This window comes from Apis mellifera, linkage group LG7, assembly GCF_003254395.2.
Source record: "Apis mellifera strain DH4 linkage group LG7, Amel_HAv3.1, whole genome shotgun sequence".
Classification (NCBI taxonomy): domain Eukaryota; kingdom Metazoa; phylum Arthropoda; class Insecta; order Hymenoptera; family Apidae; genus Apis; species Apis mellifera.
The window spans coordinates 5,683,159-5,827,337 of NC_037644.1; the positions used below are offsets into that span (position 1 = coordinate 5,683,159).

At 22.3% G+C, this 144,179-nt stretch overlaps 2 protein-coding genes and 1 long non-coding RNA gene across 8 annotated transcripts; 2 read left to right on the forward strand and 1 right to left on the reverse strand.

Moving 5' to 3' along the window:
* Nucleotides 1-7,456: 7,456 nt before the first annotated feature.
* On the forward strand, nt 7,457-11,794 carry LOC414028 (sorting nexin-4). Of its 2 annotated transcripts, XM_397464.7 has the most exons (10): nt 7,457-7,634; nt 8,615-8,721; nt 9,137-9,353; nt 9,431-9,536; nt 9,616-9,725; nt 9,783-9,920; nt 10,075-10,285; nt 10,361-10,493; nt 11,529-11,643; nt 11,720-11,794. In XM_397464.7, exons 1-10 carry the CDS (start codon nt 7,557-7,559, stop codon nt 11,768-11,770), a joined length of 1,266 nt encoding a protein of 421 aa, XP_397464.4. In that variant the 5' UTR covers nt 7,457-7,556; the 3' UTR covers nt 11,771-11,794. The 2 variants fall into 2 exon arrangements, with proteins under 2 accessions (XP_397464.4, XP_006572059.1); XM_006571996.3 differs by lacking the exon at nt 8,615-8,721 and having other exon boundaries at nt 7,466-7,634.
* Nucleotides 11,795-17,179: 5,385 nt separating this feature from the next.
* Nucleotides 17,180-77,668, reverse strand: LOC100577472 (insulin gene enhancer protein ISL-1). Of its 5 annotated transcripts, none has more exons than XM_006571993.3 (7): nt 77,555-77,668; nt 75,957-76,339; nt 31,430-31,616; nt 26,557-26,873; nt 19,332-19,633; nt 18,689-18,895; nt 17,180-17,697 (listed from the first exon to the last, which is right to left on the reverse strand). In XM_006571993.3, exons 2-7 carry the CDS (start codon nt 76,093-76,095, stop codon nt 17,461-17,463), a joined length of 1,389 nt encoding a protein of 462 aa, XP_006572056.1. In that variant the 5' UTR covers nt 76,096-76,339; nt 77,555-77,668; the 3' UTR covers nt 17,180-17,460. The 5 variants fall into 5 exon arrangements, with proteins under 5 accessions (XP_006572056.1, XP_006572055.1, XP_006572054.1 ...); XM_006571992.3 differs by having other exon boundaries at nt 76,726-77,668; XM_006571991.3 differs by having other exon boundaries at nt 76,508-77,668.
* Nucleotides 77,669-138,378: 60,710 nt separating this feature from the next.
* On the forward strand, nt 138,379-141,230 carry LOC107965778. Its single transcript, XR_001706191.2, has 3 exons — nt 138,379-139,086; nt 140,578-140,665; nt 140,769-141,230. It is a non-coding gene; the product is annotated as an uncharacterized LOC107965778 (long non-coding RNA).
* The last annotated feature ends 2,949 nt before the right edge of the window (nt 141,231-144,179 follow it).

Below are 144,179 nucleotides of genomic sequence, written 5' to 3' on the forward strand. Positions count from 1 at the left end.
ATGTATATTTATATTTTTTTGTAAAAATATAAAAATATAATAATTAATAATTAATATACGTGTATTTATAATGAATATCGAAAGTATTCGAACACAATAAAAAATAATTCATCATGTAAAAAGATAATTAGTTGATTATTTATTTCTTTAATATCATTAAATTTACTATCTTTCATTATAGGAAAATATATAAATATAATTATACTACATTAGAAAATTTTATGTGTTATCCATACTTAACTTTTTTTCGTTATTACGAATAATAAATATTTTTATCATAAAATACCGTATTAACCATAATGTTAAAATCATTTCATTTGTTTTCTGGTGCAAATATGCATATAAATATATATTATTATATATTTATAGAATATTTCTGGGATTAATTTTAGAGACAAAAAATATAAAAAAGTGGTATATAAAAATGGTTTATTTATTAAATTATTTATTAAGTAATTGAAATTAACATTGGTCTTTGTTTCTATTATATCATCACTATTCCTACTTCGCTTCATCTAATGAAAAGTTAAATTTAATAAATAAATCTCAATCAATATTTTTATTAAATAATTTTTGTATTTATTTTAGTTTCTAAAATTGAAATCTTATAATTTTATTTTATTTTATTTTATAATTATCTTATAAATTTATTAAAATTTACTAATAATTATTTTTAATTCAAATATTAAATATTTACTAAAGTTTATGTGATAATTATTTTTGTTATCTTAAAAATATATTGAATGAATTGTATCATATGAACATATATGACTATTACATTGATAATAATATGATAATAATATTGATAATAATATGAGTCATAAGTACATATATATATATTGAAATCATAAAATCAGTTAAATATAAAATAATAAGTATAAAAAAATTAAAAATAATTGAATACTTCTAGTCAATATATTCAGTATGATAAATACTACATATATAACAATCATGTGACAAATATGAAATTATTTTAATGAAAAATATAGAAGTCAATTTGCTGATTAATTCTTCTCTCACTAATTTTAGTAAGCTAGAAATATATTGCTAAGATATCATTTTATATTACATTTTTTACGCATAATTAGCTTTAATTTTCGAATTATTTGCAAAAAATTTTTAATATCATTAAATTTTATACCATTAAATCGAATCTGTACTCATATATTCTTATATATGACAATGAATGAATATTGGAGTACCATATTACTTAATTATATTTTTGAAAACCTATCATTTATTATTTAACTAAAATTTTCCAAATATTTTCATTTTATATAAAAATAATATATAAAATTTTACTTGCAAAAAGGATTTTTGATGAAAAATTGAGATTCAAAATTTTACAAAAAATGTTTTATTTTATTTTTTATTTTAAAAACTTTTTGAATATTTTAATTTGACTTAATTCTAAAAATAAATTTTAGATAAAATCAATATTTATAAGGATTTTTAATGATTTGAAAATTAAGACTATTAAAATTCTATAAAAAATGTTTTATTATTACAATGTCAAATGTTAAAGATTTAGTCAATCCTGCATTATCTATGTAAGATAAAATTATTCATTAAAATAAAATAGAAAAAGAATCTCTAGATCTTTAGAGACATTCTAAGATCCATCTAAGAAACTATTTACTAACTTATTAATATATATTATAAATGATTGATATTCAAAATATTTATATTATATTGCGTTCAATTTTTGTATATTTTCTATTTTCTATCTGCATTCAATATACAAAAATATTATATATATTTTTCAATCAATTATTATTAATTAATATATGTTAATTAAAATATATTTTTAATTAAAAAAAAATTAATTTCTATTTTCTAAATTTTTTGAAATTAATTATTTTTAAAAAAAAATTAAAAATTAATTTGTTTTCTTCGACTAAAAATTACTAAATTTCTAAATTTTTATAATTTATACATTATTTAAAAAAAAATTAAAATTACAGTTTCTTTTTCTTTCATCTTTTTCTTTGTTTTTGCCTTTCAAAAGATAATTTTTAATTGTTAATATAATATTTCATATAAAAAACTCATTGTAAAAAATTTTATTGCAATTTTTTTATGAATTTATCATTTTGTTATTTTTATTATTTTAGATGGTTATAGTTTTTATTCAGATTTTAATATTAATAGATTTGTAATACAGATTTTAAATTTTAGATAGATGATTGATTGGAAATAACAATCATTGGATTAAAAAATTATTTTATTTATAAGTATTTCCCTAAATTTATATTTCGTGAGGTTGAAAAAATATGCTATTTCTTTTTTGCATTTAGATTTAGATTATGATATAGAAAAAAATAGATATTTCAAATAGAATAAGAAATCATGATAAAAAAAAAAGAAACTTGAAAATGATTTGAAGCTATAAAAAAATAAAAATAAAAAATATTTTTCGATTGTAATTTCAAATGAAATAAATAAAAATATAAAAAAGAAATTTTTTTACGTAATATGAACATATGAATAGTTAAAAAAAATAATTACGTATAAATGATTTTATTTTATATTGATATAATTATTTTCTTTTAATAGAAAGAAAAGTAATTATTCTACGTATTCTACGTACGAAATAACAATTGCATATAATTTAATATTTCATATTTTTTACAATAAAATATAAATATATTAATAGATGTTATATTATTAGATGTTAGATATTAGATAGTCTTTTAGATATTTTGGATGATATAAGTTTGAAAATTAAATAGAGTTGTCGTTTGCAATTAAGGAATAATATAAATATAGCAAAAAGAAGATAAATTAATATTCAAAATTTTTATTATATTAGAAATAATATAAATATTTATTTTTTATTATTTATTTATTATTTTTTTTATTTATATTTATTATTATATATTTTTTTATTTACTACATTTTTATTTATTTATTTATTATTTAAATAAAAGAAGTATTAAGAATAATCTATTAATCTATTATCTATTTCCAAATTAATAGTTTGTGGATATTTTAATATGATGTTTTTTATGAATGCTGTTTATATATAAGTAAGTTTATATATAAGTTATATATAAGTAATATTACAGTCTTCATATTCAAAAATAAATAGAAATAAATAATAACAAGATAGGATATTATATTACTATGATATGAAGAATAGAATCTCAGCTTTGAATCCTAAAGATTGCGAGTTCGAAACTCAGTGATTTTTGTAATTTCCCTTATTTTTTTCCTCAATTTCCACATAAATTAGAATTCTAAATAACATGAAAAATATGTAAAGTCAATATGAAAAATAAGTATATATAATTTAAATATAAGTAAATATAATTTCAACAAAATGAAATGTTATAGACTTGCATTATAAGAATTTACAGAATTTTTTCCGCTTTACATAGTATCTCTAATACAATTATATAAAATATTATATAAATATAAAAATATTACCATATTTTTTATCCTATTTTTAAGATCTTCGATAATCTATTTGATAATTTAAACAGAAAATGTTAATGTTAAAAATGTCATGATAACGTACATAAATGGATCATTTTTAATTTATATCTTAAATTATATATTTAATTAAAATTAATTCATTGTATTAATTAAAGAGCATATTTGATTTATAATAATTTTTTTTTATTTAAAAACTTTGTCTTGTTTGAATAATCAATAAGTCAAACAACTTGATAAGATTTTAACTTTGATAAGATTTAATAAGAGACGACATCATATTTCTGATGACTCTCACTTAAATATAGATATATTAAAAAATATTTTTTCAATTCTTCAAATACACAATATTAGAATCGAAATTTGTTTATAAAAATGATAAATTTAGTCAAGAAAAATATAATATTGAATTTAAATAGAATTTCCTTAGTAGTAATTATTAATTTGACAATGATGCAACATTATTATGATGTTATATAAAATAAAAGGAAAAAATTTTTATTAATATTGAGAATGAAGTTATGCAATTAGAAATTAGCATGACATTAACACTTTTAATATCAAAATTCCTTATATATATGTGCAATAGAATATTTTATATTGCTAAAAAAAAGTACAGAAAAATCTAAATGTAAAAAATATTCTAAATATTTTATTAATAAAACTTCAGCTCGACGAATAGTGCACATATGCATTATGTGTTGACGTAATTTAGGATGTTTCGGATGTTTATTAATATTTTTTATTAATATTATATATAATATAAAATTCTAATATAATATATATAATATATATAATATAATATAAAATTCTAATATTTTTAAGATTAAAAATGTTATATTTAATCATTTTTATCTGGTATTATACAGCAAGATATTTATTTTAGATAAACTATTTTAAATTACATTTAAAGTTGTAATAAAATATATTTTATATAAATTTTAACATACCAATTTAAATATATATTGGTTTATTGAAAACAAATATGTTGCACATCATAACAATAATAATTTATTTAATAATAATAGTTAAAATTTATAAAAATACAATGTGATTAGGTTAACAATTGAAATATTTTATTTATAAAAATTATAGAAATTGGTAAATTTATAAAATTGATAAATGTTAATATATTATTATGTATATGTTTTTTTTTTTAAATTTTATGGTAAAATAAGAATATAGTATTTTGAATTAATGATATTTATGCAAATTTATATTTATTATAAAATTCTTTATTTTAATATATAGTTTTATATTTTTAAATATTTTCATATTTGAGAATAAAAATAGAATTAAATAATGAATGATTCAATTGTTTATAATTCATATCATCCAAGTTGAAGGAAGATATGGAAGATTTCGGATATGACCGGTCACTTTCTTCACTCACTCTTAAAAAATTGTTAAGAAAAATTAATCAATTATTATATATATAATGTATCGATGGATTATCGACGAATGTTATTACAATCAAAAATCGATATCTAGTCGAAAATCAAATTAACTGATTTGATGAAATTTTATAACATTGGTTTCAATTTCTATTATCAAATGCTCATGCGTGAAAATATCTCTATTCTAAATAATTATCAATAACTTTTGTTATTCTGATAATCACTATAAATTTCTTTGAATTTCTTTCAAACTAATGAATCTGATTACACTATTTCAAAGATTTATAAATATCGTGCTAATGAAATGTATAAAATACAAAAGAATTATTATTTTATATATCGTTAATATTATTAACTATTTATTGAATAAGATTTCGAATGTCTCAGTATATAGAAGTTTATTTGAATTTGTAATTATTATAAGATTTCATTGGAAATAAGATAAGTTACATTCTATAAAGAAAATTCTTTATTCTGTTTATGTTTTACATTGATCATGTAAAAAAAAAAGAAAGATGATAAAAAACAAAGAAAATAAAATGATATGATTCTATATCTTATTTAGTTAACTTCGATTAGGATTTATAATTTTTTTTAATAAATAAGTCTCAACCAGCTTTTTTTGATTTCTAAAATTGATTTTCTATAAAACTTCATATTCTTCCAAAAAGATATGTTTCTGATTGAAATTTAAATGAAAGGAAGAAAAATTTTGACATAAAATTTTAGTTTCAGATTTTTATTAATTTCTGAAATATTAATAAAAAACTTTTGATATAACATATTGAATTTTATCTATATGTGCACATTTCTGGCAATGTATATATTAACATCAGTATGCAATCGCTTAGCTATTTTTTCTATAAACATATTGCAATGACATTCAAAATGTATAATGAATAAATCAATCAAAAAACTACTTTCTTATAAATTACGATGATAATTGTTTATAGATTACAATTAAAATAAATACTAAATAAAAATGTTAATATTCATTATAACTTCAATCATAGTAATTTCGGCCCAATTGTTTTATATTTTATGTTATTTTTTTTTTTCCGATCCACGAAATACCCAAGCTCGGTATTGGATTTGAGATATTTTAAGTCCATAATTTAAATTTATAGTCATAATATAAATCTTTTCAACGGTTTTATTCATTATATATTTCGAACTTCATTTGTTTCATAAAAACAATAGATAAGCGATCGTACTATGCTGACGCATACATTTCCAAGGGCATATAGAATTGTAGTACTATAAAATTCAATGTATTATACCAAACTAATAAAAACTCGAAGTTAAAGTTTCATATTCAAGATTTCTTTCTCTCTTCCTCCTCTCACTCCTTAAAATTTCTGCTCGTTTGGTCAAAAGTACATACTGTACTTTATCTCTCTTTTCACATCCATTTATTTATATCATTGAGGATATAAAGAAAAGAATTTATGTGTATATATTTTAATAACTGTACAGCGGCTTTTCTCATTTTAGTTTATTTTTTGGCTCCTTTAAATTAAATTTAAAGGAATTTAATGATTTAAAAAAAAAAAAAATCAAACAAAAGAAATTGAAAGAGTTCATTTTAAAGAAAAAGATAAAACTGCTATTATTATATAAAATTTTGTTTATATGTATGATAGTTTATGATAGCGTTTATTTATTTTTATTAATATTAACATATCGCGAGAGATAACTAATATGGATGACAAAAAGTTATTTTCTCATGACTTGTAATAATTTTTAAAATATCTCATATATTTTTAACATTCCAAAAAATCATCGCATTTTTTATCATAATACACACAGTATCTATTTAGAGAACTTGAAAGAACACATTTCATGATTAAGATACAATCATTTATAAAACATGCTATATGTGTAATCTGTTATCAAAAATACGTAAATTCTTTTTTTTATATCCTCTTATATAAAATAAAATATTCTTCACTATAAGTCATTAATTATATAAAATAGGTATTATTAAGTAATTAGTCAATAATAAATAATTAATTCAATTTCATTTTAAAAAATAAAAATTTTTATTATTATTATTTTTATTATTTATTATTTATCATTCCTAAAAATTTTTTCTTAATTGTTGAATTCTTTATAATTATCGTTTAATATCATTTAATGTAATATATGTTAAAGAAAAATTATATAAAATTATATTGTCGATATCTGTAATAACACAAAAGAAAGTTTTTAATTATAAAATAGTTTATATTTATTATTTCAATACTGATACAATGTATGTTATATTAATACTTTATATAACATATATTGTATCAGTATTGAAATAATAAATATTAATATTAGTCTTGTGAAAGATGATTTTTTATATAAATATTTATAACATATAAAAAATATAAAAATGTGTATTTCATCCTTTATAATTAATTATTCAATTTGAAAATTTATAATTTCTTAAAATTCCCTAGCATATCAAGAAATTTTAAAATATATTTTTTACAGAATATAACTATGTTTTAAATGTATTTTTTGTATTAAATCAATAATTAAAATCGATATGTTAATTAAATTAACATGAAATATAAAAAAATTAGTGTTAATTTATCAAATATTTCAAAGGGAATTTAACTTAGTATAATGTACAACACTCTAGAATAAAATACTGACAGTAATGGAGAAAGTGGACGTGATGTGAAAAGTTTCGAAGTTCCTTTGCCGCTTCGTAGATTTTTAGGCTGGTACAGAATCATGGAAGAATTGTTTCAGAACGGAAATTATCAGAGGGAGGCGAATGCGAATATATCTACTATGGAAACACAAAAGGAAGTAAGAATTCTTTAATTATTTCAGCATTTTAATTCATCCGTCAAATCAATACATCACTCGACGCTCATCGTACGATTATATTAAACGCATGTTCATTGAAACAGTTTTTTATATATTATAATTATTATAATTTCTGAATAATGAATTTATATTTATTTAAGTTAAAAAAGTAATGAATAATGATATTGAAAATTTATGTATCTATTTTATAAGAATCGAAATGGACGCAGTGATTCTCATGTTTTGTTATTGTTAATTTAAATTTTTCATTTTTTGTTTAATACTATTATATACCCTTATTTTTAATAAATTACCTATATATTTATTGTCATTTAATTTTTTTTACCTTCAAGAGCATTGTGCAAAAAATATTAAATCTTATACAAATTTTTTACTATTTCGATGATTTATATGTGATCAATATAAAATCAATCGTATATATAAAAAATAAATAAAACTCTGTTTTTTTTTAAAAAAAATTAGGTACATCATTAAAATAAAAAAATATGAATTTTTCTATTATATTTAAATTTTTTTTAATTTATTAGCAAAATAAGTCATGATTTTACAATTGAGCATCACTGTATTAAGTGTTGTTAGTAATATAATATTATATATGCATTTATAAAGAATATCTAAATCTATAATATTTTAAAAGTGATCGAATTTCAATATTATTATTGAAAATCATTTCAGTAAATTATTAAGTAATTTCCTCTTAGTAATATAAATTAAAAATATTTTAATTTTCAAATTCAATAAATACAAAATCATTGTTATATATTGAATATAATTTAATATTAATATATAATCTTAAAAATAATAACAATATTACAAATAATATTAATATTAATTTTTTAATAATTATTTGTTTATTTATTATAATAAATATGTAAAATTATTAATTTCAAATATTAAATGTAATACTTTTTATATTTTAATATTTAAATGTACTTTTTATTATTAATATCACATATTAGGATTCATTGCTTGATCACATGGAAATCTCAATAGTTGAAACTGAAAAGCGAGCAAATGGAGCATTGAATTTAAGAGAGTTTTATACAGTCTACCTCATTGAGACTAAGTAAGTGAATATATTCTTTTTGAATAATAAAAAGAAAAAATAAAAAATGTTATAAAGCAATTTTATTCAGAAAATTATTTTAATATTTGTTTATAAAATGAAGTTAATTTTATTTTTTCATAGATAAGTGAAAATATGCAATAAATTTAATTATATTGTTTATAAAATAAATATATATATATTGTTTATAAAATGTTTATTATTTTTAATTAACTTTAATTAAAAATAATAAAATAATAATTATTTTATAATAATTTTAATTTTTGCTAAATGGAAAATCATAAAAGTGGATTCTTCATTTTTTTCTTTTATTTTTTATATGATGAAAATAAAAATATTTTAAAATGAATTTAATTTTCATTTTTTATAAAAATTATTTTAACATGAATATATTAACATATGTCATTACATATAGAGTTACAGATCCAGATTTTAAAGGTGCACTTACCAAAGTAAGTTCTCTCTGGCGTCGATATACAGAATTTGAACTGCTCCGAACTTATTTAGAAATTTCTTATCCATATATTGTACTGCCTCCATTACCAGAAAAAAAAGTTTTGTATGCATGGCAAAAGGTTACCACTGATACATTTGATCCAGATTTTGTTGATAGGCGAAGAATTGGTCTTGAGGTATGTCATTTGATATATATATTTATTTATTTATTTTAAAATATAAATTTAACAATTATGATAAATTTGTTTCTAAGAATTTTCTATTAAGAGTAGCGACACATCCTATATTGTCAGGTGATGAACATTTTATGGGATTTTTACAACAAAAGGATGGATGGAGGGAAAGTATTAAAGAGACTGGTAAATTATATATTCTTTCATAAAAATATCACTTAAACTGTTTATATATATTTTTATAATTATTATTGTTTTATAATAGGTTATTTACAATTAGTAGAATCAAAATTAAAAGCATTGAGTGTAGCAGTACGATTAAGGAAACCAGATAAAAGATTTGAAGCAATAAAAAATTATGGAATTGAACTTCAGGTATGTATATTATTGGCAAATAATTAAAATCTTCATATTATTTCTTCATTATTTTAGAATAATTTATGTAATCTTCTTCGAGTACGTGCACGTCTTGTAGAAAAACAACATAGTTTGTATAAATTACATGCAAATTATGGTCGTGTATTTAGTGAATGGAGTGCCATAGAAAGGGAAATGGGTGATGGACTGCAGGTATTTCAAACTTAATGTATATATTTTTTAATATTTTTTGTTAACAAGATTAAAATGATCAATTTTGTAAAAAAATTAAATAATATAACATAATTAAGATATATTATAAGCATATATATTGCAAAGCCCACTGCATTACAGCCTATTTTCTTAGAAATCGGGTCACTATTTGGATTCATTAGCAGCAACAATAGATACAACTCTTGAAGAAGAAGAATTAATAGCAGATCAATTAAAAGAATGGTTGTTTGGTGCTTCTGCATTACAAGCTGTTATCAAACGAAGAGAAGCTTTACAATTAGCCAAAGATGAAACTCATGATGCTCTAACTACAGCATTTGAGCAAAAAGAAAAAGTTATACAAGGTTTTAAATTATAAAAAGTATTACTAATATTAAATATAAATATACTTGTTAATGTAATATATTTTATTATTATAGGTAAATCAGGTTTAATGTCAAGATTATTTGTATCTGTTGATACAGAAGAAGTTCGTGAATTAAAAATGTTACAATTAGAACAAAGGATTGCACAACATGAAGAAGCTGTTAAACGAGCAGATGAAGATTTAAAGTAATGTATTTTGATTAAATATTATACATAACGGATAAATTAATTGAATAGAAAACTAAAACAGAAATTTACATTAATGTTTTTCTTAAATAAAAAATATGAATGAAAAAATATTATATGATATGAATTTAGATGATCATTAAAATATTTCCTAATTAATTATAATGCATACATACATTTCTTATATGTATGTAAATATAAAAAATTATGAAATTATGAAAAATATAAAAGTAAAGCATTGCATTCTAGTTAGTTTTTATAATATTTTGATTCTTTATCTCAAGCTAAAATATAAATATGAAATTTTTTTTTTAATGTATTTATCTTATTTAAGATAAATTTTAGAGGATATAAGGTATATGCAGAAAAATTTCCTTTTTTTTTTTTAAATCATTAGATTAAATAGTAATATTTGATTGAACATTAGGACATGAAGATTGTAATAGATAAATATAACAAAAAGAAAATAATTTATATATTTATGATTATTGTTTATAAAAAAAAATTTATCTATTTCTGATTTTTTAATATTTTCTATTATATTTTCTATTATATTTATAATTATATGTGTTACTCTGTTATTTATATTTATTTTATATAGATTAATAGTTTCTAATTTAAAAAAAAATTGGAATTTTAAACAATTTTAAATAAATATTCACTTTATTCTATAACTATAATAAAAATAAAATTTTATTATTTTAGAAATTTTTTTTGTCTAATTAAATTTTTTTAATGCTAAATTTTAATTTCTGATATTTAAAGGTTCATTTAAAACTTACAAAATAAATTAAAATATTACTTTGATTATTAATTTTTGCTTATTTTTTTTCTAAATTGTATCATGTGATTAAATTTGTTAAAGAAATTGTATCATTATTAAAATATTGATATTATTAATATTTTATATATTTTATATTATATAATATTATATATATCATATATTATTAATATTATTGAATTTATATAAAATAATTTGATAAAATATTTTTATAAAAATATAATATGTTTATAATTTATATATAATATTTTTAGATCTTTCTCTATTAAAGCAATGATGGATATAGAGAGATTTCAACATCAGAAAGTCGTAGATTTGAAAGAAATTCTAGCAGCTTACTGTATTTTACAATTTAAGCTTGCTAGAAAGGTAAAATTTTATCTTTTTAGTATTTAATATTCGTTGTACTTTCATACATAATTGATATTGTTGTAAATAATTACAGGGATTGCAAGCTTGGCAGCATATCAAGAGTTGTCTGGAAAGTATGCCATAAAAATTTTTTCTTATTAAAAATTGACAGAACAATAATTGTTCCACATCTTTCATGCGATATACATTCCTATAATTATAAACTCATATTACGCTTATTCTTACGTCAATGTACAAGATTGTTTTTATTATTTAATGTTAGATTAGATAATATTAAATAATATATAAGTATATATATATACATATATATACATACATATACATATTCATGTTGAATATAGTTATATGAAACATTATTTAATATTTATATATATTTAGTATGTTCTTGTTGTAAGATTCAATTAATCAATTCAGAGAATGTTCTGACAGTATTTAAAGTCAGAAAACAAAAGTGGTTTATATATAATATAAATCACTAAAAAAAATTTTTCTAGAATATTAATTATTAAAGTTAGAAATATTATTGCTGTAATCTTTTATTTATTGTTTTTTATCTGCTCAATAAGCTTCAATTTCTTCATCATCGATTAAATTCTTTAATTGTATCTTACTTTTCAATGCAATTGTTGCATTTATTTTTTATAATGCTAGAAATCTTAGTATTATTAATAATTGATGAAATTTAAGATTTAATTATTTAATTATTTCCTAATTTTTTTACATATATATACATATATATATATACATACATGTACACACACACACATACACACTATATATATATATATATATATATGTATGTATGTATGTATGTATATATATATGAATAGGTATGATTTTCTATGTATATACCTGGTTAAATATATAACTTGGTATAAACTTAAAAAATGTACATATGTTAGTTTCTTTCTTTTATTTTTTATTAGAATTTTTATTTTATTAGAATACTTTTTAAATTATATATTTTACAATATATTGTATGTAAAGTCAGTGTTTATTATATCAATCTTACAATTTTTCTATAGTAATGATAATTTTTTGAATTCTTTACTTTATTTGATTTGAACATAAAATAGAGGTATATTTTTTTTTTATAAATCTTTAATTGATTTCTTCAATTTTGTTTTGATATAGATATTATTTTTAAACATGTTATACATATAAGATATTAACATATGTATTAAATATATTTGTTTATTAATATTCTTTATAATTAATAATATAATTTAATTATATTATATTATATTTTTTTCAATAAATATATAATATTTATATTATAAGTAATTAATATTATTTGTAATAAATAATTAACTTGAAAAAATTTATTGAATATTTTTAAATTTAATTGTAATAAAAAAAATTCAAAATTATTTAAATAAAATATAGAACATATTCTATGTTTCATTTAATTATTACAAAAAATTCTAATGAAAATATTTATTGATTTTATTGATTATATAACTTGAACGTGTTGCATATTATAAAATTGAATATTATAAAATTCTTCTGAAATTCTTTTATTATATCTTTTATTATATCAAAAATAATTAAAAATTCGACTATAAAATTAATTATTGATATTGAAATGAAACTTAATAGTTATTAATATTATTTTAATATTTATAAATTAATTTTTTTAATACATATTAAAAAATTAGCATATTATTTTCTTAATTAGTTTACCAATTTTTATGAAATTCTAAAATCAGAAATAAAATAAAAGAAAGAAATCAATTGCAATTCAATTACATTAAAAAATTCTGAATCATATGTATCAATATAAATCTATCTATATATATTCTAGTATATATCTAATATATATTCAGTATCATAAATACATATTCTAGATTTATAAAGCTTAATAGAGATTTCTGAAAATAAATATGATTTAAAAACAACTTTTTCTTTTGTAAAAATTTTCACCTTTATTAATGAGTTATTAATAAAAAACAATAACTAATCATAAAGCATGTAAATCTATTGCGCAAGAATATGTTTTGTTGACTTCGATATGTTTACTTTATTATTAATTCCAATTTTATATAACATATACTATAGCATAGCTTAAAAACAATTCGATAATGTTACATAAAGAATCATTTTATTTTGATATGTTAAGGGTCAATATGTTGATATGTTAATGATTATTATTATTATGAATATGTAATATTCATTATTCAATTAAAATCAATTATGATAAAGCAGACAAGAAAATTAAGAAAAAAATGAGAAAAAATATTGAAAATATTTAAGTAACAGGGTTTTGTTATAAATTAATAAACAATAGTTTAATTGGATAGTTTATTATGTGCGCGCCGGTATAGAAATATTATACAAATTCGAAGATGATTCGAATAGATTATGAAAACGTTAGATCTACGGTATTTTCCCTTTTGAAATATACATTACAAAAGGAACAGTGGTAGAATGATTGTATACAAACATTTAAACAAATCATCACTAAAACGAACCACTAATTAGCGACAATGAGGGTAGAAGCAGGAAGAAGGAAAGGATTAGTAAAGATATTTACAATTCAATGCGTTTCTGTATTCGCATGAAATTTCGCACACTTTGGTATTAATTGAATGTACATACCTGCGTTTACAATATGATTTGTTCCAACATAATTCGGAAGATAATGTGCTATCATCAATATTATTTTTTATGTTTTTTTATATTCTTTATATGTGACTCGGCTATTCGTGTATTCGACATTATGAATTAGCTGCGTCTGACGGTACATTGGTGATTCGAAGTTTATACTGGACACAATTATATTTACAATATGAAATGGTCGTTCACTTTCTTGTTCACAACGATGCAGTCAAGAACAGAGTTGGATATTTTTTTTATTCTTTATCATATACGTAATAGAACAAGTAATTTATATTTTTAACATGATAGGTATTAAGATTAATTTTAAATTCTATTATTGGAGATCTGATATAATTGAAAATAATTAATTAAAATAATTGATAAATAATATAATAATAATTAATGAATTATCAAGTTTAAGATAAATAAATCACATTATCTTTAAGACAATAAAAAAATTAAGGTTTAATCATCTTATTATATTTACATAGAAAAGAATTCTTCCAGATAGTAATCTTTCATTAAGATGCATTTTCATACATATTCATACGAAAAATAATTTTGAAAATAATAAATCAAATTTTATAAATTTTATTTAGGTAACTAAAAAATTTGCATTCAATTAATTCAGATTATGTCTCATATATCAATTATTTTTTGCATTTAAAACATGCAAAATAAATTTCTTAGATTTATTTTATAGTTTTTTTTTTCACAATTTGTGATAATTTCAAATTTTTATAATAATGTTAATAAATATAATTAGAATTACTAGAATTATTGAAATATATATATAATACAGTTTTAAAATAAAAATTTATAATTAAAAACAATATTTTTCAAATAAAAATATTTCATACCTTTTAGTTGTTTTAATTCGAAGGGAATAAAAATTGCATTGTAAAAGAAAAAAATCAAAATAAACATTTTATTTATTATAATAAATATTCATTTTTTTATTTAAGTTTTTATTCTTTATTTATGCAGATTTATAAATGTGTTCAACTCTGTCGATGACTCTTATCGTTCTTTCTTTCTCTTTGTCTTTTTCTGATAAAAACATTCTTCGGTCATTCGAACTGGCTGCAATAAAATCTAGAAAAAGAATCATCAAAACTTCACAAGTACAAAAATTGAATTATTATTTTCTAATGCAATTACTTCATTTCGCTGTAAAACAGAATTTCAGATACAATATTGATGAATTATGATCACATTAAATTAATTCGTCCAATGTCGAAACATTAATATCTTTCGATGTTAACGTAACACCTTGACCTAAGAAAATTTTTTTATATTTATTGCACCCCTTCACCCATAAACAATACACTGAAATTGCATAAATAATGAAAAAATGAATTAATTGTCTTTCTAATTTATTAATAATTAAATAATTAATTTTTATACATTTAATGATAAGTTACTTAATTCTCATATTCATATTGAAATTATTTATAATCACAATTTTATCAATTTACAATTCCAGTGCATAAGGGTGATTTAGAAACATTAATACAGTAGTAAATTAATTTGATATATTTATAATGAACTTACAACCTTAATTTATAATTTGTTTTTAATTTGTCACGATTATTCGATTACTCAATTTGGTAGAGGATCGATTTATAGGGGTGTATTTCATTTGAAAATATTAGCGCATTGTTTTATATAATTTTTTCGCTTTTTTTTAAATATCATTATCGTTTGCAATAAACGAGCAATTATTAAATCGACAAATTCAATTATCGATATTGTTCATGAATCAATATACATATTCTACCTGAGATTTCTCGTGAACGGATCTACATTCATTATCGAATTTCTCTCATTCACGATAAAAATGTATAATTGTGAAACATCGAGCACAAAAATTATAATCTATAAAATAACGTGTTAAATAATTATTTATTTTATTCATTTGTTCTAAAATAATCGAAATTTTTTAGATATTTCCTTTTCTTCCGATCATTTAATAATTTTCAATTTTTTTTTATTAATTCAATGAATTTCAATCATTTTCAAACTTTTTGTTATTTAGAGTTTATATTTTTGCAAATTATATCATACTTATAATTTATTTATTTTTATCGAAAACGTTAATGTCTTAACCCTTTTGCGCAGGAATTTTGATTTGTCTGTTTAATTAATTGAAAATAAATTAAATTAAATTATTATATTCTCATCTTAGAATTATAAATATTAGAATATTTATATAATTTCAAAATTCTATTTATATATATATCGATAAATTTTCATCAATATTCATATTTATTTTAGTTAGATATTATTATGAAAATATAAAAAATTTTATTTTTGATACAAATTCAAATGTTATGATTAATAATATAATTCATTTAATGGATCAATAATTTTCATATTTAATTTATCGAAAAATTTATTATTCTATGTCTAAAATGTTTAAGATATCGCATAATAATTCATACTTTAAAAAGAAAAATTTCCTCTCAAAATATTCTGTTCATTCATGGTAAGTCAAACAAAGAATTTTTTATGAAAAAGTAAATTGAAAAGGAAAAATAAAATTTAAAAATTTTTTTTAGCAAATTAAATATTTTAAATTATTTTAATACAAATGAAATTAGTTAATTTCAACTAGATACAAATAAATTATAGATAGGAAATTATTTTTTATATGTAAATAATACAGCAAATAACATAAAATAATTTTTTTTCATTTAAAAATTAATTTTCAAGAAAATTCATCATACAACTTCTTGATTATAGATCTTCAATTTCGGTTTTTCAGAAACAAAAATTTAAGCGATAAAATTTTATTCTATATTTTTTTTTATTTTCATATAATTTTCTATCTGTAAATTATTTATATTTAAAATTTAATTTCACTTGTACTCGAAAAATTTTAAATTAATTTTAAAATTTAACTTATAAAAACAAAAACGAAAATTTAAATGAAAAAATATTATTCTTTCTTTTGATTTATTTATTTATTTTGTGCTATCTAATTGTATAATCATCATGTATAAAATATTTTATTTGTATTTTTTTTCAATGACTAAATTAAGCGCGAAGGGTTAAGATTTCTTTGAAATAACTTTTCAACCAAATTTTATGTTTCGTTTCCAGCCATTTACAATCACTCTATTTGTTCTCGCAGACTACAATTCTCTTTAAGCACTTATTGAAAATGGACCATGAAGAAAGCGGACACTTTCGTTCTGGCCACACTGCACAACACTATGGACTTCCTGTATCATGATGAAGAGAGTCACTGTCACTTTCGAGGTAAGTTACATAGCTATCTGTGCTGTCGGGGTGTTGACCCATGTCTGGACCACCACCACTGGGATGATGTGGACCAGGGGGTGGTAGAGAACCACCACCTCCACCACCTCCACCGTCGTTCATTGGTCCACCGAGCATTCCCGGTGGAGGTAATTGTGGTGGTCCACTGTGAAGATCATAACCGTGCATCTGAAATTAAACATTAATATCATTTTTATAAATTATATATTTTTATAAATTATATATAAAAGAAATGATAAGAAAATGAGATGAAATGGAAATATCAGACATCAAAATTTTGATTTGTATATAGTAGTGAGATTTTTAAAGTTAAGTTAATTAAATTTAAGTTAATTTAAATTCAACTAAAATGAAAATTATGATTTTACAACAGCTATTACTATTCATTAATATTGTTTAACTTAAAGAATTTCTAGAAGAACTTTTTATTTGATTTGCTTAAAATCATATACATAATTAAAAATTATTAATAATTATAAAAAACAATAAATAACAATTATATAAAATTTTACAATGCTGTTTTACTTATCAGCTATTAAGAAAAAAAATGAAATATTAATTTTTAACAATAATATTGATATTATTTTATTGCAATTATTTTAATCAAATAGAAGTTTCTTATTTTTATTTTATCTAAAAAATATTATATTATAATCATAATTTTAGAAGATTAATATATATTATATTGTGTCTTGATTGTAATTTAATGACAAAAAGATAGCGAATATTAAAAAAAAAAAAACTTTAGAAAAATTAGTAAAGAAATGAGAGTTTTAATTAATCTAAGGAATGTGCATATACTATTATAAAGCAAAAATGAAGCGCAAAAAGTTCAAACAATGAGAAAAATAAAGAAACCCGTATTTTTTAGAAATAGAAAGAAAGAAATTTTTATCTTATCTAAAAAATAATTTCATTTTACCAATTAAATTTATGTTTCATATTCAAATTTTTTTATAAGATTTTTCTTACTTATATATATATGCTTAAGATCTAAGATATTGTATAAAATATATCTAATGATAATAATATTAAAAATTTTTAATAGTAATATTAAAATATTTTTTTTCTCTATTTGTGAAGTATTCAAATATATCAAATATCCTATCCATTATTCTAGTATTATATATATTGAAAATATAAAATTTTGATTAATTACCTGTGATACCAAATGATGGAAAGAAGGAGTGTTAGGATCTAGCCTATCTAAATCAGTGTGCAGAGCGAAATCTGAAAGAGCTTTCCACGGTGGTTGATAAGCTTGCACTTCCAATGGCGTCATTCCTATAGAACTCTCGTGTCTTACAGGACTACTGGCCACCATAGGAATGCCATGCATTCCACCAAACCCTAATTTACGGCCATCCTGCAACATAAAGTACCTTCGTTCATTAAATTGTATCGTTCAAATAACAATTTTATGAAAATAATATAATGTAAATGATAATTTTCTTTTAGTTTTATATCAGAGATCAATTCAAAATATAATAATTTCAATAATTTGCTATCCTATAATAAATCTTAAATATATTATATGTACATAATTAGAAATAATATATTTAGTTAGATACTTCTACATAATGATATGAATATGATTTGAATACAAATGCATAAATATTTACATGTAATATAATTACATTTCTGTTTCAACAAAAGTTCGCATTAATTTTATCAAAAATATTTAATTATTGCAATGATAAAAAGTCTATAAATATGATTGAATTTGATAGTTGTAATGCTAAAAAAGATAAAAATAAATGAAACAAATAATAAAAGTAAAATAGCAAAATTCGAATAATCACCTTTTCTTGCATTTGTTGTTTCATGGCGATCGTTTTCTTTTTATCTTTGCACCGTTTGTTCTGGAACCATACCCTGATTACTCGTGGACTTAAGCCTGTCATCTCGACTAATTGTTCTTTCATCAACGCATCCGGTCGTGGATTCGCGGCATAGCAAGTCCTCAAAGTATGAAGTTGTTTCTCATTTAGAACGGTGCGAACTCTGGTTGGTTTCCCGTCTGAACCGCCGCCGCTTTTATGGCTGCCCGAACCTCGAGTACCACCCATACCAGCTTTATGAGATCCACTCTCAGATCCGGAGTCTGCAAACAAAGCAACATCACGATTATTCATGTCAATCTTTTGACCGTCCATTCTTTTAAAACTTTTAATTTCGATCCATTTTTTTCTTTTCGCCTTCTTTGATAACGTAAATGTTAGTTAGATACTTCATTGCTTGAATACATAATTTTTCATAGAAGTATTATTAATGGGTTAATGAGAAGTAAGAAATATAATAAGTCACTAAATAAATATTTAAAAATATAACAGCCTATTATACAGAATCAGCCTATACAGAAATCTTGAATTAAATCTTATGAAAAAAATACTTATATATAAAAGCAATTAATATTATTAACATAATTAATATTAAATTTTAACTTAAAACAATTTACAAAAGTAATCATTTATTTGTATTTAAAAAAAGATAATACATACATATATATATATATATACAAAAATTAAATTTCCAATTACAGAAAGAATTAAAATGATTAAAATGATTAAAATAAAAATGCAATAAAGTCTTGATTATTAGAACTTTTATTAATAAAATAATTAGTTACTGAAATATTAACAGATAATTTAATTATTAAAAATTTAATTTCAATTGATGAAAGCTATTATTTCATTTCAAAAAGAAAAAAAGAATCTCATTTAAAGAAAAGAGAAATAAAACTGAATTAATTAATGATTATTGAATTTGCAAATGATTTGTAAAAAATAAAACAGAAAAAACAGAAGGAATTAGAGAAAAATTGCAATGAAAATTTTAATAAAAGAAATTACTAATAAATATTTAGATATAACAGTATTTAAATGATTTTTTATAAAATTGTATAAGATTACGAGAATAGAATAAATAATGAATAAAATTATTAAAAGCTTTAATATTTATAATTAATATTTATAATTATCTATAATATATTTTATAAGAAATAATCTTAATGAAAAAAACAGGTAATTATTTGATTATTTTGTCTATGTTTTATTATCGATAATTGAGATTCTATTGCAAAATAATATTCTAAAATAATAAGAAAATATTTTTATATTTAAATTTATATTTTTACATTTCAATTAACTAATTAAAATAATTACATAATGATTAATATAATTCAAAAGATACATAAAAGTTCATAAAAAAATATCAGTTGATTCAGTTTTATTAAATTATTAGCAACTTAAATTTATATTAGATGAAACAAAGCGAAATGTAACAAAAATAAGGTGGTTTATTTTTTTATTTCATTTAAAAACTTAATAAAAACTTAATAACTTAAAAACTTAATTATAACTTCGATTATAGCAACTAAACAAATGTAAATGTTTCGAATAAAAATAGAACAACAGCTTTTTTTAAATTATTAAATTATTAATATTTTAATCTAAATAATATAAACAAACGATTAAATTGATGTATTTTTTATCTATATTGAAGAAAATTTATAAATATTTAATTATTTTTTGCTAGTTTTAAGATTTTTCAAGAACTATTAATATCTGATGAATTAATATTCTCTATATAATTTTCTTTTGTTTATTTTTATATCACTAATTATAGATTTTTGAAATTCTTGTGCTAAATTTATTGCCCATTCGTTATTTTCCAGTTTTTTAATAATATCTTAATAATATATTTTGTTTCAACACTACCTGTTTCCGACATTATTAATATATGTAGATTTGTGAACACTTTAAACACAAATACTGAAATATTGTGAAAAAATTTGATTTTGATAAATAACTTCGATAATTACAATAGAAGAAAATACATTTAAATGTATGTAATATATATTTATATTAAATGTAAATATAGCATGGATTATATATGGATAGTATGAAATATACTGTTCGAATAATAGAACATTTCGATAATACAACATTTGGATAAATTTGTAAAAATACAAATTCGGATAATCAAAGTTCTACTATATTATTATTTTCGAATAAATTTTGGTTTCTAGAATCAATTTTTCAAAAATTATCTTATAAATATATAAATATTCTATATATACATATAAATATACATATTTATAAATATAATATATTATATATACAATATTGTTTATCATGTATTATATTTACATTTCAAAAAAATTAACTCAAATCGGCGAAAATTTTGTACTGTTTCTTAAATTACGTTAAAAATCATAAATTGAAAATCAGAAGGAAGAATTGAAGAAGTTAAAAAAAACGAATGATTCCGTTGTTTTGCTTTCAACGATTATTGCCAATCTGATTGGCTTTGGAAAAAAGCCAACTTCTCGGGGAAGAGTAGTGGAATTAAATGAGTAGAATGCAGAGTAGAATGTCCTGCTGTGACTATCTAACCGGTCTTGCAAAACGTTCTTCGCCAACTAATGGGAGATCCGGATAGTGGTACGACATGGCGGATGGAGAACGTGAAGACGAATGCCTGCTAACCATTCGAGAGGCCAGAGACAATATTGTCGATGGGCAAACTTGGAAGGCGATTCCGTGATCGGTACCAGGTTCAGTAAGGAATATCGTGAAGGTCTTTGGAAACGTTTCAACGAGATCGAGCATGATTGAGAAAAGTTTCGAGTATTGACGCTGTTCGGACGACGGAAGTTTGCATAAAATTATATTTGAATACACTTGGGTAAGATTACTATGGTTTAGAATAATTGCTATAGAATTTAAATATATTTAGAAGATTGGAAAGATATTGAAATATTGATTTGAACAATTCCTTGATTTTTTATCTTAATTAAAAGAAATTAAAAAAGAATTAATAAGAATATTTTATTATTAGAATAATTTTAATGTTCTTTATATATTTTCTAATTTTAATGTATTGAAAATGCAGCATATTTAGAATACTGTACGTAATTTGGAATACAGAAATATCTAAACAACTATTAATATTTTCTAATTTTTAACATTGTAGATAATAAAAACGAATGACCTATTAATTAACAATATTTGCACAAAATTTGTAATTTTAATATTTTTAATTTAATCTGCAAAAAAATAAAATGTTAATTTGGAAAACTTTTTCAGCAAATATTTAATCATTGAAGTCAAAATATTATCAAAACTTTGGAATATATTATTTAATTTATTCATTTACATTTTAATTTTAATTTTATATTTAATGTGAATTTTACAAATATTCTAAGAATGTAATGCAATACAAGATTGTGAGTTTTAATTTCATTACTAATTTGGAATACTGATAAAAGTAATTTGAAATATTTTATATTCCAAAGTCAACAAAAGTTATTCAGATAAATAGAATAAAGATAAATGATGAGAAGACGTAGATTAACTAACTTATAAACAAAAAGATTGATAGTAGACTTGTATTTAATAAAAATTTTGAAAAACAATTAATTGATTATATTAATATAGAAAATATATTTTATAAAAATTAAGATTAATCAATATCTATTTAATGTTATAATTTCATAATATAATATTGTGTTTTATATTTGATTACATCGCAAGAGAAAATAATTTTCAACAATTTTAAACATTTGTTTTTCATCACTATTCCAAATTATTTACAATTTAGTAAAATCCTTATTTTGTTATTTTTTAATTAAATCAAAGTTTCAGACATTCTATATTTATTCAAAATTTGAAATATAGTATAAAATTAATATAATATATTATTTTCTTTATAATTTGTAATTTTATTTGTTTTACATTACAATATTATTATGTTTAAATTATGTAATATTTTATTTATTTCCAATTTATAATAATTTTTTATTTATTTTAAACAAATTAGAATTTTCAAAAAATATTTCCAAACATGCTATATTTTCTTTAATTAGAAAAAAAGGAGGAGAGATTTAATAATTTATGGAGAGATATTTAAATATACGTAAAAATATATAGAAAAAAAAATACACAGAATATTAATATAATTATAGATATCTTCAAAAAATCGATTCTAGAGATAAAAAAAGATATAAAAAATATTGAAGTTTATTTATTAAGTTATAAGTAATTTAAATTTATGTTAGATAAAGCGAGACGGAAATAGAGTAAGACCTTCACACGTTCTTGTCACATTTACCGTCGCATTCTATTCCCATCTCGTTTCATTTACAAATTTAAATTATTTATAACTTAATAAATAAGCCTTAATCAATATATATTTTTGTATAATAATTTTTATATTTGTGTCCTCTAAAATTGATTCCCTGTAAATATATATTTCTTGAATATAAATTTAATATCTATATTTTATTACTTGAGTTGATGATGCTATAATAATTTCTTTATACGTATAGAAATAATATACATAGAAAAAGCATTACATAATATTATATGATACTAAAATTGTTTTAAAAACGAAGGAATGTCAGAGAAATATCATCAAAGCAATAATAATAACGCTCAAATGTATAGTTATTTAGCTTTTAGCTTTTAACTACATGTTCTATGCGTTGAAAATTCACATCAACATCCCATATCCATGTACTACACATTTTATCTCATCCATTATCATCGGACGAGCAAATAGAAATTATCCGATGTTTATGTCGAATCTCTTTACAAACCGAAGAAAGATGTAAAATAAAAAAGGAAGAGTTCGAGTTTTCAGGTTCAGCTCCCTTATTGGTTACATCGATCAGAACGAACTTCTCAAGAACGATTCACTAAGAAGAATAAAAAAAGGAAGAGAAGGAGAAGAAGAAGAAGAAGAAGAAGACGAAGAAAAAGAAAAAGAAAAAGAAGAGGAATCTTTTGGACACTTTTTAGCCGACCAAACAGCGAAACCCATATGTAAACGGCTGGACGAGGAACGAGCGTCGAATTTCATTAACTCCCAATTAACGAGTAATAAGTAACTCGTGCCGCGATAAGGATCCAGTTTCCTTGGCGGTGTCCTTCGAAAGGATTTGGTAGTCGCACGAAATCGAATGTTTGCGGACGGTAAGACGAAAAGGCAACCGAGCAAACGAAATCCTGTGCCTATTTTTGTGTCCTAACCAAATAAGCAGTTACAAAGGAAGAACCGCGTTCGAAAAAAAAAGAAAGAGAGAAAAAAGAGGAGAAGAAAGAGAAAGAAAGTTAAAATTGTTTGAAAAAATTTATGGTCGAGAAAGTATTAAAAGATGTCAACGGCAAAAATAAAATCGTTCATTATTAATAAGTACTTTATGACGTTTATTGTTTAATTATTGATCTTAAATCACGCGATTTAAAGAGTAATGACACGTTCGTAATATAATTTGCGTAATGAAGGAATTTTCTACTTAAAACCTTCAAGCGAAAAAGATTTTTTGCTGGAAAGAGACTGGTTAATTTTAATTGAATTAATTTTTGATAATATAGAAAATTTCTATGTTCATTAATTTATTAATATTTTTAAATTCACAAATTTTATGAAATTCATATTTACATTATTAATATGAAATAATATTAAAAATAATATTTTATATGATGTATAATTTCTTTTTTGTTGCTTTTTATACATGTTTTTTTCTTCTTCTTTTGAAAAAATAATCCAAAATAATAAAACTTAAGTAATATTTTCTTTAGGGAAATAATCCGCAGCATTGTATTATTTAATATCATTCAAAGTACGAATAAAATATTTTTTCCTAAGCTATATCTATATATAAGTAATAAAAATATAATTTCATAAAAAACAATATTACTTTGTATATATTTTTCAAATGATATAAAAATAAAATTGTTACGATATATGAGAAACGATACCTATGTACGTGAATTCGTAGACGTAGTATCCATTAAATAACTAAAAAGGAAGCGACTTCTGAACGGAGGTGAAAAAAAAGTTGAATAAACGTCCATAAATAAAAAAAAGAAATGAAGGAGATCGTGCGTAGTTATGTGCCACGGTAGTTGGCAGAGAGGTGCTACATTTGACACCTTGGCTCCTCTGTAAAGAGTTGTCGAACCACTGTCGTCGCCGATGCGTGGCCCTATGGGTTTCGTGCATCGGGAAAAGACGGTTTAGGCGCAATGATTTCCACAAGGAAGCCAAGTGACAAACATCATAGAAAATATGCGGCTCGCGACGATCCTCCATCAAATTGTTTACGCGAGAATTAGGAAAGAACGTTTTAGCTTGGCCCTCTATGTCCCGTACTACACAATTTTCAATTATCATCGATTAGAATGTTCATCCAAATATAATTTATCGTCGGTCCGTGTAAATAATGAATTAGTAATAGTAGACGTGATGTATAAATAATATGTCATCCAAACTTTTGACATTCTCTATGCGATCCTTGTGACTTTCCAGACTTTTTCCAACATATTTTTCAACGATTTTGCCACTTGCTTAGAGATTATAGCATTTGGTAATATTTGTACACTAACCTGTCACATATTCGAAGAATTGCATTTTCTGTTATGCTAAATGTAATGTTTGTCAATTTATCGATGTAACATAATATAAATGATAAAATATGATTAAATTATTATCTACTTTCGCGAATCTTATTAAATATTTAATCCAATCAATCTAGATAGTGTATGCTCACATATTAGGACTAGCTCGAGGAACGCTAATCCTGTATAATCCTGACATGTAGGAGGGAAGTGGTCAAGCCTTTTGGGTCTTAAGGGCTTCAATTATCAACACCTAATTATGACCGGTGATCCTAATACAACACCATTATATCAGAACAGCCTTTGAGCTTCCCCTCGAGCGGACTCCCTTTAGCAAATTTGCTCTTTGTACTTTGATAGTCCATGTCCAGACAATGTAATCCTCAAATAAGTTAAGTCATTTGCCAACGTGATAAAAGGCAGAATGCCGTTATTCTATCAAATTGTCATTTGTGGAAATAGTCACATTAATCTGTTAATGTCATTTTTTCGTGGATAATGATAATAAGTAGACATATTTTATATTATATATATATATAGATTACGCGAGAACATGTAGGTAAATACTTTTATTACATGTCTATTTCTTTTATATAATAGATATTTTATATAATTTTTTTACCTGATATTGAGCCGTCGTTGGGATGCAGATGATGATTATTATTCATAAGGGATGCATTGTTGTTGTTTTCACTTCCAGGAACACCACCAGGTCCAGAGCAGAGCTTTCCGCCTTCGAGAACGTCGTGATCATGTCTGCAGAACAGGCCATCCTGTCTCAAGGCAAATTCATCGCCAGGCACTAACTGTCTCATGCAGGCTGAACATCGGAAGCACTTTATGTGATAAATCTTGCTCCTTGCCCTCATTACGTAGTCATCCTTGCTAAAGCACTCACTGCACTTGTCGCATTTTGTCCCAAACAGTCTGAAATCAATTCTGTATATGTTAACGATTCTTTTACGGTTTCACTTCTCATTGCGTTTTATTCATATCTTTGATACATAGTTATAATCTAATTAAATACAAATTTGATTAAAATTATAGCAAGTATTTGTAGTAAAATCAATTATTCAAATAAAAAATTCTTTTTTCTTTTGCTTATGAAAATAATAGTCATTGAAAATGTAAAAGAGTACAACAATGGAAGCTCTATATTTATTATTAATCCGTTTCTCAAAAGATAAATATAAAATCAACTTTTATAATAAGAATTAATAAAAAAAATTAACAAAATACAAAAAAAAATAATTAATTTTCAGTCTTGGAACTGAAGTAAATACAAATTTTAAGAAATTTAACTTCTATTGAAAAGTAATTGTAGAAAATAAATCGTGGAATAAATAAAAAACTTTGAACAAATATTGGATTTTTAAAAGAATTTTAAAGCATTTTCTTATATGCAAAATATGATGAATATTGGATTTGACGAATAAATTCATTAATTCTAGAATTTAATTCTATATTTGTTTTTCATTAAATAATATTTATCATAACAAGTATTACATAATAGATATTAAGATATTAAATTTTATTATAATTTTATAGTTTATAATTATTTTAGCATCATAGTATATTTATATATTTATATAATTTTACTCTATGATAATTCGAATATAATTTTAATGAATCATTATTAATATTTTTTGCAATGTAAATAGTATTGCAAAAATTAATATTTCAAATAATAAATCTAATAAATCATATAATTTATTCTAATTTATCGAACATTTAAAATCCTAAATTCTATAAAAATAAAAATTATTACTTTTTTTAGATAAATTTACCGCTAAATTTATTAATCGTTTCAATTTATATTGATTTCTGAGCATATGTTTCCGCGAAATTTCATTTGGATATTGGATCGAATAATTAATTATCGGTTTTTAAGTTAATTGCCTGCAGTACTTCAATTCTTTCAAACTAAATTGTATTTATTAGCTTCCTAAGTGTATTAGGGGCTTCCTAAATTGTTGAGTTTTATTAATAAAAAGCTTCATGGAATATATAATTCTATTCTAATACAGCAATCAATTATCTATTAATTATTAATAACTAATTATATATATAGTGTATATAGAATATAATTATATATATAGAATAACTAATTATATATATATAGTGTAGTTTTATCGATAACTATATTTTGCTCGAGAAAATTCATAGAATCATTTTAAGAATAAATACTACTATTAAAAACACAAAATATTTTCAAAATATATATTGAAAATTATAAAATCAGATAAATATTAAACGATGACAATTGATTGTATATACAATAGGTATTACAAATTTAATATTCAAAATAGCCATATTATATAAACAAAAAACATATAGATAATTATTTTATAAATATTTTATAATTTTTAAATCCAGGATATTTTATAAATTCAGGAAAATTGAGAAAACTATCAAAATTAGTAATATTATTCCTAACTATATAAATTAGTAATATTTAATAATATTAATTATATATTATTTAATTTCAAAGTTCAATTAAAATCTTTTATCATTTCCATAAAATAAAATAAAATAAAATAAAATAAAAATAAAATAATATAAAATGATCGATAGAAATTTTTTCAGTTGATTTCAAAATAAATCATAATTACAAAAAATTCTTTTATCACATAATTCTAAGTTCTGTTCCATTGGTCGATAACCAAATTTATTCGAGAATGGGAAGCATTGAAGAACACCCAGAAGGAAACGTTTTACCCCACGGTTGTTTCGACTTTTCGTACGAGGCGACAGAAACAACAAACAGGCGTCATCGGTGTCTCTCAGGACTGGCAAATCCATGTCGACCGGATATGCCAGTCTTCTTCTTCGTTTCGAACGCATTTCAATGTTCGATGGATCAATGCAAATAAACCGCCTGTCCTCAAACCCAAAAATATTTGCCACAACTTTGCAGGGGGAAATTGTATCGATTGAAGAGTTTTAAAACGGAATTTTTTAACTTTTATTCACACAGTATTGATCGATATGATTTTTTATTTTTGAAAACTTCATTCATTTTAGATTATGTTTCTGCATCATTAATTTGCGAAAAACATGGTTTATATTTTTTATATCAAGATATTCATACCGACTTCTAAATTTAAAGTAAAATTATTCACTTTTAATAATTCACTTTTTTTTATTTCAATTTTTAAAAAAATAAATTCGAAAAATAAAATAATCACATCAATATGTCAGAATAATTTTTAATTCATAGCATTTTTTTTAACTTCAAATATGATATAATTATATCTATTTAATAGTTAACTTTATTTACTTTTCTTCAACATTTTGTTATAATTTTATTACATTTGATTTTCGCATATAATAAATAAATCAACTTTTAAAAAATATATTGTTCATGAAATAAAGACAGATTATAAGAAAGAAATTAAGATCCAAATCACAACAATAAGTAACAATTCGAATAAAGATACATTTGTGTATTTTTCTCTTTTTTGCTTGTTTATACTGTTAGCTTCAAGTTAAGAATTTCGTCGTAAAATGAAAGACACAAATTCTGCGTTCAATTCCGCAAGTTCGATTCAACCACGTGTGAAGCACACTTTTTGTTACGGATGCATTTCTCCGCACTCAGACGGATGCATTTCTCCGCACGCAGAAGCTGGTCCGTATATGTTAGATAAAAATACTCCACGAAGAAATGTTTTGTCAGTTCTTACTTTCTGTGCTTCTTCCTTTTTTTTTTTTTTCGATTCGACCCGTTACACTTTTTTTTCTATTTTCATTTCTTTTCAATCTCGCCGTTTGTAAATCGAGAAGAATTACCTACTATATAGCGTGTGTTCGAGAACGTCAGTTTTAAATTTTCTATCGCAATAGAAATCGTTTTATTCGTACAGGTAAAAGAGAATACTTTGGAATATTGATAAGACCTAGAAATTTTATTATCTATATTTATAGTATATTTATAATAAAATAAATATACATTTATAATAAATATACATTTATAATAAAAATTGTCATATCTATAACAATCTTATATGCTTATTTGATATTATTGAATATTGTTATATTTTATGAAAAGTAATAACAAAGATATTAATAAAAATTCAAAATTGAAGAAAATATTATTACAATCATTCCAAGATTTACAATCAATTATTTACAATTTTAATTTTAGAAAATCAAAAGATTTTTTGGAATTATTGCAGTATTCATACTAACAATATAGATAATATGTGAAAATGAAATACTTGTGTTCATATTAATTACAAGTTTTTTTATTAAATTAAGGACTATTTTATATGATAATATGATGATACATATTTATACATATACATTATTTTTTAAAAATTTCTTCATATGTTTAATTCTTATATTCAATTCATTGCATCTATTATGTCTATATTTTTATATGGTAAAAAGCAATAATATTGATTATTGAATACATCTTACTCGTAATATTATTTTTAATTGAAGCTGTAAGCCATTATTATTGTCATCAATAATACTTTTCAACTTGAATTACTAATTTTTACTAACAAAATGTATAAGTAATTATATTATATTTAAAAAAATCAGATTAGGGATTAAAAAAACTTAAAAAAATCAGGGGGGAGAAAAAACGAATATATGTTTGTAAAAAGAATTATTATGAATTATGAATTTTAAAACATAATTTAAAGTAATTTACAATAATTTAATAAAAATAAAAAGAAAAAATTGTAATTTAATTTTAAAGTACTAATGAAAAATTAGTTTTGGACATAGAAAAATTATTTTCTTTTATAGGCATATTATTATCGATATTATTAAAATATAGATATATTTATTTTAATTACAATTTTACTATAATTAAAATAATTATAATTTTTGCATTTTTACTATAATTTGAAAAAATTGTGATTTTGATTATTTATTAAGTTAAAATAATTTACAATAATTTAATAAAAATAAAAATAAAAAATTGTAATTTAATTTTAAAGTACTAATGAAAAATTAGTTTCGGACATAGAAAAATTATTTTCTTTTATAGGCATATTATTATCGATATTATTAAAATATAGATATATATATTTTAATTACAATTTTACTATAATTAAAATAATTATAATTTTTATATTTTTACTATAATTTGAAAAAATTGTGATTTTGACTATTTATTAGTTATTTTTTTTTTTTAACATGTTACTTTCGATCTTTGATTATTTTAAATATTGATATAATTAATATTATAATAATATAATTGAATATTATTATAATTATTGTTATAATTATGTAATTATTTATGTATGTATATATCTATAATACATTTAAATAAACACTATAGTTCTAATATTGATACATTGGAATCCTTCATTCAATTCCAATAAAATATTCATTTTTATTATTACGAAATTCTCTAAATAAAATACAATTTTTTTTTAATGAGCATAATACAAATATGCAAGATGTGCCAAACCTAAAAGATCTCAATATGTCGTTGCATAGCTAATAAATAATAAATAATAAATTAAATATTTTTTTACCTGACATAATCTCGCTTGCAATAAGTTTTTCCATCTCGCACGAAGCAGGTGCAGTGCTCATCCAAAAATTGCTGGCATTCTGCACATTTCAAACAAGCAGCGTGCCATTCCAGATTCGGTGCAACTCGCAAAATCCATTGATCATGAATTCGACCACCACATCCTACGCAATGCGAACTTGTGCTTTCTGTAAAAAGAGAAATCTTTTTTAAATACCCATTATTTTTTTTTATGCAATTAAATAGAGAAATATATAAACAAATATATGTATCAGAAAAATATGACGATACGCGAATGCAATATTTTTATTTATATACTTATATAAAAATATTAAAATAGTATATGTGAAATTTCTATTTAAATGTTTTAGAATCTATATTTAAATTTTATTTAATAAATTGTTACATTAAGAAATATTTATTATTTTTTTACAGTATGATTTACAAATTCAATATAATTTCAATATAATTTCAATATAATTCAATTGAATTTGTTTTCTTTGCATTTTTATTTTCGTGTATTTATCTTTTTTTTTTAAGTAAGTGGAAATTTTTCAATATATATTTTTTTTTATGTTTATATTTTTTATTAAAATTATCTGAAAATAATATTCCAAATTTTATTTTGTAAATTTTGTTTTATAAATGCTCCTGATCATTTCATAATTGATTTTAATTAAAAATTATAAGAAATGATTAGAGAAATAGCTACTAATAAATGCTGCTAAAATTTTAATGGAATTTCATAAATTTATGTTTGTATTTTTATTTTATTTTAAATTAATCTCTTACGATTTAACATTAATTAAATATTTTATTAAATATTATATTAAATATTTTATTAAATATTTAATTAACACAACCAAAGCTGTTTCATAAAATAATAACAAATTTAATAAACGATACTATTATATAATCAAATTTACTGTAATATTTTATCTCATATTCCTGAACCAATTTCATTTTACGTGGAATTCATTCTCTGGCGAAATTACTTTACGCTTAATTTTAACTTTATTTTCATTTTTCGCTATTAAATTAGATTTAATCAAATTAAGTAACTATATAAGATATTTCATTTAAGATTATCATAAAGATTTAAAAAAATTTATAAAAATTCTATTTTAATATTCATATTATATATTATATCTATTCATTATTATTTAATTTTCCTTTTTTAATTGCATTTAATGTAATTTCGTATCAATCATATAAATGTGATTATTATAAATGTTGATAGAAGTATCGAAGTTTAAAAAAAAGAGAAAAAGAATTAATATTGAAACGTTTATTATATAATGTAACATATGTATACATTACTTTCATTATATATGAAATACATACATATATATATATATATATATATATATATATACATAATTATTGAAAGAATATCATAGATAATATTGTATATTTTTCAAACAACATATATAGCTATAAATTTTTATCTAAAATCAATAAATTCTATTGATAATGATTAAAAAATACATTGACTGATTTAAATAATCAGAATGACACTGCCTATAAAAAATAATGAAATTCTTAATTAAGAATGTAGATAAATAATAATTATTCTTCATATAATAGTCGATACTTGTTTAATACTTCAATTATAATAGATTATCCATTAATTATATATTAATTTCATATCGGATTATCGATCATAAATAATCTGATCATGTTGATTAAGCGTGTAACATTATTCCGTTTATTCTTTTCATAAAATATTTGCTATGTTTATTCGCTTTTGTTTATGAAGAGATAAGATTGAAATTAAATCTTATAGGATATGAAAAGAATATATTCATCTATATGTGTATATCTATATGGAAAATTGTACAATTAGAATTATGAATTCCTCAATATCAGAAATGATTATAATTGCAATTTAATAAGATATTTTAAATTGAATATAATTATTTATAATTATTTTAAGAGATCACATTAAGATTTTATTGACAAAGTTAATTAGAAAGAAATACTAATTATTTATCTATTTAGATAAAAGATTTAATAAATTAATTATATTATTGAATATAAGAACATGAGTGAAATTTCAATTAATCATGTTAATAAATTTTAATTTAATGATAATTGCTTATAATCAAACTTGATTAAAGATTATCTATAATATTATTGGAATTTAAATTTAAGTCTAATGCGATTAAATTTAATTCTGAAAAATGAGCAAAAGTGAAAATTAATAAAAAATACTGTTAATTTCTTTATAAATATTATGATAATATTATTAAATTTTAATATTTTTTCAATTTTTACAATTAATTTATTAACTTATTAATTATTTATTAAATTATTCGAAATCTTTAAATTATTTATGAGTTCGTTTAAAAATTTTCAATATAAATTTTAAAAGAATTATGATTTTCAATTTTTCTGATTACAATTCGATAGTTCTACCGCCATTTATTTTTATTGTTCATTGTTTATTGTAAATTATAAGCATAACCCACACGCAAATACGATGAAATTTTTTAAAACATATTATAGAAATGATTCTACGAACGAACATCTATTGTTGAATAGATATATATTTATAGATATATAGATATATTTATAGAATAGATACATATTTCAAATAAAGAATCTACGCAAAACAATCTTCCTCTACTTTCTTTCCATTATTGCGATACAGAAAATGCGTAGGTTGATACCATGTCATTTTACTCAATGTAGACATTTTTTCGTGAAAATTATAGTCATCTTTTGTTTCGACGAGTGGAATACGTATAAAAAGCGGATAAACCGAGATTTCATCGAAAGGCTATTGATAACTTTTAACACGCAAATGAGTACAAAAGGATATCAAGAATCCTATTGCTTGCTTGATCTTATTTACCCTCATTTTCAATGGATTTTCAAATGGCGACGCGATGTTTAAATGATAAAAATAAATTTACATGAAAAAATTTTAAATCATGGTTATATCTTTTATTTATTAATTTTATTTAGTTAATTTGTTGTTCAATATATAATATTGGAAAAATTATAAACTTACTAAACTTATTTATCTTTTATAGTTATTTTATTCAATAATTATAATTATTAAAAATATAAATTTGCAAAAATATTTATTATGTAATATATTTTTGCTATTAGTTTTAAATTATAATAGAATTATTTTTATAATAAAAATATAAATAAACATTTATCAAATATTCAATAATATTTCTTTAATTTTGATTTAATTTCTGAAATACTTTTCAATATTCAATGTTTATTTTTTATATTCTAAGAAGAATTCTATTATATTCTAAAACTGTGAACAATAAATATCTTATATAATAAATATTTGTAATTTTTTATCTTAAAAAATAGTTATTTATTGATGAAAATAAATATAATTTTTATATAATGGCCACACGATTCTGCCATTGTATAAAAATATTAAATCTTTTTTGCCGAACTTTCTTGTTTTTAAAATTTTTTGATTCAATACCGTACTATACTAATTAATAAATACAAAAAAAAAAGTTTTAAGTATTTATTGTAAATATGCGAAATTTTGCTATTAACTTAAAAATACCTAAATAATCAAGAAAAAATACAATTGCTATTAGCTTTTAGCCAAATTTCTATTCTCCTTTTATCCACAAATATTTATCAAAATACAAAAATATACCAGCTCATCCAAACATCCTAAAAGCATTCGGTATATATACCGTGAAACCGAATTCACTCGGATCGGAAGAAAGATGGTAGCAATCATCGAGAAAGAGAAAAAAGAGTTGGATCGAAAAGAACAGGCGTAAATACAATGGCATACGATTGCAACAGTGGTTAGCCCACTGTCGATCTATCTATCTGAAATTGGTGGATGTGCTGGGGCGCGTTTGCGCGCTAGAAATGCAGCTCGCGAAAGAAATCCCACCGAGCAAGGGTGGGAAACGGCGTAGAGGGGAATGGTGAACGCAGAAGGACGAACAGGGGACGAAGCTGGGCGGTGCAGTTTCACCTCGGTAGCTCGAAACTCCGCCCAGATTTCTCTGGATGAAACCATCGAGTCGGCGCGCAACTTCTTTTCTTTCGAGTACCGCGAAACCTAACCCATACTATGCACACGTGAGACGCGTTTCTTCTTCACATTATGCTCGTTGTACTCGAAACGACGCTGCGTTATCGGTGAACGTGGAGAGATATTCGATAATAAATTTCGGTCCATCATTCTGTATCATTCCCTTTCGCTCGATACTAAATCCGATGGCTGTCGTAATATTATTTCATCGTGTTCTTTTGTTCAGTTTCTTAACTCGTTTCGATGATAATAAATTCAATTATCTTGTTTTCTTTAGCTTTTGTTTCTGAAATTAAAATATTTGTATATGAGAAATAATTAAGCTAAATAAAAATTGCAAAATTACAAATCGTTATTCCGAAAAATCTTAAAATTTATATGATTTAATTTATTTTCATTTTTACTGATTTTACCTTCTTTTAATATTATTGACAATTATTTAGAAAGTAGATTTTGATTTCGATGATTATTTAATATATTGAAAATTTTAAGAACTATTAATTTTAAAAACTATTAATTTTAAGACATTTTAAACAATGTTTTTTGCATACAATCGCTTTAGTTTTCGAATATTTGGAAAAAAATTATTACTATTATAATAGTAATAATTTTTTATATTATAATTTCATTTATATATATCTGTCTTTAATAACTTGATATAAATATGCGATCACTATTTATATAAACTGATTATATAAACACGGCAGCTGTCCAAAATGTATATTAGATGATTTATTCATATTTCTTATCCATCTATAGAAAACTTGAACAAAGAATCCATAAAATGTGAAAAATAAAATATAAAATAATTTTTGGGCAATTAAAATTATAATGATTAAATGAAAAATTAAAATTACAAATTAAAATTAAAAGTTAAAGTTAATAATGATAACAAGAGAAAATAGGATCTAATACAATTAATAAAAACTAGAACGAAATCATTCAATTTCATATGTATGATAATATTTGTAATATAATGTATATCATAAAAATGTATGATATTTTTTAAAAATTATTATTATAAAAATTATTATAATTTTTTTTATAAATTAATGAATAAAAGCTTAAATAAAAATAAAGTATTGCATGAATAGTAAACTTTGGTGTTAAGTCGGATATCGCAAAATTATTTAATGTAATTCATTGTTATTTTAATATTAATTTCATTGATATTATTTTGATATTATTTATTCACATAATTTACTACATAATTTACTACATGAATAAGATGATGAATTTGCTATCTCTTATAATTTATTCACTTTATAATTAATGCATTTCAAAGTTATCCATTATAATGCCATGAAATTATATTATAATATCAAACAGATGAGTTTGATCAGACGAAGTTGTTATCTGTAAAATGTACGATATGAAAGAGGGACAATCTAATATAAATATAAAATTATATTATAAATCTTTCTTTAAAAGAACTGGATGTTTTAAAATAATGAAATAAATTTTGCATTTCGTAAATATCAATGAATTGAATTATTCATAACAATTGTATTCGTTAAATTAGAATCATCTATCTAAAAAATTGACAAAATTATTTATAATTTGTTTTTCATTTATTATTATCTATTAATTATATTTGTATTAATTTTTTATATATAATTTTGTTGCTATATAAGATTATTATAATAAAATGTTATTTTTTTTATATAGGTAATAAAAAAGTTGCATTTATCTTTGCTGTCTATATCCTAAGTATCTATTTTAAAATCAAATAGTTACAATCATTTTTTATTCCTCTATCTATATATATTATTTAATGATTAACAAAATAAAGAAATAAAAATTTGTTATTAACAAATTAAAAGATGACATCAAATGCACATAATGTCAAAAAGAAAATAATTAAAAGAAATTATTCTTTCATATTCTAATATTTTACATATATATTTATAATATTTTAATATTTTAAAAATAATATCTATAATTATAGAAATAATTATAAAAATTGTAGTTACAATCAAATAAAAAATATTGAGCTATGATTTTTTATTATCATTTTTATTATTTATTTTTATTATCATATATGATAATATTATAATATATTTACTTATGTGCTTACTATCTATTCTCCAAAAATTCCAAAATATTTATATAGCAGCTATATAAGAATAGCAGCAATATAAGAAATGTATTCATACGTTATGATAGTTCATTTATGATTTTTTTTGATTCATAAATTGTTTAATAAAATTGCAATAAATAGAAATAGAAATTTGACTTTAATATTATGAAAATATGAATATACTATAAAAATAACTATTATAATATTTTTAACTATATAAACTATTAAAGAAACTTTATAATATTGTTTTTTATTTTTTAAATTATATAATTTATTTAAATATATTCTTTATATTGCAATTTTTTTATAAAATTAAATAACTTTTTTTTTAAGATAAAAAGTTCTTAAGTTCATAAAATTACCCATATATCTATTAAAATTTATTAATATTTATATTCTAAGAAATTTATTCCAAAAAATATTAAATCTTTATTATTTTATTATTAAACAGTCACATGATTGATAATAATATGTTTTATATATGATATAGGTATAATGTATAAATAATATAAAAAAAATTATATCAAAAATAAATTTACTTAGATGTTAATTTTTTGTTAATTTTTTTCAATTACATATTTTTATTCATATATTTGCATTTTATGAAACATTTAATATATTTATAATAAACCAAATATAGTATTTTTTAAAACAAGCTTTACAATAAGTTTATCAATCACCTCGCTTTCGTTAACTGCACACAAACTTAAAACGTAGTCTGTAATTTACGTTATCTTTTGATAATTTTAAGTACAATATGCAATCTATTATGCACAAGTATACATGATAAAAACTGTACTTGCAGTCTATAATATGGCCTCTTTCTTTTATAATAATGAATTGAAACAGCAACTAAAACTTTGCATTTTGATAAACAGAAATTTTAATATTTGTAAAAATTATTAATAAAATCCTATTTTATTCTTTTTATTTTTTAAAATGAGATTTAATAATATATCTTATGTATGATAAAAATTTGATGCTGTCAGATAGTAAATAATACATATATGCGAATCCATAATTTAAAAAAAAAATAATAAAAATATTAATATAATATCAAATAATATCAAATAAATCAATATAAATTATTAATCAATATCAATCCATATCATCTTAAAAATACGAATTTTTATCGACGAAAAATTTTGATATTGATTTAATTTTGATATTGGTTTGATCAGCATATATCTACGTAAAAAAGAAATTAAAAGTTAGAAAACGTAAAGAAATTAATTTATACAATTAATTTATATATAATATATAATTTCTTCTTAATAAATTAATTTATACAAACAGCATTTTAAACAAAAGAAAAGAAGGAGCGGGAAACAAGATCGGTTGGAGCAACGATCATCGTTAAAATCGTGTATACGATTAGAAAGGAGGAGAAAAATATGGAGAACGATCGCGATACCGTAAGTTTTACGACGAGAACGAGGCGTCTTACTTGGCTTCTGATTTCACGAAATTTTACTTCGAAACCGGTAAAAACACGGACCCCTCGGAACGTTTCCTAACCGGTTGGAAAATAAGAAGAACATCCACACCGTACACGATAGCGCGGATAAGCTTACAGATGAGCTTTCTTTCTTTTTGCTCTATCCTCGCGCATACGGCCAGATGTAAATACGTACGGAAAAGGGTTGAGATTTACGGCCACCCTGAAGGACCTCAACTAAGTGTGGATAAGATTTAAGAAGAGAGAAAAGGAAAAAGCAAAAGAGAAAGATATAAGTAAGAATATAAATATAAGCAAGTAAGTATCATCTAGTCGACGGTAAATAAATAAATTAAAATAACAAAATATAAATTAGTAGTTGAGAGGAAATATAATTATCGTATTTAAATTTTCATTTCTTAATATTGAATGAATTTTGAGAAAAAAAAAATATTTTCATAATTTTTTTTAAAGTTATATATAAGATTTAAAATTTAATTCTTAAAAATAATGAAATTGTTAATTTGATAATATTAATTATAAATTTGAAAATTATAAGATAAAGCTTATTTTTTTTATTGAATAATAATAAATGAATATATTTATATTAAAAAGAATTTTTGTTATTTGAAAAATTCTTTTCATTCAAATACAAATGTCTAATAAAAAATTTTTAAAAGATTCGCAAGAAGCCCAAAATCGCATGATCGTCTTTTTTAAAATGATACTGTTTTATTTATAATTTTATAAATGATATAAAAATAAAACCACTGAAAACATAAAAGTAAAATTTATGATATATTACAAATATCATATATCACAAATTCTATGATATATGCTGTGCACAACGTGTTATTCGCAAAAGTGTCCTTATTTTTCTTTAAAAAGTAAATGTAAAAGGAAAATAAATTTTTTCTTCAAATGGAGCATTTCAAAGCTTTATTTTTGAATAAATGAAATTTAAAAATTTTTCACAAATGAAATTCGCTAAATTCTTGAAAATTAAGTTTTTGAGAAAATCAAAATTGAACATATATACAATTAAGCATTCAAGAATTAGCGAATTTTTAAATTTAATTTTTTTGAAAAATAATTTTTAAATAAAAAAATTTATTTTTTTTTTTTTATTTTCATATATACAATTAACGTTTTAACGATTATTTCTTACGATATTTTTAATTTATTCGACGATAATTTATATCTAATCAAAAAAAAAGTCAATTTCATTTGTACTTGAAAATATTTCAAAACTTGATTTACTCGAAAACAAATCTCAAATAAAAAAAATTTATTCTTTTTTTCGACAAAAATTATTTTCTGATATATATACTCACTTTTTGATATGTATTGAAATAAAATACTTAATTATTATAATATATATGTATCATAATAATTAAATATTCATCTTTTCAACATATATATATATATATATATATATATATATATATATAGTATAAAGTTTAAAGAAATATAAAAACAAATTATATTTTTTAAAATGAATTATAATTTAATTAAATTATAATAAAATTAAATTATAATTTTTCATAATTAAACAAACTTTAAAATTAATACTATGTATATTATTATAAAATTAGAGACATAGAATATCTATCAGTTTTTTTTCATCTGATTACAGAAATAATCCACGTGACCCATAATAATGCAGCAAAATACAAAATAATTTGAGAAATGACTTCCAGAGGATGTAAAAATCGATCATTTCTACCGGATCTTGACTCTACAAGTTGGGTATACATGCATGAAGCTCGCGACCACCATGAAGATCCCGAGGAGGCTGTGAATAAGGTCAGAACGAGGAGTCGGGGAAGAAGGGAAAGCAGAAAAAGGACAGGAGTCGCAGAGGTAGAGGCAAGGGCAAGTTCGGTCAGGATCAAAGAGATTCGAAAGAGAAGAGAGTGTCGGCGGCGTCCCATTAGCTCCCAGAGACGACAACCAGCTCGTATCTTCGAGAACTCGCTGTGCACCGATACATCGATGCACCGAACGATGCAACGATCTCTCTTTCTCTCTCTGTCTCTTCTACATAAATGTGGAATGTTCGGATTTACAATGCTTGTTTGCGATGATGAATTCACCAGCAATATTGTAATCCCCAATATTTACTTGCTACATTGTTGTCTTATGAATAGGTGCGGTTCTTTCTTGAATTTTCTATTTTACTCTTTGCATGATCATCTTTTTTAAAATGATACTGTTTTATTTATAATTTTGTAAATGATATAAAAATAAATAATATTTTAGTTAGATATTTATATACATTTATATATTCATATTAATATTTGAAAATGCTCTATCTTTGAATTTATTATATGTGTATATTAGATATTATATGACAATTCTACAAACAATGTATATTTTTCAATGTATTGATTCGAAGACGTCATAAATTCAATCACTGAATTCAATTGATTACATTCAGGATTCTGATTGCTTTGCTAATTAAGATTCTACAATTCTTACAATTCTTTTTACATGAAGAAAAGACAATTATTCAAAAAAGTTGAAAAAATATAAAATAAAAAAAAATGAATTAGCGATATTAGATAATATTTTATAATTTATATTTTATGTATGAATATCATAGAAATATATATTCTTCTTTTAACAATAAGATAATAATTAAGTAATATGTCAAATTACAAGAATACATATTATTATGACTAATAAAAATAAATAGAAACTAAGATTAGCATGTTTAATCTGAAAGAAATTGAAATTCTCTTCTCTACTAAAAACTATTCATACAATTTTTCATTTCACTCTATTGCTCAATACTTACATACGACCAACGTTTTAAATTCAAATCGAACAACCTTTGCGATGTTTGAGTAAACTTAACGCGTAAGACGGAAACTTTTCGTATGTTTTGAAAGTCTTATCGACCAACTCGTTGAGAAAGTAAATAAAGAGTTTGCCAATTACTATTCGCATAGGATCGAAATTCATCTATAGGAAAACTAAAATTGTATTTCGAACAAGTTTATAATGTATTTGGTAATAATGAATACTTAATTAAATCTTGTGTTGTATTGCTCAAAATATATAGTTTCGGGAAACTATGAATAATGTATTCGTGCCATTTTAATTTGAATTTAGTTAAGAAAATATTGTTTCTTTTGATTTTTTTTTATAGAAAAAAATAGAATATCTAAATAAAATTTTTATCCCTAATCCTTCTATTTTGAAATAATTATTTATTTTTATTTATATTTATGTTATTGTTTATTAAATTATATTATTATCTTGTTGTTATTATCATAATTTATCAATAACATTTTATATTTTTTTTTTTTAGTTTTTATATTTGATATAAATGTCTAAAAATAATATTGATGAGATTTTGTAGTTGAAAAAAAAATTAATCCTCCTGCAATATCTTTCTATATCTTTCTATAATTTTTATTTATTAAACTCTTTTTATCAAAAATTACGAAAAATTAGAAAATAAACATAATTAACATATTATTATTCTATCTAATAATTTTAAAAAAGAATAAATACATACTAAAAGAAAAATTTTCAACTTGATATAAAATAATTAATTATTTATATTTTAATTATTTATATATATATTTTATTTATATACTATATATTAATTCTTTAACGTAAATGTAAACTAAAATATAAACTCTGATACGCACAAGAAAACAATTTTCATAAGACTGCAATTAATTATAATATACTTAATATTTATAATATACTAACAATTCATATCAATATTCATATATATTTGATATCTTTTTATTGTCTTCTTTATTTAAAATGAATGTTCTGTTTTATCTTACTTTCTCTTACATATGTTCTAACGTTTTAAGAAAAATAAATCAAAAAATAGTGTTGGAAATATAATAATATGCGTATTATTAAGTCTATCAATTATTATGAAAAAAAAGTGAATGAAATGAAGATGAATTTTAATAATGTGTTTTATCTTATAATAGATTACATTAAACTTTAATTAAAATTATACGCAACTATTATGCTATTCTCAAGTTATTTTCACATGTATTCAATTTTAAATAGGAAATCTATTACTGAATAGAAAATATCATATAAAAAATAGATAATTAGATATATTTATAAACAGTTTTATTAAAACAAATTTTGTAAATTAATAGCATTTTAGTATTTTAAAAAAGATAAAATTATTAAATGTTAAAAATGTTAAAAATAATAATATAATAAATCTAATTTTAAATATTAAATTTATATTGAATTATCTACTTTATCTTCTTTCATATAGATCATTATTGTAATAGAATATATAATAAATAAATATTTTAAACAAAGAAAGAAATTTAATAATCATAAAAAATCATTAAATAATTATAATAAAATTTTTTATGTGGATAATTAAAACAATTCCAAAAGTTTTATAAATTTTTAATGAATTTAATAACATAAAATTTAATAGATGAAATTTCATAATAATATCTTAATTTTTTCTAACAAATTAATTATATTTATCTAATTTTTTTAAAATGGTAGAAGAGATTCTTCAGTTATGAAATGAATGCAAAAATATAAATCATAAGGAATTGATTATTGATGACAAAATGAAACCCAAAACCCAAATCTGAAAAAGAATAATAAAAATGAATGGAGATGAGTGGATCTAGGTGGAAAAAAAGATGAAAAAGAAAAGTAGGGATTTTAAAGTAGCTTGCTACTGACTGAATGTGGGTGGCGAAGAATCATCAGTCTTAAGATCCTATTATGTATCCTGCAGAATGTTACCTGATAATATAAGATATCAAAAAGGTTGATTCTAGAAATCAAGACAAATATAAAAATTGCTGTACAAAAATATCGATCCGAGTTTATTTATTAAGTTATAAACAAATAAAGTTTATATTAAGCGAAGAGAGACATAAAATGAATTCGTTTTATTTCTATTACTCTATCGTCGCATTTTATTGCTGCATCACTTTATCTAACGCAAACAAAATTATTTATAATTTTATAAATAAATCTTAACTAAACATAAATATAATATTATTATATATCAATTTTTGTGTTTGTTTTAATCTCTAGAATCAATCTTTTAAACATCCTTATTTATTTGTATCTATATTTGATTACTATAAATATTTATTTTTTGTATATATATATTTTGACAACTCTGTGTGTTTAATTTTAACTGTGCGAAAAATTTGAGAAAATTTATATCTATATTTGATTACTATAAATATTTATATTTTATATATATATATATTTTGACAACTCTGTGTGTTTAATTATAACTGTGCGAAAAATTTGGGAAAATATTAAATATTAACATAATATAAATTATATTATATAATATTATGTAATATTAACATTGTATTTGAAACATTAAAAATTTTTAGTAATTATATATTTATAACCTAAAAGTATCTATTCAAATGATTAATAAACAATATATATTATATCTATATCTACATTATATATATATATAATTATAGCTATATTAAACTTAATTATCTTAACTTAATTATCTTAAACTTAATCTTATATAAAAAATATAATGACTATTTCTAAATTCTATTTCTAAAATATATTAATTATTTCGATTTAATATTAATCGAAATTTTGAAGTATTTAAAACTCATTGTTTATATTTCATTATTATATTAATTATCTAATAACTAATGAGCCGATTTTTCTCTGTCTAATAAATTCCTTAACATGTTAATGAAATTTTATTATCTACTAACACGACTGCGATAAAAGTATTTCTTTAGTGAAAGTCGATAAGTTTTTACTTTCTATCATCTATTTTAGGTTTCCGAAACATTTTCGTTTTCATGATAAATCAGTACATCTTCGTTTATAGAAGGAACGAAGATGTGCTGCTTTATCATGAAATATCTCTTCTCCTTTTTCTCTCGTTTTCTTTCTTTTTTTTTTTGTTTTTTTTTTGTTTTATTTTACTTTAGGACGACGCACGTCAAACCAATCGCGATTGAAACCCATTTTGTCTTATAATCCGCACTTCCGAGAACCGCATACGCGTGTAAAGCGATGAATAACCCTTGACGGTAGGACGATGGGAGCCGTATAAAAAATCCTGAATTTAGAACAGGTAGATAAAACAGTGAAGAGGGGTACGAAAATAAGAAGGCACATAAATAGAGTAAGAGGACTGGACAAGAGCCGGGAAAGATAGAGGAGAAAGAAGGAGAAAAAAAAGAAGGTATCTTATAAATGTCGAGATGAAAAAATGGAAATAAAAAAGTACGATTAAAAATATTTAATTAGTTATTCGAAATTCTAATGTGGAATATCATAATACATATACGTTCTTAGTAGAATTTTGTGTCTAAGAGTTTATAGATAATTAAAAAAATGATTAGTTATAATTTATAATTTTATAAATATTAATAATATAAGATTATTCAATTTAAAAATTGTAGGAAAAGATAATAAATGAGTTAATAATTTCAATAAAAATTTACATCAAAAATTAAATTACATTCAAAAAAGAAATTATTTGAGAATAAATTATTTGAGAATAATTTATATTTAAAAAGAAATTAAATAATAAAAAAGAAATATGCATAACATATTTAATAATGGAATTTCTCGCGTTTAACAATTCATTAATGTGCATACTTTTTTCCTAATTTATATTTAGCACAAAATACTTAATTTATTCTCTGTAAAAATTTTGTCTTTAATTAACTTTAATTATTTGAACTTTTCTTCAATTTCAAAAAATTATTTTTTCTTAAATAAAATATTACTATTGAAGTATTTTTAAAACAATTTTTTATTTCTTATAACAAATTGTTAATTTTTCTTATAATTCTATTTTCAATAATTTAATAGAAAAATGTTTTGAAGAAAAGTTATTCAGTTTTCAATTGATTATAAATTTCAATAAAAATTAAAAAAAATTATTTTTTTAAATAATAAATCAATCATCTTAATTTTTTTAAATTATATATTTCTAATTTCATGTTGTTGTAGCTTATTATAGCTCAAGACAAATTCAATATATCATAACCTTCAAATAAAAAATTTAAATGAAAAAATAACGAAATTTCCATAGTTAAAGATATTTAATGTTATAAAATATTTATTATCTTTCTGGATTGCTGTAACTTCGTCTATTATTATTTTAGATATTTATCGAAAAAGAATAATCTAACATAACTTAGATTTTTCATTAATAGAAAATATTTTTCAAAAATGGTTGTTAATAAAATATAATGTTTATATTTTAATTTAAACATACAAATACAATATAAATATATTATACAATACTTGAATTTCAGATTTATTTGTACGTTTAAACAGTATTTTATCTGAATATTTAGAAAAAATTATTCTGAAATAATAATTATTCTAAGCAATAACTTTAGTAATGTAAAAAATGTATCTATGTATTTATTATCATTTAGTAACCAGAATATATATAATATTTACTTAGAAATATAAGAAAAATATCAATATAATGTAAAGTGATAAATCTATACTTAAGACAATACTTACAACAATAATTTTTATCTTAATTTACTCGACATTTCTTTGTTCAAAATTATTCGAAAATTATGATATATATATTTAATAGTTATAATATTAATCAATGAAAATGAATTTTTATTAATTATTATTCCGATGATACCGACTTATTTTATTCTATATATTTATATTATATTTAGATTTATTTTTTATACCATATTTTTTACAACATATATAAAATGATTAATCAAAGATATTACATTAAATATTGTTATTGATTAAAATTGATTAAAATCGTAATATTTAATTATAGATTTTTATAATTAATATATTATAAAAAATATATATTTATTGGTTAATATCAACTAAACAAAAAATACCTTTTTCTTGTAATACGAATAAATCTACTAATAGAAAATTTTAATTCATTCATTGAAATATTTCTTACTTTCTTATTTCGTTCTTTTTTTTTTAATGTTTTCAAATTTCGATTATTTTTTATTAGTAAATGTTTTCTATATACTTTCTATAATCTCCATTCAATATTTTGTTTCTCTTTCTATATCGTAAAATATACAACATTTATTTTTTTTTACTTTTATATTACATTCTTAATTTCATAATTCTATTATGTACATTATTTTTAGAAAAAAAGTTTAATAAATAATTCTTATAATAATACCTAAAAATGTTTTTTTTATATTTTTATAAATAATATATTTTTTATCTTATAAGATTGCTTAATAGTAGATAATAATAAGAAACTTTTCTTCTTCATTAATAAAACAACTTTTACTTGTTTTTAATAAAACAAGTAATAGTTATTGCAAATTAATTTCATGAATGATCATAACTTACGTAAAGATGATCCATCCATAGTAGCAAGGAAAAGATGACTCACCAGCTTCTGTATTTGCAGTTATTTCTAAAAAATATTATGTTAAAATCTTTACATATTTTACATTACAAAGGATCATATAAATCCATGAACAGAATATTTAACATATTTAAAATATTCGATTTTTTAATAATTTTAAAAATTGAATCCATCTTTTACGGATATTAATTTCAATTATTTTGTCAACAATATTAATTTGGAAGAAATTACATATTTTTATAATAATCAAAAATCAATAATTTTTATTAATAAATTTTGAATTTATTAAACATTTCTTATCGTAATGAAAATTGAAATAATTTTTTTTACTTTTATATATAAATATAGATTTTGAAAAATATTTTTTATATTTATATTGACTTTATGATATATAATTGATTAATTAATTTGATTATTTTTTTATTTTCTTCTTTATACAATAATTACGGAGAATTACATTTTACTCTATAAAAATACATATTATTTATATTTTTTTGAGATTACTTTTCTATGAATATTATCATTATGAAAATTATGTATTTTTTTATTATTTTATTCATATAAATGAATCAATTTTTTTAATTTTCTTTTCAAAATATAATTTATAGCTATCTTACAAAAATCTACGCATTCTCCAATGATTATGATTAAATATTCCAATTATGTAAAAGAGTTACACGTGTTCCAGTATTCGAATTACGGAGATACTCTTTTAAAATTCGAATCTCTATTATCAATTTCGCAATATGTTATATGTATTAAAGATACATATACATATAGGAAACTTGCTATTTAAATATCCATGAACGCAAGACACCGTTTCCGGTGGAGAGCATCGATTTGAAAGCAGATCTATGGTAATCAGTTTCCAGGTTTCTTTGGAGTAACAAGAAGATCTTCGAGCGAGCAGACGCATTCTTCTTTGAAAGTCGAAAAATCCGTGAAGGGTTGAGAATGTCGGATGAGACGTACATCGTGGCAAGGCGGAAACACGGAGAAAGGGAGGGCGGGCAGAAACAAGGAGATATGTTAGAGAGTAGCGGTTGCAGCGTTACAGAAGGACGAGGAAAAGAAAACGGCGCCGTGGACTGTGTCGAGGATGTCTGGTTGGCAGTTCAGAGGCGCCGACCTGGTGTCCCACGGCGTTCGTTTGGTATTTCATTAACACCTCCGCTAATTATTTCCCTTTTTTTGTGCGGTCTGGCCGGTTTCGTAGCAGGATTGGGAATGCACCTTACAAGTCGCGAGTCCGGGCTTCGGATACCTCAGACTCAAACTAAGGATGGCTGTATATGCTTACGACTCTGCGCGTAAAATGCGCTCGTTCAATATCATTTATAAACGACCTATCATCATGTATACTATTCTCACAAAATTCGTCATTTTTTATTTTAATGAATGGATTTTTTAATATTCTAATCAGAGATATTATAAAAATTGTACTTGTTAAATGGAAAAAAAAAATTTTGCCAATAAAAAAGTAAAATGTAACATTAATATTTCGATAAAACGAAATATTAATATTTCTCTTAAGAAAATATGCAAAGAAAAAGATTTATTCTATGGTATTTATTAATCAAGATGGTCATAAAAGTTATATATTTACATATATTTTGTGATTAATTCAATAATACATCTTCCGAAGATATTTTCTTCTGTACATCAGAACACGAAAAATTTTAAAATTTAAATAAAAATTTTATAGTAATAATATAATCACTATTTTTGTAATTTAGATATTGAAAAATTATTATGGTAATTAAAGCATTATATTTTATATTTCTTAAATTGCATATTTATAGTTTATAGTTTAATTAATTCTTTATTTTATGCTAAAATGTAAATATTAAACTTTTTTTGATATATTTTATGTGTGGATTGATGAGATATTTACTAATATTATTAAATATAATATTATAATATAATTAAATAATATTTCAACGTTTCCAGAAAATCTTATTATAATAATTTTATCATAAAGAATGATTTTATCAATGATTATGTATATATTTAAGTATTTTATGTATTATGTTTCATTTAATGAATATTCAAAGTAATATAATATAAAAATATAATATAAGAATAAAATGATATAATAATAACAATAGAAAAATTTAGGAATGCAATAGAATTATATGTACAAATAAACGAAAGAATAATCATTATTTATAATGATTATTCAATTGTTACAACAAAAAAAAAACATTTGCACAAACAGAACAAAAGAATGATAAAAAAAATATAAAAAAAAATCAGCAATATAATATTATTGTGCCTGTGATTTTGTTATTAGATTAAAAATATAATAACATTTTATCCATCATTTATAAATAACAGATCTTGTATTTTGCATAAAATTTTAATAAATTTAAACTGATATTTTTTTTAAACTTAATGATTTCAATAAAAAATGCTTTTAAAATTCGATAAGATAATAGAAAAATCAATTTTTTTATGGAATAAATTTTTTGAAATCTTTTTTAATTTTCATTTATAATTTAAAAATGATAAATAAAATTTTAAGACGGATTTTAACATCTTGTTTTTAATACTTTTATAAATTTTTAAGACTTCAAATAAATGAAAATATTAATATTTTATGGAGAAACGATGTTGGTCACACTTTCTATCTGCTAACTTTTTTTTATACAAACACGTTATTCACGCGTATTTGATGATGATAAAAATAAAGTAGGATAATTTTTTTATATCTATCATATAAAAATTTATAACAAGAACAAACACGATGTTTTAGATTACATTTAATAAGTAGAGAATATTATTATGAAAAAATTTATTATATTTAGAAATATGAAAAAATCTAAATTATTAATTATATTTGTATTTAATCAAAGAAAACAAATCAAACGAATTTTATTTTAAAAAAAAGTTAAAAATTAATACATTTTATTATTCATTTATTTTAATATTTTGTTCATTTAATAACTTTGAATTTTCTTTTTTTTTTTTATTTATTTTATATTTAATAAAATGCAAAAGAGAACTTCTTCTCAAATCATAAAAGAATTAAAAATTTTTTCTTAGTTAATGCAAAATTTCAGAATTAAATATATATATATTTTTTTAAATAAAAATTTTATTTGTTTAAAATGAAAATTTTTACTTTATCGCACTCTACTATGATTTATTCTTTTAAATTGATTCTAAAAATTGATTGGAATAATATTATATTCTATGAGATATTTCAAATTATATTTTTTTAATTATAATTATATTAATATAATTAATATAATTATATTAATTATTAGCTAACATTCTTTGAATAAATTAAAATCTTTTAAGTCCTAAAACAAACTATAATTCATCAGAAAAAAGCAATTATATATTGTATATTTACAATTATTTACAGTTTAATGAAAATTATAATTTTTTTATCTTTTACAAAATTTGTATGAAATTAAATGAATTATTGAAAGTTTACAGATGAAAATAATTTTTAACACAATTTTATTTATATTGTTAAATTATATTATTGAAAAATTCATTAAACATTTTGAAAAAATTAAATATAAGAAATATTTATTTTTTAATTTATAGATAAAATTTTATGTATAAAAATATATATAAATATAATTATATCTTTAGAATTTAGAGGTTATTTAATATATAAGCATATCTAATTTATATTATTAATTTCATTACTCTTAATATTTATTCCATTGAAAAATTAATTAATAGAAAGGTTTAGTAATTTAATTGGATATTAATTCTCAAATAAATTGTAAATAAAAATTTAATATGTTTATTAAATAAATTTTAAACTATAAATTGGTATAATAATATTTTTACAAATTTTAATAATATTAATAATTTATTTAAATTTTAATTATATATCTTATTTATAATTTTATGATATAATTAAGTTTTAAACATTATTAATATTATAAGTAATGAATTCTACATTGAATCTATATTGAATTGATAACCATATACGAAAATGATAAAAAGATCATATGATCTCAAAATATAAAAAAGCATTGAATATTATTTATTTTGTATCTCATTTATGATTATATGTATTCACATATTAAATCTATGATATTTTTCATCGATATTCATTTTATAGACTTCAAGACAAGTTTATATTTATTTATATTTGTTTATTTTTTATTCATTGAAAAAAAATTTTTCCGGTGAATTTATTTTTAATAAGAAATAATAATAATTAGAAATAATTATATAAAAATAATAATAATAAAATAATATAATGTAATACATTATAATGTATATACATGTATTATATGTATAATAATATTTTAAACTTTAGATTTTAAAATTATATTTTAATAAAAAATTGAAGAAAAAATTGTATGTTTTATAAATTCACAAAAATTAAAATGTGTTAATAATAAATACTTATGTTTGATGCATATAATATACTTATTTATTTTTTTGACAGAATAGGATAAGAAAAATAATAAATGAATAAAAATATTAAATAAATATTAAATAAATATTAAATATTCTCAGTAACATATTAAATAATTATTATAATATAAAGTATTATAATCATACAAATTTTGAATATACAGTAAACAATTATAATTAAAATACACATATTGATATGTACAATATAAATGAACATGTAAAGAGAATAGATACATAGAAAAGAAAATCATTTATATTTGAAATAACTTTTTATTAATAACTTTAAAAATTTTAATTTACTCATTATTTGTAAAAGTTTCTTCTTCTTCTTTAATAATTTTTTTTTAAATATAAATAATAGTAGATAGTAATCATTACATAATACTATTTATTATGCATCATTATTAATAAAAAGTGATTTAAAAAATGATTAAAATTCAAGTGAATTATTGGGAATGATAATAACATTTATTGAAATTGGAATTGAAATTTAAGTTGTAATGACAAATTAAAATGTTACAATCATTAATTAAAAAAAGAATATTATTACATTACAATAAATGGATGCAATACATTGAGTAATATTATTATTATTATTATTATTAAATATTATATCATATATAACATAAAGAAATCTTAATATAAAGAAAAAAGTAATTTGTATTATTTATCATTGTGATATTAAATAATTTTTAATTTCCTAAAAATTTTGTAATTTTTAATCATATTTAATCATGTTATTTATATATAAATATTAACAATTGCTGTACAATTATTGTATTTATATACAATATTTCATTTTTTAATAGTTTTTGTCATTTGTTGTTTTTTATTTATTACTATTTAAAGTGTTACTATACTAATGGAAATATTATAATAAATATTTTGATTTAATATTGATATAAAATTGAAATAATGTTAAATCAATAATAAAATAAATATGGCAAATAAATAATAATATAAAATTATTATAAAATTTTATAATTTTTAAAATAATATATTAAAAATCAATTAAAGTCAATTACTATATTAGTATAATATATTAAAGTCAATATTATTTATTTTTTATTTTTCTTTATCTAAATGATCTTTTTTTTTGAATTGAAATTTTTTTTTAATTTTTTTTATGTGATATTTATACGTAATATTTTTCAATATTTAAATTCTTTTTTTTTTGTTTTATTTTAGCTATTTTCCACATATCTATGAATATATAACTATTATTTGTTATTTATAATTCGATAATAAATTATAATAAATATATTATATTATTATATTAAATATATTATTAGTATTAAAAATTTCCTTTTTTAAATATTTTTCTTTTTTATTTCAACAAAACTATTTTTATTTAATATTTATTTTCTATTCTTATTTTTCTAAATCACATGTATCACATATATTTATTTTCTCATTAGATATTAATTATTTCCTTGAATCTATAATATCTATTCTAAAATATTCTTGATCTTTAAATATTTAAATAATTTAATAGATAAATATACGATCAATTGTATATTATTTTAACAATTAAAAGTATTTATAAATTTTATATAATTTTATTACAAAAATATACTAATGTATAAATTTTTAATATTTGTGAAATATTTATGAATAATTGATTCTAGATTTAAAATAAGTAAAAAAGTTGATATATAAAAATATTGATTAAGATTTATTTATTAAATTATAGATAATTTAAGTTAGATAAAGCAAGATAGGAAAGTGCGATGTAACAAAGATGGAATAGTTTCACTCTTTTTTCACTTTTATTTGCTTTATTGAAAGTTAAATTGTTTAACTTAACAAATAAATCTCAACCAATTTTTGTTCAAGTTTTGTTTTATTCTGTAAAATCAAAGGCATTCTATGAATATATTAACATTTATTTAGGTTCTTATATAATAATTATATTTTTTTTTTATTATATATATATATATAAAACAAAGTTATATAAGATTAAAGAAATTTTTAAAATAAAAAATTTGTAAAATATACCTTTTATAAATTTATCATTATCTTTAACATGTATTTTGATGAATTTTTTTATACATTTGGATTTGTAAGTAGATACTTTTAAAAATAAATATAAACTTTCAATTTATTTATTTCGAAATATATTGTAAAAGATAACATTTTAAGTAATTTTTTTCTTTATACATAATTTTTAATCTTTTTAATCTTTTTAGTTTTCAAATTATTTGCAAAAAATTAATATTATATAATTATTGAACACATCTCACTAAACATAGATATATGTTCGTGATTGCATGTGCAGCAGTATGTAATTGCTACAATTATTTATACATATATGTATATATTATAGTTAATTGTACATTTTATACTAAATAATTTTTTTATTTAACGATTATCAAATGTATATTTGATACAAATATGCAATTTTCAAGTTATTCTGCTATTTTAAATGATTATAATTTGAAAAGACATTTTTTTATATTTACAAATTTTATATATTACTATAAATTCTAAAATATTATAATAATATTTTAATCTTTATACAGGATATAAGATAAAATTTTACATAAAGATCAAAATAAATTTGAAATTATAGACTATATATAGACTATTAATTTAGTTACAAGATTTTATTCATAAGATTCAAGTTTATGAATAAGAGAATAAAATTTTAGCCCAGTTTTTGTCACTTGAAACGAATGTTATAATTTTCATCGCGTGTGCCATTTCTTTCGAATAAATAAGTCAAAGTAGAGTGCGGATAACGATAACACAGCCGAACAGAGGAGAAAGTCGGCGTCGCGACGCGACGGTGTAACTGCTGCACGCAAAGCAGGCGCCTCCCGTATCCATGAAGGCTGATACAGCACACCGTGGCCAGCACTAAATTTAGGATGTATGCTTAAATGAACGAAAGGTCGTCCTTAGATATCCCCGGGGCCGAAATTTATGTAGGTGTTGTTGGTGGGTTTTATCAGTCCGGCTGGCATTCCTTTGCATTCACCCGGCGCCCCGGTGTCGGCCGAGAAGAGGTTCTAATTCGTGTGACTGTGACTTGGTTCCTCGAATCGGCTCCCATCCTACCCGACTGTTCGTTTGCTCATCCGCTCGCGGAAAGGTTGCACGAAAACGGCGTATTTATACTTTGATGCGCCAACTGGCCAAATTATTTCCCGTTATCTCGATCCGGGGCTGTACTTCGATTTGTTCGAGAAACCGTGTGCATAATGTTTGTCTGGTGCGGCGAACGAGTACCACAACTGCGACTCTGAAATTCGAGCGATAGTTCCTCCGCGAAATTTCATCTTCTCTTTCGATTCTTCTCGTATTGCCAATGCAAATCGTGTTACATTGTTTTTCCTTATGGAAATTTCATAGAATTAACGTATATAATGTTATTGTGATTTATTTTTGTGTTGAGATTTCTTTTTCAAATCGATATCTATCGATTTTTCACTTGAAAGTGATTTATGAATAATATAAGAAGAGGATATTATGAAGTACTGAGATTTGGTAAAGTATAATTATATTAAAGTATATTAAAATATAATTATAAGAAATAATTAATTATTATTTAAATTAATAATTAAATTTATGAATAAGTTTATTCTTTAAATTTTCTTTTTCAATATTTAAAATGATATTCGTTTAATGAAATTAATTCTATTTGTAAATTATTTCTATCTATTCCATTATTCATATATTTCAATCTAATGATAACAATATATTGATAACAAAAAAGGAAACTTACAAACATTTAAACTTATCATCTTCGAATAAAATACTACAATAAAAATGAAAATGTATACCTAATTATAGTTCTTTATATTAAAGTAAAATATGTTTAAAGTTTTTATTGCATTTTTATGCGTTAAAAATGAAATAATTTCGAACCAATATATTTCGGCAAAAAAAAACTTATAATTAAATTCAATTTTATATAGAAAATATTATTAGAATATTATTAAACAATATAGTTGATATTAAAAACAATAAAAAAATTTCTTTCTTTGAAATATGTTTCTATTATTTTATTCCACAAATTTTTCATATAAATGGAATAAATTTGTAGAAGAAAAATGTTAATTACATATATTTAATTACATATACTTTTTCTATATTATTAATTCCTTTTTATAAAAATAAGTATATAAGTACAGTGATAGATAAAAGTATTCATATATTCTTTAAAATGAAAAATTACGATTTTTGATATTTTTAATCATTTATAATAATCATTTATAATAGTCATAATAATAGTCAATGAAATTTTGTGCGCATATATAACTCATTCATTTAAATTTGCAAAAAATGTTAATCTCGAAAAATCATACAATGTGCTATCATCGAGAATGCAAATACATATGTTAAAGGCAAAATTCTTAAAATATATTTTTCTCACTTTATTTGTTGCTGTCCACATAAAAACATATAAAATAAACACTGATACAAGTTTTCTTTTCAATATTTATAAGCGCAACGTAGGTAGACCGAAGCGATTTCTTTCCGTTCAAACTGATCTTAATCGTTCGATGTTCCGAATGTGCTTTATCCTTGCTACTTCCTTCTTTGTTAAAACTTTTAACTTTTAACAATATATAATAATATATCCGACTTGTTAACCGATAGAAAGAACAAGAAAGTGTTCATTTTTTAATTGAATCTCAATTTCTTTCGATCAATTTCTGACTAAAGAAATCTTAAAAAGAAACTTTGATATTGTAAAATTATAGATTATTTGTTAGAATAGAAATCGCAGTTAAAATTTAACAAATGGTTCCTTATTTCTTTATTAAATAAGTAGAATATACATCTATCTATATTTTGAAAAGAACTGGATGTAAAAACAAATCAACGAAAATAAAATTTTAATGAGTTATATATTTGAATTATATATATTTGGATGTTTTCATGTTTTAATAAAAAATAAAAAAGTAAATGATTATAAATAATTTTATTGATTATAAATAATGATTAAAAATAATATTTTTGTTGCAAATACTTAAATTTTTTCCAATATTTTTCGTTTAAGTTTTTTAAAAAAAGATTATGCTTAACATTTATTCAGTATAAGAAACATTTATGATATTAATAATTTTAGTCCAATAAAATTTTATCAAACATTTAATGAAATTTTGCAATTATTATAATTAATATAATTAAAATAGTTATTATACATATTATATTATATGTAAATTTGAAAAGATTTTAAATTTAAATTTTTAAAATAATTATTAATTGTCTGCTGTATTAACGAAATCAATAAAAAGTAATAAAGTAGGTTTTAGAAAATATATTGTAAATATATTGTAAATATGTTTAAAATAATTCTCTGGTTTTCCATATATTCATTTTCTTAAAATTCTTAAATGACCATAAGTTATAAATATTTATTAAATATATTAAATATATATTATTAAATATTATTAAATATATCTTTTTCAAATACGATAGGTACTATTTTATATGATTGGAGCTTCCAAGTATTTTATGACGCATAAAATAAAGTAGTTAAAATTCATGTAATTTTATACGTAGTTTGATTAAAATACTTTTGCAATAATAAAAATGACTATTCGAAAGTTACGTTAGGTTATAATTCGTTGGATGCAATGAACTCAATGGAATGTAAAGAAAGTAGCAAAGTGAAAATATCTGTGAAGAAATTTATTTTAAAATATATCTAATATATAGAGAAATATTTTTCTTTTATGCTTCAATCGATTGAGAAATTAAATTTTGCATTATTACAATTGATTTATTATTTATTAATTTAAAACTAATTATTAAAAAGTTCTTTATTGACAATTTTCCATATAATATTTTTTATTTAATTTGTTCAATACTTATTCTTCGAAAAATTTAATTCTTTCATCTTCAACTATCATTATCATTCCCTTTATTTTTTCAAATAAATATACGTTAAAAGTAATTTTGTACAAAATTTCAACATCGAGAAATTTTTTTAATGAAAAAAGATAGCGAAAGGATGTGTGAAGAAATTTATTCAAATATTCGCGGGGACAAAAATTTGCCGTAATCAGCATCTTGTTCGATCTGCTCGAAGCACCCAACAAATTATCAAGATACACGGCAGCGATAGTAAATGACATTCATATCCGATTCTTGGTTGCGTTGCCTTCTCATATGATTACACAGTAGTATTTTGAAGCGTTAGGGCCGGCTTCTTAATTCTCTCTACGAAATTAGCATCGGTAACAAGACTCAGTCTCTGATGATGGCATATCGACCAATATTTCGACACAGCTTATGGTCATCAATGGGTCATTTTACCGTTTTCGAGAGAACGATGTCTAGAAGGGCCTACGGGGTAGCCACGACCTTCTACTGCGGCCATTGTAAACCGAGCTTTCCAGGTTCTAACGCCGGCGCCAGGCTTCGAATTTACGACACGGAATCGATTTGGTCCTGTCATTAGTCCGCTTTAACGAGCACGGATCACTGTCCTTCCGTTTCATTTTTTTCTTCCTCTCTTTTTCTTAGATTTCATATTAGTCAATTGCTTTCTTTTTCATTGTATGAAATTAACTTTATAGAATTTAATTGATGAATTTAAAATTGAACTGATAAATTGAAAATAATTATTATTAATAAGTATAGTTTATAGATATTTATAATTTTAACGAATTCTATTTAAAAAAATAAATTGTATTTATTTTTTAGAAACATTTTCTAAGAATTTTATCATTCAGTCTTAAATAATATTGTATCGAAATTCAATCAAATATGATTGATATATATTTTCCCTTACAACATTTATTTCAAAAATATAGAAAATCTTTTTTTAGAAGTTGCATTTATATCTTCTTTAAATTCATATGGATTATAATCAATTGAAAAAAATAAAAATTATCTTCCAATTATCTATATCCAACTGCTATAATTGCTCAATGCATATTAATTTTAAATTTTAAACTAACATGGAATACCTCTCTTAAAAAATAAATATATATATATACAAATAATAATAATAGTTATTTAAAATTTTACTGTTTATTGAATCAATTCAAAAATCAATATAACTTCCCCAATATAAATATTCGATATTTTATATTTACTTATGTATTGACATAATTATTCATGTAATTAAATTAACAAATTCATTCAAAAATACAAATTTAATTTTTAAATTTTGAAAAAATTTAATTCAAATAAAATTGTATTTTAAAGAATTCTAATTTGAATAATTTTTAAAAATCTAGAATATCTAATTCTTAATAAGTCCTTTGATTGATATAAATAGATATAAATTTATAGAAAATCATTTTGATGAAAGTATAAATTCTGAAATAATCGAAATAATAAAACGATGAAGTCTGGCTTGTTATAATCCCTGATATAAAAAAAGAAATATTTCTCGATTTGTAATGTCTAATCGTTCGGTACACAAAGTTATCGATCGTAATCGAACATATCCTTCGCGTATTACTAATATCATAGAGAAATCGGTGCTTTCGGCACATCAAAGACGCGCCGCTTCGAAGGAAAAAGTATTTCCACTATCGGAGATTCGATAAAATCGGTGTTATCTGAACGAATTGACTAACTGTCCGATAAGTGAGAAAATCTCATCATTGACTGCGATCCGACGTCACGATTAATTCTCTGTTATTTTTGACGTATCAAGTACTTTTGGGAGTGTTAAATTTTTAGCTCGTTTCTCATTTATGTTATTAACTCGATAATTGTATACTTTAATACACTTAACGTAATTGGACTTTGGAAGTATCGTACGATACTTTTTATACAATTTTTCTTTTTTCAAAATTTTTTTTTCTAATGAAATTGAAATGTAGTAATAAATTGAATAAAATATAAAGTCTAGATTAAAAAATCTAAATATGTATAATTATTTAATAAGTTTAAATTAAGAAAATAAAAAATATTTCTTCATATTTTAATATAAGTTTTTATGAATTCTTATATGAATTTTATTTATTATTTAAAAATATAAATAAAATGAGGAAAAAAATATTTTATGAGGAGAAAACTTTTAATTGAAATTAATAATGATAATTAAAAATTGAATAAATAATAATTAAATAAATAATAATTAAAAATATATTTATTAAAATATTTTATATAATTATATTTTTAATATTTGATTTTAACTTAGAAAATAGTTTAGTTTACTTTGTGCTTGACTTAAAATCTTATCGTTAGTTTCTTTAACCGATTATAAAAATCAAAGATTATTTTCTTTTTTTTGTTAGATCATTGAAGATTATTGAAAATTACACGCATGCAATATTTCAATAAGATGAATATTATTTATAAATTTTTTTTTTCGAAAATTTTATAATCAATTAAAATACTTTTTAATATAATATTTTCTTATAATTGTTTTCTTCTTTTAATTTCTATAAAAGTAATTTCATTAATTCTTCTTCATTAGTTCTAAAATATTAAATATATATTTTATAATAAAAAAATACAAAAATTATATTTCATGAAAATATGTACAAGTAGAAACAATATCTTTAGATATGATTCATATTTATGAAAAAGAATTTTTTTTAAATTAGCAAGAAGGAATTTTGATTTTTAAAAACTTCATCGTTTTTGAACAAGTTAATTCAGTATAAATGTTTAAATAAGAAATTATCACTAAAATAAATTTGATGATATAATTTGATAATTTTTTATTTAAATCATGAATTAAAATATAATAATTTATGTACTTATTTCAGATATTTATTTAAGAAAAAAAATTAAATCAACTATATAATTGTTTTCAATAATTAAACATAATAACTTGAATAAATTTCTTGAATAAAGAATAATAAATAAATAATAGATATATTATAAAATTATTTTCACGAAGTTTTTAATTATCGAAAAATTTAATAGTGGAATTATTGAATTTTTAATAGATAGAATAATGAATTTTGAAATGAGTAATATAAATTTCAACTTGATAAATTTCAACTTCAAATTTGACGTATCTATATTAGTCAAATTGTTGTGAAATCACCATTATTTATCTTCTATCTTTATTATATTTAAATTTTAAAAAATTACTATTTTATTTTATTACTTTAAAGAGTTGCATTGAAAAAAATATTTTTAAGAAAAATTTTCAAATACATTTATATATTTACAATTACTCTTGCAATATAATTATTAGTTATTTAGTATATTTCTCCTCCTTTATTGCGATTAATTTTTGATAAGAAATAACATGCCAAACATAACTTTGGATGTAATCCAATAAATTATGTTAAAATTATAATTAAAGTTATAGTTTCGTTTTCCTTTCCAATGATTTTTTTCCTTATCGATTAGCTTTGAATAAATCGTGTAATTTGTAGATGAAAACGATTACGCGCAACAAATTATAAAACGAATGATTATTACTTCTCGAAATAAAAATTTTCAATTGATAAAAAGCGTTATCATACATTAATTTTTTTATTACAAATTTATTTTTATAAAAATAATTGTATAAATTTTAATATTTTTCAGCTACATTTAAAATTCAATAATTTGACGAAAAAAATCATACAAATTTTAAGAAATCATTATAAAAAAAGATTTCGATCTTCAAATTTATTATGAATATAAAAAAAATTTTTAATATTTATTTTTTAATATTTTTACATGATATAAAATGAAATTCTTTGAAAAAACTCAAAATTATAAAAATAAAGATTTTATGCTTTAAAATAAATTCAGATTGATAGTTATATGATTTTTTTTAATAAAATAAGACAAATTTTCAAATATTACATAAAAAATTCAAATATAATAATTTTCAATATTCGTTATTGTAATTTTTAATAGAAATTATAAAAAATTCTAATGCACTATTTTTATAATTTTATAAACCATTAATAATATCAGTTATTTTTTATAAACTGACATAAAATATAATCGAAAATATGAAAATATGATATAAATATGATTATACAAAATTATACAGCGCTAATGAAAACATTCATTTAATGTTAATTTATCAAACAATTTTTATAAAATAATGATATTCTATGTTTTAAACATAAAATGATAACTATACATAATTTAATCTCTTTATTTTTAATTTTTTAATAAGAAATAAATATTAATAAATAATTATAATCATAAATAATTAAAAGTCATTTTATTATAAATTTCTTTTTATTAAAGAAAAAGAAAAACTAAAAAACATATATTCACGAACAATCATTGTAAAAAACTCGTCGAATCATTACTATTTGGAGCATAGACCTATGTCGCACTTTCAAACCTTGTTCGTTTCATGAAACGAGTCGAAGGCATTGATTAACATTAAAAGCAAGGGCTTCTAGCGAGACACTGATAGATGTCTACGTACGCCGATAGAAAAAAGAGCCAGGGTCTAATTCAATTGCAAGCCGCCGTTCCGCAAACACTCATGATAATTCAATCAAGCTCACCCTATTCCTATTCCTCCCTTTGGACCGGCCCCATACGACCAAGAACCCCGGGCACGATCGTTGCTGAGGGTGGAAACGGCTTATAATCTCCGTACGAGAACATCTGCACTCTAATCGGCTGATGATTTCCACCTAAATCTTTTTCTATCCTTCTCTAGCCACCCTTCACGCTCCCGTACACGCGCTCTGCCCTTCATCGGTAAATCATGTGGTTGTCTATCAACATTTCTATCGAGTATTCGTCATTTCAAGCCGATTTTATTGTTTACACGATTGATAAAATTTTTTAAGAGGGTGGTTTAACTTATTATTTGTTATAAAATAATTTTCATTTTGTAAAATTTCTTTGTATAATATTCCATATTTTTAATATATTTTCCTATTATTTAAAAAAATTATTTTTCTTTTAAATTTTAAATCATATGAATATAATGTTACATATTATTATCAATATATCAAATATATTTAGAACTTTGTATTTACTATTTATAAATATTATAGTAATATACGTTGAGATATGTCGAAATTTATATTTTATGTATAATTATGTGTATAACATGTTAATAGATTCGTGAATGCCTTTGAAGAGTCGATTTTAGAGATCAACAATACATTCATACGAAATATAATACATAAAAATATCAGATAATATTTATTAAATTATTAATAAATAATTTAAATTTATAATGGAAACAAAATGAGATGCGATAGCGGTATAACAGAAACAAAATAATCTCATTGTGCATCTAATGCAAACTAATTGCTTATGATCTAATAAATATGCCTTAATCGATATTTTTATATACTAATTTTTGTTTTATTTATTTGCAAAACACAAGAAATTACTGCAAAAGAAATTATCTACAATATATATGAATACGAATATATCGGTATTTTGTATATATTATTAACTATCTAATCTTATGATTGATAAATAATTGAGTTCCATATTTCATAACTTATAAACTTCAATTTAAACTTTTCGGAATGAAACTTTTAAAATATATTTATCTCATCAAAGTTTTTAGTTTCATAGATTTTTTGAAGTTTAAATTGAAGTTTAAATAGTAAAATAGAAATTCTAATTTTTTTATTTCTAAAACTTTTCATTCATAAAGTTAAATATAATTTTAATTCCATGTCGTATTGGTTATTTTCATTCTCGTAAAAATAATATTATTTTAAAAAAGTATTCTTATAAAGTTATAATCAGAATTCATTGTCATATACAATATAAGTAGTTGCTACACAAGATTGTCGTAATGCTATCATTTAAAGGTTACGACAAATAATTTTATACTAATCAGAAATCTTTATGTTTTTTAGAAAATTTTATTATTATAATTAACTGTAATTCATTTTAATGAATTATAGATATTTCTTTTGAAGTTTATAATTTATATTTGGTGAAAAATTAAATCAAATAATAAAACGTTCTTTATTTATTAATTTATGTGCGCAACAAAAACTATAATAAACATTATTGCATTATGCAATAGCTTCACGTGATTTAATTTCATAATATATCTACATATCTAATATTTTATTATAATCTATATATACATTATGTGTATTGAATTAGATACATTAAAGATAGATATACGTTCACATCTACAATAGTATTTATTTATTATATTTAATATAATTATTAATATAAAATATTTTTTAGAATTAATTAAAATTTTTCAAAATTTTAATTCTTTTTCTATAGTATGTTTGTTTTATTTTCAAACCTTAATTTTTAAAAATATTTGAAAAATGCATACATTAAATATAATTATAACGATAAAAAATTGTAACTATAACTAACTATAACTATGTAAGTATGTATAATGTATATAAATTTATAAAACTAAATATGACCATTTTCTTTAAGACAGAAAGACATTTTTTAATAGAAAGATTTAGAAAAATATTATTTTTTAGTAGCATTTCTCCTATCTCATTTACAATAGAATTTTGCGATTTTTTAATCGGAATAAATGGTAAGTGCAGTATTTCTTTCACAGTTATCCTAATTATATTGAAAACTATTTATTTATTTACATATTTATGATTATAATGATTATAATGAAAATACAAAAAATATAAAATTCATTGGAAAAAATAAAGCAGAGATTTTTTATGCGAAATTAAATGTTATATTATTCAAAATTGAAGTCTTTTAATGTTTGTAAAAAGAAACTTCGATAAATATTAAGATATTATATAATAAATATTATTATAATATTAAATATAAATATTATTATAATATAATTTTACATATATATGTGAGATATTTCAAAGATATTACTTATAATATTTTTTATCAGTTTCACGTGGAGACAATGTCAATGCTAGTTTGTTAAAATTACACAAAAGTCTTTGCATTGTAAATAATGCAAGGATTGTCATGTTTTTAAAATAATTATAAATTTCGAATTTTTTATATTTTTTATCTTTTATATTTTGTTTTCTATTTGCATAAGAATTATATCAATTATTAACAAATGCAAAACGAATAAACAAATATTTTTTTAAAATTTGATTTTAAAATGAATTATTGCTATTGAATAAACATTTTTATGATAATTTATTTGAAAGATAAATAATAATCATAATAATAAAAACTTATATATGATTATCATAACATATGATAATAGAAATAATAATAACTATATATTCTATATATATTATTAGAATTATTATTTATAATAGTTTATATACATATTATTATGATGCCAAATAATATTTTTCTTAAAAAAAGGAGTACAGTATTTATGTTACATTATTATGTTACATTATTATTATTTATGTTACAAGCTATAATAATAAAAAATATATTCTATTCGATGTTGACTGATAATAAATATGTTATATATGTTACAAAATATGCAGTTCTTTAAAATATTAAAATACAACATGATGTTCATATCGAACATAAGATAATACACTATTTATACCAAATGCTACGTAATGACATAGGTATTGTTGCGTAGTATACTATCCATACTATGTGCTATATCGATATATTATGTATATATATACATATATTATCATATCAAAGATAATATATTTACAATATAATACTTGACATTCTACAATATTGCATTGCACGAATCACTATGATATGTATGGTCTTTATTTTCTAATTTACTTTGTTCGTAATAACTCGTAATTTGTTACAAAAATATAACATTATTTCATTCTTTCAATTATCAGTTGCAATTTATATTATACTTGATACACATTGAATTGATACATTGGAGATAGGCAGAGAAATAAATATTCTATTTCAATATTTAAAGCTAATGTCAGGTAAAGTTATACGCATTGGTGAACAGTAGAGATACCTAGTAATAGGTAGAGATAGACATATATATATAGGAAGAAAGAGAAAGAGAGATGAATCTCACTATTAATGTCGTAATCGTTTTCAATGCAATGGAATGCTGATCCTACGTAACTTTCAAGGTCTTATCATGTAAATGTATTAGTCGTTAATTAAAATTAATACAAATATATCTTGTCTGATGGTAAATAAGAAAAAATGCTTTCTATTTTCATCGTTAATGAAATTTCATGACAAATTCATGAAATAGAATTTATAGAGAATTATTGAATAAAATAACGAAATATTATTTTTATATATTATTTCATTTAAAATAGATATAAGTTAAATAAAGAATAGAACATTATATTGATATAAATAAATAAATTTTTATAAATACATAGAATTTGAAAATGTTCATATTTTCTTAACGTCTTAGAAATGATGATGATTTTTTTTCGAAACAAAATTTTTATATTTTATTTTATAATTTTACATAATTTTTTAGACAGTTTAATAATCATTAATTTATTAGCCAATTTTTTTTAATATCTTTTTCGCGAATCCATTACATATAAGAAATTATGTCTACATATATCAGACAGCTGTTGTTTTTTGTTTCTTTGACATTCTACAATAAATGTTTCAAGATTTCAACTCGGAATTTTAATAGCCACTTTGTAATTTTCCCAATCAAAAAATATCCTGAAGAATTTATATCGAAGGAAAAGTCGTGTAAATAGATCAGTTGCTTTCCAGTATTTCGAAAATTGTCGGTAGGAGAATTGGTCGAGGTGACAGACTGAATTCGCTTGAGTTTATTTCTGATTGCATCCGTGCCGACCGATTCGGCGACCGGCTATTCGGTAGTTAAGTAGAAACAAATGAAGTGAATTCAAGGAATTCGAACTAAGACCACGGTTTTCAGGACTGCTCTAAATAGTTATTCGAAATCATCCGATTTCTTTCTCTAATTCTCATTTGATCGATCGATTGAAATAATAAGTAAAAGTAATCGAACGTAATTATATATATATACATACATATATATCTGTTACTTATTAAAAATAAATATTAATTAATAAATAAATAATAAATAATAACTCAATTAAGAATGGTAAACTGTAAATATTAATATTATAATTTTTTCATTATTAAATTAAAATATTTCCTAAATTGATTTCTTGATATATGATTATAAATAAATTATTTTGATTATAAATAAATTAATAATTTCTTTTGCATTAAAAAATATATGATTTAATTAAAAAAAATCAAAATAATCTTTATGAATATTAATAAAAAAAAACAATAAAAAAATAATATATCTCAATATCAGATTATTTTTGTTTGAAATATTTTTTTTTAAGAAATAATCGCGTTTATATATATAAAATGTTCACTTAGTTGCTAGCGTTTTTTTCGCAAATAATATTTTTGAAAAAAAATGAGAGAGGAAAAATTTTTATTATTTATTATATATTATTTATTATATTATTTATATTTTATTTAATGCAATTATTAAAACAAAATTTTAAATTTTCAATAGTGAATCAAAATAGTAAATCGTGAAATATCAATGTTATAATTTATTTATTTTATATTTTATGATATGACTATTAATAAAATAAAGATGAATCCAGCGATATTATTACATGATAAAGTTTAATAGATAAAAAAAGGCAACCAATAGTTCATAAAAATTTCTGAAACAAAATTTTTTTTAAATTTGTCACATTAACTTTATGAAAGATATCTTAATAAACGGCATTATTAGTTTCAATATTTCAAATAGTACTGATTATTAAAATTGATCAAAACAGTATTATACGTTTTCCTTTGTAAAACTTTAAATAAATTAAAAATTTATATTTATAATAAAAATTTTTATATAACAACATTAATATCGACATAAGAAAACATTTGAGTTATACATGGAAATGTAAAAAAATAGATCTAATTATTCAAAAATTTAAAAACTTTTGAACTAAGAACTAGAAGTGAGGAATATGAAATCTCTTGTGTTTTTTAAGAACATTAAAATGATTTAAACAAATAATTTTGAAAATTTTGAAGAAAATGATAATAGATATTATAAATCTTTTACAAAAAACTTATAAATTTTTTATTTTTTTTAAATTAAAATAAATGATAGATAATATGAAATAGTATAATCTTGAAAAGAAATAAATTATGAAATTATGTAAAAATATTAATAAACAATAGTTTATGATATAAAAATTTTAAATATAATACAATTACAATTTATTTTGTTGTTTTTGAATGATAAAATAGGCAAATTTCAAACACATAATGAAACTATAATAATTATGATAACCATTGATTCAATTAGTATCGTTTTTTTTTTAGGTTTTTTTTTTCTTTTCTTCAGTTTTTTTTTTATTGACATCTGATTTATTAATAAATTCATATTTTTACCAACTTTTTATTTTAGCTTCCTGTCATTAAAATCATAATTATTTCAAATTGCTATTAATATTCTAAAATTAAAATAAACTACGATTATCATACAATACCATGATTGGTTCTTTGAGAATTGTAAAATAAGCCAGAATAAATTCTATCGAAATATGCATATGCAAAAACTTCCTGTTGCAGCGGAAACAAAGAACGTCCATTAAATAAAAATATTAATGAACAGCCATGACTTTTGTAAAAAAAACTTTTTACAATATCTAATTTAATTAAGTTCTAATCTTTACTAAAGTCTTTGTCTCATTATTATAGTATAAGACATAAACTTACTATTTTATATTATTATTTTATATTCTTATTTTCTATTTTATTCTGAATCTCGATTAGAGCAAATATAATTTAAATAATAAATCATATTAAATTCTTTATATGATCCAAATTCCAATGTATTTTTTCTATTTTACTTATAATTTATTTATTATATATATATATATATATATATATATATATATATATTTTCATCAATTATAATGTTACTTTTAACTGTTTGATGTTATAATCATTTTTAATCATCTTTTCTAATATAAATTACAAATTTTCATTAATGAAATGCACTAAAATATTAAATGATGATTTTAGAAGAATCAGAATAATAAAAAAAAAAAATTTATGAAAAAAATACATATTTGAACATATATTTATCTCAAAGTATTTAGTTATAATAATAGACTATTTTATAACATATATATATATATATATATACTTATGAATATATCTATTTACATGTATTTATATATATTCTTATAGAACTTGATATATTTATTAAAATATTATATATTTATTAAATTCAAAGATCAGAAACATCAATGAGAAAAATAGCTAAAATATGTTTTTGCAATATATAAAAATTTTAACAATGGAATTTTACAATTAGATTTAAGTTTATTAATATTATATTTAACAATGATAAATATTGTTCTCAATATTATTTATCTTGTATTTAAACTGTACATTTAAATAATTTTTAATTTACATTAATTTTTTTTATTTCATATTCCATTAAAATGAATAAAAATAAGAATTATATTTGTTAAAAGTTTTCTTGATTAAAATTTAGTTTTAATCGTGAAATAAAGTTTTAAAAAAAAAATCACAATGATATTATCAAAATTCAGAAAAATCATCAAATAAGAATCAAAATAATTTAAAGTATCGAAAAGTAATTTTCTACTTTATACTGCGTATTCATAAAATATATATGTATATTAATTATAATTAATTATATTTTCTATTTATAAAAAAATTCAATCTACATAAATTCAGACAAAAGATGTAGAAAATTTAAAAAATGTTTTGTAGATTAAAAAAAACGCGAATATATATTATGCAAAAATTGGAACTTATCTTTCAAAATATAAAAAACGTAATACTGTACTAGATGAAATAATGATAAAAAATATATATATACTTTTATATATATATTTTTATCTCTGTCTTTTTTTATCTAGTACAAAGTTAAATTTTTTATAAATTTTTTGAAAAAAAAATATCAAATTTCTCGTGTTTGATTTAAATATTCTAATTCGTTTAATCATCTATAGAAAATCCATCTACATATAGAATTTGATTATGGCTGTAATACTTTTTGAATTACTAAATATATTATTTTTATTTTTGATCTCTCGCTCTACTCTGTATCTTATATCTATAGCAAGCACTTTTACATATTATTAAAATTTTTTTTCCTTTAATTTAAATTTAGTTTATATTAGCTTCTGTTAAGTTCCGTATAAATGGCGAGAAGAAATTGCAATAGAACTTTGTATCGTTGCCTTATTCATAACTATTGTAATATTGCAATAATATAATAATTTGTAAATAGTTGAATGTGAATGTTTCGCTGGAGTAATTACGATCGACATACGAGATCTATAATCGTTGATGAAACACGGGAAATACATGTTAAACAAGCCGGTGTAACTCGATATAACGTTGAAACGGTAGAAAGTTATCGTGGAATCGTTGTTTGCTGCTGAATATTCTGCGACCATGAGATCGTGTTAGCCAATTATCTGATCCGAGGATGCACACATCGGGTTGACTTTCATTACTGAACGCTTTTAGACTTTTCAATTCATTTAAGGTTACCCAGTTTTTCTAATAATATTATAATAAATTACGAGAATTAAAATAGTATCTAGATATGTATATGATTTCAAAAATTAATACATTTTTTAACACAATAATTTTTTTTTTAAATTAAACTTAATTTGAATTGTTTTGAAAAGTTAAAAAAATTAATTTAATAAATTAATAAATGACGCATAAAAAATATCTTGAACAATTTGTAATTTATTGGAATCATGAAGAAAATAATATATCTTACTTTTTATAATATTTACAAAATTTAAAAAATATATTTTATAGATTTATGACAGTTATATATCTACATATTAAAAATTTCGAAATCAGTTAACGAATTATAAATTACAAATAGTGAAAATCACTATTGTTGATGATTTTCAATTTTAAAAATCTAAAAATTTTTTATATTTTTCGATATCTGTTGCTTGTTTCTACATCAATTGATTTCAATTAAATTTACAATATGTACAACTGACATAAATCTTTAAAATATATTTTTAATTTTTATTATTTAATTTTTATTACAACTCAGATAAAAAATTGGTAAAATTTGTAAAAATAATTTTTAATACTTTTCTTCCGACAAAATGAAATTTTTTTAAGGTTTTTTTCACATATTATAAAGTAATTCTTTTAACTTTTAAAAATAATTAAAAAAAATATTAAAAAATTAAAAAAAAATTATCGTATTTTAAAGAATGCATTAATATTTTTTAGAACTATCGTATTTATTAATTTTATGATCTAAATAATTTAATGTAGATAAATTAATAACTAATAAATTAATAAATTAAAAAAATGAAAGAAAAAACAAGTTTCTATACTCAAGATGATTTTTTAAACATAGCTTCCATATAATATTTAAATTTAATTTTTATATAAAAAAATAATTTCAAATAATATTTATTTTTTATTATAAATATTATTTATAATAAATATTTTTTATTATAAATTTTTATGTTCGAAAATCTAATCTTATGTTCTCAATGTTCATATATTTGCGATATTTATTAATCGCAATTCAAATAATACTTATATTTTAAATCTTAGGAAAATAAAAAAGTATGAAATTCTTTACAAGATTTAAATCTAGGAAATTCTTTTAATACAATAAATAAAATTTTCGAAGAATATAACAATCATTCGAATTGAAGAAAACATGATTGTATTGCAAGAAAATCTCGAACCAAATGTATTCCACTAGAACGTACGTATAATAGAGGTTCTATTGTGACAAAATTAGCAATCGGAACTCTTTGCATGTTCGTGCAAAAATATTTCTTCGAGCAACGAATTTTCCATTATTTTTAACTATTATCCATTCCCTCACATTACGTTGAAAATAGTGAAATAATCAGATTTCAATTCTTCGCTTTGATATCACTTTTCATTATTAAAAATAACAATGTATAAATTTTATGGTTTTATTTATCTAAAAACAAAAATTCGCAAACGATTGTATTATTTATGAAAATCTCTTGATACCTATTTATTTTATTTCATGTGTCCAGTAAATTGTTTTTGACAAATGCATAAGGCTATTATGTGAACATGACAGCCACGTAAAATCGTAGAAAACGACGGGTAAACAAATTTGCATCGGTACATATTTTATACCTACAGCAACGTGGAAAATTGGTAATCGGATTGAACGATACCTGGCTGGGATTCGCGTTGAAATTTCCGGAAATATTCTAATTGATGTGGATTCCTGTTGATCCAATATCATGATATTATACACCGATAACCGGATTGTCATTCAACGACAATAGATACTGATAAAATGAATTGTCCAAAATAATTCTGTCCTCAGATCTGACACATCATATTTTCGTCAAAATTGAGATAAGACTTACGTGCAATTATTCACAAATATATCATATTGAAATTATAAAATAATTTCACCTTATTTAAAATAAGAAAAATATGATATAAAATAATAGATTTTGCTATTTAATCACAAAATTTTTCTATAATTTTAATAATTTTCTGATTTTATTGAAATATAATTTTTATTCACTTACTTATATTTGTTATTAACCGATATAATTCATACATATATTGATATATATTGATATAAAAAAATTTTTATCATTTGTAATTGACTAATTTTTATTTCCGTCTTACATTTTTCTCTGCTTTCCTTTGTGAAATATATATTGTATATAGAGTATATATACAAGATGAAATAAAGAATATCTATAAAATATAAAAAAAAAAAGATTATTTTCTATTAAATTATTTACACACGAGATATAAGACATAAAGAAATTATTTCAATGAAATTTCTTTATAGTTTATGAAACAAACAATTATTGTAAAATTTAATATTTAAGTAAAATTAATATTTAAATAAGCAATGTATAAATATAGAAACGCTAAATAACTAATACTACAATTATACAAATGTCAATCTCAATTTATGAATAACAACTAAGATACAACTATGAATTATATTATATTTATAATAATAAGATATATTATTAAATATTTACAATAAAATGTTTAAAATTTTTAATGAATTATTATTATTATTTATTATTTTTTATTAACAATTAGATATTTTATTAACAGTCAGAATCAAAATATTGTAATAAAATATTTAGAATTTTTACATGATTAATTATTTTTTACTCGCATCAAATACAAATTTTTCGCATTTGTTTCTTAGACAATTACAAAAAGTATCGAATGTATGTCTTGGAAGGCAACCACTGACAGTGCTATTTAAAGTCCAACCACCGACAAGACGAACTTCTAGTCTTTCCGAATACTAAAGCATTCCTTGAGTCAGTACCTACTTCCAAAAAATCGTTTAGGATTATTTTGAAAGCGAGTAAGCTAAGAATCGGTATCTTCAATAAAAAAAAATAGCTTAGACATATCACGCTATAGACTTTAACTTACAACAACAAACTTGTCAATAGTATCAACACAAAAAAAAAAAATCATATTTTAAAATCATGTTTAATTTGTTTAGTTCCATGAAAAATCATAAAAACGAAAAGTATATTGAAATCGATAAAAATTTAATTGATTTCAAATGAATATTGCATGAAATTCTAGCACAATGATAAAGTTTTTACCTGACGCGACGGCCATTGTATTTCATTGCATTTCATTCGATCTATTTGAATTTTCAGTTTTTCTTTTCTACAATTTTTATATATACTATTAAGATGAAAACAAATCAAAACTATTGCGTTTTGTATAATAATGTTTTTAAAAAATATATGTATATTAAGGAAAAAAGAAATGGAAATAATATTTTGTGACTTGTAATTCAATAGTGTTAATTTAATAAAAAAGCATTAAGCATTAATTGATCAATGGACTTTCCTTCGAATGAAAAATATGCAATTGAAATATGCATTATATGTGAAACTTATATATAAAATTGCGCGATATATCATCAATAAAGCAAATTTATTTTCTTTAAATACGGTTTTACATATGTCCTTTTTTCCAATCATTTTTGTTTATTATATTCTACATTTTATTTTTATAATTATCAAATTCATATAATCGTACAAAAATAGGAAAAAAAATAAGAATATGAGATATTCTTTTTTATTGTTTTTGCATGAAATTTTATATGAAAAATGAAAAAATGAATATAAATATTATAAATTTTAAGAAAATTATTAATCTTTAATTTTTTTAAAATAAAGACAAAATGATACAAGTAAAAATTCGAGTACCTATAATTTAGATAATTTTCCGATAAATAATTAATAGATAAGTTATAAAATTATATCAGTTTTAATAATACAGAAATCTTAAATATAACGATGCAGTCATAATTTCCTTTGTCTTTTTTTTTTTTTTTTTTTTTAGTCACATATGTAAATTTCAATAAATATGCATATTATATGCATTTTTAAATATAATGGACGTAATGAAATCACAAGTTTTAATTTCTTATGTTTTCTTTTTCTTTCTATGACTTCATTCTTGCCATTTGAATATATTTTATTATTTACAAATATTAAATATTACTATCAATTCGCAACATTTTTATTTCTTGTCATTATACTGCCATTAAAATTTTTTTCAAATCGTCATTAATATTCATAAATAATACCGTTCTTAACACTGAATAAATGGAATGTTTGTGTTATATTTAAGTATTTTCACATTTTATAGAAATTAAATAAATAATAGAAATTGTTGAGGTATTAACTTTTTTTATACGTATTTTTCTAATTTCTATATTATCTTATAGTAAATATCTATCTTATAGTAAATATTTGTATTTAAGTTAGAAACTATATCGATAGAATAATTGAGATGTATAAAATCTAATTTTTAAGAAAATATAAGTTTTAAAATTATATATGTATGTGTATGTAAAATATTAATATTTAAAGCAAAAGATTAATATTTCTTTTAATAGTTAATAAAAAGATATTGTATGACATAAATTTGACATAAATCTACACAGTTATCGAAACATTTTGTAATTGATCATGGTTCTATGAAGATATTCTCTTGTATCAGAATATGAAAAATTTAAAATGTAAAAATTTTTAATGATTTTAATAATAATTATTATTTTTTAATTTGACTATTGAAGAATCATTATGATGAGTGAAGCATGACATTCTATAGTTTTTATACTATTTTAACTGTTAAACCAACTCTTTATTTCAAGCATAAATATTAAATTATATTTTTTTAAAATATCTAATGTATGTAATATATATATATAAAACAAAATGGAACACTAATGTAGAATAAATATGTAAGAAAAAATGATAATATTTCTTCAATATTTATTGTTTCTTAAAATTATTAGATCGAATAATAATGTGAAAATTATACTAATACGAAAAAGGAAAATAATTTATATATTTATTGCTTATTTATCAAAGAAAATTGCTTATTTATCATCATTTTAATATTTTTTATATTATATTTTTAATTCTATATTTATAGCTATTTTACATAAATTAATAATTTAAAAAATATTTTGGAATTTTAAATAATTTTTAATCTATTTATAAATATATTATATGATTCAACATTTTTATAATTATGTTGAAAGTTAACATATAAAAGTACAATATAGTATAAAATTAAAACGATTGAATCAATTACATAATTATATTATAAAGAATTTAAATTTTCCAAGTTAAAATGATAATAATATCTATTTATTTTCTAATTTTATTAGTATTTTTATAAAACAAAAAATAACATGATATTTAACTTTAACCTTATCATCACTTTATCATTATAAAACTAAATGATAAATAAAAGAAATATTAATGAATATTAAATATTCAATATTTTAAAATGAATATAAAAGATTATATTTAAGATCATATTTATGAATGGATTTAATAGACTAACATTTACTCTAACTATTAAAACTATATATGAATTATTCCAATAGAAATATATAATAGATTTTAATACATTATATACACTATATATTAGAATCTATATTATGAATTATAATCAAACATATAATTTTTAATTAATCACAAAAATAAATTTTCAAATAAAATTTTTAATAAAATTAACAAATTTTCTTTAGATTTTATTAAATTTTTTATATTATATTTATTAATTTAATGCAACAATTAAAATATTGTTTACATAAATTATTAATATGCATATTTTTTTATAAATTATTGTTTATTCATGCGACGATGTAATTCATTAAACAAAATTGTTCAATTAACATCTCCTCAAATAGTATTTTTAGGAAACTTAGGAAAATGGTAAACTTACCTATCGTCAAAAATAGCTACATAATAATTTTATATTTTATTACTTTTATAGCAATATCAAATTATATATTAAGTAAGAATTTCTAGACATATTAATAAGTATAATTTTTATTAATTAAGAATTGAAATTTTCATTATTTAAGAAAAATTTATTCAATAATTAAATGGCATGAATATTTGCAAGAATCAAACAAATAATAGAAATACATTGATGATATACGTACTTTGAGAAGTAAGGTCACCGGGTTCGTCTTGTATATTAACGGGTGAGATTTTCACTGACCTTGGAGGGCCCTGAAGGCTGAGAGGCCCGGGCCCTCCGGTAGCGGCCATCCTTTGCATTGCTGCACCCCCGATTTCCATCGCTCTTCCTGCCCTGCGCACCTCTCTCGACGATTTTCGAGCAATCTTGAAGCCTTACTGCCAAGTACGACCGTCGGCCGTACTTACTTTTTTATACAGAATTTCACTAAAGACTCGAGATCTCGACGCTTGAACTAACACTTCGACGGTTTTCTTTTTGGGTTTCTTTTTTTTTCAAAGAAGTCACTCGAGTCACAAAATAAAATAAAAATCACTGTTTACAGTTTTAAGGTGATGGATTTGCCTGTTGAATAATATGCAATTTACGAAAAACTATATACATATATATACATATATATTATATATATATACGTATATATATTATTTTTCGGACCGATTGAATTGGATTGATTGATTTCAATTGTTATAAATATTTTATTGCCGAATAATTTTGTTAAATTTTTTTCGTTACTTTTTATGTCAAGTTATTGTTACATTGAAAGAATATACACTTCTGGTCCCTTTTCACCGATCAAGTCGTGTTAGTTCATAATTGCACATATTTTCCCTAATAAATATTCGCAATTTCATAGTCTACAACTTGCACTCATTTATTGGCTATTTATTGGAAACCACTATTTGTAAATTCAATTCAATCAATAAAATAATTTGCATTATTTGTTAATGTACCGTTCGTTGCATAAATTCCATTCCAGCTCATCGCGAAATTTTAATTTTTCACATTATTCGTTCACACTCGAATCGAAAAATTTGCACGATTTGAAGTTATACATTTTCAACGATAGTTTTACGCCATTTTGCGGTCTTCTGAATCAACGATTCGTTAATTTTTGCGCACGTTTCTTTCAAAAATGATCGAAAATCACTATTATTACTATTGGCACAAATTATTTCTTTCACGATTTCTCCAAGCATTTGTTAAATTAATTTAATGACATGTCGATGTTCAACTCTTTGTTTCGTCAATCTAGTTAATTGAATTACTTTGGATCATCTATGCAAATATCTTCACGATATAATATTCAACGTATAATTTCAATTCAAAAGAATTTCAATGAATTATCTTTCCATCAATCAATTACATTTTTTCAATATATCTATATTCATCTCGAATCTGAGACAATTGAAAATTTTTTATTTCGTTAAACTCGTCCCAAAGGTGTAAGAAACATTCCTCGTCAATTTATTTTCCCAATTTTTTCGATTTTTCAGAGAAATAGAACGAATGGATAGGCTATCCGATCAACAAGAATCGTGATTCTGGTCCCCAAGCTTGTGGACGCGTAGCATCCATCAACAGTAAATATCGTCGAAAGTGGCACGTGTGCGCGATTATTTCCTTATCACTCGTGGCCGACAGTGACGGTGTCGATTGTGACAACAAGTCAAAAGAAAAACTATGTACGTGGAAAAGGGGATAGAAAGGGGAGAGGGAGAGGACCCAAGAAAGAAAGGGAAGAAAAAGAGAGAAAAAAGAGAGAAAAAGAGGACACGTTACACGACACAACACCAACGAGACTGACGGCGCGGGGCCCTGGGAGGCACTGACTGCCGGTTAGGTTCCTATAGAACCCAACCTAACCACCCGATACCCCCACCTTCGAAGTCGACCTTTCCGACCCCACTTCAATGCCGGTCCCACCACCCGACGCCGCTCCTCCACGTCCTATCCGGTAGCGAGAATTCGTGCCTCGATTCCACGCCGACGTCGAGCTATTCGTTCTCCCGATGGAGTCGACTCAGTCGCTTCCACGCCTTCTGGGGGCAGCTGTAGGATACTTGGCCGGTTCGAGCCGCTAACAAAATGGCCGACAGACCTAATCGATTCGTACCAACCCTCTCCTCTTCTTTCGTCTTGCCTCTTTCTCCCGTTTCATTCCTCCCTCTCTTTCTCTACGGACTTTTCTACGTCGACTGCCGTCACCGCCACCGTCATCGCCGCCGGCCGGTCCTTCGGCTTACCTCGCGATCGCGTCCCCCGATTCGATGCTTCTCTTAACGATATTCGCTCGAACGGTGATAGAGATACTATGCGCGTCTCTGGGATATTCTTCGTTCGAGGATATTTTTCGTCCCGTTTGTTGATCTGGTGCGCGACTTTTTCCTTCTCTTTTACGATCCAGTCACGTTTCTTCCATGACTCTTCTAGACGACCTGTTGTTACCGTTCGCTTCTTCTCATTGGTGTATTCTATTCACTTTCTTTTTCGCACATTTGCTTTTTATACGTTATTTTTTTTTTCTTTTCGCTTTTGTAAATTTCGCTTTGACGTTTATTTATCATCTATTCTTCAATGATAATGATGGAATGGGATTTTTTTATCTTTAAAGAAATTTCTTGTTACGCGATTAGAAACATCTAATTTTATTGATTTGTCGTGAAAAGTTACTTTGAATCCTTTGTTTCTTTGTGCTGTTCGAATGCTTTGATTTCTTATTTACGTATGTTTTAGCTCATGTCATGTTTCGATTTCTATATTTTCGTTCTTCGTGCTCGCTGCTGATTTATTTTTTGAAACGAATATTTTTAGTTTTCAACAAATAATAAATTTATCAAAGTTAAAACTTTAAATATATTTCTTTTTAAATATTTTTCTTTCGATTCAATATTCGTCGAATATTCTTATTTGCGGTAATATAAAATTCATTTGTTTTTTTCTTTTTTTATTCTATTCATTCAAATTTTATAAATTTTCTAATATCTAAAATATATAAACAACATTTTGGTTTTCGTTGAATTTATCATTATTTTTATATTATTATTATTCCTAAAATTTTAATTATACATTTTAATTATTAATATGTCTATATTATTAATAAATATTTTTATTTTTATTTTTAAATTTTATTTAAATAGTATCTATATTATAATTATATCTAACTTTTTATTTCGTGTTATTTAGGTACGATATTTATTTGAAATTCATTTCAACTCTATACAATCATTTACATATAGATCGAATTGTTAAAAGAGATATATTATTACATTAGTTATATATAGTATTATATATATTATATAGTTTATAGTATGAAATGAAATTCATTTTCCGCCATTTTCAAATATATTATTATTTTACCTAAAAATTTAGAACTTGAAACTATGAAATGAAGTTTTCAGAAATTCAATAATCTATAATGCAGAATTATTCTCTCGATAATCTAATTTGTTACAAATAATTATTTAATCTATATAATTATATATAATTAAACATTTTATTTACTTATATATGTAATATTTTAATAATGAATTATACAAATTTGCAGTATGTAAACTAAATATATGTAAATAATTAATTTTTTTCTTTTTTTATTTTAAATACATTTTTAATTTTTCTAAAATATTATTTTTTTCATTGATAAATTTTATTATCTACTTAATGTCCTCATTAAAATTAGCATTCGTTGAAATATTATTTCTATTTGATAATTTATCTATTAAAATTATTAATTATTATTTTAAAAATATGTTAGATTAAAACAGTTTTAAAAATTATCCATTACAAATGGAATGAATTATTGTAACTAGTTTTTTAAACCAGTCGTTAAATAATCAATCAATTAATTTTTTGATGCACTAAAAATAAATAAAAAGATTGAGTAAAAACAAAAAAACTTTTTGATAAAAATATCTAAAATTTTAGTAATATCTATTTATCAAATTTATTTGCATTCAAAATATAACTATTTATCACAAATTCAAATATGAACGAAATCTATGATCTTTTAAAAATTTTGCATCAATAGCTTCAATAGCTAAGTAAATAGATAGTCAGCAAAAAGTATGAAGACAGACGTTAACTCATTAAACATTAAATCTGTTGCGAAGCCAGACGATTTAACGAGCAAGTTCGTTAAATTATTGGAAAGAGTGAAAATGAATTGAATTACTGTTCTACAAAGTTAAAATAATTCGATAATACATATTAATTTGTTGTCTCGTATTTTAATATTGAATAAAAAAATGCTTTATTAAATCAAGAATTATATAATTAATTATTTATTTATTTAATAAACAGTGATTTTATATCTTATACAGAATAATGGAAAAATGGATTGGAAATTTTGATTTAATAATATGTGCTTGATCATCGGGAAGAGTAAAAAATTATCTAATCGATATCGTCAATTCAAGATTGTCAATGAGACTTAATAATTATTAATATCAGTAAAGATTACTTTATAGATATAAATCAATTCTTGTTTACATTCAATATATCATAAAAAGATTCTTACGATATCAAATATTCAAATAACAAAAATTATTTTATGTATTTTATATATTAAATATAACTTTTATATTTCTAATTATAGTATAGTATAGTATAGCAATTATATACTCTTAAACCTTCTAGATATGTCTACTAAATAAAAAAAAAAGCAGATCTTCTAAATTAATTTTTCAATTTTTAGTTTTTAATAAATTAAAAATTTGGATAACAAATCATGATATTATATTATAATTATTATTAAGCTTTATTATATCTAATAAAATATATATGAATAAATACTTAAAATTAATTTGATTTAATAACAATTGAAACATTCTGAGTTTTTTTTATTTTTCAATTACATAAATTAAAGAAAAAAATAAATTAGAAAATATGGAATTAGTTGACTATAGATGAATTTTTAAATCAATTAAGAAACATTACATTAATTTATTTTAATAAATATAATAATAAAATAAATGTATTAAAAAGTTGTATAAACGATTATAAAAAAATTATTTTATTATTATATAAATATTAATTTTTTTTACATTTTAATAATATAATTTTATAATTTATATTTTCATAATATAAAATTATATTTTTTCAAGTAATTAAATATAAATTATAATATATTTATTTGTAAAAATAATATAAAAATTGTTTTTAACACAATAACACAATAAATTTTAAATTTTTATAGAAATATAAAAAATTAAATATAAAAATATAAGATTTTCTTATAGAATTTTATAATATAGTAATATAATTTTTATATTACTTAATTACTATTTTCATATTAAACTTGAATGTTTTTAGTTAGTAGTTAACCATTTCTGAATGATTTTTGATCTCATAACTTAAATTATTTATGTTTAAAAAAATATAAATAGTATCAATAAATTTATTAATTTATAAATTTATTAATTTATTAATAAATAAAAATTTTAAAATTATTATAATATTCGTTTAATATTTATTCTATTATAGTTGTATAATAAAATATAAAAATATAAAATCTTCAAGAATAAAAATATTTATTTATTATATAATAATAAATATTTATTATTATATAATAAATATTATTATAATATAATAAATATTTATTTTCATAACCAACTTTTCAGACATTGATAATTTTTTAATAATATGCAATTACAACATCAAAAGGAACAGAAACAAATAATTGATGTAGTAAAAATCATTCGTTTTGCATTAAATACTACGTCATAGTTAACACATTAGAATAGCACATTAGATATAATATTTTTAACAATTAATCTATTCTTATTTTTAATATATAAGTATAAATAATTAGCTAAATATAATTAAAATAATATTGTATGTTACTTATATAATTATAATTTAAATATCTCTTAATAAATAAAAATAGATTATTAGTAAAATAAATGAAAATCAATATTCTTTTAAATAAAAATTGCGAATAAAAAAATATTGTGCAACATAAATCTAAATGCTTATAAAAGTATAATATTTTATAATTAATTTATATCCCGTAAAAACATTTCCTTATGTTCCTTAAAGTGTGAAAAACTTTAAGAAATAAATTTTTTTAATTTGAATATTGTAAAATTTTATATTGTATTCTATATTTCTCTGTATTTTTTTTTTTTTTTCATTATATTCCATCCATTATATTTTTATTTAATTGACATTTTATTTTTTATGAACTGAAATGTAAACATTAAATTTCTCTAAAATATTTTATATATAACAAAATAGAACACTTTAACTGCAGGATAAAATGGAATATAAAAAGAAATATATAAATATTTCTTTTAATAGATTTTTAAAATCATTAAATTAAATACGTTTATTTATTCATGAAAATTGCAAAAAAAGAAAATAATTTAATTTAAATTAAATTTATTTTAATTTAAATTTATTTTAATTAATTTAATTTAAATTTAATTTAAAAAAAACTTGTTTACTTATCTTGTTTATTTAATATTATATTTTTAATTACATTTATTTATCATATTTATAAATATATATGTCATATTTATATGTCATATTTTATATAAATTAATAGTTTTAAAAAAAAATAAAAATTTGATAATTTTATATGATTTTAAGTGAATGTTTCACTTTATTATATTATTTTAATTTTTAGATAGAGAATGAAATTTCAGCTTTGTAAAATTGCATTTTTCTTTATAACTAAATATTATTTTTTAATGTTAAATCTTATTTTTTTATAGTCAAAGATTTAATTAAAATTTTTACATAGATACAAAAAATTTTATAAAATAAATGTTATTTTTACTTTTTTGTTTTTATCAGAGTAATAAAAAGTTAAGCGTTTATTTTTATCATACCTTCCTTTATCTAAAAATTCAATAAAGTTTAAAATATAAAATATGGAATTATTTATAACATTTATTTTTTTGATTAGTAGAATAATATTATAATAATTGTTTTCATTTTAAATCTTGGAATTTTCTACTTTATTATTAATTAATCTTTTATATTGTTATATATTTTATATTCCATATATCTATATCTATTTATTCTATATATATTATGTTTGTTATCTATTATTTATAATAAATACCAATTGCTGATATATAATTTTAGAATATGAACTCTATAAGTAATAAAATGAATGTAAATAATAAAGTGACATATATAGTGTAATTATTAATTGATATAATAATGAATAATAATCTCCTTTTTAACAAATTATTAATTATTAATTTCATAAATAAATTTTAGTTTTGATATTGTAACCATTTAAAATATATTTGTGTAATTTAATTAATTTAATTTCTAATTGTAATTTAATTAATCTTAAATATTTCATTAATCTCTTTTATGCAACATTTTAATATATAATATTTATTATATTATACAATATTTATTGGTGCAAAATTTATTGCAATTAAAATTAATAATAATTAAAAATACTTTCAACTTTTTCACTATTTTTTTAATTTGCATTTTATTTTAAAATTTATATATTTATAAATATGTTTGTTTATCACTATAATTTTGAATTTAATATATCTATTTAGATATCTATTGATTTTATCTATCTATATTTATATATATTATATTATATTATATATAATTATATATAATATTATATATATAAAAGTATAAGTATGTATATACATGAAAAGTCTTAGATAATGATTTTTATTTTAATAACACGTGAAATATTTAAATCGATATTTTTTAATAAAAAAGGATTTCTAATTATAATAAAACTATATAAATAATTAAAAAGTAAATACAAAATGTAAAGTTGCTTTAAATCATTTACAAATAAATATTTTTAAATATTTCAATTAGAAATAAAAATAATAAAATTTTAATAATATTTGATATCAATATAAATAAATATTATAAATATTATAATCTTAAAAATATTTTTCATTCAAGATGATTCTAGAGTAATAATTGATTTGAAAATTAATTTTTTATTATAAATTTAAAACATATTAAATTTAAAACATATTATAAGAAACAAATCATAATAATTATATAAATTATTGTTATTAAATATTTTTAAATACCGCAAACTAATCATCATACATATAGATTAAATTATTTGGATATATTATCAGATTTTTTTTCAAATGAAATGTTGTGAGAGAATTGTGACAGTTCTCAAGTATACATTGTGACATTGGTGGAGATCAACATTTTATATGCGGTTGGAATGTGTTTCGTGTTCGTGCTTAATCTCTGATCACCATCGCATGTTCTCTTTATATTATTTTGTTCATTTACGTTTAAAATTTTCTTTTTTTTTATAATAAAAGATTTTAGAATAAAAGATATTGATCATTAGTTATATATATTCATTGAAAATTATATTTATTTTTCATTTATTTTAAATATTTTAAATATTTAAAAAAATTGTGTACTTATCGATTTTAATGATCTTGAAATATATCACAAAAAGAACATTATCAATAACTTTCCTATAAACATTCAATAATTTCTTCCTATAAATATATAATATATACTAAAAATATAAATATATAATATGTAAATATTTATTCGATCAGCTTTAGTTCTTGAATTTTAAAATTATTTTTTATTTTTCACATTATCAAAGTTTATGACAAATTTATATATGAAAATTGCCAAGTATTACATTTATTTTTTTATTTCATATATATATTATATATTTATTAATTTATTAAATATATTTATTATATATTTAAAAGAGTTATTCAAAATATTTTTGATAATATATTTCAAGAAATTAAAAAGAGGTTAAGTTTTCGAAAAATTCATGTTCATAATTTTTTAATTATTATAATATATATTATTATTATATATATTATTATAATAATTTTATATTTAATTAATACAAAACTGCATTAACTTTTTTAATTTTTATAATTCATAAATTTTGATAAATACTAATTATGTTTCTGCAACACTGTAACTTTTGAGATGAAAATTTATATTTATATGATTCAAAAATATATTTTAAACATATTATTATAGTTTATTATTTATTTAAAAAAATTTTTTTTAAAATATCACTTTTACAAAATATAAAAATATTTATTGTATTAACAAAAGATTTGTATTTCAATCTAACTAATTAATAGGACCAATATTTTATATCGATTGATTTATCATATTTCTCAACATTATTTTATACTTATCTATATTAAATTTTAACAAATATATTGAATATGTGGGTATGATAAAAGTATAAAAATATATTTAATAAAATTTTAATGAAAGATTATCTTTTTCATTCTTTAATAAAAAGAAAAATATTATCCATTTATCCATCAAATTTCAATATTCTATGATTTTATGGTACGTATGAAATGGTTGAAACATTTTTACAAATGAAAAATATTTTGTAAATGCTTCTTCATGACATTTTACAGAATTAGAGAAGAATAAATGAAAAGTGAAAGAAAAGAAACGAAAAGTTCCCAACAATGAACAGATTCAACGCATCGAGATCTATTTACGGTTGAATGTACTGGTGCAATGTGGATTAGTTAATGCATGCGGTCGGTGAACCGCAAAAGATTGTCCTTTTTTTCACAGGACAAATCACGCTTGGCCACTTCGAGGCTGCTCTTTTTGCGTAACCATCTTTCGTGTCGCGTTTACGGAGGAATTTCCGCCTGAATACCGTAGAGATCCATGTTGAATACAGTTGAATACGCATGTTAATACTTTAGAAACAAAATTTTCACGCCCTATTTCTATGGTTCAAAACATTTAATCATTTTGTTAGAAATATCAAAAATTATTTGTATATTATCTATTTATCTTTCATCTATTTATTATTTACTATATTTATTATTTACTTTTTAGTAAAGTTATTTATCTTATTAATAGAACAATTCATGTTCGATATTAGAATAATTCTGGATTAGATTACATTTTTGAATAAAAATAATTTAAATATTTTGTCTATTATTTAACATTTTGTAATTGAAAATCGACTATCATTGTTCAACGAGAATAAAACTTTTATATTTTTTTTTATTTCATATTTTTTAAAAATCGTAGAACTATTTCCACAATCAATGGAATTTCAAATGAATTTTCAATGACACCTATAAATTTATATATAAATATATAAATATTTATTTTTCTGTAGAATTGCAATGCAATGTTTTTATGAAAAAAGTTTTATAAAAGTTGTATATATTTGTATATATATTTTTATATATTATAAAAATTCTAATGAAATGAAACAACAGATAATATTCTATTAATATTATTATTAATAACATTATAATTAAAATTTATTTATATTTCAAAAGCTTTTGTCATTTTTATAAGAAATATATATTAATAGATATAAATAGATTAAATGTCAAAGTCATTACAATTACATCATCGATATAAATTAAATTAAAATTGTTTGTTTAATTATCTAAAAATCTAAAAATTTCCATTTGGAATTCGAATTAAAACAAGAAATATTAATCTTTTCCTTCATTATATTTTTAAGAACAAACTTAAAAAAAAAACTTGTTTTATCTAACATTTCTCTCTTTTTTCAAGTTATCTCCAATAATTAATTAATAGCCATTGCATAAAAGATCTACACCTCATCCGTATCTTTATCTTCTACTCATTCTACTATTTCTACTCATAAGATCCATTCTTATTTCCCAAATTTGCGATTTATTCGATATCACAGTATATCACAGTATATCTACAGTATATGTATATTTATAAATATACGTATTTACCTCACCCATATAGAATGCTCCTTTGTAATGTGTTACCATCGTCGGCGAAGAAGGAAGAGGATGAAGAGGAGGCCTCTTAAGCGGCTCAGCGCGTACGAGCGTGTACGAGCGAGAAGCCGACAAAGCTATCAGCGCCGAATGCATCCCGGGCAGATGCTCCCTTTGCTCTGTGCTTTCGTTCTCTCGCTCTCTTTCCTCCCTCCTGACTATCGTTCTCTTTCAAGCTGGTTCGAGTGTCGAAGCCATGTGAACCTTGTGTAATAATTCACTAGTCCCTCGTATACGTATATAAACTCTAAAACATTCGAAGAGGAGGAACAAGCATTTCACCGGCCTCGTTCGATGGAGTAATTTTCGCCGCGTTGAAAAATGCGAAGAGCTTGTTGTTCGTCACTTTAGGCTCAGGGTTGTTTCCAACCGGAAAGAATCTCGAATAGGGCGAAACTCGGCTCGAAAAGGGTGGCGAGTCGAAATTTCGTTCGAATGGCACTCGAAAAACAATGATGAGATATATATTGCAAATGCATGAATATGCAGATCATGATGCAAATGTTTCTAAATACAGTGTTTAGATTAATGTCATATCGATAGAATAAAAAATTTGATTATTTCTAAATACTGAATTTAGTACTTAATTTACTTTTTTGGAATTTTTAACAAAACTCTATTTTTTTAAGTATTGATTAATTTTACATATATTTTGAAGAATATTTTTAGTTAAATTTTATACCGAAGATTTTTTTCTAGATTTAGTATTTTATTAAAAATATATCATGTTACTATTTTAATTGGAATAAATTCAATTTTAAATATTTATTTTATTTTGTATATTCTTCGCTATTATATATCTAGCCATCAAAAATAATTTCTTTTATTTTAAAAAATCAAATATTTCAATTATTTAGAATCAAATAAAATACATACTAATTAAAAATATATATTTATATTTTATATTATTTATCTTATGAAAAAAAATAAAATTGTTATTAGTATAAAATATTATGTATAAAATGATTATTTGTTTAAAAATATTTGAGATGCTTATCATAGAATTTTTTAGAATTCATAAAATTTTTTAGTATATAATTATATTTGTCTTATTCTTGAAGTTGTTTTTTCAAAAATCTATGAAATCAACCTACACTTACCTCGAGGATGTTTGATCTCGTCTTTGAGTCGCTCTGAAGAAGTCGATCTTTCCATAAAGTGTGAAAGGAAAGGAAGCAAAAGAGTCAAAAGCAATCTATACGAGTATGATAAAGAATGTTTCCTCAATTTTAAGCAAAGTCATGCTATAAATGGTGACTGTTATAAAGAAATATACACATGTGTATACAAGCGTCGACATATGTAATATTTAGCTGTTTCGATATTTCTCGAGATTCGAATCGTCAATCCTCCTTTATTATGCAGATGAAATGATTAGTAAATTGGCTGTTCGCTGTTTATAATATAAGTATTTAGCATTCCAGAGAAGCTCGAAGGACTTTTATTCCTATGTAAAAATCGAAATGATTGATACAAGTTTCGAGAATCCTTCGAAACGTTCAAATTTGCATATTTCTGTCTTTAAATTCTCGTAAAAAATTCAATTTCATGCTCTTGATCATTTCAAAATGGTCGAGTTGTAGATAAAGAAAAATGAAATTATGAGGATGCGTAGAGATATAAATTTCAAATTTCAGAATTTTCATGCATGTCTGTAAAATTACGATGCGATTTAATGAAATTTATTGGCAGGCGGCTTAAATAATTAAATTCTTGAGGCTCATACTTCATTAGATTACATTGATAATTGAATGTATTTGGTTTCTGCTATTCTTTTTCTTTCTTAAATTTATATAAATTTATTATAATATAATATATATAAATATTGATTATGTCTATTGAAAATAAATACAAATGTCGGTAAAAATATATTTTATATTTTTATATTTTTATAAATTACTTACGTTGAGCATAAACTTAAAAATCAATAAATAAATTATCTTCAAAATATATGCCTAATAGTATCGATTTAGCATCAATTTAAACATTATTAATCAAGAATCATAATTTCAAAAACCACTTTTTTCAAATCCAGAATTCGTTTTATTTCATTTTATGGCTAGATACTACATAATAAGATAAGTTCAGAATGTAAAGTGTTTTTTAATTCAAATTTATCATAAGTGCTTTTTTCTTAAAATTATTGATTAAAATAAGAATTAATAATTAAATTTATTTATTCTGCAATTTCAAAAATTCTTAAATCCCAAAATTCATTTCATTTTATATTATAATAAGATAAATTTCAAAATGCAAAGTGATTTTTAATTTAAATTTATCATAAATACTTTTTTCTTAAAATTATTCAATAAAATAAAAATTAAATTTATTCTGTAACTTTAATCAATATTTTTAATAATAATATCAAATTACAATTAAAAGAACGAATAAAAAGAAAAATGTATTGAAAGTTAATTTTTTTGTAAAAGTCGCTTTAAATACATTGCATAAATTCTAAACTATAGTGCTTAAAGGCAAACAACTTTAGTTGCGCTATTTTTTAAATCGTCGATAGCATGGACGAATAAAATCGGAGAAGCGTCGAGTGAACCCGTAAGCGATTATACGCGAGAGAAAACAGGAAAAAACATCGGATGGCGCCTTCTGCCCGCGTAAAAGAGCTCACCGAGGCATTCGTCGATGCAGGAAACCAAATCCTACCTACTTAAGCGGCTCAGAACTGCTCCTGGTTCAGGCAGTTGGAAATATGGAGGTCAATCGGTTGCTTCGGGCGCCTGAGCGCGGAAGAAAGCCTTAATCCCTAGTAGGTTCTCTGCCTTGTTTCCCCTCCACTCCCCTTAGGCTCGATCCCAGACATTCTTCTTTTTTCTTCTCACCCTTGCTACTGTCTCGTTGCCGCGAGAATTCTGTTGTATCACTTCGTTGCTCCACTTGTTAATTCGGTCAACGATGGATTTTCCCGGATTACGCGTGCCTGATGAATCGCGAAACTCACCGAAATTTTTCTTCCAATGTAACTGAGAGACTTGGACTTATCGAGCGAAATCGAAAGTCTGAAGTTACATTGATTGATAATGGATTACTTATCTTGACCGAGGAGATAATAAAAGTTTTAAATTTTATCTCATTTTTCTTTTAAGATGAATAAAAATTAGATATATAAAAAATTATATATATATTTAAAATATTTATGAATTTTATTTGAAAGTACGAAAAAGTAGCAAGAGTTTTTAATTTAGAATAGTTTATAATTTGTGTGATTAGTTAATGAAATTAGTTTTGTAAAAAATTAACTTTTAAATTACATGTTTTGTTTAATATTTATCATTAACATTAGTTTTTAAATTATATTATTTTTTACGAGTTTATATACATTTTATAAATATATAGATAAATTATAGCTTCAAGTTTATAAAGAAATGGAAAAAAAATAAAGAAGAAAATAGAAAACTAAAAGGAAAAATCGAATGAAATTTTAATATCTATTTTTTTACGACTTAATTTTATTCATAAATGCAACGATATATCTGAAAAAATGTAAATATACTTTTTTTTTATTGAAACTGCATATTTCTTTTCTCTATTCAAATTAATTTTTCATTTTATGTAAACAAATATTAAGTTACATCAAAATCAAAGATATTTGGAATTTTTTGAGATATATTAAATCCGTTTACAATAATAATAATTTCACATCCAGAAAATCAAATTTTAATATCTTCAATTTTGTCAATTTTTTAAGACAAGTATGATAAAATTTTTTTTATAAGTATAAATAAATTAATAATATTATTGAATAATATTTATTTATTCCCATATTTTAGATATCTAATATTCCACTTTTCGTCCGTATTTCTTTTGAAATTACATTCTATATAGTGAAATTGATATTTTTATATTTATACTTTTTAAACTTTACAATTTCATTTTATTCATATTTTTTAAATACAATTTATTATACAATATTATATTTATTATACAATAAATTTAAAACATTATTATTAAATGCATATAACAACATATAATGCATCAATTATAATCAATTAACTGTAATGAATTTATTTTAATATTATATAGCAAAATATTAATCAAAACATATTCCGGACTATTTTTTCTGAAAAAAATTTCTGAAGAAGAAAACAATTATTCTACAATATAAAAATTATTCAAATATAAACAATAATCATATTAATTTTATTATGCAAAATATATATTATGTGAAATAGTGAATAAAAAATTTATATAAAGATGAAATTTGAATATTTTTAAATTAAATAAGTAAATTCTTATCTTATCAGAAATAAAAAATATCTTATAAAATATATAAGTTTTTAAAGTTAAAATCTAATATTTTTTAACGCAGAATATTTTAATTGAGTAAAAAAAAAAAATATAATTTTAGTAATTTTATTTAAAAAAAACGCACTTATATTTTTCAAATTCGTTATTATATTTGTAAAAAAAAGTAGTCATAGAATTAGAAAAATAGAAATCATTGCATTTATAATCTATTCAATGTTTTTTTCATTTTTTTCATAATTTTTTCTGTTTCTTATTAAATTTAAAATATAATTTGTTTTAATTGTGTAATTATTCTATGTATTTTTAAAATTATTTTGAAATTTTATCATTTAAAAGTTCGAGTTTCTCGTTAAAAATTTAATCTGTATTAAAGACATTTCTTTCTATCGATTTTAAATGATTTTATTTCTCTTATTCAATTGTTTGTAATAAAAAATAAATTTTAATGTTCTTAATTGAATAAATTATCTCTAAAAAAGAAATATCTATATATATTATTTTATTTTATTATTTTATTACAAATACATTAATTTATTTTATTACTTTTTAAAATTTATTCTAATCGTAAATTTATATAAAATATATATATTTAATTATAAAAAATATATATATTTATCGATTTTTAACTCTGTTTCATGTTCTACTTCATATTATAATTTATCATTTTCATTTTCTTCTTACATTATTAAATTATTAAGTAATTAATTGAATGGATTGAAGAGAAAATTTATAGATGGATAATATATTTACTTACTAATAAAATTCCAATTGTATTACATTGAAATAATAATTTTTAAAATGTGACATAGGAAATGCGCGTGTCAAATCAAATGGATTGGAAGAAGAAATATTCTATTTGACGAATGAACTTATAATTCTCTTTTCTGGCAATTTATACATTCTACGTTACGTGAATATCAATTCAATCACATCAAAAATGCATACCTATCATTTTACTCACTGCACTTGTAAATGTAGAAATACTTTAACATGCATAATTTAATATATATGAAAATGTAATTATATATTATAATTAGAATAAAATTTTAAATTACAAAAAAGAATTAGTTCATATTAAAAAAAATAATGTAACTACTATTATTAATTAATAACAATTATTAGAATAATTTATAATTATAATTATAATAATAATTATAATTTAATATAAGTATAATAATTTAACTATTATTATTTATTATTATGACTCATTATTTATGAAAAAATTATTTTCATATTATACTACATACATTTCTCATATTATCATTGATCATTAATCAATGATCAAATATTAATTAATTATAAATAAATTAAGAATTATAACCATTGAAAAATCTGAAATTAAAAAAATATTTCTTCTTATCAAATAATATAATCTCAATATTTTAATAACAATAGATAGATAATATATAAAGCTATTTGTTTTATTTAATTAATAGAGAAAGAGAAAGTATAAATTTAATATTTATTTACAATATTTTATATATTGTAATATATCATTTTTTTGAAAAATCGGATAATATTTTTATGCAATTTCAAGTGAAAGGTATAGTAACTTCCGGATTCCTGGGTGCCGGAAACGATCTCAATCCTCGAGGATTAGCCGCACACGAAGAAAGAAAGAATGGAAGAGGTCTGTGCCGTGAAAAAATTATCGATAAATCCGTACTAATGAGGGTAACCGTAGAAGAGCTAGAAGGTCAGGTAATGCTGTAAATTCCAAAATAGCCTGAAGTATATCCGCAATATTTTGATCTTGAAATGTATCGTGCTTGAGTAATTATTGCATGAATCTTCGTCACAACAGTATTATGATTGCGAACATTGAATGATGGACTTTCGATATTTCGTTCAAACATCGAGATTTGTGGTGTTAATAATGTCGCGACAAATAACATTAATCGTTGGGTAAATTTAATAATTATCGAAATGTAGTATTTTCTCTATATTCACAGCTATCGGTGTTCATTTGGCTTATTTAATCATTCATTTGATCATTTGAGGCTCCTTCCATATGAGAGAATTGCAAATATTTGTTTATAATACCGAAATATTCGCAATATTAATATTATTTTGAAATGATTTCAATAGATGTTAATTATTAAACAAAAATTTTTTAATGTCTTATTTTAATTTATCTAACTCTTTTATCTAAAATTCTTAAAAAATATTTAATTTTATTAAGATATTAAAAACTTAAAAATTTTGTGATACTATTTCTTAAATTTATTTATTAATATTGAAAAACTAATTATAGATTTTTAAAAAATATATCTATTTGTTAAATTCTTAAGATTTTAATGATTAATGTCATAACTATTCTTATTTATTTATTTATTTATTTTTATTAATTAAAAAGTTTTAATTTAGGAAAGAAATAATATATTTTTATTATTAAAAGATTATTATTTTAATTATATAAATAATGACATATCAATGAAAATAATAAGACATAATAATAAAATAATAATAAAATAATAATAATTTCTTTTTATTTAATTATTCACAAATATGATAAAATATTAAATGTAATTATTAAATTTTTTAAATAAAGATATTAAATTTTATATTATTATTTTTCGTGTAATAAATTAACAGATATGTTTAACAATTTCAGGAAAGAGAAAAAATAAGTTAATTTTATTTAAAATTTTATTTAAAAAAATGCAAGATAATGATTTGAAAATTATTTGAAAATTAAAGATTATCATTATTAAAAAATTAAATTTAAAAATTATTACTATTTATTTCCTATTATTTCCTCTAATATTTTTTTTATATTATCTTTATATAAATCTAATAATTTTGAAATTGAAACTTAAAAGTTTTAAGTGTTTTTATAAAAATTTTAATCCTAAGAATTATGCCTATCGTTTATTGTTCTCAGTAAAGAAGAGCTAACCATGCCTTTGGAGTTATTATCACTTCGAAAAAAGCTTTCCTTCAGTCACTTTCCACGTGACCACGGCAAAAAGCAACATAGCCAAGAGGATTTGTGACCTTATTTACGATTGACATTCGGCATAGTTTAACGTCCTTCCCGGGTGCAGTGTCGGAAAAATCGGTGACTACCTGAACCTCGAACATGAGAACAGGATACGCGTCATAAAGCGTGGCGCCAGACGCAACGACGCGCACTTAAACGTTTACCCATAGTGGTAGCAGGCATCAGTACTTATTGCCCTGGGCTTATTCCGACCTGTCGCAATTCTCATTGCTCGGACAATTGCCATCAGAGACAAGGTAAAGAAGACTTACAGTCAATCGTACAATTTTTCTCGGGATTGTTTGGGATCTTGTTGTAAATCTGAAAATATACCGTTGGCTGTCGTAAAATGTGGCTAATTAGATAGAGATTTTGAGGATTCGTGAAAATGTAACAAAGATTCTCTTATCACGAAGGAAATCATTGAAGAATATTGACATTTTTTTAGATGATTGGCTAGAATAATGTACGATATAATTTAATGAGAAGAATTAAGAATTTTTGTTGTGAATTTTTTGAAAGGATGCATATTTAAAATATATTAATATAATATGATATTTGTAATATAAAAGAAATTTTAAAATTATTTTCATAGAAAAAAAAAGATATTATTTTAATAAAGTTAATTTTATAATAGAAACTTTGTTTTGTTTCTTGATTATTTACTAAAGTTGAATGAATAAAATAATAGCAACTTAATGCAATTCAATTTATTTACTAATGAAAATCTTATCTAAATATTTTATATATAAATGTGAACAATAAATAAAAATGGTAATATATAATTAGAATAAATGTATTAAACAAATTGAAGTAATTATCATAAATTAAATTATTTCTATTCTATTTTTATTCATTTAAATGATATTTATTATATTTAATCGAATTTAGTCTTCAATAAACACTTAATAGTTCCTTAATGCAATAGTTAAGTGCAATTTTAGATAAAATCACAATTAAATTTTAACAACTAGAGAGGAGTTGTATGAAAGGAATTTAATGTTAAATATAGCTCTAGGAATTTAATATTAAATATAGCTTTTGTAAAATTTGGTATTTAAAATAACAATTTAATTTCTTTTAATTTCTTTTAAAATAGAAATTTAATAAAAAATTACTGAATTTTTTTTAATTAATATTTTTAGATATAGATACGATACTTTTGTAATGATATAATAATAAGAGTAAAAATATAAATGTTTTTATATAATAATTAAAATATATTCATATGAAAAATTCATATATATATAATAAATCAATAAAAATTCATTAGAATTTATGAATTGCAATTTTTTAAAAAATTTTCATCATTAATGCAGTAAATAATAGATCATATTATTTGTAAATTCAATATTATAATTATTTTCCTATCTAGTTGATCTATTTCAAGAACGTAGATAATTAATATAGAACAATTACGAACGAATGGATTAAAATAGAAAGTGCTTAAAGCTTATTACTTAATAATAAAAAACTTAAAAAGATTGGTAAATTATCGTAGTGATATTTCAGTTATAAATTTTATGTATTAATTGCATTCTCCAATACATATCTATGTAAAAATTAAAAATTCATTCGAATAGATGTATAATAAAAAAATTATATTAAAAATAAGGAAAAATTAATTTAAAAAAAATTAAAATATTAAAGTATATTATAAAATTAAAAAATATTAAAATATATTTCCTTCAACATTTTTAATTTTTTAATAAAGTTACAAGTTATTTATATATATATATTAAGTATTTTATAATTATTAAAATGCTTCTATTATTTTATAAAATTTATAGATGTTATCAACATATAAGTAGGTATTATCTAATATTAACGATCAAATAATAATATAAACCATTATAATCAAAATCGAATAATGGCGAATATCTGATCTGAATCTGGCGAATCTGATATTAAATTTCTTATTATTTATTTTTTAAAATCTTTCAATAATAATAAAATAACAAAGTTCATTTCTGATCTATCAGTATTCGATGTTTGAATAATAAAAAAACTTATGTCTGATTTGTCAATAATTGCATTTCTTACGTTTCTTGAATTGTTTCTATTATTTTCAGAATACCTAAATTATTTATAATTATATTTATTGTAAAAATTGAGAAATTATTGTAAAAAATTATTGAATCGAGACAATGATGTACAACTTGATATATATATATATATATATATATATATATATATATATATATATATAATAAAATAATAAAATAAAGAGAAGAAAAAATCGATTAAAATAAGCACATCTATTATTTTAACATGTTAAAAAACTGTTTTCAACTATCTCTCATCTTAAAATATCAACTTATAATTCATTGGAATTTTATCAGCATCATTCGATGAACAATCAATGATTAAACCGAACACTTTACAACCAATACAGCCTTCCAATCAACCTGATCGAGCGTCACGAATCGTTTAAGGGCCGATTTAGCTGCGAAGATCGGTCACATTCGAAGCTTAACGCAGCCGAGACCTCGCTGGCGCGCGTTATTGTCAAAATTATAACAGACGCGATGCCGAACCATGCTCAAAGTGGAGCAATATAGTTGACGCGTGCGTGTATGTATGTTCACGTGTAGAGGCACACCGATTTAACGTGGTACACACACAAGTGTCGAGGGAGTGGCGGAGCAACGGCGCACTCTGCACTTCGCCGTGCCGTTATCTCGGCACCATCTAGCCGGGCTAAAAGCTTCTCCCCATCAACTGGTCCGTGCCTCCTGGCTCCCTTCCTATGGACCCGCGCCCACCTTCCTCTTCTTTCGTCTTCTCGTCGACGACGACCGCGTGTCCCAATTTTTTTACAGCTCGCCCGCCGACGAACCTCCTAAAAACGCTACAACCGACTACTTAACATCTTGTTATACCCATGTCTCCAGCCATTTTATACAGGGTGTTAATATATTCGTGGAACACCTTCGGAGATTCGATTCAAGATGACAAAACGGACACAAAAGTTGGTGTACAATAATATCAATTAAATTTATAGTTATTTAAATTATAGACAATTGGAGATTGTGTTTAAAGAAGTAAAATAGAATGAGACGATTATTTTGTATCGATTTTGTCTCACTTCGTACAGTGTAAATTTAAATTGCCCATAATTTAATAACATTTTTGAATAATAACGTTTGTGTTTGTTTTGGCCTTTAGAATCGATATTCTAAAGATTACCCACGAATAGATATATTAATATCTTGTATAAATTCTTCCACCAGCCTCACCTATTCGCTCCTTCTTCCCAATCGATTCCTCTTCCATACTTCAGCTCGCGTTTCTTTCGCCCGACGCGAATAAATGATCTTTGATTGCAATTACAATGTGCGATGATTTCATATTTTCAAAATTAGTTGCTTCTTTGTATGTTTTACATTATATTTATACATCGTTAAAAATTGAAAATTATTGAACATATAGATTCTATGACGTCAGTCTAATTAAAATAAGAAATCATCAATAGAAACTAAAATAATGTTAAAAGATTAAATCTGAAATTGAAACAAAATTCCTTTCATTTTTCTCTTTTTCATTAAAAAATAATTAAGCAAATATTTAGTAAAATTGCCATGATATTTTTGCAGATATTTTTTAATGCCAAAGGAAAAATTTGAGTTTTCAGAATTTAACAATAGAAATTATGATATCCTGAAAATATTATTCCAAGTCTTTTCATTATCTAAAATTCAAAACGATTCATAAATAACTATTATCCTATTCTATCTATTTATGCATATAATGCATAAAACTTTATTGTTCATTAAAGTTTCTTTCAATCGTAATATTTATTATCGTTATTATTGTTTTAAAAATTTAATTTCTAAGTAATTCACATTATTTCGAACCATATGTTGTGGAAAATAGAACTTTCTCCTTTTTGATACGCGTGTAAAATGAAGGATTGACAGAAGAAGGCGGTCGTAGGGAAAGATGATCGGTCGAAGGACTTTGGTCGGATCGAATCCTGTGGCCACAGGGGATGGGCCTCCCCCGAAGTCACCGAAAATGCCGCAGGTGTGTATCGAGGTATATGCGTGTACACGCGTGCGTACTTCGATATTCCACGCGGAGGTGGATTGGTATTTACCGTAAAAGCGACAGACTTGCGCGGACGAAGTTTATCGATCGGTCGTTTCCAGGGCCGCTTAAACCTGCGACTCATGCCTGAGAATAATAAATTCATGGCTCAAATGGCGATCGCAGAAAGAGAATTCCGATGAAAGCGTTATGATTCTGCAACTCCATCATCCTATGACCATCATGTACATTGTTCTACTACTGTTGATTTTTACATTGGCTTTTTCATATCATGATTGATATAATAAAAATGCAAATTTGGTTTTAATGCAGTGAGTTTAATATTAAGAGTAATTTTTACGAGAATGATATTTATTTTAAAAAAGATATTGAAAAATTGAAAGAAAAATTTATAAGTTATGAATATTCGTTTGTTAAATATTATTTAAATAATAAAAGGCTTCTAATTTTTCTTGATAATTTTCAGACTATAATTTTTTAAAAATATTTTAAGATTATGAATACTTTACATATTTGTAATTTTGTATTTTTTAGAAAAATGAAAATATAATTTCAAAAAGAAACAATATTATTCTTTAATTTTAAAAGTAATTAATTTTGAAATTTTATTAAAATAATAAATAGATATAATTTCACTTTTAATAATTTTATATATGTAATAATATAATTTTTTTATATTTTTACACTATTTTTTTATACTTCAATTATTAGATAGGGTATTAAAAACATTAAACTATTAATTATAAATAAAATATTTTATTTGTACTTATATGTACATATATATGTACTAAAAATTATTAAAACGAAAAAAATATTCCATCTATAATAAAATTTGAAATTTATTTATTTTTAATAATATTACACCTAAAACATAATTCGAAATAAAATTGATATTTTTATTATTTTTTATTCTTTTTAGTTATTACAATAAATTGAATAATCCGTTAAAATCGTAAAAAAAAATACACATCTAATCCTTTTATGTGTGATAATACATTCATATTGTTTCGTTATCGTAAAATATAATTTAAAAATTTTATTAGTATTTAAAACTAATAAACTTCATCGCAAAATATAATTTAAGAGTGTATTTGAAATTAACAACGAAATTTCAATCGAAATTTATATTCGTAATAATTTATATTCCACTTATTGTTAGCTTTATTAACAAAATTATATTTATATCAGTTAAAATTTTAAAATATTTTAATATTTGAAGTGAATTTTCAATTCGAATTTTCATGTGTTTTATAACAATTATATCAATAAGATTTTTAAAAAAAATCTATTTCTAAATATATAGAAGAAACATTAATAAATAAATTGTATTCTTTAAGTAGATATGTATATGTATAAATTTTTCTTCATATCTTTATTAACTTATAAGTAGTATTAATATCCCCACAATTTCTAAATTATATTAAAGTTTATTATATTATATATTAATAAAAAATGAGAAGACAAAAAAGAACTTGGATATCACTAAAAATTTTAAATAAATTTTACATAATCACAATAAAAAATTTTTTCTTTTTAAATTTGAGATATTATTGTCTGTTATAAATTTTATTTTATTGTTAATTATTATACTAAAGAATATAATTTTAATAACAAATAAATATTAAATTAGATATTAATAAAAAATATAACGACATTATTAGAATCTACCAATAGAATAGATACCAATAAAAATTTCATTATCATGACTTTAAATTAAATATTAAAATAGTCTTGTATTTTTAGTCTTGTAAAATTATTTTGTATAAATTTAAATTTAAAAACAAAAAATTTCTAGTTATAAAGAATTATATATTATTTATAGATATAAAAATGCGATGCATAATTCCACATTACGTAGATATTCATAAAATACAAAACTAACTTCTTTCATCAAAAAATGAAATATCTATATAAAAGAAAAATATTGAAAAATTTCATCAATATTAAAATATTTCACAAAATACTATTGAAAATAATCCAAGTAAAGAACAGTAAAAGTAGTGCTTCGTGCGAAGGTATCATTTTTCGTCATTTCACTTAAATAAGAGTATATAACGAAAATAAATATCTTCTTTAAGTCATTTTTTTTAATTCAACTATTTCTAAAAGAAAAAAATATGCTATCAATGTTATAATAATAATATTTATTTATAATATAATATCTGTAATATTTATATAATAACAAAATAATTAAATGTTTAATTGAAAAATATAAATGATATAATTAGATAAATAGTAATTATACAAGAAAAAAAATTAAATTATTTTTCTTTTTAATTTTAAAAAATAATTTTTGATAATATTAAAATACATTTTTTTTTTAGCATGAATTCGAAATAGTAACGAGTGAACAGAAGTTATAATGATAAGTGAGGTGTAGGAGGTGTAGAATGTCACTCAGTATACTATAACAGCATACTCGTTGAGGTTGTTAGCTAGGCAGATGAATAGAACAGCGGCTCAAATCTTTGATCTAGGGTAGGATGCCACTCTACTCGAGGATCTCCAGTCCTGTCTACTGAAGGCAACACCTGCATTCTGCGGAAATAATACTTCGAATAGATAGATCGTTCTATGAATCTAACTGATTTTTATTTTCAATTGTGTGCGAGATCACACCTCTTGAATTTGTCTACAAAGATCAAAATCTCAATGTTATTGTGAGAATAATGAAATAAAGTTGAAATATTAAAGTCGATAATAAGTTATTAAGAATTATAAAAAAATTTTTATTTTGAAATATAAGAGTACAATTTTATAATTTGCAAAGATAAAATTTTAAACATTCGTATCTCAAGGCAATGAGACAGAGATTTACTCTATTAGCCAAATGTTGTTTTACAATTTAAAAAAGGGTTAAAAACATTTCTGATTTTTCCCAGATAGATATCTTCTGTGATACTAATAATTTTTCATTTATTCCATATTGTGATTAAAAAACCATTAAATTCAATAAAATTATTTATTAATCACTATGACTGATATCAATTATTTTAAAATAATCATTATCTAATTAAAACTGATGTTTCAACATGAATAATTAATAGTAAAATACCTATAGTTTTCTAAAAATACAAATCATAAATCTTGACAAATAAAAAAATTATTTAACAATTAATAAAATAATTGAACATAATTCAATTAATAATTGAACATAATTTAAGAGTAATTTTAATCTTGGCAAAAGGCAAGGTTTCATTCTTATTGATTTTATTTTCAGTTCAAAAATTAATATATTGGTTGGCAATTAAGTAATTGCGTATTTCACTCATAGATGGCTTCAATTAAATTTTTAGGTTTGTTGGCGTAGTCCAAATGTAAAATACATTTTGTTATTTGATAGTTGGCAATTCAGCTGTCAATCAGTAAAAAAAGTTTTTTGATCGGTTGTGTAGTTTTCGTTTGGCGTTCGTTGAAAAATGGAAAATCAAAAGGATTATCGTCATATTTTGCTTTTTTATTTTCGCAAAGGGAAAAACGCATCGCAAGCTCACAAAAAGTTATGTGCTGTTTATGGCGATGAAGCCTTAAAAGAACGGCAGTGTCAAAATTGGTTTGACAAATTTCGTTCTGGTGATTTTTCACTCAAAGACGAAAAACGCTCTGGTCGTTCAGTTGAAGTTAATGACAACCTAATCAAAGCAATAATCGATTCGGATCGTCACAGTACAACTCCTGAGATTGCAGAGAAGCTTCATGTATCACATACATGCATTGAAAACCACTTAAAACAACTTGGCTATGTTCAAAAACTCGATATATGGGTTCCTCACGAACTGAAAGAAAAGCATTTAACGCAACGCATTAATTGCGATTTGCTAAAGAAACGTAATGAAAATGATCCATTTTTAAAACGACTGGCGATGAAAAATGGGTTGTTTACAACAATATCAAGCGGAAAAGATCGTGGAGCAGGCCACGTGAACCAGCTCAAACAACATCAAAAGCTGATATTTATCGAAAGAAGGTTTTGTTATCAGTTTGGTGGGATTACAAAGGAATTGTCTATTTTGAACTCTTACCACCCAACCGAACGATCAATTCTGTTGTCTACATTGAACAACTAACGAAATTAAACAATGCAGTTGAAGAAAAGCGGCCCGAATTGACAAATCGAAAAGGTGTTGTATTCCATCATGACAATGCAAGGCCACACACATCTTTGGTCACTCGGCAAAAATTATTGGAGCTTGGTTGGGATGTTTTGCCACATCTACCATATAGTCTTGAACTTGCACCATCTGATTACTTTTTGTTTCGATCTTTACAAAACTTCTTGAATGGTAAAAATTTTAATAATGATGATGATATCAAATCGTACCTGATTCAGTTTTTTGCTAATAAAAACCAGAAGTTTTATAAACGTGGGATTATGATGCTGCCTGAAAGATGGCAAAAGGTCATTGATCAAAATGGGCAACACATTACAGAATAAAGTTATTTAGTTTCATGAAAAAATTGTCTTTCTAAAAGATTTTTTTTTCTAAAAAAAATCTGCAATTACTTAGTTGCCAACCCAATATTTGACGCATTCATGTTGAAACATTGTAATTAAGAAGTGTTATAAGAAAGTGATTAATTAATGAAATAAATTCATATATATATCGTAATAATATAGAAGGAAATGTAATATTCTGAACAAGATAAAAAATTAAATTATCAGCATAAAATTCGAAGTAAAGGATTAAATTAAATCATTCTATATAAAAAGTTACATATTAAAAAAGATAATGCATCTTTTAATGACCAGAAAGCTTGCAAAGGTAATTATTAATGATCACATTATGTTAACAATTACGATAAAAAATTGAACTTAAATTATAGCAAGTGTAATACCAAAAAATAATTATAAATCTATTTTTTTTATAATATTAATTATTATATATAAAATTATCGAATTATAGAAATAATTTATGTTCATTTAAATATTTATAATCTATAATTCATTGATTTTTTTATCATGAAAATAAATAAAGTTAATCTTTTCGGGGATATTATAAAAGATCAAAGGTATCGTTATAATATTTTCAAAGATTGTCAAACAAAATAAAATATTATTAATCTTTTTTTTATTTTTCATTTTTATTATTAAAAGATTCTGTGAAAAGTTTTTCAATAATTCTTATTTTAATTTTCTTTTCATTTATAATAATATTAATTAAAAAAACTAAATATACGCATACGTACTAATGTCTCTAAAGATTTCAATAAATTTTTTCATTAATTTAAAATTATTGAAATTTTTCTAAAAATATTAATATTTTTTAATATCTATGGATATCTATGATAATATTTAATTTATTGATGTTAATTAATATCTAATTTACATATATTTATAGATAATGCTTATTCATTTTTTATACGAGATTTATTCAATTAATGAATTTTAAACAAAGATCTAATATCGCAAATAATGAATCGAGAAAGCGGGGGAGAAGCTCAAAGCACAGCAGGTTTCTAGGTTGACAAGCTTAATCTAGTGCATGTAAAGAAGGGCTTTCTCCGTGATGTAAAACTCCATGGGGGTTAATACGTGTTTGGGCGCGTAACCTCGCACGTAATGGATCCCTAATGTGAACCGGCGATTATACCGCTCCTTCTCTCTTTGCCCACCATGATCAGTCAGTGACAAATTTACCAGCGATTCGAAAGCTTTTAACGGGAAAACTTTTGCGTCGATTGAGCTTATTTCATTATCTCTTTGCTATGTTTGTTGTACAGATTTTATCACTACGTATGCTTTCCGATCTACTATTTGAACATATTCGTTATATGACATGCGTATAGGACGTGGGTATAGGACGTAGAAAATTTAAATTAACATTTTGATTTGAATTAAATATGATAATTCAGAAAATATTAGATATATAAATATTAGATATAAAAATTTTATATACTTATCTGATATTGTTAAAACAAAACTTCGTTTTACATTAATAATAATAAATAATAAGTAATACAATTAATATAAAATAAGAATTAATAATAATATAGCAATTAAAAAATATAAAGTTATTAATAAAAATTCGGAACTGGAAAGAATATATCCATATATTTTCAATTAACTAATAAACTAATTTTAATTTTAATTTTTAAAAAAGTAAAATATATATTAAACTAAATTATAAAAAAATATGAATATAAATAAATATTATTTATATTATTTATATATATTATATTATAATTATTTTATAAATAATTTAGAAATTAAAAATTATAAGATTTTTATATAAATTATGTTTTATATATATATATATATATATATAAACATAATATTATTATTTTCATATGCATTGTATTTATTTTTCATTTGGTATTTGTTAAGCAAAAAAGGCAATAATATTTTTTACGTTATTTTTCGATCTCTATTTATTTTTATAATCGTTTCAATTTATTTTTATAATATTTATATAATATTTTTCAATTTAATTCACAAATATCAATAAAATATATAAAATCATTATTTTTATTTACATTTAAAAAGATTAATTTAAAAATTAGGAAAAAGAAACATACTTTGCATAAAAATATTTAATAAATTTAAATTTCTAACGAAGAATTAAAAATTTCATATTTCGAATCTCTATATAAAATACAAAAACTTCGAACATGATTCGAAAGTTTAAAATTCTTGAAAGTCCTAAAAAGTTTTGAAAATCTTGATCATCTTGAAAATCTTGAAAGTTCTGAAAATCTTATTAGATTCGAAACTTCAGAAAGTTATTCTGTCTTATTTGCATTTGGTATTTTATCTACTTCTCATTCTTAGTTATTTTCAAGAATTAGTCAATGTTATCTCTAACTCTGGCTTAAAGGCAAAACAGTAAGTATTTAGTAGATAATACGACTAAGATAGAATAGCTCTTAAGATTTTCCAATCGATCAAAACTTTGAATATTTCCTAGATGATTAAGAATTCTAAGTTTTCCAAGAAAATCAATATTCTGAAATTTTTTAAGAATTTTTTAAGAATTAGAACAATAAGATAATTGAAAATAATTTGAATTTATTATTTATATAGTTAAATACAATATCTATTTGAACTAATTTAAATCTCATTATTATTTATTATAATATTATAACAGTATATTATATTATTTATTAAATATTTATAATAGAAATATTTTTTGAATTATTTAATATATATATATGTATATTTAATTTATTACTTAACATTTAATATATTAATTTAATATTAATATTTTTTTTTTATTTTACTTTTGCTCATATAACAATAGCTTTTCATAGTTAAAAATAATATTCATGTTTTGTAAAAGTAACTCATACTGTTTTTAATTACAATAATAATATAATGATAATAATAATGAAGTTTATTTTTACATATTATTTCGATGAAATATTTTTTCAATAAAAACTAAAATTAAATCTAGAAATGAAAAGAAATGAAGCTATCGTTTAAAGAAAAATAAGTAAAAAGAAAAGATTTTCAAGAAAACTGACGACGAAGTCAAAAAATACTTTCCTAGAAAGCGGATAAAAATGCGCGCGGTGCTTCCTAAATACAGGATCCACCTCAGACACAACGATGTCTGACAGGGACTCTTTCACAATATTGACTCTTGACCGTGAGTATTTATCCTTTTTTATAGTTACATATTTATCCGTGGCTGCCCTTTTGTCGGCTGGATAGAGAAAGCCACGGTCCTGCGTCTCGAAACACGACATATAGACATAACTGCTTTATCTATATAGATGCAGTCATCCTACCAGCTGCATCTGCAGCCGCATCTGCAAAGTGAACCAGTAAAACTGGCTTCCCTTTCACGCTCAGAGGCGCAATCTTCACTCGTAGACAAAAACCTTAAAAGAATCTTGACATTTGTTCCTCTTATTTTTTCATTTTCTTTTTAGCATCTTATTTTTGAAGAACTTTGTTCGATCTCGTAAATTAAAAAATTGTTTCGATTTAAAATTAATTAATGATTTTAAAAATTATATCATTGATTAATATAAATTTATTCATTTTGATAATAAGATGACGTAAATTAATTTGGAAATAAAGAAAATAAAAAAAAAATATAAATTAAAATTGAAAAATTTTTTGAAAATCTACTAAGTTTAGATATGTTTCTTTTTCTAATTTTCATTGCTACATTTCTATAAATCGTATTATTTCTGTCACTCTGTCATTCTCTCTCTCTCTTTCTCCGTTATTTTACTTCTCCGTTTTGCTTCATTCAACACAAACTTAAATTGCTTAACTGTTTGCAGATGAGTGTACTCTCTCTTTTCTTGGCAAATCAATGATATTTTCTATACTTATACTTATACCTATATTTTAATTTATAAATTAAAGATATAAATATTAGAATTAAAGAAGAATACGTTTTGTGAAAGTTTGATTACTAGTAACTGAATATTATAATGAATATTATATGATTCAACTTATTTAATTTCACTTAATTGTAACTTTATTAGTCATCTACAAAAAATTAATAAATAAACTTCAATCAATATTTTTTATATCATTTTTTTTTATATCAATTTTATATCATTTTTTTATATGAATTTTTGTATTTCTTTTAATTTTTAGAATCGATCACAAATATATTAAAATTGTCTGTATAATTAGAATGGATATGTATATTATAATTATAATTTTATTATACATATATCTATAATTTGCAATAAAATTGAAAATATATAAATATAAAAAATTTTAAGTTATTTGTAATTTTACTTTCGAATCAATTCTAATAAAATTATGAAATTAAATATTACAACGATATTTAACATATGTAAAGAGTGTCCCAAAATTAACGCAAGATATAAATTTGCCGCTATTTTTGCATTAATTTGTTGGCAACCCTGAAAAAAGAACAGTTTGACAGCTGAGAGTTTAGTGTTAGTAAAAATGGAGCGTTATACGATACAACAACGTGGAATGGATTATTAATCATCAAAAAGTGGATGCTGGTTTTTCGAGCAAAATAATCCTAAGCAATGAAGCACATTTTCACCTCGATGGCTTTGTTAATCGTCAAAATTGCCATGTTTGGAGTTCGGAGAACCCATGTGTGATTAACGAAAAATAAATGTATCCACAACGTGACACTTTTTGGTGCGGATTTTGGGCAGGAAGCATCATCGGACCATACTTTTTTGAGAATGAGACTGGTCAAGCAGCAACTGTTAATAGTGCTCGATATCGCGATATAATAACACAGTTCTTTCTGTCGAAATTTAATGATATTGATGTGGCCAATATATGGTTTCAACAAGACAATGCCGCATGCCATATAGCCAATGAAACAATTCAATTACTGCATGAGACATTTCTTGGTCGTGTACTCACTCATTTCGGTGATCAGAATTCGCCCCCTAGATCATATGATTTAATACCATTAGATTTCTTCTTATAGGATTATTTGAAATCAAACGTCTATGTCAACAATCCCACAACCATTACGTGCATTACAAGAGGAAATTAAACGCTGCATCAATGAAATTCAACCACAATTATGCAGAAAGGTCATGAAAAATATCAACGAAAGGGTGCGTATGTGCCAGCAAAGCTGTGGAGGTCATTTGCCCGATGTGTTATTCCATAAATAACCCTATCCTATATACTTTATGATTCACATAAAAAATAAATATCTAAAGAATATCTAAAAACTCTCTTTTATATTTAATTCAAATCTTGCGTTAATTTTGGGATACCCTTTATTTATTACATCTATTTTGATATGTTATTAATCTAAAATATATATTATATTTCCATTATTATTTATAATTTAAGAAAATTTACATAAAATTATTAGTAATTCAATATCTTATAATTTATTTATTGTATTAACTAATTGGCAATTAATCTAGTTTGTGCCTTTCAATCCTTTTATTTAGAATCATATTAATATGTCAATTTATTAATTACTGTAATTAAACAAACGAAAAATAATTGATCTTGATTTATTGATCTCAACTGAACTAAAAAAAGACACATATTAAAACACATTACTAATTCTGTAATAGCATAACATAGTGCATTCTAATGATATTAATGTATGATATTAATTTTAAATTTTAATTTAATAATATTATTACATACATTACAATTTGAAAAATAGTTATCGATTTATTACAAAAAAAATCTTAAAATCTAAAAATCGAAAATAAATATTTTCTATAACATCTATATTAATATATATATGAAATACACGAATGGAAAATTATAATTTAATGAAGAAATAGTTTTTTTTAAAGAAAAAAGAAATAAAAGAAAATAAAAGAAAAAAGAAGATACAGACGAATAAATAAATAGGCGGATCAGATCGTTCAAACGAAAAATCAAATGCGTACATCGCGTGCAAGGATCTGACTAACTGACTAACTGACTGACCATGGTCGGGGGTGACTGAGGGGTTGAACAAATGGTTAAATGATGCCAGGATAGTTAGGTGTGTCAGGATAGAACGTAGACGAGCATCTAACACGCAACTCTGTATAATCGTTGCATGCTTTTCCGCGTTACATGGCTCAGCTCATCTATATCGATGGTATTGTCCATTTACATACACAACTCAAGATGATTTTCTTTTAATTATAGTGCATGCATGCGGTCACGGTGCTATCAGATAGATCCTAGATTATTTCGTTTTTTTAGTTTATCATTTTTGATAACATATTGTTCGTTATAATTAGATAATATTTATGATAATATTTTATAATTTGTATATTTTTATAAAAATATATCGTCGATAACTATTTGTTTGGTGAAAAAGATATATTGATTTGCAATGTTAATTTTTTTTTCATCTATTTCATGATTATTGTTATTAATTATTTTTAATATAATTATTTTGATAAATATAAAAATTCGTTGATATTTTAATAATAGATAATTAATTTATTTTGTGATAGATAATTTTATTTAATTTATTGAAAATATCTTAACTTTTTATAAAAATTAAAATTAATATGGTATCATCAGTCCATAATATTAGAACATCTAAGAAATTTTAAAATTATCTGTTTAAAATTTCTAAAAGAATTTTAAGTAACAAAAAATATTAAAAAGTACAAAGATTCAAATATCCAATAATCGAATAAATAATATATAATTCAAAGTTAAAACTAAATGTTAAACAAATAAAATTTATTGTCATTTATTTTTTTAAAATACTTAAATCATAATCTCATAAGATTTGGATTAATCTGTAAGTCAATAAAATCTACTATCATCACATCACACCATAAGTAGCGCTTAAAAAATATATCAGTTATTATCAGTTTTCGCGCAGAAGAGATATATCTATTGAATATCAATTTAATCACTTGAAAATTCGTCAATAGAAGGTCAGTCAATGAAGCCAACCGGGAATAAATTTGCAACATAACGCAATTGTGATTGAATGGAGGCTCCAGAAGGGCACGGATTTCGAATCACCTGTTTGCGAAGCTCAGCTACCGCACTGAGAATGGATTTGTTTGCTAACATAAAAGGGATCAAAGGATTATCTGGGCAAACAGGGCATCCGTTACATTTTATCATGCTTGTCCTTTCATGCACGCGATCGTTCGTTATCTCTTTTATCGACTCGCGCAACTGTTAATATTTTCGTATGCTTTTCAAATGCTTTTATCTTGCTTCGTAAAACCATGAGAAATCGAACGAGCAAACTCGTTCCCATTATCGGTTTCTCTTTTCTATTGAAGAATTTTCAATTCAAGTTTGCATTTATAGTTGAAATTATCTTATTATTTTGATATATATATATATGTAAATTAAACTAATAATTATTAATGATGGAATCGAGTTTAATATTAGAACGAAATAAAAATCAAAATTTGTTTGTTATTCATTCATCATAACATATTCTATTATAAATTTTTCATTCAAGTTATTTAAAATTTTCGTTATAAAATGATAATCTTTAACAAAATTTATTATAAAATCATATATTTTTGTTTCTTCTTTTACATCTTATATATACTTTATTCTTTTTTTTTTCAATTATGATTTTTTTTATATATTTTAAATATTTTGAAACATATTTTAAAAGAAAAAAAAATATTAATTATATTAATAATTATGTTAATATAAAACATATATCCATGTAACTTGAAATTACCAAAAATTTAGTATAGAGAGTTAATGATAATGAATAAAAACAATTTTATAATAATAACTATTAAGATTTGAATTTAATGAACAAATTTTTTAACTGAAAGCTAATAAATAATAATTATTTTCATTAATTTTTTCAGAAATTTTTTACAATACCATAATTCTGTTTTTGCATATTACAATATACACTGAAAGAGAAATGAAATTTCATCTCATCTGTATAAATCATACATTTTAATTTAATAACAAACCATATGCGAGTATATAAAAACATTCTTACGTAACTTGATATAAAGATATATTCGTACACAGTTCATTCATTATGGTGGAATTTCTATCAGGAAGTATGAATTGTTACGTCATCCTCCCACGTGAGAATGTACAAATTATACCATCTGCAAATCAAGTAGAAACGGCAAGCATGAGCTGGCTAAGGCCAGCAACGATGATGAGCCTACGATCCGATCAACAGCTGCCCTTCTCAGCCATATGGCACCCATCGAATGTGCCTCGTTTCTTGTCTCCTCCTTTCTCGCCACCGAGCCACCCTCATACTGGTACATCTGATAAGAGATCGCGCCGTTGATAACCAGACTGGATCGAGACTATGCTTAGTAAATTTACCGGACACGAAAATAATACAGCCACACTACGATTTTACGCTGAATTGGCCGGATTGTCGTTCAACGGAAATGACAGTTGTTATTTGGAAATCTATTTTCTTTTTTCTTTTTTTATTTCTTCCGGTATTGCAGATTGAAAAATGTAAAGTGATAACGCGTAATCGATGATGCGATCATTAAATTTTATATAATATTGTTTTATATTTTTAAAATATAAAATTTTTTCAATCAATTATTTTTTCATCAATTATTTAACACTTATTTTTCTTAGAATTTTTTATAATAATTATTTATGAAAAATAAATTTTTACAGCTAAAATACATTCCCAAGTCATCATTTTGAATAATATAATAAAGTTATAATAAGTAGTTATAATAAAGATTTTATTTTACAGTTATTCATTAAAAATTTATTAACAAAAACTTTTCTTCGAAACAGTTTAAGTTAGGTTAATCAAATTTATTGACACCAGATTTAAAAGTTAATCTGAACTCAATGCAAATTATTTTATAAATTAATTAATTATTAAATAAATTTGTATTTAATTTTGATTTAAGATAAATTTAAATTTAAGAAATAATATAAATTAATTAATCAAACAAAATATAAATTAATTATCAAACAAAAATTTATTTGTATTTAATTTTGATTTAAAATAAATTTAAATTTAAGAAATAATATAAATTAATTAATCAAACAAAATATAAATTAATTATCAAACAAAAATTTATTTAATTTCTGATTATATTGATTTGATTCAGATTAATTTTTTAATAAGCAACAATTGCTAAATAAAATTTTTACAATATTATTATCACAATAATCGATATGATAATCTTAATATGAAAACATTTTAAAAAATCATCAAGATCGGAGGATGGATTTATAAATATTACTTTTTTATTTTTGCAGCTAACAAGTTTCATTGTCTTGAATTCATTCGTGAACTTAGCTACCACGAGATTCGTACTAATGATTCCATTTATGGCAATTTCAGCACGTGGCATCAATAATAATACTTGATCGGTATCGTGAAGAATTTATAGCAGGGCGGGGCAACGGAAGCAAAAGGATTTCAAGGAATCTAGCTTTCAAGTCATTCGTACCATACGTCGGATACAATAAATATTTTCCAGGACAATGAGCAACTATAACGTTTTGTCCTTCTTTCGAGCATTCTTGTGGCTTTTGATCGGAACCACCAAGGGAAAGAATCACCACGACCGGAAATCGGGAACGATCTACTGCGCATCCGGCCACGCGTTGCCACAAGCCAATTAATTCATTACTACCCTATATTTTTCATTACCCTTTTTTTGATTCCGTTTATTTCTGTTATTCCTTTGTTATCCAAAAACATAAAAAAATTTAAAATCATTCAATATAATACTTTAATGGTTAAATAACAATAACTATTTTTAATTAAATATATAATAGTTTCAAATAGCTCAAAATTCCAAGACTATAATAATCATCAGGGAAAATAAAAATTATCGAATAAACATAAATCCTTTCGAACAAATTGATTTTTATTATTTACGAATATTCAATATTGTGAATTTCTTCACAATATATTGAATATAAAGAAAAAAATTAGTTTATAAATATATTAATTCAAGATTGATATATTGTTATTATTAATATCGAAAAAAAAGATTATTTTATAAATATAAATATAGAATAAAGTTTCAGGATTTATTTAATATTAAATATAAGATAAGCGTTATTCGTATATTGTAAAAATATATCTATATCCAAATTTAGAATATTTGAATAATCGATATTTGAAAATATATTTCAATCAATGATCCATAGATTTTACAATGCAACGGGAGAAGGAAGACATTAAATTATTTATTATAAACGAGTTGTATTACATTTGCATTTATAAAATAATTTTTGTCTATATTAATAATAAATAATTTTAAATTGAACTATATAATAAGTAAATATTTCTAAATTAATTCTTGTAATTATTATTTTTTCTAAATATTATTTTCTAAAGGAACTTATTTTATAATATGAAATTTATTTCATGAAGTATTGATAAATAATAAAATCAAATTTATGTTAAAAGAATTAATTATAGAATTTATATTAATTATATATGTCTTATTTCTCATAATAAATATCATAATTTATATATAACATTCTATTATATAAAAATTCATTCTATGCATTATTACTGCAATATAATATTTAAATTTTATTATTCTTTTATAATAAATATATTATAATATATATTTTATAATATATATATCTTTTATAATATATATATCTTAAATATTTATTATAAAATCACTTATAATATGAGAGATACATTCTGCGATATAGAATTTCATATTATTAAGAATGCAACAATTTATTATCTATAATTAAATAAATATTTTTTTCATTAGAATAAAAAATAATGTATTATTTTGATAATATATTATATTATATAAATTTAATAATGTATTAATGTATTTCATTTATTAATAACAAAAATGTTAATTTTTTCCATTTATATAATTTAAAATATTTGAAAATAAAAAACAGGTAAATTATAATCTAATCACTGTTAAAATCAAATTTAAGATTAAATTTTATCATATTATTTTTTGAATATTGATCCAATTTTTTTTGTTAGTCAAATTTTCTTTAGCTTCAAAATTTATCTGTTCTTTGTTTAATAATATATCTTTTTATTAATATCTTTTTAAAAAAATTCCATTTCTAAATTTTTTATATTTTTCATAATCGAATTATAAAAGCGCATAATATTACTATTGAAAAAAAAAAATCAAAATATCTTAGAGAAATTACTAAATCAATAGAGAACATATCAATAACATATTTTGATTTCCTGTATCTTATTCACTGAATTGAAAATATTAGTTATTAAATTAATTTAATAATAATAAATTAATCTCTAATAGATATTTTTTTTTTATAATAGATAGAATAAACATATTTTATTAAAATTCCGTAAAAAAAATCATTATTTTTTATTTAAACTAATAATTGTCCTTATTTTTATTTCATATTTTTGACCTATTTCTTTCTCTAAAATACCAGTATAAAGAGGAACATCAAATCAAGCGCGCAACTATCTCGGTTTGATCACGGAAACGGACTCCTCCTGGAAGCCACGTTGACTAGAGGGTGCGTTTTGGGGTTCGTGTTTAGGGTGACTTTTGGCTATGTCGTCCACGGAAACGCGGCTCGACACGTGACCTCAATATTCGAATTCATTGCCACCGGCACGTGGCTTCCAATCAACCGGTATTGTGCTAAAAGTTGTATTCGTTGCTGCAAAATTTGTAGACCGTTCTGATGAGTGAACTCAAAGTTCGAATATTAATCGGTTTTTTGTTTTTTGAGTATTTTTTTCTTTTTCGATTAACTTTCAAAATTATTATGATTTTGTTATTATGATTATCTAATAAAAATTAAATAATAATCTCTTTTCATTCATTTATTTATAGAATATGTGAAAAATATCAAAGGTTATCTATATATATATATATATATATATATATAGAAAAAAATTATGAGTTAAAAGCGATCAAAATTTACTTTCTTTGTTTCTTATTTCACAACGATACTCCCAGGAGTAAAAATTTCCCGTTACGTGTTCGCAGGAACTGGATGCACACTTCTCGCGGGGACGCTGACAAATGACGCGTGTCGTCGTTCGGCCACGTGACGCCTAATTGACGCTACCGTGACGTCACGTGTCGCGACTTAGCCCGTTTGCCAACTTACAGCCGCTCTAATACTCTATAATACGTGTTATCGCAGATTCGTTCATTTTTCAATGCTCCGTTTCTTGTAAATTTTGATAACAAAAGATTTAAGAAATATTCATAATATTTATATATTGTTTTCTTATTCTTTCTCTCTATATATAGATCTAAAGCATATGTTTAAAATTGGATATATACATAAAAAAAAAATGAAAATATTTGAAATTTATATTAATTTATTTAAATATGTTATCAATAAAATCAGGATAAAATAAAGATTTTTCAAATATTATTGATAGATCTAATTCTCTTCTCAATATATCTTAACATTTTAAATGATTTATAATCGCATTCATACTGTTGTTTGAAAACAGATCGCGAAATATGATCTCCGGCAGTGGACATTTTGAACAGATTATAACGAATAATGTTCGCTTGAGAGGCAGTATATCAAAGGATCTGTTTGTGAGCTCAGACACATTATAATGACTTCAACAAATTTAGTGCTGCATCTGTACTGCTTAAGTCTTCGCAAAGAACAAAATACAATATTCTCATATGAACACGATATTTTCGCTGTTCCCAAATAGCTTACGAATAATTTTAGCCAGAATAAAACATGCAATTCGTTATTTCTATCCTATCTTATCCTATCCTATATTTTGTATCCTTTTTATTCACTTCTTTCAACTTTTTAATTCAAATCTTTTTCGATTTGCAAGAATTTGCAACTCAAAAATCTCGAAACTTGAATTTCTTTTTTTCCTAAATATTTGGAAAAAACATCACAACACCTTTAAGATTTTTCAGTTTTTTCCGTGCTCGAGATGAGGAGAATATGGACGAGGACGAGTGTCCTAGGAATCCATTAATCTATCAAGAGTCTCGATAGTGTGGCGCTTTTTCTCCCTAGCAGGATCTATTCTTCGCAAACGGGATCCTCGAACCGCGTTGCGTGATGTCGCTCCCTCCATCACGTATGAAGGATATCACTTAGCTGGCATTGCCCACCCTTAGCAGCCGTGACACGCGCAAAAAAGGAGAAAATAAAAGATACAGAGAGAGAAAAAGAGAGAAGGGAACCGCAGGGGTTGCGCGATCGACCTCTTGCCCCTCTTTTTCGCTTCACGAGGGTCACCCAGCAATAAAAATATTGATGGTTCGGTTCCGGCCACGGACGGGACAATCGACTAATTATTCAGCAACTATGCGATCCTATCCGGATATTCAAATGTCTACATGTTTTCCTATTTGTCTAGATAGCACGGATAAATTTAATAGAGGAAGAATATTCTTAGCATCATCATATTATATAATCAAAAATTAAGATTAATTTACAATTTATTATTTATTGTAAGCTTATTATTCAATTTAATTAACTGCAAATTTAATAAATTGTTGTTATTCTCAATTTTTTTTGTTGGATTTATTAAATAATATTTTTGAAAATGGCATAAGATTGATTTTATATTTATTTAAAATATATTTGTATATCTGTCAATGTATAAAATAATTTATAATATAATTTACAATATAATTTACAATATAATTTAATTATTTGGAATAACTCATTTATTTTTGATAATGTTAGAAATATTTTAGATAAATATTTAATGATGCACATATGTAAAGAAGACATATGTAATGATATTAGTAAAATTGAAGTTTAACTTTGTTTTTTTTAAATTAAATTATATATTTTTTTAATTAATCAATAATCGATGTTGTTTTTAAAAATAATATTAACTCATTTTTAATAAAAAATTATTAATATAAGAAATATTTTATCTTGAATTTTGTAAAATTTATCATATAAAAAATAAAATAATAAATTTAATATTTTTTAAAGAGAATATGTAATATCATGATTATTTATCAATTTCTATTATTTTATTACTTCAATTAAATTAAAATTATTTCTTGTCTCTAAAACTAAATAAAATAATCAATTTATTTATTTATGTTCTCTATATAAGAACATCAAATAAAATTTTTAGATAAAAAAAAATTGGTTATATAGCTAGTACACTGAAGAGAAAGCAATAGTATTTTTAACTAACTGGTACAATTCTCGGCTTTACACAATTCGTGTACGATCGGATTTGTCCTACGTAGTTTCACCTTTTGATTTACACAATATTGGTTTATTGTTTTTTATTTTTATTTCTATTGTTTTTATTTGCTACCTGTTGTGTATACATCGCTTGAATTTTGTGTTTTAGTTAAAAGTTTTCTAGTAACTTTCGTGAAATTGTTTATTGTAACAATTCTACCATTTTTTTTAAATATTATAAGAATATTAAGAATATAAGAATATAAGAATATTAAGAAATAATATTCTTTTATGAAAAATTTTTATTTGTTTTTTAAAGAGATAATATTTTTCAATGTTTAAATAACCTTATATTTACATATTTTTTATTTTTTAACACATTTAAATATGTTTTTGTTGTAATAATTAATTCTTATCTTTGTTATTTATATTAGACTAATCTATTTACGCAATAAATTTTTGTAATTATTTCGTAAAATCTGTGTATAAATATTTGTACGCCAATTTATTTACACAATGAAATGAGACCTCGCAATATTCGACAGAGCTATTATTATTTATCTTTGTACGTTTATGACTATGGTACATATATTCAATTGAAATTAAGTGAATTATAAACAAATATATGTTATACGAAAGTAGAGACATGGCATAAATTTGAATATGACAAAATGTGTAATATTTATCGTAATATAAATATTTGTTTGAAGTGATCAATTTAAAGTGAATTTCAAACAAATTATGCAAAAATAAACATTACATAGCTTCAATATTGATAAATGGTCTACATTAATAATATTTATACCCACTTAATCAATGTTTAATCGAATTAAATAAATATTAATTAAATAAATATTATTTATAATGTGCTAAAATAGAATTGTAACAATACTCTATAACTATTGAAGAATTATTATTTATTTTTAAAAAATAATTATTTAATATAAATGTAAAAAATAAATATCATTAATTTTATTAAAAGCAACAAATAAAAGCAAAATATGATATTTAGACAAATTCATTCTGATACTTTGATTTCTCGTAGGATTCTCGTAGGAATGGAAGCAATTCTACCGAAAAGAAAAGCTCAGAGAGGAAGGAGACAGATTAATGGAAAGTACGGCAACACTCATCATTCAAGGCGAGGTGAAAAATCGTGAAAGCTTTGTTCAACAAGCACTTAACCAACCGGTGCAATAGTGAGTCATAAATTGCTTCTCGTTAAAAAATATTCGTAAGACTTTTATTTATTTATATGATTAATCATTATATGTAAGTTTATAGAAAGGAAACATTTATTTTGCATTGTGAAAATTTATTTAATTTTTTGTATAGATGAATTTACTCATTATTCATTATTCATATTCATTACTCATATTTATTCATACTCATTACATTATTCATATTTTATTCATAAAAATTATAATTAAGTTATAAATCTTATAATAATTTCAAGAAAGATTGAGATTTTTTTTTATATAATTAATTAGCAATTTTAAAGCAATTTTCTTTATTGTATTTACTTCATATTTATTATATATATATATATATATATATATATATATATATATATATATATTAATCTTAAAAAATTTGATTTTAATGAAAATCATGATTGATGATTTAATGATAATAAAATTATTTAATGATTGTGTATAATAGATTGTATATATATATTATAGAATAATTTATGTTTTGGCAAAAAATTTTTTTGAATTTAAAGAGTTGATTTTAATAATATTCTATTAACACAAAAAATATATATATTTTTAATTTAATAATATAACTTATTAATTAAATTCTCATAAGATATACGAGATTGTGATTAATTGTATATATACTGAATTGAAAAAATTATTTTAGAAAAGATTTTGTCCCATAAATTTGAACAAATGCATTTTTCATCATTACCATCATTATTGATAATTTGGTTAATTTATAAATACGAAATAGGTATATCATATTATATATAAGTATTATATACATTAAGCAACAGTCCCAAATGGCAACAATTACATGTATTATAATTACAAGCTATCTATATAATTTAACTATCGAGGTGGAACGTATATAAATGTTGCAAGAAGCATTCAAGCAATAGTTGAAAGTGTATTATTCGTTTGGATTTTGATAAATTTTTAATGAGAATAATCCACAAGTACCTATCGCATCTTGTCTCACGCTTGTCGCCTTTAACGATCGTCGATATATGGAATATGATCTATATTGTCTGGCATAATGTCGCATTATTACTGCACCCTTTGTACATACTCCCCCGCATACCATATAGCAATCATTCGGCTTCGCTTTCCCACCGTATCACCCTCAACTTGAAATAGAAACCATCGAGAACGAGTACTTCGTTATGGTCATCCATTATCCATCGGAAGTTAGTTCGAAAGAAAATTCGAATGGAACATTTCCTTTATGATTGTTTGATGTTGTTTTTTTTTATGAAAATGTTTTCCTGTATTTTTGTATGGTAAAAAAATAAATATAATTAAAATAAAGATATAAGGAATTGTTTTTAAAAATTGATTTTAAAAATGAACCAAGTGAATAGAGAAAAAGAATAGAAATATGAGAAATTATGATTTTAATTTGTATATAATAATGAGATAGCAATGATTAAAATTTAAATAAAATAAAGATTATATATATAAGATTATATATATAACGACCTTTCATAATAATTATTATTATTTTTTAAATAAATGTTTCTTGCATTCCATAATTTTTATATATTTAAGTTGAATTTATTTTGATTTATTTTGTAATTAATATTTTGTTTTTAGAAAAGCAATAAATTATGTTCATATTGTTTTTTTCATATTAGATTAGTTTTTTTCTATATTTTCATTTGTAACTATTCTGAAATAAGAAAATGAAGGATAAGTATTTTTCTCTAATGGTTTAATGAAACTGTGAAAATAATTATTTCATGTTTAAAAATATTATAATTTTTCTATCATTTTCATTAATGATAGAAATATTAGTTATTAAAAATTATCGATTTACCGCTATATATATTGTGATATAAAAAGCTATTTATACTTTTGAAATTTATTTTCATAGTATATGAACATTACTATTATTAAAATTATTAACTTATTTTCCTTATTATTTACAATAGATTTTGTTTATCATATCATTCTATATCTTTTAAAAATTGTTTCAAGTAAAGCTTCTAAATCATGAACCACCGCTTATTCAATTTTCGTGGAGATTGAAATGGTGTTAAAACATAATATGGGCAATGGGTTAAGAGCAGGTGATGACGTAGTGGGATCAATGGCGCACGAGTGAGTGACTCAACAGCTTCCGGCCGCTGACCGATTCGACGAAAACGTCTAATGGAGCAGATGATGCGTCTCGTGGTGCTCGTGGAAGACTACCGCATGTTTGTTAAGAGATTCGCCACGGCGCGGTTCCCGTGGCGAAACGCTAAGTGCATCCCTCTATTATGCAAGACGTATCTTCTACGAAACTTGTGTCATGGGAGCGCACGATCGCGGCCTCCTAATGAAATCGTGATGCACGCCTGTCCACCAAATTGATTTATGCTCTTCTCCGCGAATTTCATCGGTGCCCGCAACTGTGTCCTTCTGTATCAGAAGTGATACTTGATATTGGTTCTCCAGTAGAGTTTCCTCGCGTAATTTAAAAGACAGGAATTGCGAATAAAAATATATTTTGCATAAGAGAAACTTTAAGGATTTTATATTCAAATTTAAAAATAATTAGAGGACATTAAGATTTTTATAACTTTATTTAATATTAGTATTGAATTTTAAGATTCAAGAAAATTTGTATATTTTAAGAGTATTTTATATTATATTATACACAAGATAAATCTACGTGGGAAGTATGACAGAGGCTAATTTTATATGAAAAATAACTTAAAAATATGAAATAAAATTTTTTCATTTGAAATTTCGTTTTCGAATAAATTAAGTTTGAAAATTTTTCAAGTACAAATGAAATTGAATAAACTATTAGTAAATAATTATTTTTTACAAAATAAAAAAATAATGAATAAAATTTTATTGTTTAAATTCATGTTTTGCAGAAAATCGAAATTCGAAATTGAAAATATATACAATCAAAAACTCATATAATAGGCAAATTCAAACTCAATTTTCTCGGAAATTAATTTTTCGAATGAAAAAAATTTATTCTATGTATTTTCTATTTTTATATGTAAAATTATCTTTTATCGATAATTAATTCGTATTTAACTTGAGAAATTAATTAATTCATAATTAATTTTATTTAAAAATTTTATTTATAAATTATTCAATTTATTATTTAAAAATTTTTTGAAAAATTTTTTTTGATTTATTCAAAAATGAAAATTTCAAATGAAAACATTTTATTTCTTCATAATAATAAAATCAGATTCTATTGTATTTATATATGTTTTGATACATTTTGTATATTATATTGCATATAATATTATCATTTGTGTATTTTAAAAATATCATTTTTCCAATTTGTGTAATGAACTATATAAAACATAATAATATCTTTATAAATTATTGAAATAATGAAATAAAATTGTAAAAATAAGAGGAATCATCTTATTAAATTGATTTAATTATTATTCTTCTCAAAGATAGATTTGGTTGAATAAATGAAAAAACAACTCTTTTTATTCTACTATAAAATAACTTACTAATTGCAATAGAATAAAAATATGAAAAATTTAAGTTTCATGAAATTTAATTTTCTAACTTAATTTGCTTCATAGAAATGAAAATTATATAATTAACTAATTATATAATAAACTCAACTTGCTTCATAGAATAAAAACTATATAGCGAGCAACTTCTTCTTTTGTATCCTCCAAGTCTTTTGTTTTGGTCAGTTTCGTTGGAATATACCGTGTGACAATTGACATGCGCAGGATAGACAGACCTTTAGTGCAGTTCGAAAAAATATAAGAAGAAAAAGAGGAGAATCCCATATCGAACGGTTGCATCTGCCACGTCACTGACCAGTCCGCTCTTTTTCTCGCATTCATTTGCTGCATTTCTCGTTGTGGTTCGCTTCTTACCTCTTCGACGACCATCCTTCGTCCCTACCATCGTTTCTTCATCTAACGGGCCATCTACATCCTCGTTATCTTGCATCGCGGCTCAATGGCTACTAATTCGAGGATTTAGTGAAAGTAAGACCTTAAACTCATCGCGATGGCCGATCGAAGAATTTTTTTTTTGAAAGTCTTGGTTTCTCGAGTTGATGCTTCATTCTTTTGTGAAAAAATATACTATGAAGAAACTTAAAAGTTTATATTTTTAATTTATCAAAGTACAAGTTAGCCCAATATAAAATTATAAACAATGATTATCTATTTTGGAATGCGTATTCAAAAATGTAATACGTAAATAATAAAATATTAAAAGCAATAAATCTAAAATGTTAAGATAATATGTTTTTTTAAATAAGTGAATTAAATTATTTCATAAATTACTATTGTGAAATATAGGTAATAATATAAATTTATCTAATATTGAAACTAGCATAATTATTCAAATTAGAAATATTTGGTTTATATATATAGATATAATTATAGATTTTTTATTTGCAAAACTAGAAATTTTGTTAAATTTTATTTTAGTACTATATTTAAATAAAATATTTATATTTATAATAATTTATATATATAGGCATTTTTTTATTGTTTTTTTTTTGTATAACAATCTACAATATATCCCAATTTTATCATGATTTATATTCTGTTTTACATTTATATTCTGTTTAGATAAAATAAAACATAAAAAATAATTCAAAAAATTGAAATTATGATGAAATTTTTGCTTCATTTGAAAAATAATTTGAAAAATAAACTTCAACATTTTTGCATATCAACTTAAAAATTTTTTTCTATTTTTATCATTCAAACACTTCATATAATTTCAATTGAGCATCTAAATTTTATATGAATCAATCCACTTTAGTTTTTATCATCCACTTATATTTATCGATAAAATTTCATATTATAAAAAGTATCTAATGCACTATAAATGACAAATATATTGTATTATATTATTGATTAGAAGCACTTGATTATTAAATTATTTATATAATTATTTATATAATTTGAATGATTTCATTATTTATTATTTCAATAAGTGGAAGTAATTTTAATTTTTATTTATCAAATGTTTTATTACGAAAATACTTTTAAGTAATAATGAATTATTTAAGTAATAATAATTATTTATTTAATTCACTATTACTTGAAAGTGTTTGGTAATGTATTTGTAATAAAATTAGGAAATCGCTAGTAATTTTTCTTCTAGTGATACATTTTAATACCATTGACACATTCCATGGCAGAACCTGGGTAAAAGTAACTGGTCTGGTTCGATTATTGTCCAGCCTTATTCGATTAAGACCCTACAAACATGTTCCCCACCGCATACCCTTCGTACCGGATAATAAATTCGATTTCGTCGTTTCGCAAAAGCGCAACCAACTCTGACATAAAATCGTCATGTCGACTGTTCAACACCTCTGACGAATCAGTAGCAATCCTTTTAAGAGGAATCGAAATTTTTATAAGATTTCATCACAATATTTATCATTAGTAGTAATATATGTATCATTTCGCTAGTCTTGAAAAATTGTTGATTATTTTCTTTGTCTTGATTTGTCTTTTATTTTAATGATAAATTTTTATTGATAAATTTTTCATTATTTAATATCTATTTCGGAAATTTAATTTTTTAAATTAAAATTGAAATTAATTAAATTAAAAAAAAAAAGAGTTATTTGAATTAAATTACATAAATTGATATTATATATTTTAATTAAATATTATATATTTAAATCAAAAAATAAAATAAATAATAAATAATAAAAATTACTTAAATGTAAGTATAAAATCGAATGTAGATTAATATATCGATTGAAAATTACATATTGTCGTTGACGATTGATAACCGAATCAATGTCCCCTTTGATTATTATTCTTAGACCTACATGGGTAATGCAATAATCGGCGTGTATACAGGCCATATGTGCACGATGCACCCCTTGCACGCGCGAGTATCCCCGTAGACTTACAGACTAGTTATGTTTGGGAAGATAGTTTTACGTAGCCGAATTTAGAGAAGAATTGATTTTAAGATTGGCGCACTTATATTGAATTATAGCTTGAAAATTAAAATTTTTAAATTAAACAAATATCAAAAAATTAGATGTTAAAATATGTATGTTTTGTTTTAAATTATTAATAAATTGGAATTTTTATATATAAACAGTATTTAATAATATAAACTAAAAATTCGTTTAAACATCAAATACATAAAATATAATTATATAATACATAATATATAATACATACATAAATAAAATTAATTTTTAAATTTTTTATCAAAACTTCTTACAAAAATAAAAATTTTTTCACATAATATTCTATAATTCAATAATTATCAAAAAATTAGATGTTAAAATATGTATATATTGTTTTAAATTATTAATAAATTGAAATTCTTATATATAAACAGTACTTAAATGAATTTTGATTTATATTACTAAACATTAAATTCATAAAATATAGATTGATTTTTAAATTTTTTATCATTTATTCATTATTTATTAACTTATTATTTATTATTCATTATTTATTAACTTCTTCTACAAAAATAAAAATTTTTTCATATAATATTCTATAATTCAATAATTTCAAATGCAATCATAAAAATAAAAAAGAAAGAATGTTCAAGATAAAAAGTACTTATGATTACAAGAATAGCTTTGGCTAAATCCGTGGCAAACAGAGTGGAGGCTAAAATTTTGATTAAATCAGCATTATTAGAGAACAGTTGCACCACGCTGCACCCTCGCGTTGCCTTACGACAATCACACCAAATGTCGAATCGAAAGCTGGACCCTATGATACTCGGGACGATGAGATCGGGGGACAACCGGACAGAGAGGTTTAATCATGATCCTGTAGGAGTGGCCGGGGTCGCTACGAGTGTACCGCACTGAAACAGGTGCTGCACAATGCACCCTTGATCTCGATTTCCATCTGGAGCATGTTGCACTTTGCGCTCGATTGTAGCGCGGGCCATTCCGTGATAGATCTTGAGTGAATTATGGACCATCTTAGATTCCAGGATCTTTTCACCTTTTCACTTTTTCACCATTTTTTAATGGAATAAATAGATGTACAAATTTGCAATTTATTGTGATTAATTTTACTAATTTATTTTTTAAAAAATATCAATTGAATATTTATTATTTAATTATAACATAGATTATAGGAGGAAAAATTAAAATAGATTATTTAATATAATATAGAGATTAAAAATAGATATACATATCTATATATTTAAATATATGATATATATTGATAAATATATATACATATGATTTTATTTTTTAAATGGATTTTAATACAGAATTTTCGTTTTTTATGAAGTTTTTATACAAAATATAATATAATATTACTATAATAATTCTGTACATTTATTGATACATGTTTTTTTCAGTCGAATGATATTTTCAAATGCATTTATGATACATTTATTTTTTACAATAATTTCATAATAATATATATTTTATAAAATGTACCATTCTACTACATTCATATTATATTATATGTTATTCTTTAACATGAATAATAATATTTTTTATTGTATATAAAATATCATTTCGCGCAATCAGAAAATTCGTCAGAAATATCACATTTCAATTTTAAAAAAATAAAAATAATACATTTTTTTAATAAATATAATTCATAAACAAAAGATTTTATTTTCTGAGAAAATTGAAAATAAGTATGTTTAATTGAAAATATATTTCAATAAAAACAATACAAAATGTGTTATTATCATTTTTTCTTAATAGTGATAATAAATATTTATTGAATAAAAAATAATAAATAATATGTATATACCTATTATATATATATTATCTATTAGTTATTTCATTGTTGCATATTGTTAATATATATATAAAATCTATATAAAATCTATAACTATATTATATAATCTATAGCTATATTATATAAAGATAATAAATACTATGAAAAAAAATATAATCTTTGTTTCAAAAATTGTATTTAATGATACAAACCATAAATAAATAATTCATCTATTCGTAATTTCATTTAATAGTAATTTTTGTTTTATCATATTATTTCAGTTATTCTATTTTTCATTATCCATAATATTCATAAATTGGGTCAAATTTACGAATAGCACGAAATCTAGAAACTCTGAAGAATAGAGCAAATAGAATAAGGAATAAGATTTTCTCAAACCCAGCTTGAACGAAGATGGACAACGATAGAACCTTAAACGATAACCTTTGGTGTTGGTAAAATCACCGAGAAGCGAGTAATTTTTCAGGTGTCGAAGTATCTGGGCGCAAGTAGATCAGCAACCCCCTATATGGGAATGACACGGGGCTTTCCCTTCTTGGCGGTGTTCTCCCTCGTCGTAGCAGGAGCTGGTCGAGTTGTCGCCTTAATGCGAGCTCGATCTCGGTGTGCGTCCATGCGTATACTATACGCACATAGCCAGCCGGAAGACGCGTGCGCTCGGGAAACGCACCGTTCCACCCCTGGCTCCTGCTAAAAGCATATCTGTGTCGTCTTGCGAGTACATACGGGAGGGTACAACCTACCGGGGGGAGGTCGGTATATAAAACATTTACTAGTTTAGCAACAAAAGGGTATCGAAAGCGAACGCGTTAAAGAAGATGTATGAGTGCAGCGCGGGAGAACTTAAATAGAGAAAAAGGGAAAGCTGAAGGTTGCTGGACCGATTTCTTAAGTACTCGGAGAAAGTAAAGAATATGGAATCGTACATAAGATCGTTAATCGATGAAATCTTTTTAGAAGATAATTCAGATTTACGTAAGAAGATTTCTAGTTTTAAAAAATATTTTATTAAGAATTTTTTACAAAGATACATCGAAATTTTATTTTTCTTTTGATTTTCAAAACTCAAAATTTAAATATTTAATGCGATTTTTTTTTATTTTTTGTAAGAAATATCGATTTTGAGAATTTTGATTTCTGAAAAATTCTTCAAAAGTTTGTAGTCAATATCAATAGTCTTTTTTTGAGAAAAAAAAATAGAATAAAATTAAGTATTTATCTATAAACTATTTATTTTTTCTTATAAATTATAATTATTAGATTCATAAAATTTTACCAATTAAATAAGTTTAAAATTTAAACACAAATTAGATGATTATTATTATTATATAAAAATAAATTCATATTATATATATTATAACAATATTTTCGCAAGTTATTTATGCAAATTATTTTTTATTTGAATTTTATAAGTTTCGAAAAAATAAAAAGTAAAAGGAAGTTTAAGAATTTGAAATTTTTTAAATTTTGAAGGATTTTAAGTGATTTCCAATTTTTCATTTTATTTTAATGTTATAATAACTATTAAAAATCATAAAATGATTAATAATTTAATCTTTGTCAAATTCAACTCAATATCTGCTAGATTATCATGATTTCATGATTCATTCTATTAAAATCAATCAGTAAGTCGTGCAAAAGAAATTTTGCACGAACAGAAACTAAACAAATATAATCACAGATTGTCACGAATCGAATTTTTTCTACTCTCTATCATCAATAAATATTGATCGCGATTCTTGTATCTTTCGAACCATAGGCTCGTACACCGGGATCCACCCTTGGATTTTGGTCATAAATATTGATCAGAAATAGCGTATGCACTCTTTACGATACATACATCTTGCCAGCTCAGTCAATGATATCCCACGGGGATGAGAGCGATGTGTGTTTGCCGTCGATGATTGCGGTTAATTACAACACTGGCCGTCTGTTTGTATGTCAACTTTGCGCTGAACGCGTGCAATCTAACGATCCCCCGTGGGAGGAGCGGATTCTGCGAGAGTGCAAGGAACCGCTTCTTCGCGCTCAGCTGCCTGGGGACGCTAAGTCATTGCTGACATTTTACATAGAGTCATTGTTTTGAGTTACAATTCATTTTCGTCTACAGGCTCGTCCTACTACGTTTTTTTTACGTGTTTTCATTGGAAAATATATTCTCATTAAAAATTCTGTCCGACATTGTTTTAAATTGAATTAATAAAAGTATACAATCATCATAAATGTTTATTATTTCCTCTTCTTCTTTTCTACCGATTCATTTTAAATCTGTTAAGAAATTGTTATGAATCATCATTATTGATTTTAAAAATAAATTATTAGATAAATATATTTATCTATATGATAATAGAAGAAAGAATTTGTTTTTAATAGAAGGAAATTTGCATGATTATTTGAATATTAATAATTTAGACTAATTTTCGTTATAAAAACCGAGCGATTTCTATGATTATGATGATTATTTGTTAAAACATCAATAAAAAGATATAAATATATTATATAAATTATCCAATGTCGAAATAGCAAAAAGTATAAAACAAATTTTCTTTATTTATATGCATATATCGGAAGAATATTATTCTGTTGAATGATTTATAATAATTGCTCAAATGGATTTATTTCATTGCGATTGTATTATTTGATTTATTTATATCTTTTCAACTATTGAGAAAACTTATCTTCACAGATATTTATATTTATAAATCTATTTAGCATTTCTTCAACCTCAATTATTTAAATATTTTCATCAATTTCAAAATTAATGAAGTTATAACAGATAAATGAATCATCTAATCTAACGTAATCTAATTTAAATTAATCTAATTTAAATAAGAAGTTTTTACACAAGTTTTCATATATTATTATATATTTCTTTTCATAGCGAATATATAAAAAAAACTTCATTAGAAGAATTCTTACTTTGCAAAATAAAATGAAATGAAATGATCTAAATGATCTAATTTGATGAATGAAGAAATTATTGAGAATGAATTATCATTAAATTTTAAAAAATTTTAAAAAGAAAAATATTAAATAGATATATTCTTATCTCCAGATGATGAAAAAAAAAACATATTTTTTATAATTAATACTCTTATATATTTTTATGTATTTGATGTATCTGCATCCATACACTAATAATAATTTAAACGACTTTGGAATATGTTGTGATGTAAGCATCGACTTAAACGATGCGTTTAAGTCAATGGCTCACAACTGAAACATTGAAACACACTGAAACATTACTTTATTTCTTCTACGAACCATTGACTTTAATTCATCGCTTGAGTTCATGTATCACAATATATATCCATGTATCCAATGTCTATAACGGCTTTTAAACTTCTTCTACCATTACGTTACCAAATATATTGAATGTGCAAGATATATCCGGAATAATATAATTTTATATATAATAATAATATAATAATATAATAATGTAATTAATATTTTCTGAAACGAATTCTTGAATTTTCTACTAGGATATCATATCTCATAGTAATAAAGAACAATAAGAAGAAAAAAGAGGGATGATATTCGATGACCAATGATGGACCGTCAAAAATCGCAGATGCGCCAATTCATTCATAGCTACGTGTTATTTTATTTCATAGGCTCGCGCCCCTCTAACCGTCCATGTCTACTCGCCGATCTGGCATGTTACGTATAAAGCGAAAAAGACAGAGAGAAATCGAACGAGAGAAAAGGCTTCACGCCCATTATTGCGAGACGAACTATAGAGAGAAGAGAAGGGGAGGGGGAGAGAGAGAAAGAGAGATAACGAGCGTAACGCAGAAAGCGCAATGTGGACACAGTCAAGGTCCAATGACCAGCTGATTGATTGTCTCCATGGGGGTTACTATTTAGGGGTATCATCGTGAGTGGGATGACAGACGCTCTACTGGAAACGCCACCATGAGAGGATGAATTCGACGTGGGATTTGCTTGTGGAAAATACTAGTCGACCAATTTCCACTAGGTCTAACCCATTCTTATCCCATCCGTTACGATTAGATACAGTAATACTTGTAATGATTGTGTCATGTAATTATAGATATTGGAAGTGTTTAAATGATCTTTCTCATTATTCAAATTAATTTAAAATACATCAAGAAATGAAATCAAAATTTTCTTATCTATTATATATTTAAATTGATGATTTCTAATAGAATTAAAATAAAAATAAAAATTTATTTAAAAATAATAAAAATTCGAACCATGAGGTAACTAAAGATATTTTTTAATGATGATCTTTAACATGAAATTTATTCCATGAAGAGCTCGAAAATAGATCATCGATTATCGATTAAGTGATTACTCGAATAAGAAAGAAAGTGGACCTCTTCCACGTTTAAATCAGGTCACCGGATATGTACTCGAAGAAGTCCCTATAATGGTGATGGAGCGAGGAGAGGGGAAGAAGTAGAGGAGGATGGTTTCGGTCTGCACTAGGATAAAGGGAGGAGAGACGAACACTCCGTTAGAAATTAACGCAAGGGTGACACTGGGCTGGCTTTTCCATTGTCCTTTGGCCTACCCCCTTCGAATGGGACGTCTGGTGAAAAAATTCAGATGTGAAATTTTCATTTCCGCTCCGGATCACCGGCTCGGAAGAAATACTTCCTGCATAGGGGCTGAATTCTCTTCCAAACTTGAAGACTTCGCGCTCGAGACGTTCTTTTGTTGGATGACTGCTTCCTTCGTGCACCTGATTTCTTTGCTACGATGATTTATTTTTAATGAATTAATATTGTATTGTTGTATGAAAAAATTGTATTTATAACACGCTTTCATTTAAAATATTGAAATCATTTTCATATTTAACATTTATAAGAGAAAATTAAATAATAATATATATATATATATAATATATAATAATATATATATATATATATAATAATAAAAATATAAAAAAAAGAATAACAATATAACTTATTTATTATTATATCATATAATGAATAATATATAATATAATTTTATTTTATGTCTTACTTTTAAGTAAGTAAAAAATCATGTATATTTTATATTTTTGTAAGCAAATGTATTATATTTCATTACTTTTTCGTTTAATTCATACAACTATTATGATTTTATCATATATATATATATATATATATAATATATATATATGTATCTATAAAATTTTCTATTTTGAATTTATTTTAATACCAAAAGAAATATAAACATATGAGTAGTAGTTCGTCTCGTTATAAGATAATTAAAAATGTTTCATGATACAAATTTGTCGCTATAATATATCAACAATCAAATTATCAAAGCGTTTTAAATATATATAAATCAATAATTATAAAATTTCTTATAGTACTTATAAGTACTTATAGTATTATAGTACTTATAAAATACTAAGTATTATAAGTATTATAGTACTTATAAAATACATAGAAATCAGAAAATTAATATAGATATTTTTTAAATTATATCGAATATTTTATGTAAAATAGAATTTTAATAAAATAATATTTCATATAAAATGATCTATCTTTTATTTTAATATTATGTATATTTTAAAATTGAGATAAGAAAAATCAGCTTTTAATCATCGATGAATGATTCGTATGCAATGTATTCATTATGAATACCATGGTAAAATTTAAAAAAACAGGAGGGCGTCTACCCTTCTTTTCGCCCTCATTCCGGTCAGGAAGTATTTCTTCCAAGTCAGTGGATCAGAACGACAGTGAACAGGTCGTAGCTAAATTTTTTCTTTCTTCTATTTCTTGTCCTACCCGATGATCCTCGATGCAAGGTCATGAATTTCTACTGGATAAGGGTTATTCTTCCGTTTCAATAATTCGCTTTATTATAGATTAAAGCAATTTCGTTACTTGATTTATCGCGAAGTATTTTACTTTTATTTCAGTCAATTTTTTTTTTAAGTTCTTTCATATTTGCCAATAAAATGAAAATTGCATTTTTCCCGTAATGTTAATAATATTGTTATACTTTTTTTTTTTAATTTTATTATTTCATTGGTAAATAAGATTTCAATTAGAGAAGAGAGAATTATTATATTTTATTCATTTTTAGAATAAAAAAAAATCTTAAGTAGATGTTTGATTTTTGCTTCATTTGAAATTTTTTATACATTTGTAATACATATATATCTATGAGTTATATATATATAATTTATTAATAAGTATATTATCATGAACATATTTATAATGTTCAAATAGTAAAAATATTTAATGAGCGAAAATGGCGCAAAATGTATTCTGGCAATATGAAAATATAATATGTATGAAGTAGTGAATATGAAGTAATGAAATATAATTAAATTTATCTTAAATTGTGTTTACAAAAAATATATTTTATTTAGTATATGTATATATAGATTACATTAAAATATATTTGATTTTGATATTTCATAAAAGTAATAAAAATATCATATTCTTTCAAAAAAATTTCTTTTAAAAATCAATTTCTTTAAAAAAAAAAGCTTAAAAAAAGAATGATATTGTCAAAATTGGAAGATTATTAAAATGAAAATTATTAAAATTATTCATTTTTATAATTGAATTGAAATTTTATCATTATCTCGAAAACAATGCATTTTAAAAAAAATTTTATTTACATTTACATTATTTACATAGTTTCAAAAGGAAGAAATTAATATATTAATATATTTTTTTGCAGATTCTTATTCTACATAAAAGACTAAGAAATTTAATCATTACAAAATTATAACCTAATAATTGCGAAAATATGATTGATATATTTTTTAATGAAATGAAAAATAATTCGGATCGCAATAAATTATAAAATATAATAAATCAATTAAACCTATAATCAATTAAATCTATAATATTAATTTTTTTTATTTATATGTATATATGTATATGTTATTATGTATATGTATATATATATTTTTTCTCTTTTATTATTTATATTATTATATAAGAATAAAGTCACTAGACAATAAACCAATGTAATTTAAGCTAATATAATTTAAGTTATAATTAAATAATTTTTCTCTTTATTTAAATAATTATATAGAAATTATAAATATAAAATTATTTAGAATATTATATAAAAATGTGCTTGTCATTATCAATTACCTATAATTCACCTCAGAAATTCATATTATGATGAATATATTCATAAAGTAAATTTAAAAAAAGTTTTTTGCAAATATTCAGAAATTAAAATCGAGCGGCGGTAACGATATAAAGAAAATATTATTCAAAATGATAACATATTTCATATTCGTTGAAATCGACAATATTTTTAAATATAAAATATTCAGCAAATAATAAAATACTAAAACTACTTAATAATCTTATTATATCTCAAAACTTTATTTTGTAAAAACTTGATTTCTGTTACTTAATCCAGAAAGATAATTAAAAGTATATTAGAAAATAATCATAGTTTCGATTTTTTTCTATTATAACTTTAACTCTATTATAACTCAAGTAAACTATAGATTTTTATTAAAAATTATATTTTTATTATAAATTTATTAATTATGTTTAATTTTGAAATATATTGAAACCAATATATTGTGATCAAAATAGTTGACACATTCTAACTTAATAGAGTATTTTACAATATAATTTAATTAGCATATATTATAAATATAAAATGTATCAATAAAAAAAAAGGAAGAAGATATCATACTCCATCCATTACTAAAATTTCCTAGATCTTTTTCCAAAGTATTCATCTTAGAAACGTCATGATGGAAAACTGACAATTTTCAATAGGAAAACGTGAGAACAGGAAGAAAAAGAATAGCTCGTCGATTCCACTTTTTCTTCCCCCGAAATCGGATCGGTTCTGCTAACTGCAGAGAATACCCTTTCCTCGACGAGCTGGATACAGGATCTATCGTGTAGAAAGTCTATAGGAGAAGGACGAGGTCGAAGAGGAAACCCAATCGTTGTTTACCCAGTGCGTCGTTCCCTGCGTAAGCAAAGCATCCATCTATCCATCCAACGGACCGGGCAAACACACCGCCCCCCGGCCCCATTACAACAGTTCCGTAAAATCCTCGTTTAACTCCCGAACCGTCCTTCCTTATATTTTTCTCCACGCCTGAAAGAGAGCGATTTTTATTTTCGTTCAAATCGTCAACTTTGACGCGACTGTATACGCTTTACTTAGATTCATGATTATTGCAAATATAGCAATCAAGTATAGCACTATGGCAAATTAATGTCTTTTCTGTTATAAAAAATAAAATTTATAGCTTTCTAGATTTTGAATTCGAATAATTATTTTTTAAAAAGTTTGTACTAGGTATTTGTTTATATTTACAATTTGAAAAAAATGATAATTATTTGTTTCAGATTAATTTTATTTGGAAATTTTGGAAAGTCATGTTTATTTAAAAATTGAAAAATTTTATGTTTATATAATACATGTAAGAACATAGACATTCATTTTTATTAATAAAATTAAATTGAATATTTATGAAATGAAAGAATTATTTTTGGAATATGCAATTTTCGATAATAGAATAATCGAAAAATAATATATAGATATGGCAAAGTATTTTAAAAATAATATGATGTATATATAAATAAAATTAAATATGCATTTTGTATTATAAGCGTATCTAATAAAATATATTATTTTTACACATCAATTTATTCTTTTAATCTATTAATAGAAGATAATGATATCAGAAATATGAAATTCATAAATTATTTAATCAATTTCAATATACATATCTTTATATATAATATACAGAATGTTCGATTATAAACAAAAGATACAATTACTATCCATTATATGAAAAAATGTTCAGACAAAAAAAGAATGAAAAAAAATAAAATGATATAATTAGATTTTTTGTAGCTAGATAGATAACCAAATAAAGATCATATGAAAATGACATTTTTTTTTAAAATCATATCATAGCATTAGTTTTAATCCATTCATTTTGGTATTCAATATAAAAACAAAATTTATGTCGAAAAATCATTAATTTAAAAAATATTATAACTTAAAATTTATAAAATTTATTGTACGAAGAACAAGAAGACATAAAAACAAAAGCTGAGTTTGATTAATTTATACAATGAAATTCTAAACTTCAAATTACAATATCCTGTAATGATTTTTCGATATAAATAGGTTAAAATTTTTTTTATAAAGAATGTCTATGAAAATGAATAGATTACTATATTTAAAACTATATGATTTCATTTTAAAAAATTTATACCATTTTCATATAATTTTTAAAACCAGCATATCTATAGAAAAAATTATACTAGATTATATTCCTTTTGAAAACATTCATTTCTTTTTTTTTTTATATAGTGTATAATTATGTATAATTAGAATATTTATATCTGGAAATCCTATATATATACATTCTTCTGATAGGTATGTATCAAATATTTTATATAACGGAAATATTAAATTGATAAAATATACAAGAAGAGAAAATTAATAATAAAAGAAATAAGTAAAATTTAATAATGTTAAATAAACTAATTAATTTACATATTATGCAAAAAAATCAAAATTCTTTAGTGGAAAATAAAATAAAGCAAAACATTAATAGGTATATATAAATATTAATAGATATAGATATTATAGATATTAATAGATTAATAGATATTGTATTTTATATTTTGCTTAATAAGAAAAGATGTCGCAAAATATGAATCTAAATATGAATCTAAATATAAATGTAGATAATTGTTGAAGCATTTTATGATTGATTATAGTTCCGTGAAGACGTTCTTATGTTTTTTAGAGCGCGAAAAATTCAAAGTATAAACATTTTTAGCATAATAACTATTTTTTAATTTAGATATTGAGAAACCGTTAATGATATACGAATGGTCATTGCATTCTATAATTCTCACGTAATTTAGTTGTTTAACATATTTTTTATCAAATTGAAAATTAAATATTAAATTTTTTCTAAAATACCTCTCGGTGCCAAGTAATATAGAATGTTTTAAAAATAATATTCTATCATAAATGAGATGTCATTTATATATAATTATACATATTTATTATATAATGAATTTAAATGAATATTTATTATATAAAAATATGTTAATTATATATGTATAATGTAGAGAAATATTTCTTTTAATACATATTTATTTATTTTTTTAAATTATTAGATTAAATTGTATTATTGATTGTTCTATGAAAATCGCATCAGTGCAAAAAAAAGAAAATAATTTATATACTTTAATCAACATTGTTCATTAAAAATTTCTCTTATAGCTTATAGCTTATAGCTTATCTCCAATTTTTAATCTCAATATTTTTTGTATTATATTTTTATTTATGTACTATTTATTTTTATATCTTATATAAATTAATAGTTTTGATTTTAAAAATATTTTGATCTTAAAAATTTTGCAATGTAAACAATTTATGAAAGTGTAATATCTTATTTATAATATCATTTAGAGAGTAATTATTTCAATATCTTAAAAATCTTTTATTTTTCTTTGTATTTGAATATTTTTTTAATGTTAAATTTTATTTTCTCATGATCAAAAGTTCACTTAAGATTCTTATATAAAAAATTTTTTTTTTTTGCATTCCATTTCATCTTTCCTTTATATATCACTTTTATAATTTAAAAATAATAGTTTATTTTAAATTATAAAAGATTTTTATATAAAATCGAACATAATGAAATTTATTTTCTTCAATATGACAATATAATTTTTATCCTATATCTTCTCCCAAAAAAAGCCGTATAAAATCAAAAAGAAGATCCTATAATTTTTCTACAACGAGTTCTGCGTCGAAAATAAATTGAGCAAGAGATGATCAAGTGATTTCGATAATCGTCGATTTCAAAATATTTCTCATCATCTATCCATCGTCCAGCCTCCTTCACAATCTTCACAATCTCTTATCCCGGAATTGATTCGTGAAATCACTGACTCCCGCTGCGAACCGAAAGAAAAAAAGAATCGTTCTTATCTGCCCCCCTCCCCCACCCCCTATCTGTCCCATTGAGCAACGTGTTCCATGGAACTCTGAATGAAAAGAGCAGAAAAAAACTGAGAAAGAGAAAAAGAAAAATGAAAAAAAAGAAAAGAAAATAAAAAAAAAAGAAAAAGAGAAGGCAAAACCTCACGGAGGGAAGGAAGGAGGGAGATAGATCCTGCTGACAAGGGCGCGATTTCTGATTGCTGTCGCATTGTACATGCCTTGTCCCATAACAAGGACGACGCATTGTCGCTTACGAATAGTGAATACGTTTGGCAAGACTCCCGATGACATGGGAGTAACCGAAACAGAGGGAGACGCGCACGGGCCGCAAGAGAAGAAGCCCATGCAGGGCAGGGGCTAAAAATTAAACCTCTGAGACAATAGGTCAAGCGTCCATAGAAATGGAAACACCAAACACGCCCTTTGCTTTATTTCCTTCCCGAGACAAACGAAAAACGGCGAAAGAATCGATCTCGCCTCCTGCTCTTCAATGTACCGCGAACATTGATGAATTCAAATGCTTTACCATTCGAAGAACTAGATAGTTGAAAAAAGAAGCAAAATAATTATTTGTAATTTGTAATTTTTGTTTAATCTTGTTTGTAATTTTTTATTATTACTAATCATTGAAAATAAAAATAATGCAAAATGTATATATTTAATTAAGCTACATTATAGCTAATATTGTGTTATTATTCATAAAAAGTACTTAATTATTTTTCTTTTATTACATTATTCTTATATAATATTTTTGTGAAATAATTTAATATAATTTTTAAACTATTATATTAAAGATATTAATTTAGTATGACTTAGTACATGTCATACAGTAATTTCAAAAAGTATTCATATATTTTTAAATATGACAATTTTTTTAATTGAATTTAATATGGTGATTTGTTTCGAGAAATTAAAAGAATTAATTTAAATAATAAGAATTAGTTTAAATAACATATAAAAAAATCTTGAATAAATTATAATTTTTTCATACATACAATTTACATTTTTTTTTTACACGTTATCTAATAAACTAATGCTTTTTATTTCATAAAATATTTTCTAAATTAAAACATTTATTTCAATTTTAAAAAAGTTATCGTTTAATACAATATTTTTTAAAGCCAGCGTAAATATAAAAAAAAGAAAAAAAAGAAAAAATAATTTTAGATATTTTAGGAAAATACAATATCATTTTTCAAAAAAAAAAAATGAACTTGCTACAAATTCTAGAATATAAATATAAAAAAATTTTTAATTACCAGCAATAAAATAATTGAGAACATGATTTTTACATAGTAATATTTTTACGCATCATTAAGATATCTTTATTTTAAAAGTTCTCTTTCAATATTTTATTTATTACATTACATATTTTAAATATAATAAATATAATAAATGTAATAATATAATAATATGTAATAATATGTAAATAATATAATAATATATAAATACATATAAAGATAAATTAATAATTTTTTTTTGAAACGTATCAAACTTCGTTTTAGGCGTATGAATTCTGAAATTACTTGAAAATGAACCTTTACGAGCGTGTGATCTGACGTCAAAGTGGTCGTCCTTGATAACCGGGGACAACGAAGCGAAACGTCTTTAAGGAAAGTACATCTTCGACAATCGAATTACCGACAGGGTCAGTCGGTCTCCACCGCAGTAAACTTGTAAAACAATAAAAGCTTCCGGTGACCTAGCGAACCGGTACATCGAGTTAGCCAACTCGAACTTTTCACCGGAAACCGCCACGAACCCGAACCGTGTACCATCCAGGATGACCAATAGTGGCTTTTTCCAGTTCTTGTCAAACGAACCCAGAAACTAAAAGTCATGAGATTGATTGCGACGAATTTCGAAAAATTTTAAAATAAATAAATGTTCTTTATTTTATATATATAATCTATTATATATTTTGTATAAAATTGAGTTGCATAATAAGATCTTAAAACTAAATTGTTTTTTAATATTTATATGTTCTTGAACAAAGATAGTATATAATATATGATATTATTAAATACTTTTTTTGGCTTCTTTTTTTCTAATTATATATAACAAATATATAATAAGTATATTTTTTATTAACAACACTTTTGCAATTATTTAAATCTATCTTTATTACTCACCTGTTAGTTAAATTATAAAAAAATCCTATATTATTCTCATTAACTTCTTTCATCTCTTCTTTCTTTAATTTCTTTAAACATTTTATTTTAAACATTCATAAAATTTTCCCATGCGATATTTAAATTTATGCTTTCTTGCAAATTGTATGTACATCATTTCAATCATTATAATATAATATACAATATTCATTAAAATTATCAATCTTCCACTAATTCATCATGCGTGCAGTCACCAATCGTATATCTCGTATATTCATTCATCAAATTTATAAACGCAAACCGTTTATCATTCTTCATGCGTAAATATTCTTGATTTTCGACTATTTTTACCACACTCTATTTAATCTTCGTTCATCCTAAAACACCTAGCGTGTTCTCCCCCCAAGCCGAACGGTTACTCTGCGCCCCTTCCAACCGGAATATTCACCAACCCCGCGAGTTTTTTCCCGTGCATCGGCAGATCGAAATAAAACGGAAGGCATAATGAAAATAACGGCGTCGCTGGACAGCGAAAGGAATAAACGCGAGGTTGAGGGACGATGGGCCGAGAGGCAGCGACAAGAGGAGGTGGCGGGCGGAAGGGGTGGGCGTTCTCACGATTATACGAAGCAACCCTTTGCTGCGTGAACACGCTGCGCCGGTCGTCGCGAGGCGAGGGCATGCGTGCAGCCCTGCTATATCCATTACGCTTATTACAACCCCGACCGCCGCCACTATCCTTTAACCATCCGCTCCCTCGTACCACCCACCCTTTTACGTGGATGAACATCGATCGACACCCGACCTGGAACAGTCCGGCCGCCAGGTAACCAAATTGCCTCCATTCTCGGGAATTTTCTCTCTTCAAGAACGAGCTGTCGGTCGCTTCTTCTTTGTCCTCGATTTTTCTTTTCCACTCCCAGCCATTACAACCGGCTCCCCTACCCACTTTTCAACGTGGACTCCCGTTCGAACATCGCGAACCGATTACGCGAAATGCTATTCTCCACTCGATCGATGTTACTTCAGCCGATAATTGCTTTTTTGACGCTTGTTCTTGCGGCTCTTTTCTCCTTTTTCTTTCTCTTTTTTTTATTGATGCATGTTTTTAATTTTTTATAAATGAAATTGTATTCAAATTAAATATTAATAGAAGTTTTTTCTGATTTAAATTTTTTTTTTTAAATAAAAAGAAAATGAAAAATTATTAGGATTATATAGATATTTGATTTGGTTATTAATGAGATAATAAATTTTATACAACGATGAACAAAAATATTAGCATATCTTTTAAAACGAATTTTTTTAAATTTAAAACAATTCGAATTTTTTTTTAAATATTTACTAAATATATAATAATAAAATAGTTTTTAAAATTTTTAAAGTTTTTAAAGTTTTTAAAATTTTGTTTATTAGTCGGAATTGTAAAGAAAAAAATAAAGATTATGATTTTTAATTTTTTTATCTAAATTAATAAAAAATTTAAAATCTATCTTTTATAAATCGAAAAGAGTTATATATATGCATAAAGTTTCATCTAAATCAATAAACGTAAAAAAAAGACATTGAAAGATATAATTTTTAGATTTATAGTTATAGTTATAGACTATGAAAATCATCAAAAATTGAAATTTTTATTATTTTTAATTATTTATAATTCATTATTTGTAATATTAATCGATTTCGACGAAATTTTGTGCATATATATAACTTATGATTCTTTATGTGTTTAAATCTATAAAAGATATGTTTTAAATTCATTCATTATAAATTCAAATAAAAAAGTTAAAAATCATAATTTTTATTTTTTTCTTCATAATTCTAATCAATTTTAACAAATTTTTTTTACACATTTTTATATATATTTAATAAACTAATTTTTTTAAAAAATCTCAAAAATATTCAATTCACTTCAGTTCAATTTTAAAATTATTTTATTTTGAAGGATATGCGAATATTTTTGTCTTTCAGTGTAAATTAAAATATATAAATTCAATTTTAATTGTATTGATTATTAAGTGAATTTAATAATAATAATTTTATGTTGAACAAGATTATTTCTTCTTGTTACGGAATTTGTATATTAAATATACGTATTAAAATAATCTCAATTTTTGTAATTTAAAAATCATAATTTTTTTTAATATATTCTTTTCAATAATTCTCTTTCTTTTCAATGTATCATAAATATAATCGATAATTTTAAGATTATATTATCTTCAAAAATCAATTAAGAATAACCAAGATAAAAGAAATTTTCCATAAACAATCTTGCATAAACAATTTCTCTTCCTATTCTCTTCCTATTCTCTTTCAGAAAAGAAGCTTCTCTCTCAGCAGCGACAAAAGCAGCAACGCGTGGTCGTATATAGCTGCGCGCGAAATGCGGCTCCACAATTCACAGGGTAAAAGCGACCATGCTTGATATATTGTACAGTCCCGCTAAGTGGAAGCTGCCACTCTCTTTTTCTCTTACGGCCTCTCTTTTTCCCTTCTTCTTTTCCCCAGAACAGAATATAGAGACAGAAGTGACGAAGAAGCACAAGGACGCGACGAGAGGAGGGAAAGGAACCCGCGGGGAGAAGTTCCATGGACGAGCAGCTGTATTAAGTGCGCCTATAGATTACACTCAGGGAAAAAGTGGAGACCCCGCGCGGCGCGCTAAAACGTTTCAGAAAAAAGATTACCCTATGCACTCCATACGTCATTCGGCCGTGGCTCGTTCGAGTGCACACGCGTAAGCACGAGTGTCTTCGCGCGGCGCCGCGCTGCTTTTCCGTCGGCCGGACGTCGCCATCTTCGACTCTCGAAGAGCAAAAGTGATTTTTTTCGATATTTTAAAGGCTGAGAATCATAAATTACGTGGAAATTATTTTAAGAAATTCATATTTAGAAACTAATATTTTTATATTCTCCGGTTGCAATATTGGATTTTCAGTAATTAAGTTATATCGAAATAACTTATATCGATTAAAAATAATGTGAAATTATAAAATATATAGTTACATACATATATACTTCTATTTTCTATCAATTGGATTTACATCATTTCTATTATTTATGAATCATTTGTACCATGTTTTATTTTCGATGGAGAATTGAAAACATTTATATTTATTAATATATCTATATATTTATGAGACACGAAATGTGACAAGCTTAATTTTTTCTTCGAAATTATTAACATATTTTTAAATTAAACGGTTCATAAAGATTAATTGTATATAACAAATTTATAATATTGTTATTGTTATTATAATAACAAATTTTTTGAGATTCAAAAGATTTCCTTTTTTATTTTTTTATTATTTTTAAATAAAATAGAATAGAATATATTAATTATTATTATTAATTAATTTATTGTTATTTAGCAATTATTATTATTTAGATAATAAAATATTCATTATTAAATAATAAATATATAATAAATAATAAATATTCATTATCAAATATGTAGCAACATTTATTATGAAACATTCTTTTTATTGTATATAATTAAAAAATTATAAATATTTATAATAGTTCAAAGAAAAGCTTAGCTTATCACTTTATATATTTTATCTTTTAGATCGCGATTTCCAAAAGAATAGCAAAATGACTTTTTTCTATTAATATTTATCTTTGTAAAAAACTTCATTGAATTTTAATTTTATTAAATATTAGGTCAGAATACATAAAAAATAAAAAAATCTGAATGTCTTTTATATAAATATGAAAATAAAAGAAAGATCACGGCTATCATAAAAGATTTGGTTGTTATAAAGAAAGTTTGTGATTTTAAAAAAATTGTGAAATATTATCTTAAAGTAATTTTCTACATTTTTAAAGTACTTTCTTTTAAATTCAAATAATTAAATTCAAAATTCAATTATTTCAGCATATTCGTATCAATTAAATAAGCTTTCAAATATCTTGTTTCGATCTCATATTTTCCAAAAAGTAATTTTTCTTTACATTAACATTTCTTCTTTCACATAGAATTTATATATGTATTCAATATAAGACTGAGTATCTGTTTGTTGTGTACATCAATTTACTACAGAATAATATCATTGTTGCGTATCATCGTTGCATGTATTTGTATAATATTTTGATTATAATGCTTATTCATCTATATTGGCATATAATAGATATTCAATAAATGGATATCCAATATTTAGCCTAAAACAATCCAATATTATCCAATATTTAATTTTATAGTATTATCTTCCATTTATTGCTGTCATTTATTAAGTGAGATATTTGTGTAATTGTTATATAAATGATATCATTTATTTATCATTTATTTATGTTCAACTGTCTCAATTCGAAGAAAGTCGCCGGAATCAAAAATACATGAAATCGAAATTTTCTGTGATCTTGAATATTATGAAAATCGTTGTCTGAATCTTCCGTAAATGTATTTACATGTACGATTTACAAAGTTCATTATTCAATACCCATTATCTAAATACCTTAATAGCAAGCATTCTATTTTGTTATTCGAATTGTTTCTATTTGCATCGTATGTATTATTATTATTAAATATCTTTCCTTAATACAGAAGTGAAAATAAAATTTAATTTGAAATTGACATATTCACATAATTCATACAATAATATCAAAACGTAAACATATATTTAGCATTCGAACTATTAAAAGGAAATCGAAAATATAAACGTAATAAGAAAGCGAGTGAATATTATATTGTTCTAAAGAGTACTTGAAAATGTTGAATTGATAAAAGTATATAATATTGGAAAATCCAATCCAATTGGCAAAAGCAGAATAGTGAAATAAAAAGTTATTTATAAAGTGCATTTTTTTATATAGAAAATTTATATAAATTTTGGTAATTAAAAAAAAGATTTTTATTAGAAGCTGTTTTTTATCTGTTATTATTATCTAAATTTTTTAAATAAGCGCATTACTATCTTTAAAATATAAAATAATATTTAATCTATTCTATTATTCGAATAATTTCATTTCTTAGAATTCAGATAATAAAGATTCCATCATATTATATATGAATAAACGTACGAATCAATTTACGAAGCACAATGTAAAAAAAGACTCCATCTCAAATAAGATCTATGAATTCTTTTATCCGAATTTTGGCCAAATAATAACTCGGTATTACATTTCGATCAGACATGAATGACATACCATCCGAAAAACCGGATATGTTTTCATGACACCATGTATTTTATTTATGTTTATTTAGACAGTAAATTTAAACCTCACGCAATATTATTAGTCAGCATTTTTGGGAAATGGCAAGTCGTGGGAAATTTGTGAAATTGCATATGAATGACGATTTTAAATTTGTAGGGAGAGTGGTTATTATTACGATTGGACAAAGTACTGGGAAAGAAAGATCGTTTAAATTTTAAACATAACATTAAAGGATGAACGTAAAAGGTGAAATTATTTGTTGAAAATACCAATAACATAATCCTTGTATTATTGTTATTATTGATTTTTAAAAAATAATTGTATTTATATATATATATAATTTATAATATAATATAATTTTTAAAATATAAGATTAATTTTTTAAAAGTTTTTTTAAGTAAATATTTAATAAGTTAATAATGTAATTAATTAATTATCAATTTAATTAAATAAATAAATACTAATTTAATATGATTTAGATAATTATTTTTCTTTTTTTGAATTTTTAAAAAATTATAATAATCTCTTTTAATTATTCTATTCTATTATATATTATACGAATAATTAGAAAAAATTATAAAAATATCATTTCTGTAATTTCAAGAAAAATTTTATTTTTGAAAATATTGAAATTAAACTTAGAATTAATATACATGTCATATTGTCAAACAAAAATTTACTAATTTTTATTTTCATAGTTTATATTAGGCTTGGTTTGTTTAAATTAATGATTTTTTATTATCAACAATGAATTAATTTAATCTA

Bases quoted from the DNA above. Each gene is read 5' to 3' on its own strand.
- LOC100577472 (XM_006571993.3), bottom strand. From the start codon at position 76,095: ATGGAAATCGGGGGTGCAGCAATGCAAAGGATGGCCGCTACCGGAGGG. The intron at 26,874-31,429 runs GTAAAAAAATAT...TAACATATACAG, and splicing joins TGCAAGCGAGATTATGTCAG to AATTGATTTCAGACTGTTTG. The intron at 18,896-19,331 runs GTGATTATTCGA...TTTATGTTGCAG, and splicing joins AACAACAAATGCAAGAAAAG to GATGGCCGTAAATTAGGGTT.
- LOC414028 (XM_397464.7), top strand. From the start codon at position 7,557: ATGGAAGAATTGTTTCAGAACGGAAATTATCAGAGGGAGGCGAATGCG. The intron at 9,726-9,782 runs GTATGTATATTA...TCATTATTTTAG, and splicing joins ATTATGGAATTGAACTTCAG to AATAATTTATGTAATCTTCT. The intron at 9,921-10,074 runs GTATTTCAAACT...CTATTTTCTTAG, and splicing joins AAATGGGTGATGGACTGCAG to AAATCGGGTCACTATTTGGA.